The sequence below is a fragment of the Drosophila sechellia genome, chromosome 2R (genome assembly GCF_004382195.2).
Source record: "Drosophila sechellia strain sech25 chromosome 2R, ASM438219v1, whole genome shotgun sequence".
NCBI lineage: Eukaryota > Metazoa > Arthropoda > Insecta > Diptera > Drosophilidae > Drosophila > Drosophila sechellia.
Window position 1 is genome coordinate 14,343,257 of NC_045950.1, and position 127,086 is coordinate 14,470,342.

At 43.2% G+C, this 127,086-nt stretch overlaps 12 protein-coding genes across 15 annotated transcripts in view; 9 read left to right on the forward strand and 3 right to left on the reverse strand.

The window, feature by feature from the left end:
- LOC6609758 (extracellular serine/threonine protein kinase four-jointed) overlaps positions 1-733 on the forward strand; it is a 3,521-nt gene extending 2,788 nt beyond the window's left edge. Inside the window, exon 1 of the mRNA XM_032715882.1 lies at positions 1-733. This exon is cut by the window's left edge and continues 2,788 nt beyond it. Coding sequence (XP_032571773.1) covers positions 1-283 — 283 coding nt within the window. The 3' untranslated portion in view covers positions 284-733.
- Positions 734-39,538: 38,805 nt separating this feature from the next.
- On the reverse strand, positions 39,539-41,129 carry LOC6609762 (otefin). The gene has a single exon (XM_002034380.2). The coding sequence runs from the start codon at positions 41,005-41,007 to the stop codon at positions 39,733-39,735; it is 1,275 nt and encodes a 424-aa protein (XP_002034416.1). The 5' UTR covers positions 41,008-41,129; the 3' UTR covers positions 39,539-39,732.
- Positions 41,130-41,360: 231 nt separating this feature from the next.
- Positions 41,361-42,175, forward strand: LOC6609763 (gamma-secretase subunit pen-2). The gene is made up of 3 exons (XM_002034381.2): positions 41,361-41,635; positions 41,707-41,811; positions 41,886-42,175. Exons 1-3 carry the CDS (start codon positions 41,575-41,577, stop codon positions 42,023-42,025), a joined length of 306 nt encoding a protein of 101 aa, XP_002034417.1. The 5' UTR covers positions 41,361-41,574; the 3' UTR covers positions 42,026-42,175.
- A 624-nt stretch (positions 42,176-42,799) lies between these two features.
- On the reverse strand, positions 42,800-120,332 carry LOC6609764 (uncharacterized transmembrane protein DDB_G0289901). Of its 3 annotated transcripts, XM_032715852.1 has the most exons (12): positions 120,170-120,332; positions 118,542-119,104; positions 53,361-53,679; positions 51,941-52,202; positions 49,089-51,591; positions 48,477-48,594; positions 47,215-48,385; positions 46,141-47,140; positions 45,861-46,074; positions 45,525-45,793; positions 44,165-45,411; positions 42,800-44,096 (listed from the first exon to the last, which is right to left on the reverse strand). In XM_032715852.1, exons 3-12 carry the CDS (start codon positions 53,409-53,411, stop codon positions 44,023-44,025), a joined length of 6,909 nt encoding a protein of 2,302 aa, XP_032571743.1. In that variant the 5' UTR covers positions 53,412-53,679; positions 118,542-119,104; positions 120,170-120,332; the 3' UTR covers positions 42,800-44,022. The 3 variants fall into 3 exon arrangements, with proteins under 3 accessions (XP_032571743.1, XP_032571744.1, XP_032571745.1); XM_032715853.1 differs by lacking the exons at positions 53,361-53,679; positions 118,542-119,104; positions 120,170-120,332 and adding an exon at positions 52,360-52,544; XM_032715854.1 differs by lacking the exons at positions 42,800-44,096; positions 44,165-45,411; positions 45,525-45,793; ... (5 more) ...; positions 118,542-119,104; positions 120,170-120,332 and adding an exon at positions 52,360-52,546 and having other exon boundaries at positions 49,085-51,591.
- Positions 57,513-58,525, forward strand: LOC6609765. 2 transcript variants are annotated; one of them, XM_002034383.2, is made up of 3 exons: positions 57,513-57,704; positions 57,771-57,923; positions 58,028-58,523. In XM_002034383.2, the coding sequence occupies exons 1-3, from the start codon at positions 57,630-57,632 to the stop codon at positions 58,364-58,366; spliced, it is 567 nt and encodes a 188-aa protein (XP_002034419.1). In that variant the 5' UTR covers positions 57,513-57,629; the 3' UTR covers positions 58,367-58,523. The 2 variants fall into 2 exon arrangements, with proteins under 2 accessions (XP_002034419.1, XP_032571747.1); XM_032715856.1 differs by having other exon boundaries at positions 57,625-57,699; positions 58,028-58,525.
- LOC6609766 lies at positions 58,633-59,425 on the forward strand. Its single transcript, XM_032715855.1, is given in 5 exon segments — positions 58,633-58,756; positions 58,820-58,972; positions 59,033-59,189; positions 59,192-59,296; positions 59,299-59,425. Coding segments are annotated over 5 exon segments (600 nt in total). The 5' UTR covers positions 58,633-58,678; the 3' UTR covers positions 59,406-59,425.
- Positions 59,603-60,278, forward strand: LOC116800694 (the record flags this gene model as incomplete). Its single annotated transcript, XM_032717091.1, is given in 4 exon segments — positions 59,603-59,704; positions 59,762-59,934; positions 59,973-60,244; positions 60,247-60,278. Coding segments are annotated over 4 exon segments (579 nt in total), but the record flags the coding sequence as incomplete, so codon positions are not given.
- On the forward strand, positions 60,702-61,625 carry LOC6609767. Its single transcript, XM_032715857.1, has 3 exons — positions 60,702-60,768; positions 60,827-60,979; positions 61,037-61,625. Exons 1-3 carry the CDS (start codon positions 60,733-60,735, stop codon positions 61,379-61,381), a joined length of 534 nt encoding a protein of 177 aa, XP_032571748.1. The 5' UTR covers positions 60,702-60,732; the 3' UTR covers positions 61,382-61,625.
- LOC6609768 lies at positions 61,817-62,557 on the forward strand. Its single transcript, XM_002034386.2, has 3 exons — positions 61,817-61,882; positions 61,941-62,093; positions 62,152-62,557. The coding sequence occupies exons 1-3, from the start codon at positions 61,817-61,819 to the stop codon at positions 62,488-62,490; spliced, it is 558 nt and encodes a 185-aa protein (XP_002034422.2). The 3' UTR covers positions 62,491-62,557.
- Positions 62,934-63,684, forward strand: LOC6609769. The gene is made up of 3 exons (XM_002034387.2): positions 62,934-63,025; positions 63,083-63,235; positions 63,297-63,684. Exons 1-3 carry the CDS (start codon positions 62,951-62,953, stop codon positions 63,639-63,641), a joined length of 573 nt encoding a protein of 190 aa, XP_002034423.2. The 5' UTR covers positions 62,934-62,950; the 3' UTR covers positions 63,642-63,684.
- On the reverse strand, positions 63,782-69,560 carry LOC6609770 (protein GSKIP homolog). Its single transcript, XM_032715858.1, has one exon. It carries the CDS (start codon positions 67,517-67,519, stop codon positions 67,160-67,162), a length of 360 nt encoding a protein of 119 aa, XP_032571749.1. The 5' UTR covers positions 67,520-69,560; the 3' UTR covers positions 63,782-67,159.
- On the forward strand, positions 75,446-75,765 carry LOC6609771 (probable E3 ubiquitin-protein ligase IRF2BPL). Its single transcript, XM_002034389.2, has one exon. It carries the CDS (start codon positions 75,540-75,542, stop codon positions 75,708-75,710), a length of 171 nt encoding a protein of 56 aa, XP_002034425.1. The 5' UTR covers positions 75,446-75,539; the 3' UTR covers positions 75,711-75,765.
- Positions 120,333-127,086: the final 6,754 nt, after the last annotated feature.

The window sequence follows — 127,086 nt, forward strand, 5'->3', positions numbered from 1 at the left end:
CAACGAAAGCGGCCTGCTGCACGGCTACCGTCTGTTGAAGAAGTACGAGGCATACCACAGCCTCCTGCTCGACAACCTGTGCGTCTTCCGGCGACCCACAATCGACGCCCTGCGACGTTTGCGGGCGGCGGGTGCGGGACGCCGGCTGCGTGACCTCTTCGAGCGGACGACCAGCGCCGGAGTGCGGGATGTTTTACCTTCCCTGCCGGACAAGTCCGTGAAAATCCTGGTGGAGCGCATCGATCGGGTGCTGGGCCAGGTGCAGAAGTGCCAGGGCAGCTAATGAATCGATAGCATCAGCCCTTGCCCCCAAACACGACTGATAAGCTGTTAATACCGAAGCAGCAGTGGGTCCATCTTCACCTGGATTGGGATTGCAGTAGTCAAGGGGTCAGTGGCTTTGGCGGGGTTATATTTTAAAAAGGGGTTCTAGAAAATTGTTATCATATAAAATGGAAACTTATAAATTTTAATCATTGGGAGTCTTTTAAAGCATATTCGATGAGCCACTGACCCAAGGAGATCCGAGTATTAAGGGGTGATCCACTAAAATACCTATCTTGTAAATGCCAGACTCTATCCATGAGTATTAAGCTTACCTATCCGTAAATGTATCTGTATAAACTAAGCCTAGCTAGCGTTAACAATGTGTGTGATATTTGTATAAGGAACCAGACTAAGTAGATTTCATTTTACCTTTACAACCAATAAACCACAAATATACCGAACGAAATGCGCCAGTCGAATGTCACTTTGAAATATGGAAAAGCATCCAACAGATGCAGATGCAGATGCAGATACACGAGTATCTGGCTATCTGAGCACGCCTGCGCCTGTGAGAACTTTCATAGTCATGACAATAAATTGTCATTGATCTTTTTTTGCAGGTGAGATGGAGTCGGAGATGGAGATGGAACTTGCCACATAATGCAGGCTCCACTTCCAGATGCACACACACACACACACTTATACATGGCCAGCGAATGGAGTTGGGGACTGAATCTTGTGCTGCTTTTCATAATATCTTCATAAGCATTTGAGAGCCGCCTCTCTCACTTGGTTCTCCCGATCCCAAGATTCTCGAGTGCAGAAAGATGAAGCCCCGCCAGAGCCAGTTCCAGATACTTTCCACACAGTCTCTCATATTCACACACACACAAGCATACGAAAACACACACTGGCGATCGGGGCCTGAGATACACGCTCTTGTGGATACAACGTCTCCATCGAACCCGAACCCCCCTGCCTGCCCACCGTCGCCCCTGTCTGACTTTAAGATTTAAGATCGCTGCTCATTAAGTGCGTCCGCGTGTCTCAGCGACAAGATGCTGGGAATCTCTTGCCTCCCTGTCGCACGTTTTGCATCTGATTTCGCTGCGTATATTTTATTGGACACCAGAGTAGTTCACGTAAATAAAAATGAAATGAACCAAGTGGGGCTCCAGCAAGGAGGTGCTCTTGGCCATGGCAATAGCGATGGCGATGGCCACTCGGCGGATAGTTATCCCCGTGTGCTAACTACCAAAAAATGTGGCTCAGCCGAGAGTTAATCAACTCACGCTTCAGCTGAGCGCACATATTTTGATAACCCGTTTCGGACGCGCCAGATAAAGTAACTCCAGCAGAGTGAAAGAGCGCAGCGTTCGGCTAGTTTAATAAATATATCAAATAACCTAAAGACGTGTTAGGGAACTTGTGACTTTAACACGTTCTCCACTTCTGGCCCGGCCACAAAACCCATTTTCGAATATCGTCTTACCTTTTCGGTTCGCTCCGGGCCGTACAATGTAGCTTGCAGGTTCTTGCAGGGGGACTGGGCAAGTCGGGATCTCGGCATCTCTCCAGAATGAAACCATAATAAAACCATATAATTGAGATGGTCGGAGGAACGTAGGAGCCGGCATAGAGCAACCTGAGACAACGCATCGTCTCGCAGATTTGTGCGCCCACCAACCGCGTCTTTGTTTACATTTTACAGTTTACGCCATTTATGGCCCAAAAACTGCAAACGACAAACAAGTGTGCCAACATCTACGGCTTAGCTTTATGAACTTATTAATGCTGGCGAATGAAATCAAAACGCTTTACGACCAGATCATAAGACACCCTAGGGCACCGTAAATCGTAATGCCACTAATGCCAATCCCTCACTTCTAATTGCCACTCGAAGACGGATGTCAAAAGTTCTGGAATTCTCTGAATCATCATCCAAGGTTCTGATCGACATATAAGTTATATGATCATTCAAATCTGCTTGGGCCAGTTTTCACTTTAAACAAAATGGGCTTCATTAATCTATATTCCATGCTTACAGATCCTAAAAGTTTATTGTTGTGCTTAAAACCGAAAGAAGTAAAAGATTTGGTTGCATGAATCAGATTATCATGAAATACAGTGGGAACATATATTTTCAAAGGAGTTTTATGAATGATCAAACCTTTATTCTGTAATTTTATACAAAAGCTTTAAACGATTCATTGAGAAAAATTAAAAGAAATATAGTTCGTAACAAACGTTAGTACTTTACTGTCCGAAAAATAATTTGCATATAAGATATTCCGAATCTACTTTGTACCCCCACTACTTCAAACTAATTTTCAACTATAAAATTTCAAGTTCAGGCCCATATATTTCAGCCGTATGTTGACTCGGGCCTGGCCAATACATCCTGGCTAGATGAGCGGCGATCAAGTCGTTGCCTCAGTTTTTCTCCGCTGCCTGGCAGGGCAAACAAATCTGCCAGTTCCTCCTTGTTGTTGTCGTTGTCCGCCGGTTGTTGGTTGTTGGCGTGGTCGCTGTGTGCACAATAATTTGCATATTTGTATGCTCACAAGCACTGGCGGCCGTACTCCTTACTATATGGTATAGTATAGTATAGTATAGTGTGGTATGGTATGGTATGGCATGGTATATGAGGACGGAGCTCGGCCGCGTTGTTGCATGCAATATTTTCTCGTGTTGTGTGTTTACTCTTTTCGCTTTTATTTAATGTCCGCAGTGCCTCTCAGCAACTTGTAGCAGTTGCTGGTGCGTTTACAGCGAAAATTCTAAACAAATTGCTTCCGCACCTGCAGCTACGTAAGGAATCAGCGACCTGGAATCATATAAACGTACTCGACCATCCGAACAGTCAGCTCCTTTGTGGCAAGCATAATGAGAGACATTGTGCCCGCGAGTTGCAACACCTTACAACGCCATCAAAATAAAACATTTACCACTCGTAAAAAGAAAGCCCTGAGCGGGCAAAACGAATCGAACTGAATCATATCATATCATAATACTGACAATAGCAATGACCAGCAGGGCCGAGAAGAAAGGGAGAGTTCTGAGTCGAATCGCTTTTCTTCTTTTCGGTTAAGTGCAACCCTTGGGGGCATGGGGAAAATTATATGGAAAAAGGTTTCAAGCTGAAATTTATGGTCGGCACTTTTGGGATCTGATGAAAAACCTTCTTTCATTTTACACCTGAAAAATACCCAGAGCTGGGGATCGGCCTAGCCGATGCTTAACTGCCTTTTCTTGGGAGTCTCCTCTTGTTAACATTCGCTCGGAAAGAAGAAAGAGATGAAAGGTCGATAGTCAGATACTCTGATAGGCAAACTAGAGAGAGAGAGAGTCCTCGCGGTAAGTCCGATAAGAAGCCAAGCAAACACTTCCAGCTAAAACATAACTTTTGATTTTAGTCACTCGCTTGCGGCGCTGGTATTTTGAAACCATTAGACGATTTTGCTGATTAATTTAACAAAACTGGTCAATGCTACCATCGTTTTGACATTGACGAAGTGCCGAAATTTGTCTAGGTTTGTTCTGATCTATCTGACATGGCATTGGAAGCCTCTCGCTGGCCCTATCTACATATCTGCATCTCCGGTAACCTGTTTGCGTTTGTCTTCAATCTGAAAACTGAAAACTCAAATCTGGAGTCTGGAATCTTTTTGTTGTGCTGCTCTCTCACTCTTTCGGCCGAATCAGGTGAAGTGAGTTGATTGATTGCGCTAATTTATAACGACAATGGGTCAGATCGCACATGGGACCTTTGAGCTTCATCCCAGCAGAGGTGTATACACCGAAAAAACGAAAACCGAAAGACAGACGGGCAGTCGGGACCGGGCCACGGCTGTTGGAATCCATTAAACATAGCCTGAGCTTCTGCCTGCCTGCCTGCCAGCCTGCCTACCTTGATGATGATGATGCGAGCATCCCGCTGATGAATGAATCTTTTCAATTTGAAAATTTTCAAACAAATTTGTCAAAAACGCACAAGAAGGAGAGACAAAGAGGGAGGGCTGAAGAGATGGAGCGGTTATGCAAACTAATGAAATTTCAAGTTTGTTGCCTAAGTCTTTTGTTCTTCGCCTGGCTATGCGTGCATTTTCACTGCATTTTCCTAGTTAATTGCTCGTGATTGAATTATAAATGCATGCAACCTCAGCCAGCGACCCCTTCTTTAAGCCAACTCAGCTGCCCATCTAACCGAATCCGACATGCCTGGCCCCAAATCTGAGGCAATCTCTGAACACCATGCAACATTTCATAGAAACTATTCGAATATCATAAATTATAAAGCCTACGAGCCGAACTAGTCTAAAAAGGAAAGCGGTTCTCGAAACCCAAAAAAAAATAATAATAATAATGGAAACTCAAAACGCGCTGCGGCCCGTAGAGCGGAGACAAGCTTTAACACCTCGGTCCAAGTCAAGCATTTGTTGTTAAACAAAGACGAAGAGGGTCAACTACGGACGCAGACGAGTTTAAGGCAGTCCCAACGGGCGGTGGAGACCAGCAAAGGGAGGAGAAACAAATTAACAGACACCTGAAAATGGGCTCAAGACACCATCACAACACAACGGAACGTTTAAGATATGCGGGATCTCATCTCAACTCTGCTCATCCGCTGCGACCTGGTCTGTTTTGGAAAACCATTTCTCGAATAATTAAAACCCGAAGCCATCAAATGAAGACAAAGAGTCGATTAGTAATCTGTGCAAATGCATATGACGGTGCAGAGGCGTGGCCAGATCCATAAAATCGTATTCCAAACCAGGAATACTTAGATACCAGCCATGTTTAGTAATCCAACCGAAACTCAATCGCAGAAGTGGACTCTGTGGACCGCCCGCTGACTGGAACCGTTTGTTGCTCTTTCAATTACAATCAGCGATCATGGATCTGTTTAATTAGTTGTTTGGGTCGCACCTCAATCCATGTAATTGACTGCCGACCGGCTGACCTTCAGAACTACAAGCAATTGCCATCGCCCGATCTGCATAATGAAAATTTATAGATTGTATATGATAGATTTTCAACCATAGATAGATACGTTCTGAGGTAATTACACCCCCTTATCCACCATTTTCGAGACCATTTTGCGACCGGTGGCGGCGACAAAAGCTTCGTAATTGCATTGGCCAATGGATGATGTTAGCTTTAATGTTCACTTAAACGTTTTTTATTGCATGTTGCGGGTCTCTAAAATAATTCACACAGCAGGTACAGTGGAATTAGCCTTTTAACGACAATCATTTACAAAAGTAATTAATAAATAGGGACAATAACTTTTTATGTCATTGGGAAAGAAAAGAAGCAGCTACAATGTTTAGTTACATATAGGATAGAACTGATTTAAGTTAACATTGAAAGAGATTTATCATTTGCATTACGATTGTTGCTTTTTTCTTTATGTCTTTGAATTCGAAAATCCACTGTAAGATAAATATATTCGAAAATTTTTGCACTTAGCTCGGATTTTCTCACACAAACACATGTGTGTGTGTTGCTGGCGCCGTTTGGCCGACGACTCGGAGTTGCAGTTGCAGTTCTAGTTTCGCATGGCTGAAAGATTCGCGTGGGCGAATACTGTGTGCAGTCAGTGCCACCGACCCACTGCCCGTGCCCCCGCCCCCGCCCCCCTTCCACCAACACTGAACAAACTATATATTCTAATTGAGTCGCACAACAAATGCAAATGCAAATATTGCATGCAAAATGGCTGAGTGTAACCTTCAAGTGGTGCCCCAATCGATTTATCACATCGCCCAGACCCAGAATCTAATAATAACAAACCATTCGAAGATAATCCACGTATCCGCAGATATAAGCTCACCATCGGTATCCGTGGATCTCACTACATAAATATTTCTTTGTATGGATATGGCTTTGTTATTTTGTATCTGTGGTTAACTTTCATTAGCTTTCTAATGTTTGTCACTGGATGACCGCGGTCTTCCTCTCTCTCTCCCCTCCTTTTGTCATTTCATTTTACTGTCACTCAAATCTTTATAAGATTTTCCTCTTTCTTTCAGTTCTCCTTAGCGGTTCTTTGGGCTCTGCCTATTGTAAATATATTTTTCCATTATTTTCCATTAGTTTTCACTCGTTTGTTGCATTCCCTTGCCACATATCTTTGTCTCTGTTTGTTTCGAGCCTGTTTGTCTTGGATTTGGTTGTGCACTGGAAAAAAAGGGAAAGACACATAGATACAAGAATTTAAATCAATTGAGAAGTAACATTTAAGAAGACTATTGGTAACCCATGTATTTCTTTCGGTGTATTGGTTCGGCGTTTGGTGTTGGCGTGGTCGTTACACAGGTTGTTGCTGTTGCCGCCGTGTGGTTGTTGATGTTGCATATTGGTTATTATCTTCGAAGCGCATCGCTGCGGTGCGTTTACCGCCGATGTCGATGCCGTCCAGACAGTCAGCCAGCCGCTTGTGCGTATTTGGCCGAGAGTGGACCAAGACGCGGCTTGAGTGACGGAATGATGTTAACACAAAACCAGTTTCATTGACAATACATGGATGATGCTGCCGATGCTGCAGCCCCTCCGATTCTGCCCCTCTCCCTGTATTCTGTATTTTTTTTTTTTTGGTCTTCGGTGTTCGGTGTTTTTTGCTGCCTTTTTTGATGGATGGTTGACAAAAGGCAGAGCGCAGATTGTCGGTTTATTTGTCTTGTTTGATTCGAGCACACAGACGCACAACACACATCATTGTCGCTGTCAAATCGCGTTAATATCACTGAGCTGTCAAATTACCGGGACCGCCGGGTCCAAATGTTTGACCAGCTTGGTAACTCAATTAAAGCGATCGATCGCCAAATCGCCACCTGATTGGTCTATTTTGCCGGCGAAAGGGTTGGCTTAGAACCAAAGCCAACTAAAAAACGGCGTAGAGTCATCCGGTTTTGCTAATGACCCCCAACGAAACTTTGGGGCCATCTTGGTCAGGTTCGATTGGCGAAGAGTGGAACTGTTCTAGAGTTAATTACTTCATTACGGCCAAGGGCTGTGGCAAATGCATTAGGGCCGGGTCGAAAGACGTTAATATCGGTAATCCTACACTATGCTCGAGAGTTCAGCAGGTTCGTGGTTGGCAATTAAAATCGAGTGGAAATAAATAAAGGCAAAACCAATTCAGAACACACACAGAGCTCACATTTCTTTGCAGCCGCGAAAAGGTGTCGAAAGTTCAAGCTGTTTTTGTTGCCGCTTTTTATAGGCCAGGCCAGAAAGCCAGTCGGAAAGCGAAGAACCCATGGCAGGAATGCCGAAGTGCAATAAATCTTTTAACGACAGTTGATCATCTCCTTTCTAGCACTTGACTTATTGGATTTCGCGGGTCGGGGGCTTAGGGCTCTGGGCATGGCTAATCTGAGGCAGTAAAATCTTCTTCGAAATCCCCGAAAATGCGTGCCCCAGTTTCCCCCCACTCCAGTGCTTCGCAACCCTCATTTGTTTGTTTGTTCATAAAATTATGTAAATTAGCCCGGGATCATTTGGTTGCCTGTGATTAATTGCAGGTCTCCCTATACCCATCTCCTCCTCTAGTTCTCAGCCCGGCTAAGGCGTCATTCTCTGACCAGATAACGATTCGTTTTATTTACGATATTTATTTATTTATTTTCCCTCCGCCTTGTTAGCATTTTGTTGGGAAGGGAACCCAGAGGAGCATTAGCGCAAGGTGTGAGCGGAGGGCGATAAGCTAATTCTAATTCTAATTCCTGGCCGGGCCTAATGTGTTTATAATTAACGCACAGCACCTCCATCCTTCTCTTGGCCCACCCACCTGACCATGCGCAACTGTGGGGCGTGCCAAGGCATCAAGCACACACGCCCGGCAACTTGCAGCATGCAGCAGCAAGCGCAGCAGCAGCAGCAGCAACATGCAGCAGCAACAATCTCCTAGCCAAAAACAGTAGCGCTCTGTACTCGCTGCTCTGGTGTTTGATTACAAAAAGTTGGCGAAAAAGCGTTTAAGCCGTGAAGGAGTCACGCAGACTAAGAAAATACCCTTAAGTTTGTTGTTTATAAACTTTTATAAGCCAACTCATTCCCTATAAATTCCTTACAAGGTCACAGTAACTAAAAACAAATTAAATAATATCTAAAATATACCACATATACAAATGTGAATATAGCCAAAGTGCCTGCATCCCCAATAAAGGGGATTTTAAATTGGCCAACTATTTTGCTTCGCAAACTCTCAGCCAAACTTTGAGCTTCAGTTTGAGCCCGAGTTCGGGTTCGAGTTTGAGTTGGAGTTTGAAAGATATGCTGTGCTGGTGTTCGTGGTTCTTATGGTCACGTCGTCTTGTCTTACTTGCGTGAACATGCCCCCGACACCGACACCAACCGCTGCCCCCAGACCCCTGTCGCTGGCCCCCCAGACGACGCCCCTGCCTTTTGGCCCCCAAAAGGAGCGCGTGTAAACGCAGTAGCCGATCGGCTTGTTGGGTGTTCGATTAACAATATTTGCGACGTGCACAGGTCGGCGGAGTATTTCCGAGATACGTGCGCGTATCTCTGCATCTCTGTGATTAACCGAAAACAGAAATACTTCAGTGATGATGCCGCATTTGGATAGACTCAAATTTGGGGCCAGATCGTATCGTAGTATGCTTGATTTACATATCAAGGTATGAAATTAATAACAATTTAGCAAAGAGACCAAAGCGAACTCTTGCCTTAAGCCTTAAGCTTAATGATCAATTAAATTAAATATATATATAGATAATTTTGTGGATCTTTCTCTGATCGAAAGCAGAAAAAAACTTGTTGCTGTCCCCATAAATATGAAAAGTCACGAGTTGCGCCGAGTCGAAGGAAAACAAAAGTAAAAAAAAGGAAAGATACAATATATGTATATAAAAATTTGACCCGCCGACCAAACCAGTTGCCACCGCTTATGCCAATAAATGGGGGGCGGCTGGCGGGGGGATCACCGAGATTGCCGGGCTTATTAAGCAATGAAATATAATGCATGGCACACAGATTTATCATACACATCCAACTGATCCCAGCTGCCGCAAAATGCAACTGCGACTGCCTTTTGTTTCTGCACGGCCCACGCAGTCGGAGATTGCAAATATTCGATTTGGCGCACCGAAATGGTAATGGGGAAACTGCCGACCGATGGAGTTGTAAGTCTCTCCAGGCTTTTCTCCTCTCGTATATTTTATTTTGGTTACTTTTCAGCATATGCAGCACGGTTGCAGACACAGAAAGCTTCCCCGCAGCGGTTGACATTTGTGGCAGCAGTCAGACGGTCGCCGTAATTGAGAGAAGGTGAAACTGCGAATGGGATCCCGATCCCGATCCCAATCCCCAAAGGCTCCAATCACAGTTTTTCCTCCATTAACACCCAATCGGGTCGCCGTGGCGCAAACTTATTCGGCTGTGTCGCATCGGGGTCTAAGGTTTTCCAGGGCAGCTATGCAAACACTTCATGGAGATTAAAATACTTGAAATCGAAAGTTATGCTTATCTGATCTTTCCTATTTTATTTTCCTTAGTTAATAGTTTTGTATAATGAACAGTCTTGGTACGGATAACAATAACTTATATTACAACAAACTAACATAAGTCAAGCTAGTATATTGAAATTAAATAATTATAATCGTAAGCTTTATTAGCTTAAGTTTACCTACCTATTATTATTATGTTCCGCCGACTTTTCTCCGAGTGCCTGCTTTTCTATTTTCCCTGCCACAGAGCTATGTTTGTACGATCTAAGCTGAAATTATGGGCTTCGCCCAGACGGAGGCTGCAATTGCCACAGCGATTGTTAACAAATGCGTAATGCATGTCCTCAGCAGCATGATTTGCATATGCAAAAAGAGGCCCCTTGCCCTCCAGCTCCAATCCCCAAGCACCAGGCCACTGAAGTGACTCACTCCGGTCTTTTGTTCGTTGCCTGTCTGTGTCACTGTGACAGATCTCCGGGACTTCCCCCTTTTTCCACGTCGCCCGCGAGCGGACTTACGCACTTCATAATTCAATCAAGCTCAAATGTTTCGCAATCCCACACAGAAGGAATTTATTGTACAACTCACAATTTTTCAATTGCATTTCGGGAGACAAGCGGAGAACCAGGCCCAGTGCTACACTGACAGAAATAGTAGGGAACTTAAGAACATACATATAGCATTTACAAAGGAATATTATAATATATGGAGAATAGGAACTTAATAAAACCGAAGGAACTCTCAGCAGTTGCCTAGCGATGGTCCTTCGGACGACTTGACTACGAGTAGTCACTGATTTCTCCCAGTGCAGGCCCAGTTCAAAGCGATCCGGACTGACTGTCAGTGTGTCTGGGCCAGCTTGTCTGTCTCGGCCTTTTGTGCATTTCCTCACTGACGCAGCTGCATCGGATTGTGGATATGGATGTGGATTTGGACTGTGCCAGGGCTCGCAGCTTGCCAATGTTTCTATTTCATGCGCATTGACAGTTGTTCGAGTTGTTGTTGTTGCTGGTTGCTGTTGCTGTCGTTGTAGTTGTCGTTGCTGTTGCTTTTGCTGTTGCTATTGCCAGCATGAAATTGTTAACAACATTTGTTAGCTGCCCCGACCACACTGCGTGCAGTCGTCGAGTTTTAGCCCAGAGTTTTCGATTGAGTTTGGGTCCACAACTCGCCTGCCGCCTGACTTCACTTCATATTGACAATGAACGCTTCGGCTACCTCAAATGCGGCATTTTGCCATGCTACTCGGTCTGATAGTTGATAGTTGACCACACTGACTGGTTAGCAACAAAACGCTAGTATTCGTACGAGTTTTCGATTTGAAAATTCCAGCGCCAAGGCAATAAACATTTTTCGCTCGCTTTTCCTCTGTTCGCCATTTGCGACATTTTCTGTAATTGATTTTTGCCTCAAATATTTTGTTCGATTTCGATTTGCACCGTCTGCTGTTTGCTGGCTTTTAGCTCTTTTATGACTTTTTATGGTTTCGGTTATGGCATTGATTTATTTATGTGCATTTTAGAGCGATCGCACAGATCCGCAAACTGGAGCAAAATCAAAAATTTTCATTTCTGTTTGACATTCCCTTGAGCCCAGCTCTCGAGCACTTGTCCGCCATTTGACTTGTCATCGCGGTACCTGCTTCTGTGGGAATCGCTCCACGCCGAGGACAACAGCTCCATCCATCTAACCAACCAACCATTCATGCTCATAACCATCCATCCATCCATCCTGGCCTTTCGATTGCCTGGAAAATGCCTCGACTTGGCAAACATTTACCAAGCAATTTGTTACTCCGAATTGAGACTGCGTAGCGTTGGCCAAAACCAAAGTGCCTGTTAAGCGCCGGCAACGAGATACATACGTAACAATCCACGGATTTGCATTCGGATTTTTTGTTGGCCTTTTTTTGGGGGTTCGTTTTTGCGGCAATCAATCAACACGGCGGCAGGAAAGTGGCTGCCGCAATCCGCAACCTGTTCGCGGCCAGGCCAACATCATATATCAATAGGTAGTTTAAATATCCATAACATAACATTTAGACAGAGCAATTATATTCTATATAAATATTAATACACACAAGTATTGATACTATAAACCTAGCATAAAAACAATTTCTAACAAAAGCCTCTAACATACAAAGGAAACCCAACGAAGAAATGTACAAGTAAGAAAGTAATTTCAAACCAATGGCTTTGAAGCATGTAAACTGAGATGCGTCTTTTTAGCCTTATACTATATTTCAAATAAATTTAATAGACCTCAAACAAAAGTTAATTATTATTTACGAACCAAACTTTTGTCTGCGCCCTCCTACCACCAAACATACGCGATTCATAGTCAAATTAAAAGGCCAACTTTAAGAGCGTCTTAACCGTTTACAGTTTTGTAGTTAACTCCTTCAAGTCTTGTCTTAATTTCCACTAGCACATGGCTAGTTGATGCATTCCGTTATCTGACACTACTCCAGAGGGTGTAGAGCACAAATTGGAAAGGTGTTTTTGGGCGATTTTTAATAGTTTTCGGCTTTCAATTAACTTGGCAGTTATCCGTTCATTTTGGCCGCGAAATTGTGACTCTGAGAACTGGAAATGTGTCAGCACCTTTGCCAGATCCTTTTATCGATGCTTTTAGCCAAAGATCTGGCCAACTATCCGCAGGAATAGATCGAAATCCCGTTTATTGATGGCTCCGAGTGCAGTCAGTGCCTTCATTTGGGCTGCCATTGCTCATCGAGCCTCTGGTCCCCCGGGCACTGACAATTTCCCCGGCTGGCCAAGTGGGTCGCCATGGACCATGTGAGTATTCATTACCATGGAAATTACGAAAATGAAGAGGGAAATTCGCTAGACAGACAGATAGACGCGGGCCAAGTGAAATATTTTGGCATGGTCTTGGTGCCAGTGCTTTTGGCTCCACTTTGCGCATGCGTGCGCTGGCGGCTTGGGAAAGTGGGTTAACCCGTCATTCGGTTGACGGTCCCCTCACCCCTCACTCCCCACCATCCCCCCACCACTTTTCCACGCATAAAAATTTGGCCAAAAGGCCTTGACTTGGTTGCAATTCCAAAACGCCTTGGGGCGGCGGCTGGCCAAATTAAACCGAAAATGTCAGGAGATTAGATAAACCAAACGCTTGGAGCTGTGGAGCTGTATAGCTGTGGAGTGGGGTTGGGTGGCATGGGAAATGGGAAATGGAAAATTGGAGTTGCGGGCAGCAGAGAGGCGCTACTACTCCTCTGCAAGGAAGATATCGCTGACAGCCGCTTGACAGGGCCGGTTCTCTTGGTGCGGTTTTATTGCATTTTCCAGCTAACTCACCCATTCACTCAGAGAAACCCCCCCGCTCCCCGTTTCGGCACCTTCATGGCCGTAACTTTGGGCAGCTAGTGATTAGTGGCCAACACAAAAACGTCAATGCCGCGCCACACAAATTAGGTTAAGACAATATTTTGCCAGACACATAAGTGGCCGCTGCCCTCTGCCCCCGGCCCCGCCCCCTTCCAACGCCCTTCCACGGACACGCCCACGCAAAACGCCTGGGAACGGGAGTAAGTCTTCGTAGAGTCCAAGCCAAGTTCCTGTCCATCAAGGCGAGTATCATGTGTAAGGCTCAGCCAGTTTCCCAAGCTCAAAGTAAAGAAGCCAAAGTCAGCCTAAGATAGGCACTAAATCAAAAGGATAGCTAAATACCCTTTAATGCTACTATTTTATTATTATTAATATCTGCTCATCTCAGCCAGAACTTTTACTAATAGTTAGACCAATTTGTAAAAGGATAAAATCAATTCAAACTATGAAACCATACACTCAGACTTTCAACAAGTGCATTCTTAGTACCCATATACCCTGATTGTATGATTTTTAGAACGAGGTATCGTTCAACTGGCAGAGAGTTCAAAATCATAAATTTCAAACGATATTAGGCCGCAGCCGCAGTGGCGCGTTGATGATGCAGCTCCACTTCACTCTGCCCCATTGCATTGCATTCTGCCACTCTGCCACCTGGTGGTGCCCCAAAGAGCAGACTGGTGCAGTTGCAGTTGCTGAGAATTTTTGGCCCATGCTGGTGCGTAGATTCCCCCCTTCACTGTGTCTCTACCCTTCCCATTTTCCATTTTCTTTTGTTGTGCGAATGCCGGAGTGGATTTATTGATTTTGGTCAAAAGCCCTGCTTAAGCGTAAATTATGTGCTGGCTTAAGCGCTGCGCTCGAACTTTTCGGCTCTCTCGCTTGGCGGCAAGTGCGATGAAAGCCACTGATTTGTGTGCCAGTCTAGGGTACGGCCATAAATCCGTTCAATTTCATAACCAAACAGCAATTTATCAACCGCACCCCCCCGACGCAAAAAAAAACACCGCCCATATGCCAACGGACTAATTAAAAGCAGCGACAAATATGCGGCGCAAAGTGCGAAAATCGAAATGAAAATGAAACGACGACGAAAAACAAAGGGGCACAAAAAAGGCTGGGAAACTGTGTCAGAAAAGCCGGCCAAACGACAAGTAGCTGATATCGCATAAAGCAACGATTTAATTAGGCGCTGATAATTATTGTACAACTAGTTCTGGCCAACTTCGCCGTCGTTCCGAGTTCAAAATCAAGTTTGGTCTCGGACTTTCAGGTTGAGGTAGGCGCAACCGACGATAGTCGCGGCCGCCTATCGCACATGTTAGATTTGGCTAATTTACGAAATTGGTAGTGCCCGATATCGCCGCGGCCCGGCTAATTCAATCATTCGCTGCCGGCGTCTGGCATTAGCGGATGATTTATGGTAACATTTCGGACTCAAGCCAGCTCGATTCTGAGCTTTGTGGCTGGATTCTGGAATCAACATGCCAGGCAAACATAGTATGCAACCCATGCTATAAATAACACTGCATTTTAAACATATTCAAAGTAGAAGATAATGTTATTTTTTTAAACCAAACTAAGTACAGATAAGTACTTTGGATAATTGTCATGTAACAAAAGTCACGGACAATTACCTTTTAGACAGAAATACACACCACTTATCGATTGAGTTACTATGTTATAAAACTAACTTTGTTTTAATACCGTGCCTATAACTCAAGCATAATTTATATATTCCAGCTCGCATCGCCTGTATCTTCGACTTTTTTTTCTTTAAGAGCCGCCAGCGGCTTTCGTTGAAAAAACTTGGAACAAATTCGAATTGCTACCGCCAATCCATCGATTCTCGATCGAAGCTTAACCCAATTGATCTTACAACGCGAATGGCATGTTAAACACCCTACACTCGTGTAATTTGTGTCCGAAATGAAATAAATTTATGAACATCGATGGCAAAGTTGATTAGACGAAAGTCGCCGCCAACTCGGACATGGTCGTGGTCCATGGAGTCGCGGACATGGACCGGGATTTGGATTTGGGCATGGCACGGTATGCTTATGGGTGGGGGCCACCGAATAACCAGTTTGCCCCTGCTTAGCGGACACTTGTAATATTTCTGTTGAACTTCTCCTAATTGCAATTTGATGTTTCAGTTTTCGCTCTTTTGGTAATGAAGTTGTATATGGATATGGATTTTCCTTTTCCCTTTTTCTTTTTTTATATTGAATCCATTTTTCGGGGCGCACTTAGCGGCAGCGTGTGAAAAGTTGTGACTATATCTCCGGATTTTTCACCGCTGAGCGGCAATAGAAGGTGCAAAGAGGCGGTATGCCATCTTTTGAAAAGATGCCGTCCATGTGCGTGTTCGTTAGAGGCGGCGTTTACCGCCCCCCGCCCACCTGCCCACCGCAGTGCTAATTGATTGGTGTTAAAGTCGTACAAAAATTGGAACAGGCTCGAGAGCTCAGCTTCAGCTTTGAGCCTCAGTTTTGGGCTGCGGCATCGCCTTGATTGCGATCGAGAATCGTTTAAATTAGTTTGTGGTATTTGCGCATTCATTAGCATGCGGAACCGCTTTGTTGTTTGATCTCTCGGCCGATCTCGCCCCCTCAACCCCTGGCGCCCACAGGGATGGCCAACCGCATACCGCAAAAAGTATCTCGGCAAAGTGAAAATATTTAAGTTGGCAATCTTGCAGGCAGCAATCCATCCATCCCCGTCCGTCGGAATGGGCTGCTTTTCTTTCGTGCCCCCAAAAGTCACGATATCCCGGCGAGCGTAGCAACAACACAAACAAAAAGCCAAAAACCAAAAACCAAAAACAAAAACAGCCCACAAAATAAAAGCAGCCAAAAAAAGTGATTGATGGAAATTGCTCAAACTGTCATGTTTATGAACGTCCGCAGGATATGAACGCCGCTCCAGCGGACCCAGATCGCAGCGGACCAGAACGCTGTGGGTAGAGTGCCAGGCACGCAATGCGACAGGCCATCTTGGCCAAAAGGAAGATCGCCTCCTGGTTGGTGCGGGGCTGCGGTGGCGGAGGGGCAGAGAAAGCTGCTGCGGCGCGCAAATGAAATACGGAAACACCCTAACAGGTGGGAGATTGGAGCGGATTTAAGGTTAAATATCTGCAAGATTATGGCCAAGTGAATTATGAAGTTCGACAAAAAAAAAATATACACCATTTAATGAAAATAGTGTTTTGGAGTGGAAATCTTCAAAGGCTACTTAAAGCAGTTAAAAAACAAGTTAAGCAAGCGATAAAAGGTTAAACTTACGAACTAACTGCACGTTGCATTGGAAACTATAATGTTTATATTTAATAATAATAAGCAAAGATACTATATTGTTGTCATTTTCATTTTTTCATATATATAATATATTTAAATTGTTGAAAAGCATTTTTAAAACAATAGAAAAACAGCAAGTTAAATATTTTAAAAAGGGAACATGGTTATATTTCATATACAGTTTTTATATCTGTATAAAATATATTTATTTAACTTAATATTTTTATGGCTGTTATTTCTACATTCATCTCTAGCATGCTCTAAAAAGCAGGGTATTTCTGTCCGGAGAATGTTGCGAAATCTCATTCACCGCTTTATATGGCTGGCAGCTTTTAGAGGTTTTCACTAATTTTCACTCACTTTGCTTACAAGTTGTCAAGCGGAGTTGGCCTTGTTGTTGTTATTGTTGCTCCTGTTGGTTGGTTGATTGTTGCCGGTTGATGTTTGCTGTTGCTCTGAGCCACACACATCGATGCCAGAGAGGGGCATATTTTGGTGCGAAAGAGATGAACAGGGATCAGAAGCTTGCAGCTCAGAGATTGCGTGTCCATGTCAAGGTGTTGCAACAGTTATAGAAATTGGCAATTTTGATATGCTGCTGGCGGCCTGCCTGCCATTTCTTTTATTTCGGCTAATACCCAAAAAGTCATTGAACAATGCAGATGCCGACACATGCCAATGGAAGCGAGCTGGTCGAGCCGCTCTGGATTGGGGAAAACGCTGGAATGCCGCCGAGCAAGTGCAATGATCTATGAGCTTGACCGCCACCGCCAGTGGCAAGTTGGCTACTCTGCAACCTGGCTACCAACTAGTGGCTCCGACTTTGGCCAATCACGGCAGCCAATCGCCGTTTCGAGTGTGCAAAATCGCGGCCATGCAAAACACGCTGGCGGAAGGCTTAATTATGCACTTGCAACGCTCGTCTTCCCTCTCCCCTTTCTGCTCCACCCTGAGAACTTTTTGCCAGGCAACAGCCAACCAAGCGAGCCGACTTTAATCCATCGCGCGGCCATTTTGTGAATTTTTTCTACTTTTTCCCAAGTTGCCATGTTGCCTCCCATAATTTTATGCTTCATCAATGACAGTGCGGCAAAAACATTGCACACATCTGCCGGCTAGACGCAGCAGCAACGCCTCTGCAAGTGCAACTGCAACCGCAGCGACCAACAGAAGCCGGCATTTCCCCCTCTCGTTCTGGCCAAGTGTCGTCTGTCGTCTGTCTCTGTCGCATCATGAAACGCTCGATTTCAATCCTTTCTGACGCATGCTTTCAACAGACATACTTTATCCTGGCAATCTGCCGCCAATGTTGCTGCTGCTTCTGCTCTGCCTCTGCTGCAGCAGCAACTGAAATTGTTTTCGTGGTAATTTGCACCCGGGGCCCTGGAAATTCCCAGCCGATCGTCTCTAGTCGATCATTGGTCTTGGCCATCCCCACCATCCCCACCCTGTTCTCAGCAGGCCCTTTTCTGATGCGGCCGTTGTGGCTCATCATCGTCAGCCATCGAGGGCCGTCATCTTTGGAACTTTGACAGCTGTTGTTATGGCCGTCATCCGGATGTGAGGCTATCGGCTATCGGTTCCCTTGTTCCCCAAAAGCGGCAGCATCATCAGGAGCAGCAGCGGCAACAGCGACATGTACTTGGCTTGTACTCGCCATGCCTGATTATTGTTATTAACCAGTATAGATACTCCAGATATCCGAGCATGGGACTAAGCTCCGGATGGCTTGTTTCGCTTGCAGCGCTTTGCTAATCTCCCATCAGAATCGATTCCCTTCGCCCGGGTAGGTGGATCCATCGGAGCACCTCTGCACCACTTTGCCGACCAATCGATCTTCACTTGAGATGGCTTCAATAACTTTCGGCACCCCGAAAGCATATCGAAATTAAGGCAAATTGGCCCATCCACTATGCAAATGGTTATAGCCCAGTAATCTGCGCAGCGAGTGCAGTAATATGATAATTTTTATATTACTCCATACAACTTTTGCTACTTAAAGCAGGCAAGTTTATATTATATAATTGATTCTTAACAACGAACCTCATTTCTAGCATAAACCAATTACATTACATATTATAGTTCTGATGAACTGGTGAACTCCCAAAAAGGAGTTATGAAAATTAAAAGTCGATTTAAATTACATTGAGTCCATTACCCTCGGTGCGATTAAGTTTTCTCTTCTGTCTGTTAATATTTTAAGCCCTCAATTGGGCAGGAAACGAAAAATCACGAGATAAGGTCAAATTTATTTGCAAATTAATAACTGAATTGGCAAGCTCTGTAACGTTCTTATTGCAGCTTGGGGCTGGCAAAAAATTGAGGAATTTGAGTGGAGCATTTTGTTTTCATTTTTTTTCGGGGCCTTTCTCATCGAATTAATCGAGGAGTACAACGGCGCAAATGACCGAAGATTGATCTGGTCCTGCGACAGCTGCCCCTTGCACTTGATTGGTTGCTCGCATCTGCGTTCGTGCCTCTTGGGGATGGCCAAAGCTCCCTGCTCCCATCTTATACATATATATTGCATATACAACATTTTGTGTGCTCGGGGAGTCTCGGAAGTCGCCGCCCCTTTCATGCACCGCTCAGAGTGCAATTTCGCTCATCATCTTAATTTTATTATCGACATAAATATCAAACGAAAATTGTGGCATATAAAATGCGATACAAATCTGTTACAAGCTGCCACTCTGCCGGCTCCGCGACTGCAGCACATGCAGCATACATAGTTCAGCCGTTGCACCTGAGAGGTTTAGCTGCTGCATGAGAGCTGCCCTGTGAAGGACATTATGGAAATGATGTCCTCGGGCACTTGACGGCCATTACTCAGCGCGGCGATGCTGCTGAAGTAACCCTCTCTCCCTGCCCCGCCATCTGCCGCTGCCCCTGCCGCAGTCGACGTTGTGGCAACGCCCAATTGATCAACGCTGGTAGATACCACCGCCGTCCACTGAAAGGAAGATGAGACCCAGAGAGCTGGGCATTCCAACTGTCTTGTCCATCGGTCTATCTGGCATTGCTACGAGTATATTTCATGTATGACACGGGCGAAATTCAATTGCCCGCTTCTTGCCCGAGAATCGGACACCGGCAGCTCAAAATATGCGGCAACGCATTGGGCTCACATGTGCCACGCCTATTTCTTACACTATCAGTCATAAAAATGCGAAATTTATGCAATTGTTGCAAATGCCAAGCCATTCCGCCAACCCCACCCCGCATGGCGTGCCGCGATCGGAGACTAGAGGCTTCAGACCAGACCCCAGAGAATCTATCCGCACACCCACCGAGTGAGGTGGGCACTGCACCGATCGGCACTGCGCACACCTTTCCAGTCTGCACTGCGAGAAATTACTTTTTAATATGAAAATGACGAACTTAAATGTTGGGTCTAGATATGGTTTGAAGGAACCTTGAATTAACTGAAACCAAATAAGCAGGATATTACTACCATTTTCTAACTTAAAACTTATAATTTAATTTTAAAACTTTGTTGGAATATTCTTTGTTTTAAACATAGATAGTTAGCAAAATGGTGTGTAACTTGTGTGTCTCTGTGCAGAGCAGCCTCCCCCGCTCGTTTCCAATGAGATGGGCGTTTGATATCGACGTCGGTGCGCATGCGTTTGCCGCGTAAATTGGTTCACGCCCCCCTCCCCCTCCACAGGCCGCCTCCAATGGCACCGCCCCCCGTGCAGGCCAATCCCCTCCCCCTGAGGCGCAATAAACATCCATTTAACAGCAAGTTTCGGGTTAAAATCGTCCGAAAAACGTCCGCATACAAATTGATTCGGTTGTGTCGCCACCGCGGCCCGTGCCCCAACTTATGTGCCACATGTTGGTGGTGTGTCGTGTGTGGCAATCATAGATTTGGTTCCCGATGCAGTGGGGGCCCGGCTGGTAAACGGTTATTTATGCGATAGTAATTGTTAGACCCGGCTGGCTTATCGGATGACACGGGTGTGCATTGGAAATGCGTCCGGCGACGAATAAATAAAATTGTTAAGTCCCCCGACACGCAAATGGAGCCTGGATGCCTGGATACCGGGATATCCAGACCACAGAGCCATAGCGACAGTTTTGGGGGGCTTGCGGCGGTGCTGCGGTGGCAGAAAACAAACAGCAAATTGACATAACCAGATTGACAAGTTAAAGCCCGGCACTGACATACCTCTCCCGGCCCAAGTGACCAAGTCCAGCTCCTCAGATCCTGAGCTCCACCTCTTCGGCAGCATCGCGTCGTCGTCATCATCAGTCAACCAATTTGTTTCGATGAATGACTGAATGAATTTGTTCACCCCTTGGTCATCTTGATAGTTGGGACCAGCCCAGGCCAGCAGCAGCAGCAACAGGTTCTTCCTCTGCTGCCAGCGGAGGATCAGGCGGATGGGCACGTTGATGCGTTGGGGGAGGAGCGGGAGGAGCAGGAGGAGCTGGACGTGGAAGAGGCGGAATCGCAGGCACTTTGCATAGAAGCGTTTGGCAGCCTTCGCGATTGCGATCAGCATTCAATCGAACCTCACATGCACTGAGCGAAAAGAACTATAGCAATTAGAACATAAAAACTTTTCTTCTTTATGCAAAAGAGAAGAGTAAGCAAGTTAAGATTTTGATGAATTCTATTCAAGTTTATGTTATATATAAAAGAAAAATATGTGTGGAACTTTTTATTACTTTCTCCTATATGTGAACCCATGTTTTCTTTCAGTGTATGCATGGCATCGCTGGGAGCAACGCAGAGCACAAACACAAAGTAGGCTGGCCAAAGATGCAGCTGAAGATGGAGATGGAGGTGCATCAGTGGGTTCGGTCTCCAAGCGGCTGAGATAAGAACTGTGGCGACATTGTCCACGGCATCGATTTGCTCGTTAGCTGATGAGTAGCACATGGCACCCAGCACCGCTCCTCGCAGCGATCCGTCAGATGAAAGTTGTGCGTCATTGGCAAATACCGACGGCAAAACGGACCCGCAGAAGTAGGAGAAGCAGAATGAGCTGGCCAAAACGCCATTTTGCCGGAGCCCCGCCTTTGCACACACAGATACACACGCACACACTGCCACTCGCATTCGCATGTAATTGAAGTCGTTTATGAGAGGCTTCTGGGGGGGTGGGGGGTAGGTGCAACAGCTGCAGTGGCAGGCAAGTTGGTGGGAAGAAGGAAGCGGGAAGGGGGCAACTAAGTGGCAGGAGGGGCCGCCACTGCCGGTCGGCCATCATCATCATCATCAAGGGGGAATACCACCAATAAAAAGCATGTGGCAACATCATTAACTTCTACTGCTTCTGTCCATCTTTTTTTCCCCTCATTTCCAGCGCCTTTTTGCAGCACGTATATATGTACATATGTGTTTGTGGAGACCCTTCGAAATTGCCACAGTGAAAGTAATTGCCACTTGCCGCCGAATGCCGCAAAGTAAATAATGAAAAGAGCACAGAAAATGGCGCCAGGCAACCATTTTGCCTGAGGATCGTTCCACCAGAGTGAGAGCCATTCAGCTCCGGTGCCATTATGACATATGACACTTTGTTTTAAATATGAATGCACGGCGAAGGGGATGAAGGGAGGGGGCTGGGTGATATAGCCTCCGATCCACAGACTATAGCTCCCAAAACAGATCTCTCGAGGCGACAGCGCGTTCGATTCTTTTCGCATAAATTCACAGCAGGAGGGCGAAACCGAATTGAATTCCGTTGGCCTCTTCGGAAATTCAGTCATTTGTTGTGATGGGTGAAAAATTTCATACCTGAAACAGAATTCTCAACGAGCAGCAGGTCGCCCTGATGTCTTAATCTGCGGCCATTAATAAGCTGATAAGTAAACTGTATTAATTTATGCGCATTTTTTGGGAAAGTTTTTCACCCCGCTCATGTTTATGGCTACATGGTTTAGATAAATGCAAATGAGTACGAGTCCCCCCGACTCGAGCTCCTCGCTGTGGCAGAGGCCTTTGAAACCCGATGATGGAGCGTGTAACCGAACACCGGACAAGCGGGCAGCCGAGAAGAAAGAATACCAAGAATATCCAGGTCCTTACCAGCACGGCATGTGGTTGCTGCGGCTTCTGGCGGCGGATAGATTGGTGGAGGGGGCTCGGCAGTGGGGCAGACGGGGGGCCCAAGGTGTTGCCCCGAAAAAGCGGTCCACCCCAAGGTGGATGCATTTGTCGCAACGCATCAGGCCATGAATTGAGCGAAATTTAAACGCTTCTGACGCTTCACATTTGGACGCACTGCCACTGCCGCAATATCAACATGAATCGCATTTAATTAAAAAACAGGAGGCCCCACCAACTCACGTTTAGCAGCGGAAATCGAGAGGAATAATACGATACCTGAAATCGGACAAGTAGCGCTGTTTATACCAAGGCTAAAATCGAAATTACTACAATGTTAATTTCACGTTAATACATAAATATAGAGTAGATATGCTTCTTCGAATATATTAAGTATCTACTAATGAGCACAAACAATTTTTATGTTTTAGTAAGATCTATGACTTGTAAATATGAATACTGTACTACCATCACCACTCTTTATCACTCTGTCACTCGGCACAATGGGGTTTAATTAAAGCAAACCAAACCATTAAAGCCTCATCATATTTCAGGGTAAATTGAAAATCGGGCAATTTTTCGGGCCACTTGAGCTGCCACACACCTTGATTTCTTGTGGGCCTTGTCTATTTGTTCCACTTGTGGCAACAACGATCCCTACCACTTGAGAAATGCCGCAACTTGAAAAGCGTTAAATTCGAAATTTCAAATTTCTGATTTCGAATTCCACATTTTAAGATTTCCAGTGCCCAATTTGATTTAACAACTCAAGTGCAGCGCTATTGTGAAAAGTGTTTTCACCTGGCTCTCCGGTGGATTGGATTGTCAACGGTAGCCGAACCGCCGGCGGCTGGCTGATAAGTCGTGAAATGTATATGGCTCCAGAGATGGCACCTCCATGGAACCCCAATCAGGCCATAAAACGGGGCCAAGCTATGAGATCTGATCAACAGTTTATGACATTTATGGAGGCAACTTTTAATGGGCGCAAGAACCTTTTATGTGCACCGACCCCATACAGCACATGGCATATAGTCGCCGGGTTACACGATTTTTCGACAACATTTTTATGGGATTTTTATGACTTAATCCATGCCCAAAGGTCCGCAATCCGAAGGCAAAAACCAACATTGTCCAAAAGGCCGGGATTTTGGTCAGAAAAGCCCCATAAACAATCATATTCGTAGAGTCATTCATATTTTTTCGGACCGTAGCATTTTTTTACATAACAAAGCTCCAGCAGCAGAGCATATGCTCGAATGTGGATAAAAATCGTTTAAAATAAATAAACAATTTACATTTTTAATCAATTGTGAATTGTTGCCTGCTTACCCATACCACCAAACAAAAACAAAAATGAAGGAGGCGAAAAAATCAAGATTTACCAAGCAGATAAAACGAAGAAAGACAGCTGCTTGAGGTTTCGGTGGGGAGGGGAAGCCGCCACAAAAGCCGCTGGGGAGTCCGGCAAATCAATAAAATCACACAAATCAAATAAAAATTAAATTATAAAGTAATTTTGCATAAGAATTTCACATTCAAATACGGTCGACTCATTGTTGGTCTTGCGCATTAGCGATCGAGTCAAACCACGATCAAATGATTCAGCAGCGCCACCTGCCGTGGGCCTTTCAAAGGGTATATACGATTTTGTGATTGCAAACTAAGAAAATTTTAAACATTTAAATCAAATAAAACTAGAATACGATAAAAAATGCATTCTATAAGATGTGTATTGTTATATACTCGATTAAATCGTAAAATCAAATCTACTCTTTTCACTTAGGAACATCTACTGATTAGAGTATCAAATCAACCCCTACAGTTCAGTTTAAGCTCTTGTGGGTGGAGCTTCTCCAGTTTCCCTAGGTTCTATAGCTCAAATCACGACGAGTTTCCGCTTGGGGTCTTTGAATGCGGCTCTTCTCGCCTTAATTGACAGACTTGTTGTGCGTCTGCACGGCTTTTGACACTTTTGTCCGATCGCAACAAATTGCCAAGTGTTTGAGAGCTGGCATTCCAGGGGGCCGTCCATGTCCGACCTTTGAATGAATGGCATTCCCTGGACATTGTTTTACACATTGGATGGTATCTGGAGCCGAAAACCGGAGTGGAATTGTTATTGTTGATCAACTTCCGCCGCGAACTCCCTGCTCGCTTTCTGTATGGGCTTTAATCCAATAAATAATTCAATTGTGTCACAAAAATCAAATCAATTGCGTGGGCCAGGGCGAAACAACAATGAACAGGGCTGGAATTGGAAGTGGACCAGTAACTGGGACGGAGGGGGCAGCTTAGACGAGGGGCGTTCCAGGGGTTTTACATAATCCCACAGATGCCAACGAAAGATACGGCGATCGAATACAATTGTGGAGTTTGTGCGGAGGTCGGGCTATTGACCCAACTGGAAGCAGGAACAGGAACAGTTATGTATATATGATCTGGCACTCAAAAAATTCTATTCTAGAATCTGTAGAATCAGCATGGCTTTTTTTAATTTTATATTTGCTGGGAAAGTATCTATTTCATTCTTTGTTGCATTCATGTTATCTATTAAATATTATAACTTTCTACATAATCACAATTTCTTGGTCCTGTTTCTCGGTGTTATTCATTCTGTCCAGTGCCCGATAGGATCTGACCATGGCGTGAACAATCGCCAATTGCGATGGCGATGGCAATCCAGTTCGAGGGCCTGGACAAACAAATATAAATGTTTGCCGTGGGTTAGCAAATGGTCGGCCATAAAACAGAGCCCGACTAAACGACTCCGGCCGGGATTGACAGTCAATTTATTGGGCCACAATGCTAATCAAAGGCAAATCACGTTGAACCTGCGGCTTCGCCGACAAATGACTTCATTAGCCCGGCCAAAATAAATGGCTGGGAGACTGGCCAGATTGCTGCGAGGTTCTCGAGCTGGGGGAATTAAATATGATTTCATGTTTTCAATTGCGACTGCAACTCCGCTCCCGCAGTCTCCTTTTTGGACAAACAGTTGTGCCCGACTCCGTCTAGAACATAATTAGCCCACGACGAGTTGTGAGAACCGAGAATCTTTCATCGTCTGTGGACATTAGCAATCAATCTGGGTCTCAACTTGTTCAACGTTTACAGTTCGCAAGTGTCCGGACCAAGTTTGGTCAGCGATTGTAGTGCAAGTCGTAGTGCCAGTTGGCCTCTCTGGAGTTGCGGCACCATTTTGGTCCATCCTTTAGTTTCCGAACTCTATAGACTGCTTGTGGCGGCTATGAAATACCCTAACGAGCAGCTTTACGAAGGCAAAATATGTAGAATATTTAAGTACCTTTTGAAGTAACTAAGTCTAGTTAGTAGATCTAGTTACCAGCAAACCTACTACTCAGTATGACGAACAGGTATAAACTCTTTCATGACCGCGAAGAGAAGTCTTGAAAGAACTCTTACTGGCACTTAATCTGCAGAATCTACTCCATTCCATGTTGTAGAGCCTTCTCGTTTCGTCTAGAAGAACACGGCGGCTCCTATTGACAGCCCGTGATCATGATCAGTGCGTAATGAGTGTGCTTCGGTTTATCAGCTGTGTCAGTGGTCCGGACACTTGGACAAACGGCCAGCGTTTGGGCCATTTCAAGTGCCAAAAAGCTGGCAGACGGCTGTCACAACAGGCGCTAAAACAAACAGGTCAGGCAAAAACGCTAACCAGACATTCGAAGACGGAGACGGAGGCCCTTTCTCATTTCTCCGGTGACTGGCAGGCGGCTGACAAGCGTGCATCATCGGCGGAGCTGGGTGCTGATTCCAGGGCCTGGGTTTTCAGTTTGGGCTGGGTACTATGTTAACTCTGGACCTGGAACTCGGATGCTGGCCATGTCATGATGCCAAATTGCTGACTTTCGGCCAGGACGCGCGGCAAACGTACATAAATAATGCATTTCTTGCCCAACCGACCACATAGGGAGTGGATGTGGTTGTGGTTGTGGATATGGATGGTTGAACTGGTAGATGGATGGATGGATGGATGGGTTGAGCTGGACGTGGGGAGTCCGCATGGATTTGGGTCAGTGGTGTGGCCCGTCTGGTTCCGACTAACAAGTGGATGAACTGCCACTCTCCTTTCCGATCCGTTCTGTTCTGTTCTGCTCCTGCCCGGTATTTTATCTTTTCTCTTGGCCAGTTTCCATTCCCATTCGGACTGCTTAATTGCCTTCGGGGGGCAGTTCATTAAAGAGCTTGTCCAAAGTGCCACAATCGCCCCCACCCACGCCCATTTCCTTTCACCCGATGGCCAGCACTGGCTCATCTAATGGATGCGATAAGATTGTGACATTATTAAATATTAATATTCAATAAATTGCATTAGTTTTCATTAACAGTCGCCAGCGGAATCGACAATGTCTTCATCTGCATGTGCATCTCCATCTGCGGTATCGGTTTCGTTACCTTTCCCGCACCTTTTTTACCCCTCCTGGCGAAGAACATTTAAAGCGCTTTGCTGGAAAATTTATGTTAATCGCTTGTTTTACTTTTAATTTCGCACTTAAAATTGTCGCCATGCCGGGCCCCGTCTACGAACCGAGGTCCGAGGATCTGGGTATCTGGGAACCTGTTCCCGCCACTAGTTCTCACCCGCCTCGGCCGTCCTGGAAAACGTGGAGCTAGCTGCAGCAGCTTTGATAAATTTTATCGATCCTCCGCCGCGCTGGTTCGGCGATTTTAAGGCACATCAAAAGACAATAAAATATATCCACGAAATACGCCGAGTACACAGCGCGCAGAAAGATTGTTTAGAGCGACGATGGAACCTGTTTCAGTGGTCTCCTCCCGGAGAACTTCGATGGCTGAAATCGGGACGTTGGATTTCTGTGTCGCCTGCATTAGCATTACCGTTGAAGCGGCAACTCTTGCAGTCGCTTGTTGTAATTCTAGCATTTTATGTGGCAACGCTTGTTGCACTGCGGCGATTTGAAATGTTTCAGCTAATTGGATAAGGTAATCCCCTACTCGCACCCATCTCCACCTTCTCCTCCACCTTCTCCTCTAATCTGGCCCATAATCCATGGCTCCCAGTCTCGGGGATGCGGGATGCGGACTTTCATGGCCAAGCCCTCAAAAATTAAAACACAATTGAGAGTGTACGACATACAGCGAGGGCGGTTTGATAATATCCAAGTTCTAAAAATGTATTGTACTCACCACAATCCTCAAACTCCAAGTGCCATGGAACCCGTGGTACCGCCCTCGCTGGCTTTGATCTGCATCAATGGGTCCGGAAAGCCCAGCCAAATAAATTTCAAGAGCGAAACAAACTTTACACATAAGCCGCATGACAATTTGGGGCTTAAATAACTATTCACATCGCAGTGACGGGCAGAGGGGCGGAGTCTCGAGGGGCGGGCAAGCGGACAGTGTCAGTCATGAGCTTAGGCGTTGCCGTGTGTGCCCGAGTGTGTGTTAATCCGCCCACACAGTCGGCCAAACGGACATAACCCCAACTCATTTTAATTGAAAATTGTCAACGACTTCGAGCTGCGAGCTGCGAGCTGCGAGTTCCCAACTCCAAAGCCGCAACAACATCGAGCCACAAACACTTCTAATCAAGATCGGTTCCGAGCGTTAGCTCTTGTTGTAATATATATCTGCACTTTTGGTGGGCGGAACGCCCGAAAAAATACAGAAAAAAGAAACTAACGATAGACCATTGCTACGTTGCAGCTGCAGAAATGCGGAAACGTATGTTGCAAGCGGCACAACCTTGGAACCATTCTGGTGCCACCTCCTCCTCCTCCTCCTTCTCGACAGTGGGTTATGCACACGTAAATTAGCATAAATAGATTTCAATCACCTGGCAATAATTTCATTATGAGAAAGGCCGGATCGTCTGGTTGGAAATAACACGCATGTGCCATCGCAGCTTGCGATCTTTTTATTGATTTTTCCCAACTCAAATATGGCTTTGAACTTGGACTTTTGCGCCAATGCTCGTAATACACTCCACGCAGGGGGTAGGATTCTGGACACTGGAGGGCAGGGCGAAGGAGACAGAGATGGAGAAGGAGCTCGGTCACACGACGGAGGCACTTGGATAACAAACAAACGAAATATGCAAAACTGCATCCAAGCAAGCAGGCATCCAAATCCAAGGCGAGAACGACGGGAACGGCGAGCCTGCTAACAAGATGCCAAACGGCCAGCGGATTCGCCTTCGACGTGGCTCCAAGCTCATGAACTGGCAAAATATTAATCAGCCATGGGAGCTGGAAACCCCGAGCTCCGATCGGGAGCTTCGAGCTGCAGATCTGGTGAACTGGAGAGCCGGACAGCAAGTGAGTGGCCGCAGTCAGCATCGAAAACGATTAATTCGCAGCAGGAGATACCTCGCCAATGACCTGCGCACGGACCAGATGGAGATGGAATCGAGATGGAGACGGAGATGGAGATTGGGGAGCGACGATCGAGATGGGCTGTAGTTTTAGTCAGATCAGAGATGGTCAAAATCAGGCCAGTGATCACATCGCAGATTGTGGATTTGCGAAAGATTTTTTTTGCAGGAATATGTTTATATAAAAAATATACTGTTAATATTTTTCAGTTTGAATGGTTTTTATTTTTTATAATATTTATAATATTCAAAGACCATTCTTATTAACTGAAATATATTTGCCACAAGTATAATTGTCATAAGTATAATTATGAAAATATTCAAAGTTGTATTAAGTTTATTATAAATTTCATAGATACAATTATGGATGCTTACTCATCACTATCTTCTGGCTTTGAGCCCGGATTTTCATTCACTGTGCGTTACATCTTTTGCGGGGGGCCTTTCGATTGTCCGCCTGGAGAATTGAATTCTTTGCCTAACTAATTGCCATCGAAAATGCTGATTGACTCAAATCCCTGCGGACGTTTTCACAATTTACGCAAATCCCTCAAAATTAGAGTTGCCATATGCAAACATTTGCGATCCGCGATTCCGCGTGTATGTGTTAAGCTTTCCTACATTTCTTCCTGCGAATGGGGATGGCGATGGGGATGGCGACTCCAACTGCTGCTCATCATGGCAAATGCTAAAGTCATTTCTCATGTTGCCAAGATTTATGGCTTCCACCTTCTGGAGTCGCATGTGGAAGCCGCCGCCGCCTCACAAACGCCTCAGAATGTTGCTGCTGTACGGAGGAAAAGGAGCAGCAGCCGCAACAGAAACGTATGAAGAAGTCCCCGAACTCCGAAGAACAAACTGCCATTCGCACTAAAATTGAATTCTGCTCCGTTGCTCGCATCCCGCTATGATTGATCACTAAATTGCACAAGCTTAAGCCCGACGCGAGCCCACAAAACATGATGGAGATGGAGATGGAGCCAGCAGCAGCAGCAGCAGGAGGAGGACCAGAAACAGGGAGTTGGGAGTTGGGTAGATGGGAACTGTGGAGAACTGAGAACTGAGAGCTGAGAACTGGGATATGGGGTATGGGATCCAGAGGGGCGTCTCGCATTTTTGTTGCATGCTTACAATCAGATCTGTCAGATCAGTTTCCTCTTCTCGCGGCAGAGGATTGCCTGTTTCGGTTGCCTTTTTGGCAGTTTTGTTTTGTTTCGCCGATTCGGCGGCTCTGCGCTGGCATTTATTTAATCCGACCCATCCCGAGCGATCCGGCAGATCCGGGGGCATCATGGAACTGGCGGATCCAGCGATCCACTGGCAGTCGGAGGGTGTGCCAAGGGGCGTTTTATTGTTATATCGACACCAGTAGTTTCGTTGCCCAGTTCCCGTCATTTGCATTAGGCCGTCCGCCATTTCCCGGCCAGGTGATCGGCCGGTGATCGGTTGATCTGCTGTGGGACCACCACCAAAAGGTCCATTAAAATCGCTCATTGAAAATATTTTAAGTGTTTTTTTATATGTCATTTTATGGCTGAATATGGGTAGGGGGTATTCTTTTATTGAATGCGCCCGAAGCTCAGTTTCAGCGGCAGAATTTGTTTATCGTTAATGGTCCAATGGGCAGCCATTTACGACGTGATTCTGTGATGAATATGGCCGAACGAGCGCATTCACTCAGTTTGGACGCAGTTTCCTGCCTTATCTCACGTGGCTTCCGTTGGGCGCCGCACATCATCGAGATCGAAATCGAGAGCATCGATCGATCCATAAAAATGCAAATGCATTAATAATAGTTATAATATCGAATGTGTTAAGCTGCACCAAATAGGGGCTAGTATTTTCACACCTCGGCAAGAGGCAGTTGTTGGCCTGGTCGATCCTAAGATGCGGCTACTGCTTATGGAATCGATTTCATTTATGGCCAATACAACAAACTTCCACCATAAAACGGTTAGAAAGCTCCACTCCACTTTGCAGCACAGAGTGTTGTGTGTGTGAAATTAACTTATTGCCTTTTATTGGCAGTATAAACAACTTGGCAAACATTTTTCAGCCTGCCCATTTGTTATGGAGCTACTTGTCCAACCGGAAATGCGACTCGCCGTTCTCGCCATCTCTCCGCGAAGCCCTCGCCCTCAAATCCCTCAAATCGCATTGCATCGAAGGAAGGCACACAAATCGCGGCTGCGAAGCTGGAAGCGCCAGAGAACTCCTGGCCAAAATTTGCATACGTAATGGGGATCTAAGAGTTCTCTGGGGAAAATCGCCATCTTAAATCAGGCATTAAAGTCGCGCTTAAAGAGGAGTTTCCTTCGTGCACACTACTTCCTAAAGCAATGAAATTACCGACATAAATTATTAACTGTCAAAATAAGCAATAGTAATCCCATATAATTCATAAGTGTTCCATTTCCTCAAGTTTTATTCGAATAATAGTGTTTTAAATTGAAAATGTAGAGTTGTTTTAGAATTCAATTTTTCTTGTTGTTTCGAAGCGTAATGGAAAGTATGAAACACTACAGAACATTTTAAGTATTCTATCTTAAGTTGGGAAATATACATATCTCCATTATTAAGGCGAATTCGTATCATAATGCTATAACTTGTCAAATTATTTATCAGTGTACGCTTGGCTACAGTTCCTCCAAATAAACAGAAGTATTCAAGGATAGACTGGTTCCGGCTCCCTGCTCCGCGACGATTGAACCACGCTGTTCAGCTCCCATTTGCATGCCACACTGCCAATGGCCTAGAGATGTTCGTGTTGCTGCTGCTGCAGTTGCGCTGTTGCTGTTGCTGCCGCAGCTGACCTAACAACATGTTGCTGATGTTCCCGAGGGGGCGGCGGTTGGAGAGTGGGAGGAGCAGCTCTGCCCAGGCAGTATGTTGCGATGATATCTCTTTTAGTGGGGAGATGCAGCAGCATCGGCCGCAACTGCTTGTGGGTCACTAGCTGCGCGAGATGTTGCTGCTGCAGCTGTTGCTGTTGCGCGCATTTTAATTGAATTAACATTTTTACTAGTGTAATGATTTCAATTAGTTTGCACCTCGCCATGTATTGTCAGGCTGCCTGGGTGCAGACAATGTTGCTGCTGCATTGGATGTTGCAGCCTCTGATGCTGCTGCCGCTGTTGCTGCTGCAGCAGACCGACATTCTCCAGGCATTCGGATACGTCTGCCGACTTGATCTCGATGTGCTTGGCCTGCCTCCTCGATTTGGCTGCCGGCTGCTCTCCGCATTTGCATTAATTGCTTGTTGCTGTTGCAACTCCTGCGCTTGCTGTTGGTGTTTCTGCTGCGGCGGTGACTGTTGCTGCTGCTGCTGCTGCACGTGTTTGTTTTCTGGCATTGTACTCGTGTTTGGCTTACTAATGGCTTAATAGTTTTATTGCCGCATCGATTTGCATTCGAGTTTGGTCAGCAGTCGAATGCCGGGAGGCTTTTGAATTCCCTCCACTTGGTTCCTTGTTTCATTCGCTTTTGACCCCAATGAGGACACATTTTTCTCACCCATCCCTGCAACGTAACCCCCCCTCCCTCGATTGTCAACTTGTCGCTCTGTGTCATTCGCCGGCTTATCTGCCCAGTCGCATTCATTTTCGATTTTATTTCTGCCTGCCTTTTGACATCGGCTGCCTGATCCAGCCCAGCGGCCTGCGTCGGCGTTTGCTAAAAGCCCAGGCCCAGCGCTGATAACAACGAAAAGTACACCGGGAGAAATTAGCTATGAAGTGGTTAAGCCAAAGGACACAACTCATAAGTTTACAGTACTTACCTAACTAACTTCACTATGCAAGCAAATATTTAACAGCATTTCAATTGGTTCACTTAATGGAGTTAATAGATTTAACAAAAAGAAAATAAAGGTTACTTATCCTTTGTAAATGAAAAATAATGTAATTGGTAAAATTTTATTTATGGTAATTATTTCAAGAAATATTGAAATTTCTTTCAGTGAATCCGCGGCAACCACTGCATCGGCATCTCTGCTGGTTGGTCCTGGCGGGCATGCATTAACTTTAAGTGTAGGTTACTGATAAGCGTGCCTCGGCATTGGTGATGCATGGTCATCGGCCGACTCCCAATCCCGATCCCCTTGATCAGCCCCCCAGTCCCTCCTGTTTTGTGCCACTTTTCGGGGCCCTACATCCTGCGATTCGCGATGGCCAGCAAAACGAGTTTGTGCTCTGAGTCTTTTGTTTTATGCGCTGATTTTTTTTTTCGGACTGTGATTTTGGGGCCAAATCACTGCATATGCATAAATAAATGCGATAAGGCTTCGAACCACCACCTCCCCCCACCCTTTTTGTGGCGCGCCCCTCTTTTGCATATTTGTCGATTTGTCGTTGTCCCTCATTTCGTCGCCTCACCTCCTGGCGGCCATCTCCTCGTCCTCGTCCCCATTCTCGCTCTTAGCCCCGTCTCCTCCCTGCCATGACATACGATGTGTTGGCGCTGCAATTCGCCCAGATGGGGAATACATTAAGAAGTCGGACTGCAACTGGTCCCATCGCTCCGCTAAATTGATATTCTGGTTTTGGGCTTGTCCGTTCTTTTCTGCTTTTCCGCTCTTTTCACTGCCGAAGCATAAAACTCGCACAAATCAGCGTTAAGAATTAATTGTCGGTTATTATCGTGGATTATTCATAATTTATTCTAAGCTCCGGCTGCAACACCGATTCACAACCGAAGTTATGCATTCGTTATAAATTAAGTTCCACTCGTAATTATGGTCATTTGGCAAGTGTTTACTTTGCGCTTAGACCGGGGCGTGACTTCCATTTGTCTTCATAACAAAAGGCGAGCAAAAGGGAGCACGCATTTGCATAAGAGAGTGGAGCCACTGAACTGCGGATCCGCCATCCACCCGGCCACCAAAAATGTCAGAAACACATGTAATGCGCCTAATTACGAGTCTGCCTGCACTCGAGCTGCCGAAAGTGGCTCAGATCGGGGCCGAAACCGCCAGCCAGTTGGCAGCAGGCGGTTTCGAGTGGTCAGGATGGGCACAAAATCTGTTCTGAAAATGGGAAATGGGTAAATACAAATACATTTTTGCCTACTTCCTTAACATGACTTACTAGCATATATTCATGCTGGTATATATTTTTAATTTTAATGCTTTCTTAAAATATTCCCCAACCAACTGAAACCGCTCCTGTTTCCAACTTCTGCAGTGCCTGGCCAACGATCAATAAAAATCTGGCAGGCTGAGTCATCTCCGCCGCTCGCCAACCCGCTGTTGTGCCCACTTGCCATCGAGATGGGGCTGGAGAAATAAAAGCAGAGCAAAGCCAAAAATGCAGAAATTTATATGGTAACAACTTCGAGGAATTTGTCAAGCCAGAAGATGGAGATGCTGAGCCAGTCGCATGCGAGGCCTTGCATTGTCTTCATCCCGATGCGTTTCGTTTCGGTTTGGGTTTTGCTTTTGCCTTTGGTTGGGTTTCGTTTTGCCGGGCTTTAAGGCGGGGGGATCTGTTCTTGGGGTCCATTAAATGGCCAACAATTTGTTTTGGGCAACTGTCACACGAGTTGGCACAATTACAGCTCAGTCCTGTCAGCTTTTGGGCCCTTCACTCTCTCGTTTTCACTGCGAAAACTTAATTAACTCGTCGCTGTCTCATTTGGGTCGTCAGATTTCGAGCTGCCTTTCTCTCCGTAGCCGCAATGCGCTGATCATTGGCCATGCGTTTTGTCATCTGCAATTTCAACTGCTCGAATTACTGGAACTTTGATACGTGCTGAGTCATTCAGTGGGTGGCATTAACAAATGGGTGGCTGACTCTGTGGGAAATGGATGAAAGTTGTGCGGCACCGCCAAAGGAAAACCGCTGAAGCGCAAAACCAACTCACTGAGCTTTCTTGTCCACCCTTCGCTTTCGCTTGTGGTCGCCTCGAATTTCCTTCAGCCATTTCCATTGTTCGCATGGCGGCGCACTTGGCACATACTCTGGCCAAATTGTAAATTATTTGCAATTTCTCAATTTGCAAATTGCCCGAATTAGCCGGACACACGGAGCAGCCAGAACTGCAGTTGACACTGGCACTGGCACCCACCCAGGAGGTGATGGTCATGCCATTGGTCGCAACATTTTGATGGCGCATGCGGCATTTATGCTGATTATGTTGCATATAAATTCCTGCCCCTTCCGCGCCAGCCATCGCACAATGTTTACATGCGAACGCATCGTTGTCCACATCCAGGTAGTGGTGCCGGTCACCCCATCTCCATTTGGCCGCGGTTCATAAATTTAGCCGCTGCTCCGACTTTAACTCGTTCAACGCACTGCTGCCAGGGGACAGGCCAACAACAAGAGCCAAACAAAGGCAGGAGGAAAACGCTGGGCGAGCGCACAGACCACGGCCAGAATAGCCTTCGCGAAACTATGCACTCCGCGAAATAAGATGTGCTAAGCAGGAAAGGTAGCTTAAAACCCCTTGCTTCAAATGCTCTAAAGTATGAAAGCATTGAAATACACAAAGTTTGATTTAATTACTTGACAACTGATGGACTTTTCTCAGTGTAAATACCCTTGGGGCAGCAGGAGCAGCTCCTCCGTGGGTTAGGTTAGGTACGAGCCTGGGTGCGAGTGGGCAAACATAAAGTTGCATACAAATTGCTGACTCGTCGCCGGCCACTTGCTGGCGATGGAGCTGAATCTCGGAGCATGGTGCCCGTTGATGGTGCCCCCAGTCCGCTGGCATCTCGCGTCTGCGGCAAACACATTTTAGCCTTTTGAGCGCGCCTTGACGACAGATTTAGACGTTAAGCAGCCGCGTTAAGTGTCCCCTGGGAAAACGCGGCTAAGCATGCCATGCTCCGTGTTGACAAAACGACTCGCCAGTTGTTGTTGCCTCAGCCTCAGCCTGAGCCGCAGTGCTGCTGTTGCTCATGTTGCTGCGACTCTTGTTGGTGCTGCGGCTACTGCCATGTTGCTCGAGTGCTGTCGCTGTGGCAATTTGTATAGCCATAGATGCAATCGCTGTACCAAATTTTAACACCATTAACTGACCAGCGGCAAGTCTCTTTTTTTTACCCCATTTAGTTTTGCGGCTTTGCGAGGCTTTTAGCAGCTCTCCGCTTGTTTGTCTCACTTTGCTGCATATTTTCGCGCCTAATTTGCGCCGAATAGGGATCGTGCGGCATGGGGCGCAGCCCCACCCGAAACCGAAAAAGCGCCCCGGCTAAAACGCAGCTGGCCCCAAATTTTTTTTTGTGGGTGCCTGTCGCAACATCGCGATATGACGGTAGTGTGTAGTGTGGGGCTTGTTGGGGCAAAACTAAATGGTGCTCACTGGGCAATTGCACATGGAGCGCACAACCGCAGAACTTTTGAGCGGAAAGATGATGATTGATTGCAGTCGAAAAGGGTGGTAAAGAGATGCTGTGCCCCCGCCCATTCAATCATCAGCTTGTGGTCAGCGAAATGTGAGCCAGCCTCATCGACGATGGCACATGTGACAAAACAGCAACAAAATGTCATAATTAATACGGACAGAGAGCCGCGGAGCTGCAGGAAAATGGGTCTGGGTCCACGGTCCCGGTCTTGGGTGGATTAAGCACAAATTGTGTTTATGTTCAACACATAGAAACTGTGACAAGTTAATATACGAGGAGCAACAAATCCGATTATAGGCATGACTTGATTTCATTTGCATCTTGCCAGCAACCTCCTCCCCCTTTGCATGCTGCTCCTACCGCTCCATTCCTGCTCCCCGTCCTAATTGCATCCCATGGACATAAAAATTAATTATAAATTCCATATTTGGCTGAGGGGAATGTCGCGAGTGTTGCTGATTTTATTGTTATGGGCAACCAGTTCTGACTTTGCAGCTGGGGGCCAGTAGCTCCTGCGGCTCCGACCGAAAAGAGGCAAAATTAAGAGAAAAAAAAATAAAATCCAAACAAAAGACTCAGACAACGAAAGCGGCCAGCCAGCTATTCAGTTTAATTTAAATGGGTTTATAATTTATTTGATGCCTGCTCGACTCACGGAGACCACACACACACACACCTCCGCCAACCCACCAGATATCGCATATACCACAAATTATCTCTTCGCCAGTTTAAAATGTTTAATTTTCCATAAAAACCGAGCAGCAGGGCAGCAGGGAGACAGCACAGTCTTTGGCACTGAAAATGGTAACCAAATCCAAATGAGCCTCCAAATGCGATAAATTTGTACAATAAAAAACAAAACTGATTTCCGTCTAATGCGATTGACACCTTAAAAAACAAACAGAATGGAGGAAAACCCAGCTCGTTGCCCGCTTTGTTTCGCTTCATTTCTATTTCTAATTCCAATTCCAATTCCTGTTAAATCAAACAAAACAATACACAAAACACACGAAAATAAACCGAAATACAAGATACATAAATAATGTTATTAAAATAGGCACACCACACCGATCTGGCCGCAACTGTGGGACTGGACTGGTCAGGTCAGGTTGATTAGCTCATCACTTTGGGCCACTAAAAAGCCACTTCCAGCTGACACTGATTGGTCGCTGTGGTCCACAACTTGACAACGAGTAGTCAGCCCAAAAGACACTGCCGCCGCCACAGAGATGATCGGACATGGAGCCAGTCAGAACTTTGGTTTCAAACAACTCGAGCTACTTGATACCTAACAATTGGATGTGAAGGTATATCAGTATATATTCCCAAATTTCAAGGGAATGAATACCTAATTAAATTTATTTTCTGTGTGAGTAAATCCTACAGAACCTAAGTTTTAAAATGTATACATCATACTTATGTTTCCCATCTAGAAATCAATAATATCGCAAAACCAATATGCCCAGTAATATCCCACATACCGTGTTTGAAAAATAATTAATAAATGATTTCTTTCGGCCTTATAGAGTGGGCAGACACTGTCTGTTTAGAGACATACTGTCATTATTTATGGAATTAAAATGTCCAATCTCCCCACATATGCGATGTTCCGATGTTCAACTTTGATCTCTGATCTCTGGGTCTTTGCATAAAAATGTCATCCCTTACGATTAATTATGTGTAGTGGCAAACATGATTCGATTAGGAATTCAAATTCCAGAAAATTGGAACCCATCTGGGAAATGTACCCACATCCTTCCGAGCAGAGTTCACGCTCCCAGGCGCTGAGTTTGGAGACCGGTCAGGTTGGAACAATTAGCCGACTGATTTATCTATCTGGAGCACTGGCAACTGACAGCGTTGAATGCCCGGCACCGCTTACATTTGATTTGATGTGATGTGAGCGCCTACGAGCGAATATGTTGCTGCAACAGCAACTAGCAACAGCAGCAGCAACTAGCAGCAGCAACAGCAACACCAACTAGCAACCAGGAGCAGTTTGTGTTGTGGTGCAAACGCATAATCGTAAAATTTGCAGTGGAATGTTGCAATATTTTTCGCGAGTCGCAAGCAATTTGCGCGTGAATTATTCCAAACGTTGCATTACAAATGATTTCAGCAGCGACCACAACGACCAGCGTCTTTAATTGGCTCACAACGAGGAAGTCATTGGCCCAGCAGCCAGGCAGTCGAGTCACCTCCGCCACCTCCATAGTCCACCATCCGGCTGTTTTACTAGCCCACTCCTTGTTTTCCCTACAGCCGCGAACGTGATGCAGACAAAAGTTTCGGTTTTGGCCATAAAATCATATTCCATGAATGTCACACTTGAGCGGCAACCGAAGATGGGAAGCTGCTGGACGCGGGTGTTGCTCTTGGTCGCTGATGTTGCGGCGGGGTTCTGGTGTTAGTGCTGGTGCTGTTGCTGCTGCTGCTGCAGCTGGTGGACCTGATGTTGCTCTGGGTGCTACGACTCTATTAACGTGTCGAGTGCGTGAAACTTTTTGCAGGCTTCCATTTAATTTCCATGGCCGATGGCTTGTTGCATTTGCCTAAGCAGCCATTGTTGCCTTTTCGAATTGCTGCGGCTGTTGCTGCGCCTGTTGCAGTTGCTTTGTTGCACTTCGGGGCAGTCGTCAAAGTGATCGTGGTTGTCGTCTGCATCGTTGCTGCCATGTAGGTAATTCCTGGAAGTTAATTTCATTAAGAGCAACTAGCAATGCGCGGCGTATTTATTAGCCACACGATATATTGTATGGGCCATGGCTTTGTTTTTCAAGGAATCTGCCGCCTGGCTGTTCCATGCATTTGTGGAATTCATCATCGGCGGCGACTGGCGGTCGTGGCGACCGTGGCGGCCGTGGCAGCAACATCCCCAGCACAACTGGCATTTCCCCCGAGCCACTGATGTTGCAATTTTCATAACTTATTGCTGGCATGCAAGGCAGACCCGGATCCGGTCGCGCTTGTTACCGCTAAATATGGCGCGAAATTTCCTTAAGAAAATAAAGAAATACGCGCAAGTGCGATTTCCAGTTAATAAAATTAAACAGCCCAACTCGGGCAAGGATTTTAAAATAACGCACACCGACCGCTGAACCGACTTGTAAAATTCTTATTAATTCTGATTGCCAGGCATTGTAAGGATCGCAGATCAGAGCGCAGCAGGAACAATCTAGTTGAGATAAGAGCTGGGGCACCTGGTTGCCATTGCGCCTACATTTGGTCAGAGTCATGCCGACAAGTGTTGTACACGCATTCCAGATACTTTTCCATCATTAGCCGATCGTCGTTGCTGCTGTTCCTTGATCCAATCTGGGCAAACACCTGCCACAAGTGGAGTGCAGTGCATCGAAAGCCGTTTGAAGAAAAAACATTTGAGCAAGTGTTCAACTGTGGCGATTCCCTGCAAGTGGGCTTTATTTGAACACGGATAACACGCAGCTTTAATGCTAGTCAAGCTCAAGTTACATCTAAACAAGATTCATACAAAGACCGCAGCGGCGGGCTTGTTTACAAAACATATCCAACATGGTATACAAACTAGGTTACAAATTCGAAATAAGAACAATGATGCGCCGGTCAGTAGATTATGCAATAGACGCCGATTAACAAAAGGACGACGAGTACAATGAACAACTTCGACTTGATGTGATACTTTTGCTCCAGGCTGTTACACCAACGATTAAAGGCCTCGGATACGCTGTTATCATTCGGGCGCAAGGAGTGCCTGGCACGCGGCTCGTAGCCGAGAGAACCGCTACCCGCGTTTCCACTGGCCAGAGTGCGTCTGGAATACGGACTAATGCGATCTCCAATCCGTTCGGCTCGCAAACGAGCTAGATTCCTGGCAAAGGTGCTTTCGTACTGATCTTCCTTGGGATCGTTGTCGTCGCTTAGCTCGTTAGCATAGGTACGATTGTAGTTGGATGAGTAGGAGGACACCGGCGGAGCCTCGGCAGTCACATAGCCTTGGGCTGCAGTACGCACAAAACTGCTATAGCGACCGGGTGCTGGGTTGCTCGCATAGTCATAGGGCCTGGTGGAACTGGTGGCTTGCGCTCTGCCAGATGGCACAGATGGCGGCAGCACAGGAGCTGCTGTCGCTTCATAGACCTGTCGGCGTGGAGGCTCCACAACCTTGCTTTTGTACTCGTACGTAGTGGTCCCGCTGCTTGCGAGCTTCATGGTCTTCTGCCTGGCCGCGTGCTCCTGCTCTACGAGATCTGCAGCTTGGACTAGCTGCTCGTCCTCTTCTTCATCCGACTCTAGGACAATCAGGGAGTTGACCTTAAGGTATTTCTCCTCTCGATCAGCGCGCTTCGAGGAAGCCGGTTCCTCTACAATGGTTTCTGGCTTCCTCAAGGACTCCACTATTTTCCTTTCAGACCCAGAGGAGGTGGAAGTGCGCCGGGTCTGTATGGGTTGAGCAGCATCAGCAGTTGTTGGCTTCCTGCCGGCAATGGGCTCCTCGGGCCATATGCGTTGGCCTTCCTCGGGGCGTCGGCGTACAGCTTCCTCGGGGAGTCGACGCACTGGTTCCTTTGCCTCTGCAGCGGTAATTGTGCGACGAGCCTTTGTGGCGGGTGCCACCTTGTTGCCATCCAGCTTGTCCACCGGCGTTGAGGATGCCGCCGGAGCAGATGGAGCCGTAGTTGCGGGTGCCAGGGTCTCCCGCCTGGTGGTCTTCTTGGGACTGGCGGCCGGCGACGCCTGGCCACCAATGGAGGCGCGCAGGCGCTTTACTAGAACCTTCCGGCTGCTGTCCGTCACGGGGATGTTGGGCAGCCCCTGGGCCAGCATCTTGGCGCGCAACTCTGCATTGGAAAGCGAATCAAAATCGTCCACGTCGGCCATTGTATGATTTTTCGCACACTTTTCGTAATTCGTTGAAAATTGAAATCGGCGTCGCTTTTACGCGGTGTGTGCTAAAATAGTGATGACAACAGTATTACCTATCGATGGTTCTGTTTTAGGCGGTATACAACACTGAAGTGGGTTTGACTTGTAACAGTTTGATTGGCGTTTTAAGCAAAGAGAACACAAGCAATGATATACTAAACATCGCACAAATCGCAAAGTCGTGCAGGCGTAATAAAACATCTATGCAATATTAATATACCGTTATATGCGTTAGATATTAGCAAATGAAACAGTGATCCAATAGTCACTGTTTAGCTCACCCCTGTTTCGATAACTTGTCGATATCGATTGCGCACCAATGGACTAAAAACTAAAACACAAATCAACAAAAGCAAAAATTGAAGTGAAAATATAAACTATTAAGTGCCGACAGTGTTATAACAATACATATTGAGTATTATTTGCTTACAATTTACATATAAGTAGGAATAAGCTTTCCTGGGCCGGAAACAGATTTGAAAACAAAAAAGCAACCACCCACATATCTGGAGAGGATTAATCATGGACATCTCAAAGGCAACAAATCCGCGAAAACTGGAGCTGTGTCGCAAATACTTCTTTGGTAAGAGTTACTACCAATGAGTAATGATTGGATTTTAGCCAAGTTACTTTCTATTTGACTCAAACACCTAGCTGGCTTTGCATTTCTGCCCTTTGTGTGGGCCATTAACGTTTGCTGGTTTTTCACGGAGGCCTTCCATAAGCCACCATATTCGGAGCAGAGCCAAATAAAGAGATGTAAGTCAAAATATGAATACATGCCCATGCCATACAGTCTAACATTCCACAATTTCTTCCCTACCTTCCTCCAGATGTTATATACTCCGCGGTGGGAACTCTATTCTGGCTGACAGTACTGACTGCCTGGATAATAATATTCCAGACAAATCGCACAGCTTGGGGCGCCACAGCGGACTATATGAGCTTTATCATACCCCTGGGAAGTGCATAAACATAACTAGATTAATTCGTTAGCAACTAATGATATTAAAAAAGACTTCATTCCTAAACAAAATTAACGTTTATTATTAATCCATCAGAAATTCCCCTATATGACCCAAACAAAAGCGCAGTTTTGATTTAATTACATATTTTTTATTCACATCTAAAGCTGTTTTTGTTTTTTATAATTTTCTGTATACTTTAAATATGTGTACTATATTTTGTTGAAATTTCTTAGCCGCTAGTTATGTGTTTTATTCATATTCGTCCATATTTGAATGCTTGATTTAGCTTTAGTTAGCCATTTTGTGGATTACATTCTTTGCTTAGATACAATTTCATTGTTTCGAATTCAATTCAATGCGCTTCATCGTCCCATTATCCATCTCTAAAATACATAATTTGTATAAAACTCTGCTTGTACCGTTGCATAAGCCATTATGGTAATTTGTTAAATCCCATTTAATTGTTTTGTTATGTTGTGTGTTTGTATCCGTGAGTCGAATGCCTCCTATGATTTGATTACAAATTGCATTAAGAATGTCAAAAAACCTAGCGACTCTAAATGAGTGTAAGGAAAACACTCGCCGATCTACAAATGAAGACATAATTCAAATTGCTATTATTCGGTAAATCGCTTGCATTTCGTTTGCGGTTCACAGCAAATGCTGCCAATTAATTACAATATTATGCATTAATGTTTATAACACGAACTTGGTGGCAAAGCACTAAGCAGGGCCACCAAATCAATCAGTGGAACTAATTTACAATACAAAAGACTCGCTTTAAGGTATATTTACATTCAATACTTGTTTTATTTATAAATTCTAAAGAATCCATGTGTATTTGGGATAGGAAGCGGGAGTTTTGAGGGGCAAATGGGAGATTTTTTTGGGGGGGCTTAGGCTACAGAACATTAAGTGCCATAAATCACGCGTGTAGAGTCTATGAAGCGGCTAGTGAACTACTACACACCCACATTCACATAGATAATCCTTTAATTACATATATATCTCGCCATCGTTATCATATCATATATGCAGCATATGCGTATAAATATTTAAAGTACAAATTGATGCTTAGAAACAATTAAAATTAATGTGCGGCTGCTGGCCGAAAAATTCATCGTAGTCATTCACGGAGAACTTATAACGTAGAAACTACGGATACGAGTAGTACACACACAGATAAAGATTTAGATACACATAATATATATTTATATTTATAAGAATTGAATGGGCGCGCGCCCAATTTGTCTTTTAGATGCAAATCCCGCGCAGCTCCATCCGCAACACAGATAAGGATAATTAATACACACGCTAAATGCTAATCTTGTACGTTCTACTTGCATAATTTAATCATTTAGTTAAACAATATCCATACATTTCGCTCTCTTCTTAATTTCATTTCTCATTCGTTTAGTTTTATTTTTTACAAAGAAATCAACACACTACAGTATCGAGTTTGATTCGTTTTTTCCCTTATATTTTTTGTATGTTTCATGTAAATGTTTGCTGGTTGTTCATGTTCGGATTACGCCTCTCTCGTATGATATAAATATAAATATATATATCTATATGCAGATGCAAATACACTTAGGAAAAAGTCGCTATATGTAGTTATGCTATATATATTTATATATGTATAGGTTGTATGTGGTAATAGTAGTGATACCTTAGGCTAGTTATAGTTAACCACATCGAACGAAACATCAAAAAATACTTATGCATATAAATAGTCGATTCTGTGTTCCTCTCGGTTCCTCGGCCGCCGATGCATCAGGATCGAAAGGATTCGTAGAGGCAGCCAAGACTGCGACAGGTTTCGACGGGAAGAAGTTGGAATCCAACGGGGAACAAAGCCTTATCCTTCTCCCATTCCATCTGTCTGTCTGGGGATCTCAGAAAATAGCAAATGCACTATGGGGCGGGCACCATGACTTTCCGCTCCAAACTAGTTATTCTTTACGTTATACGCCTTCTTCTCGTTGTTACCGTTCAGTTGATCTCATTTCGACGGACCCGGCGGAAACGGGTTTATCACAGCTACAGCAGCCGCCTGCTGGCTAGCCAAAACAGCCGCTATGGGAGTAAACAATTAAATAATTAGCATTCTACTTTCCGAACTGAATGGCACAGTTGGGACTCACCTCCATACGGCGCCGGGTACATGGGATAGCCAAGGCCGACGTGCGTGTGGTGGTGGGTGTGCACATGGCGCTGCGGTGGTGGGCTGCGTGAGTCGGCGGCACCTGCACCGCCGCCTCCCGCTGCGCCATTGCCGGCAGCGCCTCCCACACCGCCAACGGCTCCATTGCCCGATGGCCCGTTCGGTGGCGGACCTCCGGGCATCGACTGCTTGTGGCCGTCTAATGACGAGCCGGGCGTCACTCCGCCATGTCCTTTCGGGCCGGACAGATCCGGCTTGCTGCCGGGTGCCGGGCCCATTCCTCCGGGTGGTGGCTGTAGGTTCAGCGGCACACCGCCCGCAGACCCAGGTGCCGAGCCGGGCTGCTGGTTGGAACCGCTGCCGGGGCCGAGGACACCGGAAACTGGTCCGGATCCGGGGCCGCTGCTCGTGGGTCCGCCTGGTTGAGGCGGCCCGATGCTGGGACTGCTGACGCTCACCTTGACGGGGCCGCTGCCGCTGGTGGGCGACTTGAGGGCCCGTTCGCTGAGCTCATGGATCTTGTGGGTGGTGTAGTACTGACTGGCCGCGTGATGCAGTGCATCCAATGCCTTGGTGCCGGTGTTTCGCGAGAGATCTTCTGGGGCATGGTACGGGCGAGGGATGGGCAGATGGTACGGTGCCGTATTATACGGACCGGCGGCTGACATCAACACGTTGCGATACATCGGATGATTGGGATCAAACCCAAAGGGCGTCGGCGAAATGTAAGAGGGGTGAAGGAAGTACTGCGACGTTGGTGGTGGTGGCGGACCTTGAGTCTCCATGGTCGGCTTCTGGCCCTCCTGCTTCACCTTCAGCGGTTGATCGTCATCGCCGCCCTTTTGTTTGGGAGAATCCTTCGTCAGGTTGGTGGCCTTATTATTTGCCGCCGCACTAGCCGCCTGTGACTGCTTTAACTTTTGCTGTTGTTGCTGCTGCTGCTGTTGCTGTTGCTGTTGCTGCTGGTGTTGTTGCTGCTGCTGTTGCTGGGCCTGGTGCTGCTGCTGCAGGTGCTGATGATGCTGATGCTGAATGGCCTGCTGCTGCTGCTGTGCAATTTGCATCTGCTGCTGTTGTTGCTGCTGCTGTTGTTGCACTGATCCCATGCCGGGCTCATCCTTGTGCATCATGCCGGGATGAGGTGGAAGACCTCCACTGGCAGCGTTTTGAGCTGCCGCGGCAGCAGCTACGGCAGCCTGATTCTGTCGTCCAGTGAACATGTAATACCTGATGTGAAAAGATACATAAGTTAGTTACAACTTCCGAAAATTAGAAACAATTTTAAAATAAATAATTTGTATTTCTCAAAGACGCGTTTATGATGCTCAAACTTCACTTACCGTCTCAGCTCCTCGTCGCGAGCCTGCTGCACGGCCAGGCTCATGGAATGGCGCTGGTAGATGGCGGGATAGGCGCCCAGTGCCTGTAGATCTTTGGGATGCAGGGCATGCGGCTGTTGTGGCTGCGGGGGTGGCGGCTGTTGTTGCTGCGGCTGAGGCGCTGGCTGCTGTTGCTGAGGCGGATGCTGCTGACCCGGATTTGAGTTGGGCTCCTGCTTGATCTCCTGCTTTGTCATCGGCTCTTGCTTGATCAGCTTGCTGGCTATCATCTGCGGACGATATGAAATCATATTGCATTAGTTTTGCCAAAATGTGATAACGTTAGTAAGGACTCACCTGCTGCTGAGGTGGCATGTGCTTCGGCTGGTCGTGCGGACTGGGGCTCTCCTTGAGACGCTCCTCCTTGATACTTATGCCGGACAACTGCTGCGCTTGTGAGCTGGGTGGCAGACCCGGATGTCCACTGAGCTTGGCGGCCTCCTCTGAAGCAACAATAGAAACTGACCCAAAGTTGGGGTCCACATTGTATGGATACGCAGGCGGAATAAAGCTAAGAGGTAAACAATATGTTAGTTATGCAATGGCGACTGACCTTAGCGATTGATCAACAACTTACTTGAAGGGATAGAAGTGGGGCATGCCTTTGCCCGGTCCAGGACCACCTAGACCGGCTGCTCCCAAAGCCGAGAGACCACCTAAACCGGGTGGCAGGCTTCCTGGCGGCGGCCCAGCCACTGCACTTAGGTTGACCGGCGGCGGCTGAGATCCTGGCTGAGAGGTGGGCGGTCCAACATCCTTGCCATTGTTTTCCTGCCCCGACAGTTGGCCTGGCTGCTGTTGCTGCGAAGGCGGCTGACCCGGCTGTGGCTGCGGTTTGGTCATCAGATCCAATGGTGGATCCTTGTTCTTGCCACTGTAGTCTGCCAGGTGGGCAGCCACCGACTGCTGACCAGGTGGACCCAGCAAATGACTCGGGGGCTGTGAGGTAGGCGGAGGAGCACCCGGCTGCAATTGTTGCTGCTGCTGAGCTTGTGTCAAAGCAGGTGGCAGTCCTGGTGGTTTGCCTGGTTCTGTCTGCACCATGTATTGCGGCTGTTGTTGCTGCTGCTGTGGTGGAGGTGCTGACTGCTGCTGCGCCGGATAGAACTGATACATTCCCGGCACATACATGTTGGGAGCGGGGGCTGGCGGGACACCAACGCCCACTTCCGTCGGCTTCTTGCCCATCAATTCGATGTGCTTCGCCGTCACCGCCTGGCCGACAGACTTGTCCAGCATTTCCTGTTCGGCAACTGGCGTGGAGTCATCGGAGATATCACTGTAGGCCGGACTCTGTACATCCTCGCGCGATACACGGCCCTCAAAGTCACTGGGTCCAGGTGACTTGCGGTTCTTCTTTTGTTTGCTGCTAGCGGCACCCACGCCAACGGAGCCAAATCCAGGCGATGTCTTTAAACCTGCCTGCTGGGCGTAGGCCGATGGCGTCTGTTGATCCTGGACATGACTTGGAGGCCTTGGAGGAGACTGTTGTGTCTGTGGATTAACCGATGCCTGACCAGGCTGCTGCTGCAGGGGATTTCCATCTGGCGGGCCAAAACGCAGTACCCCCGCTTTAACTAAAACGGAAATAGATACGAATTTAGTACGAGGTAGAAAAAAATTTTTAGAGGTAAAAAAATCGAATACTTACGTGCTCCCTGCTGCAACAAGGCCTGCTGCTGCTGGTCTGACAACATGGCAGGCAATCCACCCATTAGTTGTTGTTGATGCTGTGACAGAGCCTGTCCGGAGATTCCAGCAGTGATGCTGCCTCCGGCCACTGGTTGCTGCTGCTGTTGAAGGCTTGCCGCACTGCCTCCTGGGACGAGCAGCTGTGGTTGTTGCTGCTGTGTAGGAGGCTGTTGCTGTTGTGTCGCGCTATTTGGACCTGCCGTTAGTGGAAGATTTCCCAGAGGCAATACTGATGATGCAGACTGCTCTGCTCCAGGTGTTGCAACTGCGCAGATGGGAGTTGGAGCTGGTGGCGTGGCTGGTGGAGGACCAGTAAGCGGCGCTTGCGTCTCTACTACAGAGGGAGTGGTGCTGGGAGCGGCGATAGATACCGATCCAGTAGCTGGTGCCGATGGGGCAACATTGCCATTGGTGACGGGGTTGCTTGAATTGGCGAGGGGCGTGTTTGGGGACACGGCGACAGTTCCCTGACCCGCTGATGGTGCTGTCGCTGGTACTGCCGATGATGCCACAGATGCTCCCGATCCCGTTCCACTTGCGACTCCTGGCGAGGGCGGCGTGGCCGGATCCTCGGGCGCCTGCATGGAGTCCTCATCCATGGAGCTTGCGCCACCGCCCGCTCCGTGGGCATGCGACTGGTGATAACGCAGCCCATTTGCGTGCTTGTACTTCTTGCTGCAGTCCTGCTCGGGACACTCAAGCAGCACTGGGGAGATCGCGCAGGGCGAAGCAGTCTTACATTTCTTGGTGCTGATCTGCACATTGAGACCAGTGACCGGGTTGAGCAGGCTCTGCGGCTGCGTGGCCAGGCCACCGCCGCTGGCCGATATGGGTATGCCACTGGCGTTCACCATGTTCACTCCACCGGCCCCACTAATACCGCCACCAGATGCTCCATCCGAGGCGTCGCCGTTAAGCGGTGAAGGGGCCTCATCCTTCGACTTGCGCTTCTCAGGCCGAGGTGGTAAAAATGCTGTCGGCGATGTGCTGGGCGTGGCCCCGCCTCCGTTGCCCGATGAACTGCTGTTGCTGTTCGCTGCAGCATTACCGGATGCACTGCGTGTCGCACCGCGTCCCTTTGTGGCACCATTACGCAGCTTAGAGTGCACCTGGGCGTGTGAGAAGTAAATCTGTAACGATTTGAAGAGAGATATATAATTAACCATCGAATTCATTTCGGCTTTTAAAAGAAAACAACTCAGTCCTGTATGTTTTACTTACCGAACTTCTGGTCTCGGTGAAGTTGCTCAGGTCAGGAGTGAGACCTGCACTGCGTCCGCGCTTGCCGCGTCCCTTTGGAGTTCGAGAATCTAATTCTTCAGTTGGTGAATCACAGAATCTGAAAGACACGAAAATTAATGAGTAATCAGTAACGATGTTTGCAATCCCCACAGATATCACATATCTTCAATCAAAACAAACCACATATGTACATATGTGGAAATCTTGAGTGGCACATTAAGTACTTAATAAATAATCGCATCAGTAAACGAACGGCAAATGATTGCTGTTGCATCAGATTTAGACTTAATTTACAAATGAATGCTTGGTGAAAATATAAGGCAAGTAGATAAGGTGCTGACAAATTTACTTAAACGCCACTGAGATTTGATAATTATTTTTCTCGTATATAAGCCATAAACTATATTTCAAACTGATCCCCAAAACAATGGGTAGAAAGAAGAGATAAATCAAAATAAAAATAAATCAACTTGCAACATAATATTGAAAGGCATCTTTATTCATTTATCTAGTCTCTACAATAATTTTGGAAACAGTTTGAAAAGCAAGTCACCATAAGCCTCAACCCAATTCCCAGCCACACCAACTCACCTTGGAGGAGCCCAATCGTGTCGGGTGCAGTCTAGCAGAGTGCCCACGTAGGTCTTGCCCCGCCACGTGACGTTGACCACGAGAACGCCGCCTTCGGTCTCGTGCCACACAATCCCTTCGAGGGTTACGGATGTGCCAGGTTCGCAGGGACCCAGGCAGTCTGGTTCGGTGATGGTGCCCACCGAGGTGCCAATGCAGATGTCCACCATCTCCTTGCCGCCTCCTGGTCCGCTAGCGCCAGCCTCATGCTTGACCCTTTTGGCAGGCGGAGATTTTGTATCGTCGTCGCCTGTTCCTGTGCCCGCCGGCACCGAGATCGTGTGGTGCATGGTGGCTGAGATCATGCCGGGTGCCATTAACTTGGCCTGTGCCGCCGCTGCTGCTTTGCTCTCCGAACCGCCGTTGCCGCCAGCATTGCTGTTCTGGCCTTGATTCGTGTTGGCTCCACTCCCGCTGTAACTATTGGAAGCGGCTGCTGCTGCCAGTTGGGCGGCAATGTGCGAGGAGATTTTGATGCTGCCGGCAGACTCCTTTCCCGGCGGTCCTGGTGCATTAGCACCTCCTCCCGAACCACCCACGCCGCCAGCACTACTGCTGGCCATTTGAGAGGCGGAGGAGGAGGCTGCTCCGGTCGCCGCCAGAAGTGAGGCAGCGGCAGGCACCACGGTCGATGGTGAACCGGCGGAAGGAGAGCCCGCTGAAGGTGTGAACACACCCGGTGGCACTGCTGACATGGAGGATGAACCACCGGATTGCCCAGTGCCGGCACTCGAATTCGCATTGCCTGCTGAGTTGGACATGTGTGCTGCACGGCGAATGCAGGCATGATGGGAGCAAGGAGCTCCCACATCTCCGTTGCAGGAGCAGGGAGATCCACCAGCTCCCGTACCAGAACACTTCTCAGGAGTATCCTTCTCGCCGGCCGCCGAGGCAGCAGCTGCTGACTTGTCCACGGACATGCGATTGGAATGTGCGTTCTTGTCCTTGGTCTTCTCACGCCGATGACCCGAACTTCCGCGTTTGGTGCCCTGCGGCGTAGACTGACTGCTACCGGAGGATCCCCCTCCGCTGGCATGGACGCTGGCATTGTTTTGGCTCCCTCCTCCGGAAGAGGAGGAGCCACTACCGCTACTGGCATTGTTTAGATGTTTCTTGCTGCTGCTCGAAGAACTGCCGCTGCTGGAGGAGCTGCCGCTGCTTGCGCTGCTCGATGAATTGGTGCTCCCCAGGGAAGACGCGTTGGTGGAACTGGAACCGGAACTCCCATCCTCGTTGGCTGAGTTATTGGATCCGGCGCCCAGGGCTCCGTTCTGTTGCTGATCGGTGGCCTTCACAATCTCGTGTTTGGCCTCCGAGCTTTTGGTGCCCGGCTTGGTGCGCTTGATCTTCATTTTGAGTCCTTTGTCGAGCGTCGCTTGGTGGTCTATGGACATCTTTGCGCTCGATTTTCCACTGGAGGAGCTGGAGCTGCTACCGCTACCGTTTCCGCTGTTGCCGCCTTGCGAACTCGGCGGCCCACCGGCACTTGTGCTGTTGTTGTTCCCGCTACCGCTGGCGGTGTTCCCTGTGCTGCTACCCGAGCCGCTGCCTCCGCTTCCGCTGCTGCTGTTGTTGCTGTTGCTAGTGTTGTTGCCGCCGCTGCCGCTGCCCGTTTGCGAGGACATGCCGCCAGCGGAGAATTTGGAGCCCTGTTGTCCACTGCCAGCCGCTAAAGCCGCTGCTGCTCCTGCCGACGAAGACACTAAGCTGCCGCCCTTGGAGAAACCGGCAAATGTCGAAGATGACAATGTGCTGCCGGCTCCAGCTCCCGCTGCTCCGTTTGTGTTCCCGCTTCCACTCCCCGATCCACTCAGGGACTTAGAGTTACTGTTCAGTGGACTCGGACTGTTCAGTTGAGCCACCAAAGCGGACTTGTAGCCCTTGGAACTGCTCCCACTGCTGCTCGAGTTTGAGTGATGGTGGTGATGGTGATGATGCTTCCCCGAAGATGAGGAAGATGTGGAGGACGAGGAAGAAGATGATCCCTTGGCCACCACGTTCGCACTGCCACCACTGGGCGCTGCAGCTGCTGACGAAGATGAGGAGGAGTTAGCTCCGCCAATGGGCACCGGCTGGCGTGTGAACTTAATTGTGGTTGGCGATGTGGCCGACAAATTGCTGTGCAATGTGGTTTTGTGCGATTTATGCGACGATGAGGATCCCGCTGCTGCTGCTGAGGATGACGAGGATGAAGCGCCGCCCTTGGAGGATGATGAGGAGGATGTGGAGGAGCTGTTTGCCTGCTTGGCATTTAGCGCGGTAGCCTGGTTGCCACCACCCGAAGAATGCGCGGACTTCTCAATATCCGCGTCCAAGTCGTCCAGCAGCTCTGGTATGCCGCCAATGTTCCACTCGTCCTCGTACTCAAAGTTCGTGTCCTTCGACTCGCTCGAGTTGGAGCTGCTCGACGAGGAGAGCGACGAGGAGGAGGAGTTGCACGCGGGGCTCTTGCCAGCTAGTTGTTCTGCGAAAAAGGAGAGATGGTTTAGAATGGAGTTGTCACATTAGTGAACAGAGGTCAGTGGCTTACAAAAGGGTGATTTATTTTCGGGGTATGAGTTGCTAAATTTTATTTTCTATTTTAAATATACGGACTAACTTGTAAAATCATAATTAGTTTTAATTGTTTTCATGAATAAACAATAAAAAGAGGACAAGGGGAATTCATATTAATCGAAAGGAGGGTATCATTTTCTATAAACTTCTGTGTGCGTGATTTCCTGTAATTTAATTTGTAACCCCTACAATGCGCTCCACGCCGCTGTTGATAAAAAAAAAAAGCGAGAGGCAACGAGAGATTTGCAGTTACTTACTCGCATTTGTGTGCTTCTTGATCGCACTGGAATTGTTGTTGTTATTGTGCCGATTATTCGCCGATGTTGCGGCCGCGTTTGCTGTTGCCTTCGTTTTGTTATTGAAATTCAGCGCTTGATTCGCTGTTGTCGCCGTCGTTGTTGTTGCTGTTCCTGTTGTTGCCGTTGTAGCTGTAGCTGCTCCTGCCGCACTTAAATTAGCTAACAATTTATTATTCTTAATATTGCTTTCCGTTGCTACGTTGCTGCTATTCAGGGCCACCTGCGAATGCACAAAAAAAGAAATCCAACAAAATAAGTTGTAGCTTACATACAAATACACATGCATGGGTGTGTGTGCGTAAGTGTGAGGAGTAGGGCATGATGTGAAGAAAACTCAAACAAAAATTGTAATTTCTTTCGCCGCTTTCGCTCTTTACCTTTGCCAACTTCTTTTCCATTCCATAACCATAATTAGTTGATAGCTTTGTGTGTGCGCGTATTTTTAACGCTTTAATTTACAAGAAAAACAAAAAACAAAAACAATAAATAAATAAGCAACGTCGTATTCCTCTCGATTATTTTGCGCGAGCCTTCTCCGCGGCGTCCTTTTTCGTTTGGCGGATGAGACTGAACGTAAAACCAAAAAAAAAAGTGAAGAAGAAGAGAAAAGAGCCGGAGAGCAACCACCGAAAACGGACGAAGAGAGGGAGAGCGAGAAAGATATTATGAGAGCGGAAGAGAAGCGGCGGAGAGACGAAGGCAAACAAAACAAATCGCTTTCAGTGTTGGAAAACACGAGTGGCAACTGACAACTAAAAGTGCCCGTTGATCTCGCTTGTTGTTGTGTTTTTGATTTCAACCCTTTGAACTAATAAATCAGTTTCCTGGACTGACCCAATAAACCAACAAACAAAAGAGTAAAGCGTGTAGTTCGCCGGTCAGTTCGTTATCGCCCCTTTCGCTTATCGCACACTGCAAAAGTGTAGTGGCTACTTGAGAAACTAGCCCGAAAAAAAAACGCCACTCGAGTGGGCCAAAATGATGACAATAAAATAATTACGCTCTTATCGCCCACTAAATACAGTGGAGGAAGGTAAATAGTGTCACCAACTATTAAAGATCCTATATAAGCTATAAGTACTTCCCACTAGTATGTTATTACTCTCAATAAAAAAGTATATGGTATACAAAGTAAAATAAAATCGTTTACTTTGTCTGACGTCTTTGCTTATATATAGACAAACATATGCACATACATATATAAACACATACATGTATATACATAAAATATGTATAAATTTAGGTATTTGAAAAGTTTAGCTTACAAATTTACAGTTTAAATAAAGTTGCTGATAAGAAATCAATACCGAATATGATTTAAATGCTTCTGAAATGCTGTGTGGATACTTTTCCGATTAAGGTGCCACAATTTGCTTACCTTATTCGGGTGGTGGCTAGTGTTCGCCTCGTTACGTCTCATTGACTCCATGCAGACGCAAACGATCGGGCGGCCGCACTGCGCGGGCGGCCCAAAGTACTACCAGTAGTGCCTAGGAACGTGCAGCCGGCGGATGAGCTGATCGGATGGCTTGGGCTGGTGCTGCGATAGCTGGCGCGGATGCGGATGACACTGCTGGTGGTGGGTGGCGATGAGCTCAGGCGCTGCCTTGTGTGACGAACTGTTGACTTCTTATCCAGGCAACGACGCAGGGAGACACAGGGCCTCGGCCCTCGGGCCAAATGGTTCATTTTCAAAACTGCAAGATAGAGCAGAGCGAACGATTAGTTATTGCAATGCAATCTGGCTGATATGGGGTTAAACGCTATAATGAAAAGTAGTGCCCCACTCGATCCAAGTGCTCGACGAGATTAGGTGCCTTGTCGCTCTTTCAAGTGCTCAATTCAATTTCTGCTTATCGGCGGCGATCGCCAATCAAATGTGTTTGAGGTTAACTATAAACCATGGGTGACTGTGATTTACATGGGAGGACTGACTGAGTGGTCTGGGATCATGATACATATACATCTATAGAAGGTAATGGCTGCGAAGGGGGTACACAGGGGGACACAACGGAACCCTTAACGACCTGGTAATTAAGGCACTTTTGCACAATTTACTGATACTGATACTGATAACGAAACCGGCGGCCTTTCTAGTATACGAGTATCACTCCCGACTACTCCCACCGATCTCAAGTGCCACCCAATATGGGGTATATGATTTAAACATGTGCTGCGCGAGCACAGTAGCTGTTGCCGTTCCGATTCGCGATTAGATAACGTCAGTGGGGCTACGACTCTGGGAATTCTACGAGGGTTTCTACACGTCTATGCCGCAACACCAAACGAAAACGTTGACGTCATAGTTTTCAGCTCACTACTTAGCACTTTTTATTTATTTCCATGCAAATGAACATTAATGCCAGAACAAATGTCAAGCACAGTTGTCGACTATTAGGCTTAGCTTTATGTTTTACTAAGCTTTATAAGCTAATGGTGTCTATAACTGAGAAAAATACACAAAAGAGGCTATACACAGTTTTCTAACACTATAAAGGGGTTATATTAAACAGTGTGTTTCAGTTTATTAACCATATGTAAGAATTACGAATTGAATGAATAGGGAAATCACCTTTACTATGATACTGTTTTTTCTTTTTTTTTTTTTTTGGCTCTTAGTCGACAGTTTTTGTGCCCACTTTGTCAATTAATTTGATTGATTGGTTTGCATGAATCTCTGTTGATTCATTCAATTTTTTCTCCGCTTCGTACGACTTTAAAGCAGCAACAACAATTAAATTTGCATGTGCTTAACATTTTATGATAATTAAGTTGCACAGACAGCAAAACACGCTTTTTCTGTGTGGGCCGACGATGGATTTTGTTTTTATTTTTGGTGTCAACCGAGCTATGTTCGCATTATCATTCTGAATACTGAATAGTGAATAGTGAATACTGAAACTTAATTAATTGAGTTGTTGACTGCGCTCGCTGCCCGACAATAAAAGCTGCCCACACATTGCGTATTTTTACTACCGCATTTAATCTCATCCGAATGCGAGTTTTTAAGCCCAGGCAAGAGCCCATTTCAGTTCCCATGGCAATCATCTTTTATTCGCCACTGAGCCCCCTTCACTCGGACACCGTATAATCCGCTATTACGCACTCCACACACTCCGCGCCATGTGGGTGGCAACTGCGCGTTGTGGCATGTGGCATTAACGTGCCAACAAGGGGTTAAGCCCACCGAACGTAAAAAAGTGAAAGAGAAAAAATAATACACACACAACAAAAAGAAAAAATGGAAGAAACATCCATTGCCGATGCTTTTCACAGACGCCGCCAACAAACACGAAGATTGAAACACACCATAATTTAGACAAATCAATAAATTACTAATAGCCCCCGCCACTTCGCTCCATCCATGCGATCGACATTCCACCGATTGCGAGCGCTGTTCCAGGTTTTTGCGGAGCGCACCATCAGGGGCAGGGAAAAAAGGTAACCAGGTAACTTGGCGAGACCAGGTAGAAACTAGCTGACTGGCTGACTGCCTGGCTGGCTGGCCAAAGGCACAAAGACAGCGCCGGTCAGCGTTCAAGTCGTGTTTTAAATTGGGTTTGCGACCAAGCTCCGATACCATAATGCCACAATACTGCTCCCCACTTCTCCCATGAGCAACCGGGTTATAGATACTAGAATGGCAGAGAGGCAACTGACAGCGTCTTCTTGTCATGGCCAAAATCCCTGTCCGCACGTACTAAACATCGAGCAGTAACCAAGCAAATCCAACCAAAACAGAAACTAGATATGAAAGCAACTGCAAGAAATAGCTACTTTCATAAAAAAAAAACATATACTACAGCTAATTACTAAACATATTTATAATATGTTCTATTTTAATCTATGTGTAGAAAGATTCTTAGTAACAGATTAAGAGAAATAACTGATGAGCAGAGTAGAATTTTTCGTACTTTAATGTTAAAGTTGTTGGACTTGGTTGGACCAAGAGCTAGTTTTCATGAAATGTAGCCAGAGCACGTCATCGCTGGCAGACGGAAAATCAGCAGGAGAACTCGAAATCCCCAAGATGATGAAGAAGCCGAGGAAACCAATGAAGAACATGGAGCTGTGCGGCTGAAGATTTACGGTAACATCGTCGAAAACATTGTCCGCCGTTCAGATCGTTCGGAATCGCTTGGCTTCATTGCCATCATCGTCATCTACTTGGATTTTTCTTCTTTTTTTTATGTTTTTTGTATCGTTTTTTGTTTCACAAGATTGATCCTCTGCGGTTGCTAAATGAACGCCTCCGGGGAGTTGCCAGTGCGCTTTTATTAGCGTTTTCGATCCAGAATGGATCGTAACCACAGCAGCCAACAAGCGGAGTCGAAGACTCCGACAACAGACACAGACGCAGATACAGTTGTGGTCACAAGAATAGTGATGCACATCACAAAGGGAAATATATCAACTCTTGCATAAACAGACAAAAGAATCTCTGTGAAATCTTCAAGCACTTAGAAACTATTAATAGGCATAAGCCGATAATCCCATTGATGATGCTAGTGCCTTTCCATTATTCTGACCATATCTTTTGTGTCCTTTTTAAGACCTTGATAAGTTAGGATACTATTAATTTGATCCCCATTGTTCAAGCACAATAAACAAGAAACAAAAAAAAAAAAAACACAGACAGTCTTGCGTTTCGCTAATAATTCTTGACTCTTGTTTCTGTTTTGATTCAGCTCGAATCGCGATAATTTGATTTCCCCCAAGCTCAGCCCATGCGATTGCGATTGCGTTGGCGGCGGCTGTTTAGGCTCAACACGCTCGAGGCGGCGGCTGCTCGGCGTTCAATTAAATTAAGTGCAGCGGGTTCCCTTTTTGGTTTTTTTTATTATTATTTTCCCTGTGGCATGCCACACCAGCTCAACTCAAACCCAACTCAACTCAAGTGGCGATCATGCCACTTAGGCAACGATCTGAAAACGAACCCGAGATGGCAAGAACTCAAGATGCAGAGGGAGGTTGGAGGATCCCGGGTTAGCAGACACACACAACATTCAATTGCTTTTCCAATATATTGATCACTTGAAAGAAATGTGTGTGCGCGCCCCTTTTCCGTCCATTGATGGGCTCCGGAATTTATGACTTCATTCCCTCAACAGATCCTTTGTTCGTGTCACCAGCAATTTGCTGTCCTCAATTACGAGTTACGAGTTTCCCTTTCCTGATCTCGCATCTAATGAGTTGCACACACAAGATGTTGGGATGCAGGGAGCCATTCTCGTCAGGGGAATCAAGAATTATCGATCCGTTGAGGGTTCTGTTTTAATTGAAGTCTCTGGAGCTTTGAATGTTGCAAGAGTACGGACGATTCGTTAAAAAAAAGTCTATATGCTTGCAAAGAGAAAACTATGATATATTTTTAAAATATTCGTGCAAATTATTATTATTTTATTAAAAGTTACGTTAATAAGGTGCAACTGATGTCATCAATTGAAATGTAGATTTCATCTTATTCATATTTAACAAATAACAAACTAGAACACTTATATGGCGTGCTAGTTGCTATACCAAATTGGCATTTGTACAATCTGATAAAGGGAAAACAAGTCGAAAACATTTAAAGTTCGTTGGATTTATAAGACCCCAGCTATATAAACCATAAAAACCGGCTCAATGTAGTTGAATTTGGGCCAAAATGCTACCACGTTTGCTGCTGCCTATTATTGGAGGAGTATTAATACTTTTGATAGTGGATCAATGCTATGGTAAGGTAGGTAAACAAACCGAATTTGCGTTAAAGTTTGATAAAAAAAAAATCTTTCGCTTGATTTAACAGCGCAAGTGGGACTACGAACCGCTGTCCATTGAAACCTACTCCACGGATGAAAGTATGCTGAAGATAGCGGCCAAAGTGGAGCGAGTCGGTCGAGGAGCATATGCCATTTCGGCCAACATCGAATTTAAGTACACACCAGACGATAATACCATGGTAGATATATGTGGAAGCATGAATTAATCGATCCCAAATACAACTATTCATATCCGAAGATATAGTTAAGAATAAAGAGAACTAATGCTGTAAATTTCCTTCAGGTTGAAGCAATGGCCTATCGAAGCACCTCCGGAGACGAAAACGACTACAAGATCATACCGCTTACCATCCCGAAACAGCCATATGTGCAGTTCATGAACAACCATTATAAGGACGTAGTGCTTCCCAATCTGGGCGGTTGCTCCAATCTCGTCAAGTTCGATGACAAATTCGAGCCACCGTGGCCCCAGGATACGTATGTGTTGGACAAGTGTGTGGCAAACAGTGATGGCTTTCCGGATATGGTTCCCGAGGGCTACTACAAAGTCAATTTCACCATTATGAATCCCGTGGATTGGGGATTCATTCTCATTGTAAAGATAACCACCAAACTTGTCTGATCTCCACATGTGCAATCACTTATCTATGTATTATCAAAAGTAACTATATTCCTATATAAAAAGCATGTAGAGAGCTACAAAAAAAAGCTATAAAATCAGCATCAAAGACACTTCACAACTTAATTATTGAACAATTACAGACACGAGATTGTTCGTTGTACGAAATAGAATGTTTAAATATTAAATATGAATCGCAAACATTATAAATATCTTGCGAACATGATAGGTTCGTGAGTTTGTCCAATTCAGATTATCAATGCGGTATATAAGGGCCTTGTTTTGCCAGAATGTATCAAATTTAATTCAAGCGAAATGTTAGCTTTTGATTTTGTTACAACCACAACTAGAATAGGAATTCTGTGTATTTTTTTTCATTTGACAGGAGCAGCAGTAAGTTTGGCCATAAAAAATTTATTTAAATTTAAAAACACTTACTGATTCCTATGTTTTTAGCGCAAATGGGACTACGAGCCTCTATTATTACCCACAACCTCTTCGGATGAAAGCAAGCTAAAATTTGAAGCTAAAATCGAACGTCTGGGACGTTCAGATTACGGACTTTCAGGCATCATAGAGTGGAAATATGACACGAACGAGGAAACAATGGTGTGTCATTCCAAATCATTTATTAATTATAATTTAGTTTACAATTCTACAATTGTGTAGGTTGAGGCACAAGCATATCGCAGCAATTCGGGCGACGAGAGTGATTACAAGCTGCTACCCTGGGCAATCCCCAAACAGCCCTTCTATGATTACCTCAACACATACTATAAGGATGTGATCTTAAAAAACCTGGGCTACTGCCCCAATCTTCCCAAATACGATGGCCAAAGAACACCTATAAGCTCGACAAGTGCAAAATCGATGGTGATGGACTGCCGGAAATCGCTCCGCCCGGATTCTACAAGATCGTATTCACTAAATTTGGCAGCCAACTTGGGGTTTCACAGCCGTTTTTAAGCTAACTAACAAAATTCTAGATATGTTAATATTTAAGATCCTTATTTTTTGTAATCTTATAAATAAATCCAAATAAATATACTTTTCAAAATGGAATCACTTTACTCCGAAGAGCATTGTCCACTGATTAGCTTTGTAATGAATTTTTCTGGCGTTATGAAATCGTTCTACAAAGTGCATTTTGCAATTTAAAAATATGTTCGGATTCTACACAATCCACGTGTTTATAAAAATCTGATAGTAATGTCGTGTAACATTGAAATAGTCACTTAAACAGGCTATATAAACACAAGTCACAGAGCATTATTACCCAGTTTCATATTGTCAGTCTTAATATTGTTGGCAATTGTGCTAGTCAGTAGATGTGGAGAAGCGGTTAGTTCTGTATTTAAACTGATGAACTATCTTTACCAATTTTGGTTTTTCTTTTAGCGGAAATGGGACTACGAACCAGTATCGATCATCGCCTCATCTTCGGACGACAGTCTAATAAAGATAGAGCCCAGTATTGTTCGCTTAGGGCGTGGAAAGTTTGGAGTATCAGTCCTGGTGGAGTGGAACTATGACACCACTGATGAGACGATGGTGGGAAAATGTATTGAGGGGTATTCCATGCATAACAACATCCTTCGGGGATGATCAGTTCGGGAGATGAGTCCGACTACAAGCTGCTCCCTTGGGCCATTCCTATGCAATCCTTTTACGACTATCTCAACACCTACTACAAGGATGTGATAATGAAGAACTTTGCTCCCTGCTGCAATGTGCCGCAGTTCGAGGACAAATTCCAACCGCCTTGGCCGAAACAAACGTATATCGGTGACAAATGCGTCATTGAAGGCGAAGGATTGCCGGATATCGTGCCACCTGGATTCTACAAGATTATATTTAATTGTACTGGACCTGATCAGCCATTTAAATTTTTAAAATAATAAATAAAATGTTTTAGCTATGAAGCAATAAAAATATTTAGTACAATAAATAGCATCTTATAAAAAAAAATCCTAAATCCTCAAAAATCTTTGGCAGTATTTTTAAAATCCTAAAAGCGAGCTTAACAAAGTTTTTTCTGATTTTACATAATGAAGTACAAACCAGAAATAAAAACATTTCCAAAATCAGCAACTGAATTTATATCAGTTAGTTTTGTTTACATATTATATATTGTAATATTTACAATAAGCACATACTTATATAAATAAGTTGTTATGTAAGTTGTTGTTATGTAATCATTTACATTTTTAGTTACTGGGGAAAAGATCTGCAATAGTGTGATAAAATGGCGTGACAATGTGCACATTTTTTATCAATAAACGTGGCTATATAAGCATAAAGCCCGTTGTCCCATTACTTATTTTCATATTGTAATTATGTCTGTCCGGTGTTTCATTGCTGAACTTTGTATGGCACTCCTGCTTGTGAGTGAGTGCCAAACGGCGGTAGGTTCATAATTTCATATCTTTCAAATATCTTGTATTAATTTGAAGAATTTTGCAGCGGAAATGGGACTATGAACCCATATCCATCGAAACCTACTCATCCGATGAGAGTCTAATAAAACTAGATATCAAGATTGAGCGCATTAATCGCGGAGTGTTTGGAGTGACAGTCAAGGTCGACTGGAACTACGATACGACTGATGAAACCATGGTAGGTGTCCTACTTGCTAAGTTAGTCCTTTGAATAAGGATAATGCTTTTCCTGCAGGTCGAGGCCAATGTCCTTCGAAGCTCGACGGGTGATGTCAGTGACTACAAGCTGCTTCCTTGGGCCATTCCCCAGCAATCGCTATACGAACATATGAACACCTATTACAAGGATGTGTCGATGAAGAACTTTAAGCACTGCTCCAATATTCCGCAATTCGAGGGCAAATTCCAACCGCCATTGCCAAAGCAGACCTATTTTGGCAACAAATGCGTGATCGATGGCGATGGGTTGCCAGAAATTGTTCCTGCCGGATTCTATATGATTATAATCAAATGCTATGGACCAGGTCAACCCACATGGAACACTACTTCAGTTTTTAAAATCACGCCCAAATTAATGTAAAAATTATAATCTTAGATAGACACAATTTTTCTTTTAAACTGCGCCTATTTTTAGTAACGTTAATTGTAATGAGTTTGTTTGTTTTGTTAAGAAATTAATGTTAAATAAATAAGAAAGCTAAGAAATAAATAATAAATTTGGCAAATACCAGTGAAAGAGTATGTAAAAACCAATTCCAATTTCTCAAATACTTAGTATTCATTTGTAAGTTTGCCCAATTGTTGCTAAAGACCCGCCAATCAGCCAACTTACATTTTATATTCAAAGTCCACACATTTTTTCATGTTTTTGGAATGCAGTCTTGTTCGACATGTTAGCCCAAAATGTAACAGGCAGTTATATAATTGATACAAGTACCCTGCCATGCAATCCACAGCAGTTTGCTATATAAATGCAACTCGATTGCAACTTCATGAAGTTCAAAAGTTTGGCTAAATGATTTCGTGTTGCTCGTTGCTGTTTTTGCTCGCTACGCTGCTGATCGATGGCTGCAAAGCAGGAGTATGCCAGGATATTCTATTAAATTGAAATACTTATAATTTCTCTGCTCATTCGACAGCGAAACTGGGACTACGAGCCCTTATCCTTGACATCCTATAGCTCAGATGAGAGTCTCTTGAAGATCACCACAAAAGTTGATCGACTTGGGCGCAGCGATTACGCATTTTCCATGACAATGGACTGGAACTACGATGTGGATAAGGACACCATGGTTGAGAAATTGATTTAATTATCAAGTTTCTATTAATTAAGAAATGGTTGATGGACAGGTGGAGGCAGACGTTTATCACTGCTCATCGGGTGACGAAGACGACTACAAAATGATGCCCTGGTCCATTCCCAAACAGCCTTTTTTCGAGTATCTAAACGGTTTCTACAAGGACGCGTTCATCAAGAATGTGGGCCATTGCTCCAATATGGTGCAGTTCGAGGGCGATTTTGTGCCACCATGGCCACGAAATGTTTACAAGTTGGACAAATGTGTGGCCAGTGGCGAGGGACTGCCGGATATCGCACCAGAGGGTTTCTTCAAGTTAGAGTATAAAATGACCGGTCAGGTGGATTGGGGTTTCACCATGATTGTTAAGGTCTCGCCAAAGGTTATTTAATATTACATTATATGCGGCTCTTCAAAAGTGCAAACAATTTTTTTTCTACATTACAAATTGTATTATTATGTAAAATGAATTGATTTAAATTAAATTGTATTAAATTAATATTTATGAAATTTATATTTTTGCTATTTTATTTTCAACGAATTTATCGTCTTCGTTATTGAATTCAGCATATCCAAATAACAAGAACAATTAGAATTGTTCAACACTAATGCAAACATGACTCGTGTTGTGTATTTGTGTAATTTGCTAAAATTGCATGGTGATTCCGTGACGATCAGTAAATTTAGATAAGTTTGACATGATTTACACCTATTCCAACTTCAATAATCTAACAATGTGGACAATCGTACACAAAGTTTTCGTGCCACAAATGCTTTTGAAAGATTAATCTGAATTGACAGAGTATATAAGAGCAAGTAGGTTGCAACTAATATTGTCAATTTAACCAGAAATGTTTACGTTTTGTGTTTCATCGCTTTTATTAGTGTGGATTTTTGCTAACCTTTACAATGGTTGTGCGGCAAAGGTTCCTAAGTTCCTAAATGTTACTTTTTGATATAAATAATATAACTATTGTTTCCAGCCCAACTGGGAGGCAACGCCATTGTCGATTTCAGGTACCACCACAAATCCTAGTGCTATGGACATGAATCTGCGAATTGAGCGCATTTCCAGGTCGGAATTCGGTTTTTCAGGCACATTTTTCTGGAATATTGATATGGACGACAGCGTGATGGTACCTTCTGTACCAATATCATTGATATCAAAAGCACTTAAAAATCAAATACCAATTTCAGGTCGAGATGCGTATTCTGAGCAGTTACTCCGGTGACGAGTCCGATTACAAACTGACACCCATGTCCATTCCACCGCAGAAATTCACCGAATACATCAATACCTTTTACAAGGACATGGTGATGCCGAATCTGGGCAATTGCACCGATTTGCCCGTCTATGAAAATGAATTTGTACCGCCCTGGCCCAAGGCGACCTACAATTTCACCCGCTGCGCTCTGAACGGCGAAGGATTGCCGGATATTTTGGCAGATGGCTACTATAAAGGCGAAGCCATCATCACCGCCCAGCCAACTCTTGAAGTCACCGTGGCCGTCGTTCTGCGGATCAGAACGAAAATTTTCTAAATACACTCGAGTATTAAAATCGCAGAACATCTTCCAATCTATTGCCAACTGTTTTTGCTGTTGGGCATTTCCGATGTGTGGGCTGAATTCCAGCTGCGACAAGGAGATCGTCATAAAATCCGACCGACTCAGGGGCCAATAAATGAACCGGGCCAGGTAAAAATCGCTTTTAGCCAGCTGAATTCGGGCGGAGAGGCAGGCAGGCAGGCAGTTGAGTGTGAAATTGGCAAGACATGTTTGGAAACTGTTGTGGTAAGAAAAAGAGTGTTTGGTAGTTGGCGGGAACGAGGGGAACTTCGAGCAAAAATTGCACCAAGTGTCGCTGGCACTGAGAAAAAAGGGTTTTGGCCAAAGAAATACGAACTGGCTTAAATGCCGTTCATAAAAATTAAACTAATTACAAGGATTAACTAACAAGTGTGCAATCCATAAGGTTGTAGAACTGCTTATGCAACCCATTCTTAAAGCAAAGAAAGTCTCTCCATTTTTTTCCTGTTTACTTTCCCCTCTTTTCCGCCACCCCGTGGAAAATGCAATTCTAGTTGCATTTCAAGTGAAAACTCTGCACAGTTGCCTCGGCTAATTTATTGCAAATTGTTAAAAGCTACAACGACGAAGGCGACGCTGCTGCTGCTGGCTGTCAACTGATGACAGCAGCATGCGGCACTTCCCCCTCCCCGCCGCAAACGCCCCTCGAAAAACTTGTGGCCGCCACTGTGTTTTCCCCATTTTCAGGCTGCTCCGCTTGTTGGCTGGGGGGGGAAATTCAGTTTAGAGTGAGCCAACTTCGCATGGAAATCATTGGCAATTTCACAGATACGAAATAAAGTCGCAGAGGTTTAGTTTTTTTTCTTTATAACTGAGCATTGATTTAAAAGAAAAAGATTTAAGATTAGTCTTAGATCTTCATTTAAGAAAAAACACACTAAATCATGTTTCTATCAGCAGCTTCGACAGATATGCTTTTCAATAGTTATATTGTGCAATATGATGTTTTCATTGCATTACAAGCGATATGGCGATCTAACACGGTTTTAAAAGCCAATTAATTTGCTGCAACAAAACGCGACTGGGGCTCACCCTGATTAGCATATGGCTACAGAAAACTGAAAACAGCAATGGCAACCAATTTGCATTTAGCCACCATCAATCTAACTCACACAGTTTGCACGCGGCGAAAAAACCCCGCGAGTCCCGCAGCTGTCGCATCTGTTGGCGGCTTGAACATTTTGCAGCATTGACAATATCAAATTGTTATCTGGCATAAAATAATTACAACGTTTTAATGCAGACAAAATAGTTGTCGTTGTCGATGGTTCGGCGGTTGCAAGTTGCTGTGGCTGTTGCTGCTTGTTGAATGTTGCCCGTTGCCGTTGATGTTGTGGCTGTTGCCAAAGTTTAGCTGCCAATTTGAGTGCCCATAAAAGCGCGTGTGCGACAGCAAAGAGATTTCATTTTCATTTTCGACGGACAACGTTGTCATGGTTAGTTGGAGCTGCTAATGCGCTAATTAACCAAAAACGCAGCCAATTAGTTGGACTAACACGGAAAATTTGCGGTTCCATGAAAACTCCAGGGAGTGGTGCACGCAAAAAAAAATATCGGGTCATTTTCATTTTCACTTTCTCTTTTCTTATGTCTATTAATTGTCCTTGATGAAGCGAGGAAAAGTGGAAAAACTTCCTTTTTAAGTACTATCATACAAAATTAATCGTTTCCAAAGACATAATTATATGAAAAATATTAAAAACAATTTTTGAATATTTTTTGCAAGTGTCCTAAGCTCTATTTGTGAACTTGTTTGCAATTGTGATTTTAGGATTTTATTGTGAAATTGCACCAGATAATTTTAGGGACACTAGATCAGTAAATTAACATATTATATCCATTTGCAACAGATTGTTGTTGATTTGAATCGCTGTTGGTTATTTGTAAGGCAAATACTAAAAAAGAAGTAGGCAAATAATTATTCCAAACGTTTTTATCAAAACTTGTTTGCATTATAGCCTTTTAACGAGTTCACTTAAATAATACTAAAATCTAAATGGAACTTGTTTCAAATTGTCTACTGATTAAGTGATATTCATTTTGAATGCTTTGATCCAATTTCGTTTAACGATGCAAAATGGTTTTTTTTTAAACGAGCTTAGTTTATTACCAAGATTTTCGTGCTTTAACCAATTTAAGTAGAAGATCTTCTGAAAGTTGCCCATCTAAAATGCGCCTTCAATTTGCAATGCTCATTGACTGAAAATTTGCAAAATGAAATGCATTAGACTGAGACAGGCAAAGGTTAAATTATGTCTGCATTCGCAGAGATGCGGCTACAATAAACAAACACGAAAGGGGCAAGGGGGGGGGAGAGGGGGGTAGTCAGTCAGAATGCAAAGCTTGTTAAAATTCATGTAATGCATTAACAAAGAACAACAACCACAAATTACACACACACACACTGATGAGGCAAAAGGGGGGCTGGATCCACTGAGTCAAAAGGCCGACGGGCTGCAATGAAAAGGCAATTAAAGCGCAGAGGCGGAGAAGGGGCAGGTTGCAGTGGGGGGGGGTGGGCAAAACACAGAGGTTGGGGATAATGCTGCTGCTGCTGCCGTTGCCGTTGCAGCAATCAATTGCATGCTTCAATGGACAGATATACGAGCATAGACAAGTGGAGAGCCAGCTCAGATAGACTTGGCCGATACGGACGCCAAAGCAAATGCGTTCGCCCAACTACAGTGAAGCTCACATAAAGCAAACTATCACTTTACAAATATTTCAGGATGAGGCATACATTATAGAAGCCTAATGTATTATTAAAAACGAAAATAGTTCGACTAACTTTCTGCACTTTAATTTTTGTTTTATTGCCTGCATTGATTTGAAGTTCTAGCGTTCTTATTGATGTTTGCCTGTACCTGTGTTTGTTCATCTGTGTGTTTTCAGCGTATGTATCTGTGAATTGTCCACAGCAGACACCCGTGGGACGGACGGAAAAGCGACTAGATGGACTCAACTAGATAAAAACCTTAGTTGGCTTGGTGCCCGGCCAAAATGAGGAATACAAGTGGAGCTGGAGAGGCAGGCACTGAGTTGGGCTGGGTTGGGCTGGGTTGGGGTTTGGATTGGTTTGGTTGGGTGTTCGAGAGTTAGAGCTTGTAGCTTGTAGCTTCAACCGTCTGCATCTTCATTCGCCTCCTTCGACGGCGGCAGTCAAGTGGAACGGCACAAAAACTTGTTAACTTTTTTCGCTACAAAAGGTCCGGAGAGTGCCAAGTTGAGTCAATCAACTGGCAACCTGCCCCTATCCCTGCCCCTGCTCCTTGCTCCTTGCTCCAGCTTCTCCCCTCTGTCTGTCTGTGCTCACTTGGCAGCAATTAATCAAATGGCAGACCCCGAATCCAACTCGCAGCTTCGGGCTTTATTATTGCAATCAAGTCATTTACCTGCAAGACGCTTAATTATCACTTTTTGGGGCGGCAATTAGCAATTAGCAGACAAATTCTTCACATGCCACGCCCACCTCAGGACCGCTTCTCCTTTCGCTTCCCCAGTGGCTCTCGTCCAAAGCCATATTTCTCCCCATACAGCGGACTAATCCCTGCCAGCAATTGATGGGCGGACTCATAGACGGTGTCGCAATTGGCCACCTCATCGGCCACATCATCGAACTCATAGGACACGATCCGATAGCCAGCGCTACTTAGTTGCACACAATAGATGACCTGCTCCAAGGTGCGAATATTGATGTAGGCCACGCCGCGACAATGGGGTAGGAACTCGGCCACGATCAAGTGGTCCGCAAAGTCCTGGCACGAGTCCACCATCCGTTGCGCCTCTCGAAGCGCATGGAAGTCGTTTTCGTTACTCTGGACGAGAGCCATTCATAGAAATTTCTAAGCACGAATTTTGGACAGAACAGGCGAGGGATTTTGACAGATATTTACATTACACTTGTTTCATGAATTTATTATTACCTCAATTAAATCAATAAAGAGTTGCAATACAGCCCTCATCCCGCTGCAATATTAATTACGTGAAATTAATCCAAAATAATCCGCATCACATGCTTATGTTTGGCACAGCCTTTTAAGCTGAAGGGTATCTTAGTAGCATCGGAATCCCAGCGATATGCTCAGCATTCCCTTTTCGTTTTCAAGACATTATTCCGTATTATGCATCCGCTTAACTCCTCGTTCGGCTCCGCTTAAGGCCTTCAACCCCCTCAACCGATTCCCTACCATATCTGCCGCCTTGACTTCCTCAACTCGGAGAAACCCAGCTCAAGTGCTCTGGGACCTCGGGGTCTTAGTCTCCTGATGCTGCCTGCTGCCGTTGGAAAACAAAAAGGACAAAAGCAAGTAGTCTCGGGCCCAGACTCATGACAATCGAATGGAGAGTGGGGAGAGACCAAAGAATATATATATGTAAAGGGGTTGAGGGAAGCTTGACTTGGTGTGATTTGATGCACAGCAAATAAATATATAGATTTTTATAGTTTTAATCAACTATATATGAGATTAATATATCAGTAATCAAGATAAACTGAAGTTTAAAGAGGCAACTTTTTATTAGAACTGAGTGCAATCAAATGTACTCGCTTCGGTTAATGAGAATGATAAATATGGATTTATATAAAACAAAAAAAACTTTAAAATATCCAAATTTTTCACAGTACATATCCACAATCCACAGCAGCAGCATCTTTTCCCTTGCTTTTTTGCTGATGAAGTTGAACAATTTGAGATACGAGCTGAGAAGGAAGGTGAGCGCACAGAAAGAGACGGTCGTCGGGGCGGGGGAAAGAGATGGCTTACCCGACAGACGGAACGGACCGAAAGGGACGGACAGCTTACGGACAGCGTACGGACAGAGAGGACTGGGGACCCAAGACCAAAGACTGTGGAACGTTCATTTAGTTGCCCATGGCCATGGCAGGCAAGCCAAGCCGTTTTCTGGCCCGGCTACCAGGCAAAGTTCCTGCTCTCTGCTCCATCTTCCAGGGCCCCCGGACCCGGCCAACCCCCCTACTCACTTGCCCGCCCTCAAACAATCAAGATGCTAAAAATGAAAAACTTTTTGCGACACACACGCAAATTTTTCTTTAATTTTTTCTTCTGTTGCCGCCTAAATAGTTGATGAATTATGCGACAGCTGGGCGGAAAAAGTTGTGTTAAATTTCATTTTCACACAGTGAAAAATAGGTTTGTATATACTTATATAATGTTATGATAGCCTGGTTTTTATAATAAGGCATTCCATTATTTAAGTTATGAAGAACAATGTGAACAGGATGACAGTGTCAAGGGATATACATATATTTGTTGTACTAGCTGGTAGTTTTGAAACTAATTTGGCATAATTTTGGAAAAAAATATGAACCACGTTGCATCTTGATTACAACGAAAGAGAAATATTTGCTTTATTAAAGTCTTGAGTATTCGAATCGTTTTTCACTGTGTGTGCGAAAGTTCAGTTTCAATTTATTTTAATTGCGCTGACAGTTTACGATCTCCCCCCGCTTGCATCTCACTCGCACACGACTGCAATCAAAAGGAATAAATGAGTGAGCGGATGAGAAGGCGACTGCGGAGAATAATGGTTTTGGGATGGGATGGAATGAAATGGAATGGGCTGGTAAGGGAGTTCGGTGCATGACCATAATCCGACTTTAACTCTTTCACCGATTCCCCGATTCCCGCCGCGCGGTGCCTTTCTACCGCTCCTTGGGCCCACAATTGTCGGAGACTTATGAACGCCTCTTGCGCTTTAAATTGAATTCAATATTTTGCAAGCTCACCACGGCTGCTGCTGCAACAACGGCAAATTGTAAACAACAAAGTTTTTTGTGTTCCGTTGACAGTTGCACTTTTTTCATGGCGATTGCACACTTTATGGCTTTCTTTTCAGCTGAAATGGAGTTTTATTTTCCTTTTACCTACACAATTTTCGCCAGCTACATTTTCTAAAGGTGTGAAAGACTCAGCGAGTGTGTGAGCTGCTTTGCGAATATCCTAGGTTATCCGATTCAAGACAAAAGTGCATACCTGCAATGATAAGGAGAAGGAAAATTCCAAATTAGTGAAAAGTGGCTAAGGGTGCGTTTTTCAAAAATGTGTATTTAAAATTCTGCTCAAGTGGTGTTCTTTAAATAACCATCTTCGTTGTATGGGAAATCATTAAAGTGCTGGTAAAAAGGGTATGCCGTGACTTTATCTTTGCAGTTCCTTTTTTCAGATCGCTCCAATTCGCGGATAACTGGGTAATTTTCGCTCCTCTGTACCCTGTTATTACGAAAGAAGGTTGCGGGAATGCCAGTTAAGTTCAATTCAAGGGGTGTCGGTAATGTTGTCTGTCCAGATCGCACCTTCAAAGGGAATTTGCTTCTCATTCAAGCTACTTTTAAGACTTTTCTCTTTGTTGTCGTTTCTCTGGATGACTTGTGGCAAGTAGTGAAAAGATAGAACTTCATTAAAAGCGAATAACAAGGACAACTAGCACATCCAAGTAACATCCACTCTTCAATAACTGCAAGTGATTTATGTTATATTTATAAATGGAGGTAAGAGCAACAGGAAGGTGCAACATTAAATGCAATAGCTAAGCCAGCAGAAAGAGCCGCAGAAACCAAAGCAACATAGATGCAACATTAAGAACTCAGGCAACAGCAACATTAACAACTGCAACACCGTTGGCAGCCAGAGCAACAACAGCAACAGAAAGCAACTTTAACAGCAACCCGAGCAACATCAGTTGCAAAGGCAACACGTGCAACACCAACAGCAACACAAGATGCCCCCACGTTGAAAATTCAAAATGTTTTCGTTCGAGTGAGCACAGCAACAACAACAACAACAACAACAACTTTCGACACGGTAAGTTGGCTTCGCTGATTTTTTTCAAGTCGGAACGGCATTGTTGTTGCCATGTTTGCCGCCAGGGCGCTACATTTTGTTGCTGTTGTTGTTGCCTCCTTTTTGTTGTTACTTTTTCCGTTCACATACATTTGTTGCTGTTGCTGTTGTTGTTGCCTCTTCTGCGCCAGTCAATTCAATTTGAAGCCATTTAGCATCAATTTGCAGTAATTTGACGTATAAATTATGTCAAATTGCCGAGCAGCTTGTCATTGGGTGTATTTCGTTGTTGTTGCTCGTTGTTGTTGTTGTTGCTGTTCTCACTCCGTCAGCCGCTCGTTTTCGGTGCCTTTGTTGTTGCTTTTGCACCTTTTTACCCTCCCCGATTTTTGCTGTTGTTGTTATTGTGAGCGATTGTGCCCGCCAGGTAAAAATCCAAAACCAAAAAAAAAAAAAACTAAGGTAAAGAGACAAGAGGTGAGGAAAGGTGCGGAGCAAAGCGGCATCATCATCAAGTCCCAGTTGCCAGTTAAACAACCGCCAACCCTTCGTCCTTCCCTCTAAAATCCATTGTATGACTTCGATTCTCTTCCTTTTTCGCAAGCACAGCAAAAAAAATCAGAGTATTTGACAAATATAAGTATAAGATCAACATTTTAAGGTTAAATGCTGTGAATTGTTTTTCATATATAAGAAAACTCTAGTTATTAAGTCATAAGCATTATTTAAATATCCAAACACGTAGCATGTAAGCTGTTTAAAAGAATAACTATGGTACAATAAACTTGACATTTTAACTAGTTGTTTTACTTTAAATTAAATCAACTTTTTTCGCACAGTGTATACCTTATTCTCCCCTCTTTCTCTGCGGCACGTTCGGCACTGTGTGAATTTTATTTTCGCTTGTCGACACAAAAGAATTTCACTTAATACTGAAACGAACGCACACACATGGACGGAGGAATAAGGGTCCAGAGCAGAGGTTGAGCAGTAAAAAGTGCCTCATAAAGCCGATATATAAACTAATGCCAGAACAGGGGTGTGCGAGGGGATCGGGAGATGGCTGAATGGGAAGAGGGGCAGGAATTTTTACGCTTTTGTGAATGTTAACATTCAAAGATATCATCAAAAAATTCACTGGAAACGCTTGTACAATAAAAACAAAACGGATAAAATACAAAACACAAAAAAAAAAAACAGGGAGGCAGCAAGAAGCTGACGATGCAGAAGCATCGAAGATCGTATTCCCCTCTTGTTAAGGGGAAAGAAATAAAAAAAAAGCAGAGGATTTTGTCGCCTCTTTTGTGGATGAGTTGCTGTTGCCGTTCACGCGTCGTAAACTCGGTAGCAGTAGCAACAGCAACAGATACAAGAGTCACAAAGACAATGCACAGGGGGAAAACTTCCGCAAGTATCTGGAGTACACTGATAAAAACAAGCTGATTCGCACAGCAACGAGACTAGTGCAGTTTAGATAAATAATAAATCTCTTAAATTATTACCGCATGTAGTATTAAAGTATACACTTTGAACACATTGTATCTTTTGCAAATAAAAATGTATAGAGACAACAAATATCGAGGAAATGGGAACCTGTCATCAACAGGGTCACGAGCTATGCGCGTTTCTCTTTCTCTGGCATTTTACTGTCCCATGACTTTTCCGCCGCACTGCAGGCCATTCGAAGAATTTCCATTTGCATTTTAATTAAGTGAATGGACAAATGACCCAAGGGGCCGAAAGCTAAGCGGGGGTGGTCAATGGTCGGGCGGAAAACTTTATTATCTGTACAAGCAATTATGCATATCATAAAACACTTTAAACATTAATGAGTGTCGGCAGCAAATGACAGAAAGAGACGGGCCTGGTGGAAAAGAGAAAGGAGAAACGACGAGTCATCTTTTGGCTGCTGAAGTACTTTTTCAGCTTCCCCCCCACTTGTAGCTCAAAGTGGAGAGAGACTCGTTTAAATATCATCCATTTCGAGCGATTCCCAAAGGGATTGGCAGGGAAAAATTTAAACTTTATGAACAACGAGGAAAATCATAAAATTACCATCTTAATGGGTTATGATGTTTACAAAAATGATAGTATTATGTATCCTAAACATTTTTAACACTTTACGGAACCAGCAAATAGATTATTAGATGTTTATATTTAAATTTTAGCTGCGTTCTACTGATAAATAGCGAACAATAGTAAATTTAAGCAGTCTCACTTTTTCTTATTGATTGAACAAACAAGCAGAAATCACTGGCCTGGTCCCACTGATTTGCATGTCTATCGTTAATCGTCTGCACTTCCATCTCTAAGTGGACAGGCAACAAGAAAACGCGAGCAGAAAGAGACGCCCCCAAACAGATTCGGTTAGTTAGTTTATGGGCAAAGTCAGCGTGTTGCCACTTTATTGCCTGCTTTACATTTCTGTTAGTTTTCGGTCCGCACCCAGGGGCAAAAAACACAAACACAAACATACACACACACACACACAGGCTCCCATGCAAACAAGAAGTGTGTGTGTAAAGTCGTGTTATGCTTTGCGGCCAAATTAAAATTCGACTTAATCGTTTAAACATTTAAAAGGCAAACTAAAAGCCAGCAGGCGTCGCAAAGTTTCCCATTTCCCCCCAGCTCTCCTATCTACTCCACCGCCACCCTCTTCTGTACAACCACCTTGCCCACCACCTCCTTCTCCATCTCCTCCTTTTCCCCATTCCCAATCCTATTCCCATTCCCATACCCATACCCGTCCCCTTCCTTTTCCACTTCCCTTTGCTTTTTTTGCATGCGCAGCTCAACATGCGCCAAAAGTTGTAGCAGCGTGTCGCTGTCTCGCTCGCACAGCCAGGCTTTAATGAGTGAGCGCCATACAACAAACATGGCTGCCGCTGTTCGTTCTCTTTCGCTCGCTCACTCTCTCTCTTTCTCGCGCTCGCTCACTCTTTACCCCCTTGCACTCCAAAAACTCCATTACAAGAGCAAAAGAGATGGCCTGAATGGAGATTTTTACGGGATAAATACGTAAAGTGAAAGAGAGGGGAAGTGCTCGTTTTGCACAATTCAAAAATGTTAATTAAAATTTAAATGCTTACTGCGTGGAACCCATGGCAAATTAAGCTTTGATTGATTCATCAAAGGACTTCTGTTAAACCGGCAAAATATATGCAAGAAATAAAAAGTTGCCTTGACAATCGTCCCGCGTTTCAATTACCACGAAAATAACTTAACTACCGCAGGGGTAATAAACCCAAATGGTCCGGAAAATAAATGTGTATATTAAAGCATAAAATATATATGTGCGAACATTAGCTGCAGCAGCTAAATTATAAATCCAATTTATGGGCCATTATAATCGTGGTGCCAAAAAAATACGTACATAAGCAAAAAATTTAAGGCCCAAAAGGAATTTTGTTAGAATGTAAGCAGCTTGTCCACTAATTTCAAATTAATGTCTTTTTTTATGGGACATTATTTGGTATATTAATGTTATGTATTTGTGCTTTGTAGAGTTTTTAATTTGAACTCGGCTAAAGGTTAATTCCACTTTTTATTGACTCTATAATAAATCCTATTTATGAGCCATAACATTTAGCCTCTCTTAAATTGATGGGAAATATTAAAACAAAAGCGGTATTATTGAATTGTAAGAAGCTTATATAATTAATAACTCTGACTTAATGCATTCTCTTTTAATGAGCTTAGTTCTACGGTGTTAACATGTGCCTATGCACATGGCCTATGCCATATTTAATAATAATAACTTGAATGCGATTTGGTTTTTTCTTTGCCACAAGTCAGTTTTAAATATCAGTGGGTATCAGCTTTAAAACTTATTTATTTATGTAATTATAATAAATTCGATGGCGTGGGCATGGCTCTTATTTGGTTCCGTTTCGATTTAGTCATTATACGAGCACAATTTAGTAATGCTAATTTAGTTGTTTGGGCCAAGATTGCTCCTAATGTCACGCTGACATGCAATAAAAGATTTTTTCCCATTGTTTTCTGTTCATGTTTTTACAGTTCATTATTTTGGAAAGGTTTCCACCTCTGACAAAAGCGGGCAATGAAAAGAATTACAATTGAGCGTGTTAGTGGTAGTGTTGGGTACTCCGACAAAATGCGAAGAACTCGGAGGCAGTGTTGTTGATAGCAATCAACATCAATTAAAGCAGCTGTCTGTCTTGTTGCTGGCCGTGTAATTATATTTGCTGCAGCGCGTTTTTGGCTTCACCATCACCATCATCATCATCATCATGGTCATTAGCCATGTATTGTGCACCGCCAGCAACATGTTGCTGCTGCGCCTCCAAGTAGCAGCAACTGACCGTCAGTCCGCCTGTCCGTCCGTCCGTCTGTCCGCTCTGATTGCAACTGTTGATAATTATAATCCGCTTGTGGTTAAAATGGTGTTACCTACCTTTCTGGCGATAAGCGCGCATGAATAATTATGTTGCCGCTGTCTCCGAGTTGCTGCTGCTGCTGCTGCTAATGTTGCTGCTGTAGCTGTAGCTGCAATGTCGCCTGCGCGACAACTCATGAATAATTAATGCACTACCGCGACTGCCGTCGACTGGTTGAAATGTTGCTGCCGTAGCAGCAACAGCAGCAACTTGTCTTGGTATCTTTTCAATTACAGCAGGAAATCGTGAATTACTGGGGACTAGAGCTAGGAGCTGGCCATAAGAGAGCAAATGCCGTTCTCATTGTTGATTAAACCTGACAGTCGTTGTTGTGCTGTGCAAATATTTATTAAATACCCAACAAATCTTCTCAGATCCTCAAAAGGGTGCCGACAACAATTAACACTTGAATGGCAGTGCCGGCAGCAGCAGCAGCAGTAGCTGTAGCGCAACTATTATCAACTCAATTTGAATAAATTCGCTCGTGACACAAAAGTAAAGAAGGGGAAAACGCTGAAATTCCCACCTTAAATTAAATAAGCAATGAGTTTGTCTCGCAAAAAAATGAAGGCTAGGGGTATGGGAAGACAGAAATAAAAAGGTTCGGGGCGGTCGCACAATTGGCACTTGAAAGGCATCAAGATACAATGGCAATAACTGCAGCAGCAGCAGCAGCAGCAACAGCAGCAGCGGCGGCAAACAAGCTAAACAAGTATTGCTGTACCGAGAAGCAGCAGCAGCAACAGCAGCCGCAGCAGCAACAGCAACATCAGCAGATAAAAGGCAGACAAAAGGCACGAGATGTGAGAGACGTCTAGGGTTGCTGCTGTGCCGCCACTGCTGCCCCTGCTGCATGGGAATTGAATTCCATTCAAAAGACGGCAGCAGGCTGTTTGTCATACTTGCAACAGCAACAACAGCGGGCCAAGCATGGTCAAGAAGCAGAACCCAGTGAAATGGCTTACATGCATTTCACTGCCTCTCCGCCAGCAGGCGTGTTGAGGTGTGTTGAGATAGCATCTTGCATAAAATTACTGCCAGTGGTAGGAGCAACATCAGCATCTCCACCAGCAGCAGCAGCAGCAACAGCAGAAGCAGCAGGAGCAGGAGCAGCAGCCACCAGCGACGTGGTTGCCTGATGCTATGCCACTGATAGCCTCGAAATTGTTGGCAGTTGCAATTTGCTGTTTGGAATTTTAAGCGAGCCAACAATGAAGTTCAAACCAAAGTGAGGGAAAGACAAAAAAAAAAGATAAAAAGCAGGGGAACCCAAAGGAGGAAAGCCAGAGGAGCCCGACAGCAACATCATTCTCATGCTCATCAGCAAAAAGTTTAACCCGTCACTGGTTTCGATTTTCGATTGCCTTTAAAAAAGATTCGATTTTCGAGACAAAGGAAGTCTCTACATTGTTGCAACTCAAATTGGTTTTACTCACAGTTTTTGGGATAGCAATTTGTCATGTTCGCATAGTGCGGATAAACTTTTTGGAAATTGGTCTTTTCTTTTGGTTTTTTTATATGGCTAAGAACCATATTCTACTCCTAACTTCTAAGGTTCGGATTGATTTAATTGTAAAAAACAGATTAAACGTTTTAATGCCACTTTTTAACCAACTGGTGTGAAAATGGGTTAAGTAAGTTTCAGCCCCCGTTTTCGAAGTTGCAGACTGAATTCGAGACCTGCGATTGCAATAAAAGTCAGCAGGCAGGCACTGATGTGTTGTTGCCGCTGCCCACCTCTCCATATCCACTATCCACTATGCAGCATCCACTATCCACATGGAGGACGAACCAGCTCCTGCTGGAGCTGCTCCTCCATGCTTCATTCCCCCATCTGAATTTTATTTCACTGCTGCCTTTCGTTTTTATTTATTTTTTGTTATTTTTCAGCTCGCTTGCATTCAATTTCTGCTGCTGCCTGTGCCGCCATCTGAGCTTTTGCATAAGCCCGTAGTTCATTTGAGAGAAAGAAAAACCAAACCGAAACAAAACAAAACAAAAAATAAAAACCAAACAAACCAAAGGCGAGGAAAAAAATCGAAATAAGATATAGTCGGCGGCAGCAGCGGCAGCCAGCACGATTTATGTTAATCAGACAAGAATGACAGGGGATTTTTGGCGGGGAATTCGGGGACTCAGCGCCAGCCAGTTGCATTCAATCATCTTTTATCTGGCGGGCATCGGCGGGGGTTGGTGGGGATTTCTGTTTTCCTTACGGTATTATGTATCGCTTAGTTGCATTTGGCGCACTTTCGGATTTTTCCCTTTTCCCTCCAACTATTTTACCTATTGCCACCAAGTAAAAGTTTGATTCGTGTTTCGAGACTTCAATTTGATTCGCCGCCATTGATTTGATTTCAATTTGCCAAATGCTCTGGCTATTTATCTCAATGACTCACTCTTTGTCCCTTCTTTTTCCGATTTGCTCAGCCAGGGAGAAAGTCGCTTGCAATGGGAAAGCGAAAAGCCAGTAAAAGGCTGTGTAATTCAATTGAATAACATTTTTTTTTTGGGCAAACTAACATTATTTTCCACTAATTAACATTCTAATAGCAATTTGTATAAACCAGATCACAATTGTAAAATAAATTATCGTAACTCACGCGGCATTCATCGAAAATATTGATTAAAATCAGTGTAATTGAATACCGACCTGCAAAGAGACAACAATAATAGTATGCAATTAATTACAAATCGAATTAAATGACTACATTATGTGTGTTCATGTTTTTGAGCAGAAAACAAATAAATGGCTTTCATTTAATGTTCAATTAAAAGCTTTCCAAGTGACGCACACGTAATAAATCAAAAATGCGTAGCAAGCGATACTAATGAAAGCGAATAAATGGAAAGATGAAAAATATCTGACGGCTAGCAGAATTCTGCCTTAAATTCATTTAGCATGTTAAATTTTAAGTGCCCCACAACAGCAGCCTCCTATTCGTGCACATTCACTTTTTGTTTAGTTTGGGATGCTTTGGTTTTCCCTTAAATAATTCACAAACATTTTCGTCCAAAATGCTGGCAAAAAACATATTTTCCCTCGTTTTTTTTTTTTTTTTTTTTGCAAAAGAGGAAAATGCAGAGGCAAGAGCGAATCCGAATAAACTGAGGCGCATCTGTCAGGGTGCGTCAGCAATAAAACACACACAGTTATTGTGTACTTTAAAATTCCATTTTAGTTTAGGCTTAGTAATATGATTGTTTATTCTTGGCAAAACAATCAAATTAAAGCTTCATATAAAGAGCTGGTCACTCTGTGCAAATAGTGTTACCTCAAAAACCAAAACGGTTCATTTCTAGGCAATTTTCGACTTTGGAACTAAGTTTTCCTCGCTGGTAATCCCCTGAATCACCCTAACCGAGTGGAAAACATGAGAATGACTCGCTGACTGAATGGCTGAAATGCTAAAATGACTGAATGCCAGTTCGCCTGTCCGACTTGTTCTGCTTCTCCTCGTCGACTTCTGTTTGTTCTTTTTTTTTGCTATGCAGCGCGGCAACAAAAAGTAAAAAATAAAGAAGAGGAAGAAGATATATAGTAGTTGTGCCATTTTTGCGCTTTTCATGCACTTTTTGCGCCGGATGTGCAGCGCACGGGGGAAAAAGTGCCGAAAAAGAGAGCGCACAGCAGAAGAAAATTGTAATTTAAACAAAGCAACGAAGAAAATGGCACAAAAAGAACGTTGGCCACTCCCCCACACGCCCATCTCACTATTTTACAAAATTTTTTTTTTTTTTTTTTGTACACACATATAGTTTTCCTTTTATATTTTTCGCTACCCCGTTGAACTAAAAACTTTTCGCCCAACGCCATCGTTTTCATCGTTTGTGTGGGCGGGGTAAATGCGTTTTTGATGCTGTTTTTTGGGTGGGCGGGTTGGGTTGGTTTGGTAGCATTTTGCTTTCTGCATTTTGCATTTCATTTTATTTTATTTTCTTTTGCCACTGGCACTCGGCAAGTTAAAGCATTAAGCTGATGCCAATTATGCATTGTTTGCCTGCCCCAATGCCCAGTATTTTTTCTTTTTTTTTAGCTTTTCAGTTTACAGGAGCGAGAGCGTTTGTTGTTAACCCTCTTCGGTTGGCTTGCTATCGCTGTTGGGCAAAATTGAAACAACTTTTGCAATTACTTTCCGTAAACAAAACAAATGTGCCCGAGTCACGCAATCGCCTCTGTCTGTCCCCAAAAACAATAATTACCCGGGCATTGTTCATGCATACATTCATATAATGGTAATGACAATAACGAGGTTGAGCGGTTTTACCGGGGTGGTGGAATGGAATGGCAATCGGTAGGGTAAGTGGGCATGGGCATGGGCATGGACATGGACGCGGCGGGATGACAGGTGGAGGCAAAGTTGCTCGTCTTGAACAAGTTGTTAAATTGTTATTTTAGCGCTTTGTTTTCCCTTTCCTCACTCGCTGGCCGTCAAGTGATTAACAGAGCACAGGTACGTACAGTGAACGCCCACAGATAGAGAACCCTAATTGAAGTGTTTTCCACCCTTCAATCACTGGCTACTAAAGAGCTTATGCAAATTGCAAATTCCATTGTTAGACAAAAAAAATATATTTAAGTTCATTCAGTGTGGTATTGATATATTTTAATGGTACGATAAAGTTGAGTAACTTTCAGTTGCAAAGCCTCTTATGCTACAGTGTTCTATTGTATATATGCATATATAATGCATTCAAAATGCGTGTATCGGATACATGCAACCTGCTTGCCGTCCTGCTCATTTGCGTGGCATATTCAGAGCCCGGGCTATGCAACAATTTTATTATTACGTTTATTTGACTTGCATATGTGCATACACAAGCAGTTTGCCATAGGACCAGGACCAGAACCAGGAGCAAGAGCAGGAGCAGACAGGCGACAGGCGACAGGACGAACAGGATTGCAAATTTCCATTGTCGTTGGCTGTTGTGAATGTTGTGTGGCTCGTAAATCCTCACAGAAACCGAGATACTCACGTATGCATGCAAACGCCTGGGGCAATTCTATTAAATTTCAAACACACTACGAAGTAGACTCCCTTCTCCATTTAATTACGGCCCTGCAATTGACATCGAATTGTTTCAACTGGACAAAATTCGAGCCGGCAAAACACCTTCATTGTTGTGTGTATACATACATATGTACATATATATCGGTTGGTATCGGGATTCCAACGACCCCATTTTGCCCACAATTCACCCCGCACTCGATAATTCAATTATGCATGCCATTTAATGTGTCAGGCTTGTGTGTTCCTGTGTGTGTGTGTGTGTGTGTGTGTGTGTGTGTGGGAGGGGATGGGTGTATGGAATGAAGTCAACTAATTTCAATTTTCCATAAAGCGAACATTGTTCCAGGCCAAAACCGCACCCAATCTAATCAATTTTGCATATACTGCACAAATTATATTTGTGTTTTGTCCACTCCATTTTGCAATTCAAATATTATTCTCGATTGGAGTTGGTGTGCGTGTTATGTGGTTTTCGCTCCTTCCTGCAGATTACAACTCCCAGTCACGTACTGTGAAGTATGAGAATTCCGAAACCAAATTGAGAATGCCTTTTTATGGAAAATTCTTGGCGCTCTTTCCACGTCCGCAGGAGTCAGTTGTGTGCGAGATGCCCTGATTTGGTTGGAATAGTTTTATTTAACTGGTTTTTACCCACACCAAAAAAAAAAAAGAAAACGAAAGATTGATTCAAAGTTTTGTGGCACAAGGAAACCCAAATAGATATTAAAAAATAAATGTATCTTATAGTTGTACTTTATTTGTCTGTTAATTACAATTTATTTTATGGCACTTTGCCCACTTGGATACTTAAAACCTTTAGGAAACGCCAACTAAGTGTGCGCATAAATATACTTGTTTATTTAAGTACTAAATTTATATATTTATAAGCAGCCTGACCTCATTTTGTTCGTTTGTTAGATCTTATACAAAATCCGCTGCCGAATTTCAACGCTAACAATTGCAACATTTACTAGAAATTTAAGCCCCAGAAATTTGTTCTCGGAATTAACGAAAAAATCACTTAGCTGTCAATGTTCCAATTAACATATTTCCCTGCTCATTTATTTAGCCAACATTTGCATTTCATTGCCGACCGCCCACGCCTTAAACAGAAACACCGAAACCGAAACAGAAACAAATAAATAAAATGCCTTCACACACTTTCGAGTTCAATGTCTCTTGCCCAAATAAAAATTGCGATAAATTAAAGCAAAGTCAGCGAGCGGCATAAAAAAAAGCAGCAAAAATTAAAACGACTCTGTCATTTTTGAATGAAGTCTAAATTTAAGTTAATGCTAGCACAATTTACTTTGTTCAACTTGCACATGTAGATCACGTGGCACAAATCGGCAGGGAGTATTTTATTAATTAGTGACCCCCAATTGGAGGTGTACTATTGCGAAACCGATAAATAATGTAAATTAATTAGAGTGGAATTTTATTTCAGCATACTACAGAGAATGCTACTCGTACTATGAGGACGAGCTACCGCAATTTGCGCCCAAATGCCCGGTAATTTAATTGAAAATGGCAGCCCCCAGGCGGCCCAGACAAAGGCCGATAATACCCGGTGTACTGTATCTGAAAATCCGCCGGGCGGATCAAGTTGTTTTCGCTGCCGCCGTTTGCTGTATATGCGAATGGCACTTGGCACGTTCCGTGCCAGCAAAAAAAAAAATACACAAAAAAAAATTCTCATAATAATTAAACGAAAAACGCGTTGATTGCATGCAATTTGCATTTTACGACTGGCGACGACGTGGGCAAACATGGCAATGAATGGGCAGACACACTGGCCCAAGCTCTCTGTTTTTGCGGGATATCAGATCGGATAAGTAAAAGGCATCTACAAACCCGGGCCAGAGGTGTGTGCGTGATTACATAGTATACGTGACTGGTTTACCTGCTACTTTTCCGTTTGACACTGGCCAACTATCATCTGAGAAGTGTTGCCCAATTGAACGCTGGCCTTTTGGTTGGGTAATTAGGTTGAGAGATGATTGAAATCTTTGATATAAGATATGCAAAGTGTGTTTTAGCGATATCTAGGTAATGTAAGTAAATGGGCATGAATCTTGAGAGTAGTTCATTCGAATAACTACTACATCCATATAAAAGATACATATTTTGCTTATCAGATATGCGATCAAAACAGAAGTTGATCAAAAATGATTTATATGCCAAACTAGTTTATCCAGTACCTTCAATTCATTTATATCTGCGATATTTCCTTGCTCGTGAGTCACGCGACCATCGCTAGATGTTTTGCCCCAACGTACAGCACAGGGGCGCTTGTTAGGGCAGGTCCGTGAGGTAGCGTGGAACCGGCACCAACGACTCCACACCTTAGTCCGTTGATAGACAGCCCCTTTCTCTTAATTAACCCACCAAAGCCCCCAGGCATTGTATTGACAAATGAGTCGGTTTGATTAGTCTAATGCGAAATGGCGTTAATATTCTAGAAACAAGTTCTCACTGGGAATATTTCACATTTCATTTCGAATCTCGATGCTATTATTCATTTATTATTGAAATTCGGGAAAAAGAAACTTTTGGCTGCTTCCGCTTCTGATTTGGGTTTTCCTTTCAATTTATTTCGTTCACATCGTTGTTTTGTTTAAAATGAATAAATATTCGAATACAAGGGAGGAGATTCTCGCAATTTTCATTTGCTGTGCTGCAAAAACGAAAATGAAAACAAACAGCATCTGGTGGGAAAAGCGATTTTCAATCGTCACTTCCCGCTGTGAAGATCAAACGCGATTTGTGGGAGGAAAATCAACACTTGGCCCTAATCACATAATCCTTCGATATAATAACGTAAATGCTCCAAAGATTTACTGGCATTAATGTGCCATCATCAGCCAAGCAAGAGCGTTCAAACGTTTCTAAAAATTGAAGAGCCAAATATTCTAAATGGATGAATATGTAAAATTCCGGGTAAAAATTCGAGCACATCTTTTTGGGAACCATGCCAATTTCCCACCGAGTACGAAAAGATTTATGTGGGACCATTGAGGTATATGTACGATTTTCATGTTTTCTTTTTTTTTTTTTGGCAAGCCTTCTCGAACGTCATAATGATGTGTAATTATCGTTATTCGCCTGATAGGGTACGAATAATTTGTGTGGCATTCTTGTACAATATATTGCAAAAGTTCATTCACGGCAGGAGGGTAATTTAATTTATTTGCTGTTAATTAATGTCAAGCATTTCAATACCACACAATCCACAAAAGAGAAGTGCACAATTGAAATTTATTATGAATGCCCCTGGGCGCCGTTTTCCTTTCCGTTTTAATTTTTGTATTTATTTCTTCTTTAATTTTTTTACGCTGTTAATTTTCATGTTGCTGTTCGCGAGCTGTTTCATGCTTCACGATGCATGAAATGCAACAGCAACCGAAACAACAACACATACATATACATGCAATAAATTTGCTAAATGAAATGCCTGTTGTTGTAAATCATCAATGCAAATGCTGCTCAAACAATAGGTGGCAATGCAGGAAATTCCCCTCCCCCACGGTTTACTCTTTTCCCATTTCGATTTTCTCTTTCAATTTGCTTTAAAGTGCATGCGGCATGATTGTTTGTTTGCCTCGTGTGTGCCACCTCAATTTGTGGGCGGCGTGTGCCACGCCCACGCCGTTTTGACTGCGGTTTCTGGTCATTGGGTGCCAAAGTTGCCACCTTTCGCGTTGGTCAATGTCCGCACCGCACGAGAAGAGCAGCAAGAACATTTAATTCTTGAAAATCATTCATTCAATTTTATCCAACACTATGCAAAATAAGTATAAATATAAAATAATTATTACCATATTTATAGCTCGAATAAAATCGTTTTAAAATGTTTTGAAGACTTTTCAAGCTTACAAGTGGATCAATTGAAAACATATTTTATTCAATGTTTTTATTTGGGATCCAAGCGTGAAAAGTGCAGGGTAAAAGAAAAACTTATCACTTATGGTCAGCTTGTTGGCATTGTGTGCAATTAACGTGGCAGAAACTGCAGCTACCACTACAGCCGCAGAAAAAAAGCAAAACGAAAAATCATCCAACAAATCAAATATGCACGAAAACAATAATCAATGCCGCATGGGTGGAAATGGGTAAGGGTTTACACGTATGTGTTTATATCAAAGCAATGCAGTTTGCTCGATTAAATTTTAAGTGCCGTGTCATTAAAATCGCGTGCGAGGCTTGCTCGAGCTGTTCACTTTTGAAAAACGGGGCGAAACGGTCGGTTTGGGGGCTCTGGGTGTTTCTGGGGAGGCGTGTTTGGCAGGCAATTTGCAAAAAAAAAAAAATAAAAATAAAGAAAAAAACGATTGCAATCAAGAGAAAAAAGGTTGGCAGAAACAAGCTGCCAATGGCAAATGGTAGAAAAAAAAGCTAAAAAGAATGCGGCGCAAGACCAGAAGTAAAGTACCTTTAATTAGGAACTAAAAAAAATAATGAACGCCATTTATGCGACTTTCTCTTACAATTAAAATGCTGTGTTTCCTTTTTGATAGAATAACAAAATATGTTTATGATAGTTCTCAAAAAGTGTATTTATCAACATGAGTGCCTGATTTTTATGGCAAAGTCTGAACAATACCATTTGATTGTAATTACCATACCATTTCTAACTGTAATTATAGTAATAGCATTTAACTTCTGACTCCCCACCTAACAATTGCACAACTCTTGTATGTGTGTGTAATCAATTTTCAAGTTCGTTCGTTCCCTTAACCCTTAAACGTATTCCAATTTACTGGGTTCAAGTTCAAGTTAATTTCACATAAACATAGCTCGCTGCGGGTCTATCATTAGCTGGTAAATACAGGTTGCAACATTCACACCTTGTCGCCATTGTCATTATCATTATCATCTCCGCCATGGTGATCATTATCAACGTCAGCGTCATTACCATATGTCAATTAGCCGAGAAAGAAAGTGGGGTAAAAGCAGCGGCAAAGGAAATCATTTCGGTCGGTGTCATTAGGCTGGGTGGATAAAGAAATGAGCAAAAAGGCCCACTAATTAAAGCAAGCAACCAACAGCGGGCTTGTATATTAACGCAAATGTACTAAAGGCAAAAAGGGGAGCAAATTAATTGAGTTGGAAGGGAGGCCAAAACCACCCACTCCACTCACACAAAGTGAAAACGTTGGGCGTGGCGCATAAATTAATGATGACCCCAACTTGAATGTTTCCCTTTTTTGTTTGACCATCTCTCGCCCCCACATTGAAATTGAATTAAAAATTGTTTATTGTTAATTTGCAATATATGCACACACACATTCATTCGTGCGCCTAATTAAAGCTGGCTTAGAGTGAACACCCATTAAAGCTGATTTGCCGCCTGGCTTGGCTCACAGAGAAACTCGTTTTATTCGCGCATTTCGCATTTTAGCAGGCATTACGTATGCGCTCCGTGTGCAGGCGACAAAAGGCGCGGCGCCGGGGGAAGTTGAGAGGAGAGGAAACAAACCACAGGCAGGGCATATCCTGTGCGCTCTGCTCCAGGACATATACACATGGAATCCTTGTTTTTTTCCTTCCCCTCCCCCTTGCTCGCCACCGTACGTGGCATATCCGTTTGGAAAGGAGGAAAAGGCAGCTGGAATTTACAATGGCTGTCCCTGGCGCACACACACATGGTGCACAAATATAAAATATCCTGCCAGCTTGTGTGTCGCTTCCTGTGTGAGGACACGAACCCCAAACCTAAAACCAAACCCGGTCGGAGGGTTTCCCCCCCTTTGGCCGGGGAAAATCCCACCCTGACGTTTATTTTGTCGCAGTGACAACAACATAGGGGCATTTGCTGCTGGCTTTATTATTGTTTTTGTTGCTCCTGTTTTGTCCACAGGCCAAAAAGAGGACGAAAATGGAGGGGAACCACGAGATGGGGGAGGGGGGTGGTGTCGGTGCGGGGGCGGCTTTTGTTTAGGTGGGCGTGTGCGGCACTGTTTTCCCCGGTTTTCCTTCACTTTTCGATTTGTGGACATTGCCGCTGCCCTGACATATGACAAATATTTTTTGTCGGTTCGTTAGCTGCCTTAAAGCAGTAAAAGATGTTCATTAAAAGTGGTGTTGAACTTTTCCTAAATAAAAATGCAAATTTAATAAATATATTTCGAGCGCCATAAAAATGTTTCGATTGTATAATGCTAATTTCTTGGTAAAACAAACAGAATAAACCAAATATCGCGTTCTTCTATTTGCCATATGACCAATATTCTAGAATTCCCCTATTAAATTGAAACATGAACTTATGATTTAACTTTAAAGTACAATTTTGCGTATTTTCGTAGCACATGGTTTTGTTGCACGCGGGAACGCACAAAATGAAACGTGACGAGTGCCGCCGACAATTGTGTTTAACCCCTCGGCCCACTTGAGCCACCCTCTAGTTGGATGGTCGACTCCTCCTCCTCTGCCACTCCACGATGGAAACCTAAGCACGTGCCCGCCCAACCTCCTCAAGCCCGAAACAAATGTTATTTTTATTGTTATTTCAGTTATAACTTACTTTCCATCACCCGCCCTTTTAACCCTTTGCCTTTCTGTGGTTTTCCATCACCCATCGCCCATTTAGATCCGAAAACCAAACAACCCCGATGGCGTGGAAACCCATACACACATAGATGGCACACATACCATATATATCCATTGCATGCTGAACTCAAATTAGCTGAAAGCAATTTCCAGGGGCTGGAGCACAGTGGTAAATGAAAGCCAGCATAAGGAGCATTGGCCATTGGATGGAATGGATGGGGGACACTTTTCCAAGCCCAATATTTGATACTTCAGTTTAGTTTATTTATTTTTCTCACCCTCCGCTGCGCAAATCAACTCAACTCCATCCCGTTGACTTCTAATAGATTAAATTGCCAACTGTGCAAAAGTTGTTTCTCTTTTTTTTTTGGTTTCCATCAGGGGTACGTAATTCGGTATTAGCATTTTGTTAATTAAAAGCAAACTGAACTAAGCTGAATAATTCAGCAGAGTGGCGGCCAGAGATGAAGAAGGATATGCACATACGTACATACCAGCCTGTCTGGCTGTCTCAACAGGGATTTTCAGCGGGAGTGGAGCGCAGATAAATGGAGGTTTTATGCAAAAGTCCTCAGGATAATGCGTACAAATCCTTTGTCTCTACACGACACAGTGTGTGTATGTTATGTGTGTTTGTGTGATAATGCAGGCACACAAACACTCGGCAAAAAGCCCTTACAAATTCACTTTGCTGAGCTCCAAATGCTGCTTTTGCAGAACTTCATCTAATCATGTTCTGTTTTATGAGTGCTTACAAAAAGAGCCTTGAAAACACTTTTTAAAATTATTAAGTACACCATGCGGCGCATAACTCAATGTAGTTGTTCGCAGTCGGTGCTTTAATCAAGAAGCAACATTTAGTTTTTCGACAGTTTCCCCACTTAACATGTAGATGAAATGGTTATGCGCGGATAAACAACTTCAGCTTGTTGCTGGTTTGTCTGGCTGCCGCAGCTTCTTTGCATACAAAACTGTCGTGCATATGAATACATTTACAACTCCTTTCCCTTTTCCATGTCAAACTAAAGTGCACACACACTCGCCTGCTGTGACAAAGTATTCTAGTCAAAGTTTTGCAAGTTTTCCTCCTTTCCTTTGGCCATAATGAAGGTCTGGTCCGGAGTGGAGTGGTGCGGTAGAGTTGTTACCCCGGCAACGCTCATCAGCATCAGCAGCTTGGGAACAGGGACCGCCCGCCCCGCCCGGCCTCTTACTTTGGCCACTGCGAAGACTCGGCTGCCACTTTCGAATCAGTTGACGCCCACGAGCGAAACTTTTGCCGCTGCAGCCACGAATAAATATATGTAAATCAAGCGATGGAAACAGCAAAAGCGGGGCGGAGGGGATCTCTAACTGCAATGGCAATGGCAACGGCAGCAGCAACTTGTGAAAATCAAATTAAGCAGCAACATCTCGGGGTGGAAAACGAAGTTCTTCTGCTTCTGCAAAGGAGCAAAATGGGAAAAGTGTGGGCGACAACAGGCACACTGCGACAAATGCCGACAGAGTCAACAATGTCACTCCGGTCGTTTTGGGCTGTGTGCCAACGTTTGGATAACTCGATGGGAAATTGCAAAGCGTAGAAGGAATTCCCCACTTCCCCTGCGGCAACTGAAGAAAAGGGCAACTGTAAAACACTAGAGGGAAAATGGCAGAAATTTTCCTGCATCCATGGAAAACCATTCCAGCAGACTGCATTCACCACCCACCCATTCCTTGCACTGATTTTGCTCGAAAGGCTTGGGGGCGGCAAAGGGTTGCGAGGGAAAATGTCAGGGAAAATGGGAGGAAAAACGAAGAGCTGAAGCTGAGGATAGTCCAAGTTGGCATACAAAATTGAATTGAAGTGCGCTTCAGTTTGTGTTGCCAGGCAGAAGGAAGTAGTTAAGTGAACTCAAGGGAAAAGTTTTTCGTGCCGAGAGAAAGAGGAAAATAATAACGAGAAAGTGAGGGGGGGTGGTGGGTGAAAGGGTGAAAATAAACTTGTAGAATCGACCAGTTGGATGCCCCGGGTAAAATAAACACTTAAAAGTATACTCCATTCATCTCTGGGCACCAATTAAAAATCTTCAACTGCAATCCGGGCATTAAAACATGATAAAAACATCTTTGAAAACTTCCAAGTTTCAAAGTCTTGGTATGCCCAGCACAACTACAGGGTATTGCCGTGCTGGGAAAAAAGGGACATTTCCTAGATTTTCTTGGCATGTGTCTTATGTAAAAGTTTACTGCTTGCATTTTAACTGCCCGCCCACCACATCCGCCCTTCTATTTCAGATTCAGCTGTTTCCTGAAGATTCCTTTTATTGGCAATAGTTTCTGAAATTACAAAATAAACTGAAATGGAAAAAGAAACTTGATTTATGACCAACATATTCCTAAAACCGAAAGTACCAAAAAAATACTATTTAATATTGTATTAAGAGATTGTTGTCTTAATGTGTGAAAACTTAAGTGACTCTGGAACTTAACTAAAACTTAGAAAACTGGTTAATCCCATTTCCTAAGCCCAAACGTCTGCCAAACTTTAATTAGCCCCATAAATACGATACCTAACCCAAAATAATAAATGATGAAAAGTTTCCTTTTGAAAATGTCAACAGAAGGTCAGTGTGGCTATGTGGCTTTTCGAGCATGTTATAAATCCCTCCTTTACCAACCCAAACATCCTCGGGCGATCAAAAACAAAAAAAAAGTCAAACAAATTTCTGCTGGCATTGATAAATGTTTGGCTTGTCAAAGTTTGTTGTTTCCTCCTAAAACTTGCCTCATTTCAATGATGCTTCCGAGAAAGAACATCACGTCACATTTGCCACCGCCAGTAATACGGATGAGATAGATAGAATAAACTACAGCTGTTCCGGGCGGCGCCACGCCCACCAAAAAACGACCACCGCCAACGCAGACAAGTGTCAAGTTTGGTATGCAAATGTGCCACAGGCGAAAATGTTCGGAATTTTAGCGAACGACCGACGGAATACAGATTTTCATGTGATTTTAATTTATTGTTCAACTCGGTCTCGTCGCACTTTGTGTCTTCGCAAAACACAAAGCCAAGCAGAGCAAACAAAACAAAAATTTAAAAATACATTTTTTTTTTATATCGAGCACCAGAAGGCGAAATAGATTTAAATTTAAATAAATTAAACGAACAAGACAACAAAGTGCGGGTTTTTGGCAATACAAAATAATTTCTCGCCGCACAACGTAGTAATAAAATTATAATTTTATTTAAAATAAAATTGGCCTCCAAATGCAATAACTCACAATAAATATATATACACACACATATATATATGTATTTATTATATATGTGCGCACACAATAGATCCATATGCCTATAGTATATATGGCTATGATAAATTCAACAAAAACAGAAAACATTTATTGCCTCGAAGCGCCTTGCTGAATATTTATTTGCCTTAGCAATTTTTTTTCAGCAGCCGAAAAGAAAACAAAATATTACGCATACGCCGCATTGAACATGTCAGCAAATGAAATATACCCTGCAGTTCGCAAATCAAGTCTGTACTTCATTTGAGTGTATTAGCCAGGTGCTTTTAATTTTTCTTAGCCAAAACCATTAGGTACGTACTAATTAACTCAATTGCAGTATATCTTAGACTTAAGACCCTCGTTTATTTTTATTATTTTAAACAGCAAAGTGAGCGTATTTTATGCATCGACCTTTTTGCCCACATCCTGTGCCCCCGAAATGTATTTAAAATTTCGAATGTATTTTTAGAAATTGTTCATCTCGCTGCTGTCGACATAGCTCAGCATTGCTGGCCATTTATTATGAGTGGGGAAAGAGGCGCAAAGGGGGTGTGTTTTCCTCGGTCAGCCCACAAAGTTTTAAATCGATTTTCAAGTGCTTGAGAATCTCTTGAAAACGCGAGGGGGAAACGCGCATTGGGAAATAATAAAACAAATTAACTTGTTTGTTTATTAATTAAAAGTGTGCGTTTGCCTTTAGCCGGCGGCTAAATAGGTGGGGCCTTTGCTTTGACTTTACCCGAAACACAAACTCACAATCCGGGCACACTTGGACATTTTTTCCATTGAAATTACGCGGTGTCTGATTTTTTCGACTTTGCTTTTATTTTTGTTGGACACATTTTTCACACGTAATTCCGACAGTTTTATCCGACGTGCATGTGTGTCGGTTTGTTTCTTATTTTGGAGTGTATTTCATTTTCGTATGCCAAATGTGCGAACTGTCATAAATTTTATGGCCCAAACAGAGAAAAAAAGAAGAAATGGAAAGCAAAAAGCATGTGCTTGGGGGAGAATTTCAGTATGGGCCATGAAATTTCGTATTCAGTTTATTTTTTTTTTATTTGAATTTTTATTACTCCTGCTTTGTGAGATCAACGAAAAATTTGTGTACGCCGATGTCAAAACTTTTCGTTGCTGAATTAAATTGAATTGACTTTGGTTAAAAAAAAAAATAATAATAATAAAACACAGAAGTTCGAGGTTGCCTTTAGTGGCTAGAGAACGGAACTAAAGAACCACAAATAAACTCATTAGGCCTATAATAGCACACAAATTTGGAAGTGTTTACTTAAACTATTATGAAAACTAGATATTTTTTGGTTGCAATACTTAATTATTATTACCATCTCTAGACTCTCATATAAAAAAACCCACAACTCAAACTCTTTAACAGTTTTGTGGGCGAAATGAAAAACTTCTGTCCCAAATGGAAAACAACAGAACGGTATGCACAAAATTTCATTACATATTCTTTGGAATGGAAAATGACCGCAAATAGTGAAAACAAATCCACCGAAATGGGGAATATTTTCCGTTTATTTTATTTTTATTTTTATTTACGGTTTTGGTTTGTTCAAAAGTTTTTGCGGTTTGTGTTTGTGTGCGAGAGTTGCGGTTTGGAAAGTTTTATGTTTTTGACTGATGGAGGGAAAATTCTCTATATTCAACTAGATACACACACATACATATATATATATATATATATAGTGGGTGATGTTGTGGCTTCGTCGGTTTGCTTTCTCTAATGCCAAACAAAACCAGAGGCGAAATAACCGAAGGAGTGCACTTAATGATACCCCGGCTAATGAAACAGCTAATTTGATTTTGAACTGGCGATATGTGCTGAAGTTTTTGTCTGGCATGCTCTTCATTAAATTAATTCAAGGGGTATGTAGATAGTATGTTACGTTGCGGTGTCAAAAGGTTCGAAAGCAACCGACATAAAATAGTTTTACTAAATTATCATACACGCACACACACACACCACTCGCCCACACTAACAGAATAATTATGCATATTAGTTGGTGTGCAATTTTTGCCATTTTAGTTTCCCTGCCAAGTTTTGCGAGCGAAAATAATTTTAATTGCAAAAGTTTTTTAATTAAAAACGGCACGCCCCCTCGACAGCAGTGTGAAAAAGTGAACTTACTCGAACCACATTCGTTGTTTTGGTAACTTTTTCCGTAGCTAATTGGCACTCACCTGCAAGTAGAGGAAAATGCAAAGAGCATTAGGATAAGTTAAGCAAATGCAAAATGGTTTCTACATGCAAACACACATATAATAAAGGCGCAATTTAAAACAATAAAATTCAATTTCATGTCATATAGTAAGTGGAAGGGGTTTGTCCACAAAAACCACATAAACACACACACGCAGAGGCAATTAATGTGACGCATAAATAATTTATTGACATTCGCAATGACAATTGAATGGGCAAAGTTGTTTCAGGGGGGCAGGGGTATGAGGGGCGGCGGATATCATGCGACAAGTGCGCAAACACACATAACAACAACCATCTGTGATTGGCAACACAATTGCAAATGCGTCTCAAAGAGCCAGCGAAACAGATGGTAAATGGCTCTTTCAACTTAATCTGCCACGAAACACAACCAGCAGCGAAGTACTATAATTTCTTCTTTACAAAACTCCATAAAAACTGATTTAGTAGCTACTAAAATTGTTTTATGAAACTGGTTTTGCTAGAGTTTCGACAGAGCTTCTGGTTTTGAGCTACTTGAATCTCTGAACCCGACGACTTTGTGAATCAGCGAACCGAAAAGAAATGCTAATCTAAAAATTAAAGCACATATTTTTTGCATAACTCTGAAAGCCTACACCTAATCAAGATTGAAAGTTGATACCTGGTATACCATACACTTTAATACTTAAAAGCATAGAGATTTAATGAATTGAAGTGTTAAATTTATGTACCTTTAATAACTTGTTTTCATGTTTTCGAAGCCCTTAAAGCGTTTTATGTCTGGTCAGAGGTTAAACAGAGGTGCGAACTTTCTACTCACACTTCCACGCCACATAAAGCCCACACATTTCACCCCATTTCTTTTGGCCAGAACCACTAACTGTTTGTGCCAACCGGGCCATCAATCAAAGAGGAATGGCCAGTCATGTTTTGGATGCCAACGAAGGGAAACAGCAGCGATGATGATGAGCTGCCGCAGCGAAGAGATTAGTGGAGGCAAACAGCTTCGAATAACTTAATTAAATGGAACCCCGTTTGGCGCCTTTCCACTTCCAATTCCACTTCAGCCGATGGGGGAAGCGACTGCCCCTCAAGTAGCTTCAATTAGCCGACTGAAAGCGGCGACAATGTCATTTACGAGACCTCTCGAGATTGACTTTTAATGACCGGAAATAAAATAAGAACGCCGAGAAGCAGAAGCGGCAACAGAAAATATTTTCAGACTCGAGTTGCACCGACCAGCGAGCCAGCCAGGCAACCAACCAACCAACCAAACCAAACAACCAAAAGAAAGACGATAAAAAAAAAGAAATAATAAAACTTGTGGTTTTTCCATTGTCAGTTGGGTTTCGGGAGGGGTATTGCGGGGCAAAAACGGAGGCTCCATCGCAGAGGCAGCCAGCCAGCGAGCCAAATGAAAAATGTTTCAAACTGCCGCCCATTTGCCTGTCCCCAGTTGCAGCCCCCACCGCTCCAGCACTCCACTCCACTCGACTCGACTCCACTGCACCTCATCCCCTCTTACAGATCCACTACCCATTTCGTGATGAGGCTGATGACGATGGCAGCGAAAGGCAAAGGCAAAAGAGCCGCCTGTCGTCCAGGGCCCCCAGTCCAACTTAAAGCTAAAATAAAAGCTGGAGTCTGAGTTTGCAGTCGAATCGAGTCGAGTCGAGTTGGGTTGGGTTGGGCTTCAGCGAGTTGATTAAAAAAAAATAAAAAAGAAATACAACTATAAAAAAAAAGAAAAAAGCAACAGCCAGAACGTTGGCAAGGGCAGAAAAAAGGGAAGCAAAGTCTGAGACACCCTCATTTAAAAAATATTTGCAATGTAATAACTGCAATAACAATAACTGCTAACGTTTATAATACTCGAAGCAGTTAACACCATTTACTAATGATACTTAATTTGCATAATTAGGGGCAACAATTTCCTACAAAATCTACTAATGAGAATGAGTTTTGTACATTTTATAAATGCGTTAAGTATAATATACATCGTTTTTAGAATTTGTAAATTTATGAAAACATTATTTTATATCTGAAAACTTTTTTAAGGGTGTTTCTAGTTCGTTGTGAGCTCAAAATGCAAAGAGTTAACAAAAATATACCCACAGATTTCAACATTTTGGCGTTCTACAGTTTTTCGTACTGCTCTCCCCCCCCGCAATACTCATCCAACAAGCTGCCTCTCATCATCATTTTGCCCCCGGGCCGCATAGAGATTCATCTTCTTCGCTGTATTCATTGAATTGATGAGCTTCGCCTCAAATGAGTTCAAAAGGTTAATAAACGTGCCTTGGCGTCGCTGCGCTTTGGTTCATTTGAATAGCTTCAAATAAAGCAATTTATCTAATTGTTTGCATTTGACAACGGCCACGCCCTCCACTTCGGTCCGCCTCAGAAGTGGCAGCCCAAACATTTTGTATGCACAAAGAAATTCGTATTTCCTTGCTTATTTTTTTTATTTAAATATATTTCTTTCGGTTTTTGGCCCGCTAAATTATGCCAACGAATGCAAATTGTAGCTGACAATAATTGTGGGTGGGCGTTTGTGGGCGGCGCTGTTCAATTGTTGTTTTTGTTTGGCCGCCGTCGTCGTCGTTTTTGTTGTAGTTGCTAAATTGAGCAACACCAAGTGCCAAAAAATAAACCTAAAATTGCTGCCAGCACTTTGGCAATTTAATTATAGAGCGCAGACGACGGGCAGCAGCCAATTGAAACGGGGAAAAAAAAACCAAAAAAAAAAAAAAAAAAAAAAAACAATGAAAATAAAAAGGCAAATAAAAAAGAAATATACCCCATAGCAGCCATTCGTTGTGTTCACAGAAATATGTATACATAGTTGCTCCCTAAAACCGATTTGGCAATTGGCAGCAGCCACTCAAGACTTAAGTCGTCTTTTTGATTTGGCCGGGCCAAAATATTTTGGCATTATGCTAAGTTTTTGGTGTGCAAAGTGATGCAGTAAGTTTCTGCTTCCAATGAACTCTGCTGACGGATAATTGCAAAATACAAAATAAAATGAAGATTTAAAGATAATAAAAAGCAATAATGCATATTTAAAAGGAACTCAAAATGACCTTTCACCTTTACAATCTTCTATGTGGATAACCCAACAAAAAAAAAAAAAATAAATACAAAAAAAATGGCGAACTGATTTATGAGCTTATTAGCAACACCAAGTATGTGCTACCACTTTAAACTGATTACAATGCGAATGCTTTTGGCACGGTCTCAAGTGTCTTGGCCAGGTGGCACAGAATCTCTATCAATAGATAGTGGGGGAAATAAGTGGCAGATAAGGGAAGGAGGGGGTTTTCTAGTCTCGAGGGCGACGTAAAAAGGCGGAATAGTGCGGTCGGTTGGCTTTGTTAATTTATGCAAATTGCACGGTGACCAAATGTCTGGGGAGTGAACAAAGTGGCCGTCATTAAGTAGTCTAAGCAGCGAGAGAGAGAGTCGCCGCCGTCGCCACTCATATTATTGATTAAGTGCCGCCATTATTCGAAGCTATTAAAATAATTAATTAAATGCATAGGTGCATGTTTGCGTGGGAAGGCGTTCCGGCGCCACTTAATAGCGTCTTAGATCGCCGTTGAGCTTTAACTTTGCTCGGCTCAGTCGAGACTCACTCAAGTTGAGTGCGGAAAAATCAATTTACATATGCAAATTGCTTGCCATAACAATAGCAGCCAGTTGTATTTTGCCGCTGAAGTGTTAATAAATTTACACATATATATACTATATGTTATGGAAAGTTAACTGAAAGATACAAAAGGCGCTTTATGACACAATCGATTTGTTTCAATTGCCCAAAAATAAAGAAACTGCGGGCGTTTTTCCTGCCTGATTTATGCACTCGCCATCGCTCATACGCCATGTTGTGCGTTGTTTGCCACCGATGGAAATTAATTATGCAAATAATACGTTTTCCCCCGTTTTATTTATGCACAATATTGGCTAGACATTTAGTTGGTTATGCATGCATGACCAGGCAAATTGAATTTGTCTGCGTGGCTGCGATGGATATTCAATAGGTTTGATAATATTCCCTCTCACTAGTTTTTCTTTTTTTTTGCGAATTTTTAAATTGCATTTACCAGAAAAATGATTTATGCACAGTTTATGGACCGCTGCACTGATTAAAGAAACAAATTTAAAATAAATATATAAGCCCAACATATGCATTTTTTTTAAATAAATGTTTAAAAGGCTTTTGATGGCATATTTAAATGTGTTAAGCTATTATAAATATTTCACATTCAACCTAATGCGCTAAGCGTGTACTTTCATATTAATTAATATTGGCCAGGGGCCTTCCTTTTTTAATGCTTTCTCTGCTCACAAACCTGTGACTTATTGGCCGCCCAAAAATGGGGCTCTTAACGTTAGCCCGTCGTTTGGGGACTGTGGGAAGAACAACAAATGAACGACATGTATGCCATTTGAAGCGCAGTGAACTCGTTTCTTTTTTCCCCAAAACAGCGAACAAAACGAAATACGACGAGCACAAAAAGTCATTTTTTTTGTTTGCTGCTTTTAATGTGCCACACGTCTGTCGCTGCTCACCAACCCCCCAACCCCTGTGTGAAAAAACAAACCCCTCCTCTTGCCGCACCAACGCCTCTGTTCTTAGTCTGTTTCATTCCCGTTGCACTTGCAGAAAGAATGTAGTTAAATTAAGTGCATTTAAATTAATTAGCATTTTGGTTTGATTGCAAATGGAGCTGTTGAAAACATCAAATATTAATATATTTTTTAATATTGATATAAAAGTATATCCGCATTGTTTGCAGTGCATCTTTGCGGGTGGTCTTTGTCGTACGTACAAAAGTATTCCGTTTCGCCCTTCCACAGCCCCAACCCCCCACACACATACCCCCCCTTCCCCACACCACATCAGTTAGCCAAGAGTGAATATGGTGTATGTATGTATGTACGTGAATGTTTGCTCTTGTTAACTTGTTCGCTTGTCGTTTCATTCGTTTCGTTTGGTTTCGTTTCGTTTCATGACGTGCTTTCATGTCACTAAATTTGATTTTGTGTCGCAGACAACACGGCAGCCGCAGAGCAGCTACAACGGAATTATGGCCATTAAATTGGCTTTTTGTCTCGATACACTCCCATCCATTCATTCCACTGCAATGGTGTGCGTGGGCGCAGCTTGTGTGTGTGTGTATCTGTATCTTTGTATTTGTATCTGTATCTTTGTATTTGTATCTGTCTGTTTATATGTATCTGTATCTGCTTATTCATTTATTATTGATATTAGCCACGCATTCATTATAAATGACAAATTTTCCATTTACCTTTCGTGCCGCTCATTCGGACGGGTTAATTTCATTTTGCCCGCACTCTTGTTTATTAGCCACACATTTACTACAATTTTCCCTCCTTTATTTCACTGTAATTTCACACTCGAGTGCCTTAAATGCTTAATAATATGTCAAATCATCATGGCGAAAGGCTTTTCGGGGGGCTTTGTGAATTCGGCGCCACAGCGTCACACGCTCGGCTACCCGAAAACAGACAGACATTTTGTAGAGTGTGACTTAATTGAAGGATTTTGTGGAGTGGGAAAAAACTGGGGGTTTGTGGCAACATACGCAAGTGTATGTATGTGAGCTAATTGACAAATTTGGAATTAATTGCCTCAAAAAAAAAAAAAGGCTTGTAATGCTATCAGTTGTCAGTGAATAATATTTACCAAATCTATGCACACTTTTTTAGTGCCTTGATTACCTCACGATATCTTTCACACCCAAAAAGTGTCGCACAAATAACAAATGCACACCTAAGCAAATAACTAAAAACAAACATTGACATAGAAATTTCTGACAATGGGCTGAAGAAAAAATATTTGCGTAGATTTCTTCGAAATTATTTGTATTTAAAGAATCGCATAGAATTTTTATGTGATAATTTGTCAAGCAAAGAAAGTCAACCATAATTTCAATTATTCGACAGATGTTTTGTGTGAGATGTGTATAAAAAGATAATCTTCAATCTGCACGCTTTTGAGTCAGCGTCAATAAATTCAAATAATATTATGGATATCAAATAACTCGTTTGCACTTATTTTCCGCTTCATTCCACATCGATTTCAGGCCTTCGTTTTTGATTAGAGCGTCAAAAGGAAAACTATTCCGATAATATATAACGCCCTGGTGATATGAAAAATAAAACCACTTGAGATACTTGGCCAGCCGTCCGTGTGTACATTGTGCGTCATGTTGTCCACGCAATTGCCACCACCGAAGCGTACTTTAATCCGAACGAACTACACACTCCACACCGAAGACAGCAGAGCACCACCACCACCACAACCATTCCCTGCTCTTGTCCCTGCTCCTGCCCCTCATCCAGCGGTAGCCAGCAGCAGACAGAGGGCGACCTTTTATGGCATTGGGATATGGACCCCTGCGGTCGTTTGCATTGCAAAGCGTGCAGCGCGAGAGGGGGAAGAGTGGCCAGCGAGAGGGGGGAGGGGGCAGAGTGCGCGCTGCAGGGGCTGAAACGACAGCCAAGTACACTTGCAAAAATAGAGCAGTGATAATTAATGCATAATTTTTTATTATGAAAGGAACTTCTATGTATGTTTTGTTTCCAGGTTGCCCTTTCTCATGGGTTTTAATATATTTTAATTTTTTTTTAGCTAAAAGTCTGCCATATTTTTTTTCCAGTGCTAGGGAGGGTGGCGGGGCTTTTGCTTGCCGTGGCAGGGGCTAACATGATTTGCACGCTTCGTTGCTTCGTTGCTTCGGTTGCATTTAACATGCCTGCGGATGGAAGGGGCAGCCAAGCGGTGGCAAGGGCGGCACAAGGGGCTGCACGAGGAGGCAGGGGGGGCGCAACAGAAGGTGAACTGATGGCGTGTGGTTTTTGCCGCCGCTGCGGTTTCAATTCAAGTGACCGTCCATCCATTCAGCTCTCCCCCCACCACTGCTCCCTCCACTTCGCAGTTCCCATTCCAGTTCGAGCCACCGCATTTGGTTACAATTTGGTTTTTCAAGCCGCAGCGCCGCAAAACGCGTTTCATTCTGCCAGCAATTTCGTTTCGTTTTTCAGTTTTCAGTTTTTGGTTGTCGGTTTTTTTTCCGATTTTTGATTTTCCATTTTCGTGCTGTGCATGTTGCAGCGCCATAATGTTCACAAGCTGCACAAGTGGCCGAATGCAAATCGTAAACTCTATATGGAAATAAATTATGACACTAATGCCACAAACGAACGAACGAGACACGATCGAATTTCCCCTTTCAGTTTGTGTGTGTTGCTGTTGTGCCGCATAAATTATTTAGCGGCGCCTAATGGCAATTAGTTGCAAGTGACACGCGGCAAATCAATGAAATTTTTGGTGTAAGGTGAGAGAGGTGACGACCGATGGAAAAGTAATGGAAATCATCGCTTAGTCTGCGCATGAGTTATGGCTCATAAATAATGCGGGTATCCCCCGAACATTTGGATGATTGTAAAAACAGAGAGATAAAATAAATGCTTAAAAGCACTACAAGTTAGTGACGAAAGGCGCTGTTCGGGTAACAATATTTAGTAGGTGCTGGATCAGCATTTATTTAAAACCCTAAAATTACGTTTACTGGCATTGTTTATGTTAGTTACAATATTTGTTAGCCATAAGTCATAACTATATATTCAAGTGGCTAATTCAATTTGTAAGATTTTACGAGAAAACTTCAGCCTTTTTTTATATAATACATGTTATTTATTATATTTGTTAACTCTAGTACGCTAGTGAAATAAAATTAACTACTGCCAATGGAGCGTTTACAATTAGTTCGAAAACTCTTTAAAGTATTTTATATGTTTTTTTTCGGTATGTAGAAGAGTTATAAAGATCTACAGTTTATAAAAATAATATTTGTCTTTCTCAAAAATCACTCAATTAGATAAGCACTCGATAATATTCATCAAAGTAAAGTAAGCGTTTAGGTCGGCTAATGCCCCCTAATATGCTCAACTTCCTTTCCGGTTTGGGGGGCATTAAATATCCCCAACCCCCCCCCCCCCCTTGGGAGAAACATATGCAACCGAATTTCTTGAAGCAAATTGGGGCGTGGCACTCCAGTGCTGCGTGTCGTAAATGCTTCATTTGGTATGCACATAAATTATAAAGCAAACACTCACTCGCTAACACATTTCCCGCCATGCAACCACCGCCCACTCCACCCTCTCAGTTTTCCAACACCTCACCCCACCCACAACACCTCCGCCCCGCCCGCCTTCGTACCTAGTTTGCTCCTCCATAGACAGCTGTAAAAATTTATCGATAAATGTTTAATAGCTCAACACGCACATTGCCGACCGAGAGCCAGCCAACGAATGCGCATAAATAAATAAATGGAAACATAAATAAATAAAGCGTTGTGGAAAGAACGTAAACCAAACACACACACACACGATTCCAAGTCGTAGTAGATGCCTCCATCTCCATCTACAAACCCACTACCCACCCGCTACCCAAACCTCTATATCTTGTATTTAATATGAGCAAACATGCGACGAGCGTGTAAATATTTACTAATGAACAATATTTACTTTGTTATTAAAGTAGTCGAGCCAACGGATGGCCAAGAATTGTAGTTTGCTGGGGGGAGAAGGTAAGTATGTGTGTGGATACACTTGGGGAAAAATCGAGGTCTTGCGTTCAGCTCAGCGAGGCTAAGTGTTTTCTTTAACAATTTCCCATATATATTCATATTCTTTACATATGAACATTAACATTTAATTGGGAGCATTTTAAACAGTAGTTTTATTGATGAACTACGGTTTTAACTAGATTGTTGTTTACTTTTATGCATGAACATGAATATATATCTACTCTTGTTAAATGCCCAACTTTATTTTTTGGTAACTCTTCTCGTTGCTGAAGTGTAGCTCGGCTTTTGCGTGTTAATGGCTATGAGAGAGGTGCCAGGCGAAAGGGTCTGCCCCTCGAAGAGTCCAACACTCCGCTCTCGTCGTCGCCCTCACACGACTCTTGATGTCGTGATTTGCGGCATGAACTCAAGTGGACGGACAGGCTGGTTGGACGGACAAACCGACTGTGAAGATGGTAGCTGCCACACGGCCATAAACAACTTGATTGCCGAGCCACGCCTGACCGACTCTTGCCCCTGCGGCCGGAGCACCTTCCTCCTCCACCGCACTACGATCTTCTCATCCGCGTTCGCACTTCACTTCCAAAACGAGAGCCTTCAAGGGAGCAACGATAATTGCCCTGAAGGGCAAACCCAATAGTGACAAAAGTGGCATTACTTTTCAATTTTCAGCAAAAACACTCGCACACTCACTCTCGCTCGCTGCAACAACATAATCAAAGCAGGGCAATCGTTTAAAATTTATTTTAATTATGACCAAAATCCCGTACAACACCCCTCGCGGCCAAAAAAACAAAGAGCAGAAAACACGCTATGCTTTGGCGTGCAAAAAGGGGGCGAACATTCGAAACAACCCACCCCACTCCACGCCACCCCATACATTTTGCATTTAAATGTAACAAGAAGGGTAAATTTCGAGGCAGTTGGAGGGAGGGTGTGTGCTGCACGGAGCATGAATCATGCGTTGTTATATATACGAAAGTTCCCCCTTCGTAACCTCGCAAAAGTGTTGAGACAACAACTACGACGAGGGATCGAACGGAACGAAAAGCAAACGGGGGAGCAGGGGAAAAGTGTGTTTAAAGTATAAAAAGGGGGAATGAACACAGCAAAAAAAAAAAATATATATATTATTATAGTATGATTCATCAAAAGCATTGCATGTCATAAATTCAATTGAGCAATGCTTAAGGAAATATATATATTTTTTTTTTTTTTATTATTTGTAATCTGTCTCAGTAGACAGAAATAAAAATACGTAGAAAATTAAAACAAATCAGTGTATAATACTCAAAGTACTGGCATTTTCGCTCAGTGCACACTGGCCCAGCGAAGGCAAAACCCTCTCTACTGGGCCCCCTTCTCCGCTTGTCTGTATGCAAGACCTGTTTCATTATAATTATGACCCTCATCAAAAATATTTGACTCAAGCGGTTTGTTTCCCTCTCCTTTCGGTCGAAAAAAAAAAAAAAATGAACGGACGACCCTTTTTTGCTTCATAATTTCATTGAGGATAATTTGAAAATGTGCTACGCCATGGAACGGTACGTTGGTCCCCTCCTGACTTCGCAACAACCCCGTTTTCCTTGTCGGCCGAGGAAAATATCTTCTTTAGATTTTTATGGTGAAATGCGATTACGCAGCAGCGCAGCAGAAGCGACGGAAAAGTGCCAAAATAACGATTAACCGAGGGGGGGGAGCGGGCTAGAGCTTAAGGGTTGCTCACAGCTCACAACACCCCAACCCACTCCATCATATACACATATATATTTTCCAGATCCCCGGAGCTATGCCCATTTTCTTCGCCCCGAATTTATGAGGGTTGCTCCGTCAGTCAGTCCGTCTGTCTGTCTGTGCATAAGTAATGAATGCGAAATGCCGGGCAAATTTGACTTTCCCCCTTGGGATGTTTGCGCACGCTTTTGATTGACTGAATTTTTTTGGGATAAATGCATAGAAGGTCGGGAATGTGGCAGTGCTACAATCGCCACAAAGGGCAGCTGCACATTAGAGGCAAGTTTGGGTATCGGGCAGCAGGAAGTTGGCGATGCGGTTGCCGTAATCAACAGCAAATGCTACAAGAACAACAACAGCGGATTTGTAACATTTCCTGGGATCCTGGGATTATGGAACGAAATTATTGTGAACGAGGCAAAACAAAAGTGGCAAGGGAATCTTCTAAATGCCACGCGTGTTTCCCAACATTGTGTGCAGTTCTGTGCACACATTTGCAAATTAAATGATCCCATTGGACGGGGCCAGGAAGCTTATCCGTTAAAAAAACATTCTGTTCGCCAGGGGCAAGAGGATACATCCTGTATTTGGTCAGGACTTGATCCGTTTTGGTTTGCAGCTTCAACGCCCAAAGGCAAATATGTTTTGTGGTTAGCAAAATGCTTAGTCAACCGTGTGTCAGCAAAATGTTGAAAAATCCCAGACAATAGAATATTTTTCTAAAAGGTTATTGTATTAAGTCTCTTTTTACCGTGCTCCAAATGCAACTTTATCACACTGATAGACGATAAATTTGCTTGACTGCGTGTGTTTCACACACTGTTAGTGTCGTTTATCCGTCAAATACAATTAGGTTGCCTGTGAGTAAATAAATCTGAGCATGTTGCCAGTTCTGCGCATCCTATTACCTCAGGAAAACCCTATACTTTGCCTCCCAAAGACCCTCTTTTCTCTCATTACCTTCCTTTTTTTTCCCTCTTTCATTGAGTGCGACTCTGTATGTGTCCTTTGCACACGTTCCACATTCGCTTGGCATACACAAAGAAAAAAAAAGAAAAAAAGAGGAACTCGACATGTGAACAACAATATTATCCAGTCCTCCCCTCGCTCCTGTGTGCACCCCATCCAGTCCATGTCCCTATCCCTATTCCTATTCCTAGACCTATCCCTTCCATGTCTTTGTTTTTGTTTCCCTTGGTGAGTTCCCCGCGCGTCACTTCGAGCGTGTAATGTATGCTTTTCATGTGTTTTTTTTTTTGCTTGTCTTCTTCTGTATGCCATTGTTTAGCACGGAGTTTCGTTCTGCTTCCTTTTTTCCTGTCTTTTTGTCCTGCTGAGCAAATAGGGATCGTTTAGGAGAATCAACAGCGGGGCTGTGGAGACGCCTAGGCACCGACAAACTGACGACGTGATGTCCTTGCCATGCAAAACATTTTGGCAACACACACACACTTCCAATTTGAAAGTTACGATGGATGTGGAGAATGAGGTTGTTAATTTTGTATAGCTTTTTGTCCCTCAGGACTTTGTCTTTTCTCATCCAGCTTTGGTGGCTAAATTGAAAAAAGGACACAAATCCAGACGAGTTCTGTCTCATATCGAATTCTACAAAGAGATAGCTCGTATAATAGAAATTTAATTAATTTGAGAGTATTCTTTATCTAATGTGCGTTTTAAAGGAGAACAACACTTTTAATGCAAATTGACGTTAAACAAAAGTACTTGACCACAAGCTTGTGTACTATAATTTACTGAAATTTCTTCACGGACAGCTACAACAAGCTAAGTACAAAACTGTGGAGCACTTAATCATCAAGGTCACCATCCCTTGGTGAAATTTTAGCCACTTTGATAATTAAGGAGCGCGGAAAAATGTTGATTAATGTGTCGCTGGGATTAATTACAGATAATTGTTATAAATATCTCAGGCGAGCCACGTTAAGCCAAGGACATTTCACTCCTTGTCCAGCTAATTTACCTGAGCAAAACCAGTGGAGGAAAGTCGGGAAAGCGAGCAGGAAAATGTGCGCAGCTGGCGGTGAAAATGTGAACGCCAGAGGACAGGGGGAAAGCGGAAAGCAACAAATATGCTTAATAAGTAAACAAGGGGAGGGAAAAGGGGGAAGGACTCACAGGAGGGTGATCCAGAGCAGGACAATGCGGCACGTATAATTACATAGCCGACACCTTTTTGCTGCTGCGGAATGGGATGCGGAGGGTTTGCCCAAATCCTGAAACTGCAATCAATTTCTGTTTCTGAGTTCTCTCCCCCCCATCTCGACCATGTCCTTTGTGTTTGAGTTCCAGGGAAATTTAATACAAAATTATTTGCCATGAAGGGAAGGAAACCCGAGGAATGAAACGGACAAGAAGAATCCAACGCAGGAGGGTTGTTGCTCGCCCTCGATTCGATTCGATTCCCAAGGGGGAACGGACTTCCATGTCGGAAACACATGAAAACACCCCAACCCTCGGCTTTTTGGCATATTAAATGCTAATTTTCCTTTGATTGAGTGCATGTTTTGTTGCAGAAACCAGTTTCCTGGATCTGGACCTGAACCGGGATCTGGATCCTTGTACCCATCGATGCGCAGCGAGTGGAAAGAAATCATGCTAAGTACCATGAAAATTAATTGATTTGCGGATTAGTTCCTTGGGCAATGTGTGAAAAGGGAAACAGTAGCCATCCAGTCAGCCATCCAGTCAGCCAAACCAGCTGCTGCCCAGTCAAGCCACTCCATTCTAATGGAAAATATCGAAATCTACTCGACTCACTTGACTTTTTGGCCCTTGTTCGGATCGCCGGGAACGTTCTTGTTTTGGGTTCCCCTGCCTTCCCGCTCTCAAGTGGCCACAAATCGTCGTGGAGTCCCAAACGCACATGCATATCATTCGATATGGAATAAGAAAGGCCAGCAAAGAACATGAATAAATAAAATGCCAAGAGTCGCCCCAAAAGGAATGTTGAAGGGTTGGGGAAAATAAAATAAATACAGCACTCAACGATGGCAGCGTGTTGCTTTTGCAATGCTTAAAATCGCAATTACCATATAAAAATGCTATTAAAAATCAGCATTGAATATTTAATTTAGCAGAACCTTTAATCCACTTTTATTATACTCGATTTCGCTGCCAATAATATATTTAATTACTCGGGTGATTTCTATCGAAATCATTGAAGCTACAAATGATTTACTTAACTTTCATTTATGCCTGGATGCACTCAAATAAACACATAAAACAATATAACTTATCGAGTAGGCAACGAAATGATTTAATTTTTGTTCTATTTATCCTGAGGTCATAACAATCTTTGGGATATTTTTTGCTCTGGTAATCACGACTTCCAATCACGACTCACGCGCCCATCATCACAGAATGCTGATAAGTCAGACAAATATGCTCGAAGCGAATGAAAATCAGAAACGAGCAATGGTATTGGGGATTGCACGATGAAGTGGGGAGCGATGCGGGAAATTCGATGACTTCGGTGTACAGCTAAGGTCAAAGTAATGGGTATACATATTACACTCTTTTCATCTTTCATTTTTCTTAGACTGAAATGGTTTTCTATCAGTTTATTAAAATAGGAATTCGCTTAAAAAATAACTTAACAATTTGTACGAATTTTTAAAACCATATAGTTTAAAGGGTGCTATTTAACTATCCTCCGCTGTTGTTGTACTTTATCCGTTTGGGCGTTCGGCATGCAAATTGTGCGCTGCGCCGTTCTGTCTGGCCATACGATTTCTGGGCCAAGAGGGGGTTAGTTGAAAGGGGGAAGTTGGAGGTTCGAAGGGGGCTTGTAGCATTTCCAGTTCAATGCTCAAATACACGAGCTGGCGCAAAAAGGCAGCACATGGATAAGGGGAGAAATGGCAACAGCAACGATGATGGCAACGTCTTCAGTTGCTCACACAGATACTCACTAATATAGTTGCATAGAGGAACACTGGGAAAACTATAGTGACCATAGAATATATACAATAAATTATAAACAATATAGTTGCATAGAGGAACACTGGGAAAACTATAGTGACCATAGAATATATACAATAAATTATAGTCCAAAAACATATATTTGTTAAATAAATAATTGGTTTATTACTAGAAAACATTTAATTATGAAATAAGCATAAATTTATTTCAGTGTAATGCTGATGCATATCTGAAAGCATATTAAGACTCTGCAGCAACTCGTAAGTGTGTAAAATGATCAGCAAGTTGCAAAATGCAACACAAGACCCCCGAGGCGGTGGGGTCTTGTGGGGATTTGGGGGCGTGGCAGTCAGTTTGTTGTGTGGTTAGGACAAAGCGCCGGCATATTAGAGGGAGCGAGATAGAGGGGCACTGAAGAGAGCGAGAGGGAGTAGGGCAACGTGCCAGCCAGCGTGCAAGTATTAAACATTCAAACTGCAAACAATGGCAAACATGGATGGGAGCCACCATGCTAGCAGAAGGTAAAGGGGGGCACAGAACCTATACGCACATCCATATATTTATATATGTATATGTGTATATATTTATATGTGTTTGTGGAAGGACCAAGGCGCGGCTCACCGATTGCGATGAACTATGGCATGGAAAGCTGCTCCCCTTTCTCTATTCATAAACCCATTGCCATACAATATTTTTAGGAAAAACTAAGAAAACAAGGGAATTTAATCCACACAAAGGTTGCAGAACAATTCAGCAAATTCTACTTTAAATAATTATGTTTCTGATAACTCATAAGTTTAGGATTTAATCATTTGAAGATGTTGATAAACTATGCAGTTTATGTAACTTTGCTTTTCAACAATACTACTTTCAAGTTTCATATTGTTAAAAGTTCACGTTATGTGTCAAATCTGCGACCATATTCGTAGAAATGATGTTATAAATGAAAAACGATCCCTAACCTAGGGTTAGTCCACCACAAAATAGCGCACTAAGTAGTGGTCATATCACGTTCATTCACAGCTGACACATCAGACGGGGAGGCGAGCAATGGGAAGAGAGGGGGTGGCAAGTGGCACCCACTCATGCATTCAATTCGAAATGCCTGAGGGCAATAATAAAACAATTCCGAACACACTCGCCCCCTTCGGGAAACCATTGTGTATGGAGAATTGGTAACTGTTGGCTGGGATAACCATTTTGGTCTGTGCCAGAAATGAAATCTATTGTCTGCCAAAAAGTTAACGCACTTTATTGCTATTGTTCAGTGGCGATGGGCGGAGGAGGAGGCGGCGGCGGCGCAGGCTTGGAACGGGCTGATGGTCTTATTTCGTGCCCCACTCGAGTTCCACTCCAGTCATTTGTCAAGTGAGCTCTCGTTCTGTGGCTGGCAAACCCCGCTCCATACCCTTACTTAGCCAACTTTGCGGCCAAACAGAGCAGGGCACATAGGAAAATAAAAACGATGATGAAGTAAGTACCAGCTTTGGCAAGTCGAAGTGTTTATGCCCTTTGAGTAGTTACTCGTTTTGGTCAGAAATTACAGAAATTATTTGGCTAATTAAAAAGACCTTATATGAAGGTATCATAATTTGCAATCCGTGTAATCATGTCCCCCAAAAAGAGTATGTAACCAAAAAAAAAATCCAGAACGAGCCAAGAAACAGAGGAGCTAACGAAGTAGAAGAAGCCAGAAGACGGAGCAGGGAGAAAAAAATGTTGGCAATACAATATTTTGCCATTATGTCGAACAATAACAAGTCGACATAAGTAGATGTCGGGGCCAGAGGAGAAGTTGCCCAGAATGAAAATAAGAAGACGAAGAGCGGACTCTGAGAAGAGCCAAGGCGAATAGCTGCCAATTTCAGGCTTAAGTGTTCTTTTCTGGGCCCCCAGTTCCCCCCATTTACCCCCGTTTCCCGCTGATCCCCCCAGATGCCCCAGCTCTGCCCATCAGATAATGGGCTACAAGACATTGAGCCAAAGAGCAACGACGCATATGAAATTTAATACCACTTCACCTTTATTTTTTTTGTTCCCTCTTCTCGGCTTTTCTTCCTTTTTTTTTTCTGCCTTTTTGTGCGGCATCCGGCGCTCCTTTAAGCTAACCCCCAACCTCCCCTTATTTTTAGATACCCCACTTCCTTAGCCAGAGATTTGAGCGCTTTATTAAGCGTATTTAACCGCCGATTTTATGTAGCTCTATGATTTCTGGAGTGTCATCAAAGCGAAATCAGGGTGTAAGCTTATGAAAATGATTGCATTTTATTATAAAAAGTATTGTGCTTGAGATATAATATCTCTACTTAGCTGTGCTGCTTAATCATCTTTAAATCCTATAGAAAATATATGTAAATTGAAAAAGCCAACTGGGGAAATGCGGTCAATTCGCGGAAAAGGCCAAAGCGAACACAGCGGGCAAAACAATGAATTAACAAATACGATTCACATTTTATGCTCACGAAAATGAGGCAAGAATTAATAAAAGAGAAGCGGTCTGAAAACTGAAAAACCGGCGCAAACTTTTCGCATGAGCAAGCACAAACAATTTGGACCAGAAAAAAGGGGGGTTTAGATATAGAATGCCAGGGGAGTTGGATTGAAAAAGAAACTCGACAAGAAAAAAAGAAAGAAAAACTTGGGGCAAGAACAAGAGGATTCTTCTTTTTTTTTTTTTTTTGTTGCACAGAACCCAAGAACGTGGCATGAAATACAAAACAAACAAAAGCAAGAAATAAAAAAAAAAATAAACGAAGCTCCAATTCGAGAAGTGGTGGGGGTAAACATTAATATTAAACAAAAAGTGGATGCAACAGCAAGAGGACTGGCAAATGGGAAGCGAAATATAAACGACAAAGTTTTTTCCACTCCGTCCCGTTTTGAAGAAACCCATCTCCAACACACCACCATACCCCGCTCATCCTGCACAAGTTGCTCCTTGGTAGAGTTGCAAGTTTTATGGGGTTCTGTGCGGAGCCCTCCGCCTTGTCATGTCTCCTCGAATCCAGCAATGCTCCAATCCACTCCAGTCGACTCTACTCCACTCTACTCCCCCCTTCGCTCATCTGAGCCAGAAACTCAACTCCAACTTGGCTGAAAACTTTTGGCCAACAAAGCAAAGACAGGCGAATGGCAAAAAGAGTGCGAAGGGAAACATTTGTAAGTCTCAACCACAAAGTTTATAACTATTTAAATACGTATTTATTTGTATATATGCCAGGCTTAAGAGATTACTTTTTCTTGGGTATATTTCAGATCAATTTATCTTTAGATATTCGCTGCTGAATTTAAAAAACGCTCAAATTTCAAGGTATCATATGAAGTTCTTGTTTAAAAAAAAACACTCTGTTGTACGCAAATTATCGTGTTATGCTCTACACTTTGAACAATTCAGTTTAATTAGGGATCGTAAAAACAGGAAACACATACATACAATGCCATTAAAAATGCATTAAAAGCTAAACAAAAACAGTAAACGAACTGGAATCGAATAATTGGCGATTGCATGGTGATTAATTGCCGGCAGACTTTGCCGCGCCACATTCTCTCTACTTTTCCACTTGACCAACAAATTGTAATCCGATCCGCGACAGAGAAAGAAATCGCTGTGGAGTCAGGAGGCAAATCCAAGACAAGTTGCTTTCGTTGTTAACTGGTTTGCTTTTCGGCTGTGTTTTTCAGTCATAAAAACAAAGAGGAAAAAGGAAAAAAAAAACATCCACAAGGCATTTGAAAAATGTGCAATTGAAACTAATTCAAGGGGGCAGGCGGCGGCGGTGCATAAATTCGTGGCATGCTGTGAAACAAGTTGCAAGTTTAGCTAGTTGGGCTGCACGCACGCAGCATGCAACAAATTTCTCAGCGTTTTTATGGCGCTGCCGCCTTGTGGCAAGCAAACAGTTGCAACAGCCGCGCACAAAAAAAGACGCAAAAATTAACACCGCCGGAGTCAGCTACACACAAGCGGTCGTTTTCATTAAACCTAATCTCGTTTTGCACCAAGATACACTCAAAAAGCAAGTACAAATATTTACAAAATATATATGTAGTAACTACATGAATATCGAGCTTATAAAGTGGATACCACTTTAGTAGAATGTACTACACATCGATTTAAATTAATGTGTCTTAAGAAAATATTACATTTTTCTTAGATTTTACTTTTAACTTTTTATTTAGTTTTGTCATAACTATGAGTTATAGTTTCATTGGCTTCAAGTGTATTTTTTTCGATGGCAGCTGCTGCTCCCATTTGTGGCAGCAATTTGCCGTTTCTCGTGTGGCAGTCTGTAAATTTATTAGTGCGAATGGAGATAGACAGATAGAAAATGTATTTTATTTGCTTTCACAGAATAACAAATACAAATCGTACTCCATATCTGTATCTGTATCTGCATCTGCATCTGTATCTGCATTGGTAAATGTATCTGTATCTGTATCTGTTTATTCGCATGAAGTTCAAAAAATGCTGATGGCCATAAACGAGTTGAATGTGAAAATATTTGCTAAACTTATTTGCAAATTGCTTTGTAGTCATTCCTCGCATTTTCCCTGCTGCATTGAGATTTGTAAATAGCAAACAAAATACACAAAAAATAACTGAAAGCCGATTGCAATTGGCAAACATAAAAAAAAAAACGAGGCAAAAACATGCTAACAAAATAACCAAAGAGTTAGGGTGTCTGTTTTCGCAGCCTTTTTGGCATTGTTTCGGTTTAGACGGTTTTTTGTTTTTCTCGTTGCGTTTTGCTTGGCTTTGCCTCAAGTGTTTCTTCTCACTTGGCAAAATGCAAAGGAAAAGAAAAATGTTGCAGCTAATTTGCTTGTTCGGCCAGAAGGGGTGGGAGGGGGGGTCGGGGTTCCGTGCAGAGCGCAACAAGCAAAAAGCCATTTCGCAATTTCAATTGTGCACGTCAAAGTGTTAAAAACGGCACGCGATTTATTACACAAACGCACACGAAAAGAAAAACTCGGTTTTTGAAGTCAAATATAATTGATACTTTAATATATCACATAAAAAATCATGTTTTAGCAACTAAATTTTAATGTATTATTATTTTATTGGTATTACATTTTAGTAAGCTTAATTCCAGGCATTGTTTAACATATTATTTTTCTTTACTTCTTTCTCTCTTTTATTTCAGTGTATTCAGGCCATTAGCTCTTTAGATGAGCTGAATAAGACTTTTTGTCCAACGCAAGTCAAAGTTTTTAATTTTCTTTGGCATTTCGTTTATGTCGCTTTTTTTTATTTTATTGATTTACTGCCTGCAATCAAGTGTGAAATTGACATGCCCCCAAATAAATATTTGCTAAAATATGCAAATTGCCTGCCTGCCTCTGCATTTTTACGCGTTTATTAGCATTTTATTCTCCATCTTATTATTTTTTTTTTTAGTTAAGCGTTTTCCATGATTTATGCCAGCTTCATTAATCTGGGAAAAAAAACGAGACTAAGGAGCACAGCGCGGGTTTGAATGCTGTTTATCTTGCGATCGTTTCTTTTGGCGCTTTTAGCGCTAAGCACAAAACTGGAAGTTGGAAAAATGAAATCAAATTGCCGTTCATTAATAAAGCCAAGAGTGCCAAGTGTGGCAAGTGTGTGTATCCATCGGATACCGACTGTCAATAGAGCAAGTCTATGGAATTCAGCCTGTTTTCTTGCCGGACTTAATCATTTGGAAGCGAGCCACAGCTGCCGACTTCGGTTTATGCTAATTGAAATGCAACTAATTTGTTGGAACCCCCCCTCATCAACCAGTCAAGCTCGTAATTGTTGTTGCATGCCTATAAATTATGATAATTATTTAATGCAACCACAAAACGACAGTAGAAATAAATCGAAAAAAAATATACTATGAGGTTGAAAAAAGATATATGCAGTTAAAAACTAAAATTGTCTGCAGATAGCCATGTTATATTGAGCAATTTATTGATGGAAAGAGACAGAAAAGTATCTTATTTTTACTCGATACCTACAATTATCACGCAAATGTCTATAATAATCATGTGTATAATGACTATTATGTACATCAATCCATCTAAATGTGTGTGTACACGATAATCATGCCGAATACAAAAGGCAATTTACGTAAATTACACAAAAAAAAATCGCAGAAAATTAAACAATTTACAAAAGACAAGCCCCCCATTAATAAACATGAAATATCGTTGCGGCGAAACTTTTGTAATGAACCGAACCAACCAAAATCAACAATACAGGGAAAAAATTAAAATATATTGACAACAAAAATAAAATAAACGTGGGTACATAAAAAACAGATAAACGAAAAATAAACTTAAAAAAAAGACACACACACACAGAGAAATATATATGGCATAATCTTTTTATGGCCATAAAGCTTAAGCAGGCAGACGGCGTGTTTTATTTATTTATTTATTTCTTTTTTTTTTTGGCTTGAGTTGTATGTTTGTTTAATTATTTCAGCGGAAAAATGGAGTGCACAAAAAACTGAGCGCAGCAGCTGCCAATTGCAGTGGCAATAGTTAATTGTAAGCTGGCTTTTTTCCAGGATTTTAATCAAACTGAGGAAAATATATAGTTTTCACAGATCCCAACTAACTATCTCACATTTCCCTGCTTTGTGGAGGGGCGCACTACTCACTAAACAAGTCGAGGGCCTTCTCCGCAGTGAAACCATCCATATCGACCATAAAGTTGCCTTCTCCTTGGGCTTGATTATTTACATTTTCCCCAAGCGGCGAGGGGGCAAAAAAATCGAGTGGCGGTGGTGGAACTGCACACACACAAAAAAAAAAACGAAGTGAAGTCAAAAGATACCTTGCTGTGAGTTTCATTTGCGTTGCGGGGAAGCCAAAGCCGCCAAATAAAGAATCATAAAAGATATCAAAATAAATATGAGGCAGCCGAGCGGGAGGAGGGAAGGGGTGGGGGGTGGGGGTCTTTCGGCCGAGGAAGCAGTTAAAGCTTCAGTAGCATTGGGCTCAGCAGGCGCTCGCATTGTTGTTGTTGCCAGCAAATGCTTAGCTGGTATTTAGAGGGGGGCACAAAAAAAAAAACATATACATAAATAACCAAGAAAAAAGCAAGAAAAAACCGAGTCGAAGTCGACGACGCGCCAGTCAGTCAAACAAATAAACTCGCCAAAACGAGCCAACTTGATGGACTGCGAAGCTCGTAGGCCAAACTTCCCCCTCTACACCCCTGTTTCCACACCCCCACCCCCCTGCGGTAATACATACAACAAAAATCCGCCGCTAGGCAAATAAACAACAGAGTGAGTTTTATGGGACACACGAAAAGAATCTGAGAAACCTTTGCATGACCAATAGATACATTTTCGCCACGGATTATGACTGCAAAGATACAAGCAAAGATACTAAAGCGGATGATACATTTTCGTAGGCGCCGCAATTTCTCCAACTATATTTATATTTATAAACTTTTCTTTTTCTATTTTTGGCCACCGAATTGTCGGCGCGTGTGTCTGTATAAAAAGAAGAGAACATAACAATCTAACAACATATCAACGCAGATAATACATAAACAAGTAAAAATCTACACGCGTTTTTCATTTTAGCCCGCTGTTGTTATGGAAACTTTAGCTCGTTTATCAAATTGCGAGACAATTCTTGTATGTGCGCTCAATTAGCACGGGTTAAAAAAAAAAAGTTTAAAATAAATATGATAAACTATTTTGTATGTGTCAATCAAGTTTTTTAATACGAAAATTCATAGCGAAAACGCAGCTGATTTACTTTTTAAGTACGAACTATTTGAATGGCAGAGTGAAATATGGCTATAAATAATTGTTTGCTACAACTTATGTCAGCAGCAAAAGGCATCAATTTTGTAATTATGAAATGTTCCATTGAACAATGGAATTTCAGTTTATTTTCGTTGGTTTTTTATTATTTTTTTTTTTTTGTTTACGTTGTCTGCGGCGGCTGCTTATCAGAAATTGTTTTCATTCCGTTTTATTTATACTGTGTCATAAAAAAATAAATATTAATTGAGATTATCGCAATGTGATATTGCTATATTTACACGTTATAATTAATTGTTCTTATTTATTGAATTTGCACAGCAACCCTACCCCCTCCCCCGCCCCTCTAGTCACAGTTTAAATTGAGTTATTCGCACGGCGAGAAATAAATAAATACGAAAATGTGCATATAATTAAACGTGTTCAAATGACATTAAATGTGGTTTTTTATTGAGCTTTCATTTCGTCGCATTTTTTGGCCTCTACTCCATCTGCCAAAAACGGCGAAATATATGAATATGCAAATTGATATTGGCCGTGTGTGTGTGTATAATATAATTTATCTGCATGTTGGCCGCCCTGTGGCTGGCAGCATAAATTATTTATCAAAAGCATTCATTTACATGGCTGACTGCGCGATCCGACACCCGCTGGCAGGCGGCACCCTCTCTACCCGTCCCATAGATACTGTATCTCACGGATACACAATATACTCATGGATCGCCCGCTTCCCCTTCCCCCACCCTTCCTCTCCACAGGCCCAGAGTCAATTTGAAAAACATCATCACAATCAATTTGCTTCGTTTCTCGTGATGGGAATTAAGTTTTTGTATATTTGTGTATCTCTCTCTCGCTTTTTGCCTCTGCATCATCGTCAGCTGTTGTTGTATTTTGTTTGGGGTTTTTTCACCATTTTTTTTATTTGTATTTTTGTTGTTGTAGTTGGCCCACATTACCTAGTGAACGTTGAACGCTTTCGTGCCCCTGTTGTTATAGTTTTACCCCCACCCCGCATATTGTTGTTCTTGCCTTCCTACATGTGTTTAGCGTGTTCAGAAATTTGCTTTTTTAATGACGCTCTTGTTGATTGCCGGCTATTTGTTATTAGCCCCTTCGAGCCCCCGAAAAACCACCATAATTTCGTCGGCTGCCCTTGTTTTTAGCTCATTTGAAATTTTCAGAATTGGCAAATTTAATGCAATTTATTAATAGTTCGAATTGCTTATTTATGGCTCGTTTCACATGATTTAGTGGTGCAAACATTTTCAGCCATTGTCATGATGACAGCTAATGGATTTAGATGAAAACATCTAGCATATACACAACTAGCTCCTCAATTTGGCTTTATTTCTGTAGCCACTTTATATCATTGGTTGAAAATTATAATATTCAAGTTATCTTATCGTTGGCAGTTTTGTTGATTTTAGTAAAGGTTTCCCTTTTATTAGTGCTTAAAAACTCGAAAACTAGAACAAGCGAATGATTAATAGTACTACATTTTTTTCTACTAATGAGTTTTTACTATACGCGTATAGTCTCAATGAGTTTTTGTACTTTTGGATTTTCTTTACTTATCTTATCTCAAATAAGTTAAGTGCCAATAAATCACAGACTTAAACGGCGGTTTCTTTTTTCTTTCGAAGCGAATAAAACTGGTTTAAAATTAAGTAAATGACAATATGCAGCTCTAGCACTTAGTTCTATTATCAATAAGATAATGCATTTGGGAATTGTGTAATCAAATATAACAAGCTTTTAGCTTGTTTTTTTTTTTAATTAAATATAATAAATCGAATCAATTCCAATCGAATTCCGTGAAATTAAAAGGTTTCAATTCAATTTGCACAGAGTATTCCCTGTTGGCCATCGCTTGTCAGTGCAAAGAAAACGGAATATAATCCATTTTCACACTGCTGGCACTGAAATTGAACCGAACCAAACCAAACCAAACTGAGCTGAAATTGAAATTGCAAACTTCGAGCTCGATGCTAATTCGCATGGGCGGACAGATAGGCAGTTAGACAGGCGGAAAGTCAGACAGACAGACGGACGGAAAGACGGGCGGGGGCGGAAACGAGGCAACGTTTGTCACTGTCGAGGCGTTTTATGAAAATTGAACAAATCAATTAAGTCTAATCGTGCCTTGCCGTTGGGTGGGGCCCCAGTAGTCTTTCGCTGGCTCTGGCATTTGTTTGGCCCCCCCTGACAAATGGACAAATAAATGTCTGCACACGGGGGCCAATGCCAGATTGCCATGGTTGTGCTGTATCTACCGTTCGCTCGCTAAAAGCCAAAAGAACACAAATCAAATAATATATGTATATACAATAAGTACGAGCTGCAGCTAAAGCAACAACAACACAAACAGCACGGGCGGCACATGCTACAAATTATGAACACTGTAATTATATTCGTATAATATTTTGTCAGCCAATTGACACATTTGCTGTGGGTGCAAAAGAGCAAGCCTGTGTGTGCGCTCGAAAGAGACGGAGCGAGAGGGGCAATTACGCTGGGGCTCTCGGCAAATGCGCAAACCAAAGTCGGTTAACGTGGCTCTTGGCTGCAATTGTTGGCCGCCATCTGCGGCAGTTGCGGTTACCGTGGGGCAAGCGAACACGGCAAAGTGATGTGTGTTCAAAAAACTAACAAAAAGAGGCTTAATTGATTCAATTGACATACAAATATCTAAAAATACAAGTTATTTAATGGCATTACTGAAATAATATAGGTACATTTAAATTAAAAATTAAACACTTAGAAAGTTCTACCACAAACTTTATCTCTTGACTTCACAGCTTAGTTGGCTTGTGACACTTGAAAAGTTCTTTTGGCCAAATATCAACTGGCAACTTTTGCCATCGCACAGTGTGACAAATTGTTATGTATGTAGCAATATGAGTGTGCTGCCATATTCCCGAGTTCGTTTCCATATCTATGTGCATGCAGTTCTACACACAAGCTCGGCTCGCTCGCTCGCTCGTTGCTGCTGCTGCTGCTGGTGCTAATGACCGTAACTAAGTTGGCGTCACGATTGTGTGCGCCACTGGAAGCCAGATTCCCCCGCCCCCGTTCCCCTTCTCGTGCCACACCCCACTATAAAGCCCCCTTGTGCGGTTTACTTTGTACCGGCCATTTGTGTAAAATATTTTAGTGTTATGGCCGGGCCAAGAGAGCGCTGCCTAATAGTCGCTTAATTGTATCTGCGTGCGCGTATCTGTAGCTATGTGTGTGCATATCGGCAAATGTATCTATGCATTTATGCCTAAACAGTTGTTTAAATAAACACTTTTGGCATGTTTACCCGAAATGCGTCTGCAATGTTTACTTAATTAAATCGAAAAATGAGCAAACAATACGAAACGAGAAGCGCAAACAACAACCCTATCCTACTACTAAACTTAAATTTAAATAAACTTAAGATAAGGCAACGGAGATTTTGCTTCCGGAATTAGAAGCGAATTTAAATTTGCACAGATAAGCAGTATAATCAAGTAGAAATGCTCGTTAAGGAAATGTATTTTTTATAGCTTTTAATTTATGACCAAATGGATAGCTGGGCAGTAAAAGATTAGCATAGTGAACAATGTCCTAAACTAAATATTTTCACTTAAGAAACATGATATTTTTAAGAAATTTAAATAATTGAAATGTAACTTTTCCACACATTTATTTTATCAGACACTTGGGACAGAAGCCCACACCCGATATTCATTTTCATAATTCGAGTAAATGCAAAACACGCCCAGTGCCGCCTCTCCCCCTCTCCCCATCAATGCCCCAACCCCACCTGCCAACCTCCCCCCCCCCCTCGCTCGACTGTTTTGTTTATCGCTCATCGTTCGGCTGCGCGCTGTTTGCCATTCGGTTCGCTTGACGCGTCGCCGCAGGCTTCATTAGGTGAGCGTGATTCCGATTCGCATTTCCATTTCGACAACCATTCCCATGCCCCCCGCTGCACCCCTTACCCACACTCTTCTTGATGACCCGCGAATTCCGCTTGTCTTCCCACATTACGCTTGCAAAACGAAATTCCATTCCATTGGTGCCGAACAAAAACCCAAATTAAATCCACTTCAATAAATCTCAAAAAGGTAACAAACAAAATACAAAAAATATAAAAAGAAAACCACCAGGCCTGTCAATTTTCTAATCGCTCGAAATAACAAGAAAAAACTCCATTTAATTACAAATCGGCTTAGATTGAAACGCCTTAATTGGCATTAACTCGATGAAAAAAAAAATGTGTACACGAAATACTTGTGTTAAATGCGGCAGCGGTAAGTGGCAAGCGGTAATTAATCAAACTGGAAATCAATTTAGGCTCATGCCCTCTCGTTCCCTCTCTTCTTTTCTCTCCTTCTGGCTCTATAGCTGTCTGTGTTGTGCGAGCAAGAGAGAAAGTGTGGTGTATCTTTGAGATGTATAAGCTTAAACAATAGAGATTTTATTGCAGCTAAATGTTGGCTCTTTGTTTATAAACTCCATTATTATTGTAAATTCAATAAATTAGATAGTAATAAAAACGTAAAATTCGAACCTAACGATAATAATTACTTTAATTTACCTTTTTATAAATCCAAAATAGTCGCAATTTCTGCTCTGGATATGCGCGTTCCCGATTTATAGACAGCATCCAAAAGATGAAGAGAGGGCTCGGGGTCGGTTGGCAATGAGCAGTGGGTGGCGATGGGCAGGTGATGATTCCTTTGCTTCCTGGCCTGCTCGCACCCACAGTGAGCGACTATCGTGAGGGGGGTTGGGGGAGAGAGTGAGAGAGCACGCGAGAGGGCGTAATAATCCACAAAAGAAACTCCCAAACTCCCAGCTCCCGGAGCTAACGGAAGGTGAAATGCAAATCCGCAAAATTTTCCTAGCAGCGCAATCTCAGGAATTATTTTCCATTTATGTAAGAGCGAGAAAGAGAGAGAGAGTCAAACTTGGCTTTTCCTTCTGCTTTTCACTGCTTCTGCTGGATTCTATTGCTGCTGCTGCTTCTTCTCTTTTTCTGCTTGTTTTTCACTTCTTTGACACTTTTTGCATTTGCTTCTCTTTTTTATTTTTCTTTTTTTGCGACAAATGTATGAACTTTTTTATGAGGTTAGTTGTTGTTTTTTTTTCTTTATTTCTCTACAAATACACGAAAAAACGGCACTTTGAGTAAGGCGAGGGAGGGAGACAGCGAGAGAGGGAGCGCGTGTCCAAGCTCTGTTGCCTTTGCCTTCTCTCCGCATGTACATATGTATTTGGCAGAACAGAAGCTGCTCCACCGCACACATACACGAGTACATGCATAGCAAGAGAGGCGGCGAACAGAGCTTGGGGCATACAAAAAAAATACACGGGGGAGTTGTTGCACGACAGAGATACGTCGCGCGAGGGGAGAAGTGGACACGAAGAGAGACTAAACGACCGACGGACTGACGCGACGCGACTTCACTTTGCACACGCGCGGAAATTGGCGAGAGCGACAAAGCGACGACGAGTTCGTCGTTTGTCGGCGTTCTTTTACCGCAATGTTTGTGCGAAACATAAAAAAGCTTTGCACATACACAGCGGCAGGCAGTGCGAGCGAGAAAGAAAGAGACAGAGAGGGAGAGCGCAATACACACACACACACAAGCACATGCAGTGGCTGTATAGTAATTTTATTCCGGTACTATTCAACTGATGAAGCTTCTGTTGCTGTTGTTGTTATTGGCAGCAACATATTGCCAGTGCCACACTCTCATTTTGGTTCGTCTCCTTTTCCTTTCTTTTTTACTACTACTTTTTAGTAGTTTTCTTTTCCTTTTTTTGGCGATGATGATTACGCTGCTCTTTTAACACACAGAGATACACATACAAACGCACGCACAAGTCAGGCCCAAGTGGGTAATTTGTTTTATGAGTAGCGGCAAATAGCACTTGTGTATGATTGTCGCTCTCCTCCTTCTTCTCGTTGCTGTTTTTACTCTTCTCTTTTTTCTGTTGTGAATGACAGACAGCTACGAGTAATAATTTTTAATGCGTTTTTGGCATTTCTACGTTGCTTTGGGTTAATTGCTTGAAACGCGACGAAACACTAAATCACGCACACACAGATACGCGGTACGACCAGAGAGCGAGAGGCCAACAACACTTATTATTTTGTTGTCGAGTTGAATTAAATCAAATGCACATGAGGAAATCACACTGGGGAACAGCTTTGCTTACTTCTTTTCCACAGACTTTAGTCCTTTTTTCTTGTTGTTTTTGAGATGTTGTTTTTCTTAATTAAAGATAGAACCTGATCCGCTCAGTGTTTTTTATGTTTTTGTTTGGCGACAGCGTTTTATCCGTGCTGTCCGAACGAACCGAAGGAGCAACGCGTACAAAAGCGCATAAATTGAGAGGCGAGAGTTGGCTAGCAACGCGCAGGGTTGTCGGGTATATGGTGGTAAATAACAACTACATTGCGGTAATTATTTGGTTCCGAAAGAATTGTTGTATTTATTCGAATGGTTCTCTTATATCATTATCACTATTTGAAACTCTTAGAACCCAATGAAGTTACAAGTTACTTATTTAAAATGTATTTACTTCTTAACATTCTCAGCCACTTGACAACCCTGCGGCATTTTCTACACACACATCCACTGCTTACATCGCACACACTGGCATTCCCATGCACATACACAAACGGTCTCTGAGAGGCATTTCTTTAATGGCGGCTTTTTCGCTCTTGCTCGTGCGCTCTTAGTGCCCTCTCCCGCTCTCTTGCTCTGCCGACGCCATATTGCGCAGTTATGTATGTTCATCCCTTTCCAATTTGTTTACAGTGCCGTCGTGTGGTCTCTCACTTGTCTGCTGTTGTTGTTTGTGTTATTGCGTTTGTTGCTCTTGTTATTGCTATGCCTCTGCAAATTGTTTTTGGTGGGGTCCTGAGGATTGATTACTGATTGGCATGTCGTTCGCCTATAGTCAGTTGCCTTTTGTTGTAGTTGTTCTTCCTTTCCGTTTGCTCCTTCTTATTGTCTTTCACCTTCTCACCACACGCACGCTGGCATGCACACGCACGCACCTCACCACCACCTCCACCGTCTCCTCGTCCTACCTCCATTTCCTCCTTGCTTCTTTTTTTTTTTGTTGGTGGGTGGTGCGTGGGGGGAGTAGCATATAATGACATAATGAGATTTATTAGGCGCAAAATAAAGCCATAATGTTCCATTTGACCTTTGTGTAACTTTGACAGTGGTAATTCTCGCCTTCCTGTGCCACCGGCTTATTATTATGATGATGAGCAGGAAATATCCTCGCTGTGTATACATACATACATATTTATACATTTACATACATATATAGGGAGCATTGCAGAACATGAGCATTTTCAATTCGTCATCAACATTTTGAAAGTTGCCTTTGGCAGTCGTCGAAGCAAAAGGCAAATAAGTTCCACTCAGCCCAAGTTTCAGATCAGGAGCGCTTAGTTTAAGCTGAAACAAGACAATTTGTTTAAATATTTCTCTATTTGAGCTGTCTATTACATTTGTAATCCCTATAAATGTTTGAAAATGCATTTGCTCACTACTCGTAATTTACAGTAATCGTAAAGAGTGTTGCCTACTTACAGGCATGTTAAGTAATAAAACCGCAGCCGTCTTTTAGGAGACCTGTGCATTAAATGAACTAATTAAATTTGCAATGAGTCCAATAAATTTGTCACATTATCGAAACCCTTTAAATCCAGCCCTGTTTCATAATATTTTCATCCTTTTCCTGGGGAGCCACTCTGCGGCGCTTTTCGCTGGCATTTCCTTTGCCGGAAAATTTGTTTGTGCTCCTGCAACCAAATATACTTGGGCAAAGTGTTTGCTCCTTGTTTTTCCATTGGCATTCGTGCACGCTCTCTCAATTTTATTGCTGTGATTGTGATTTCTAGTTGGATTTGACTATGCACGCACACACTCACATCGAAGGCATTTGGGGAATTGATATCCTTGTGCGCTTTTTGCAAGAGTTCAAATATTTTTCATTTTATTGCTGCTGACACACAAACACGGGAAGCTCAGGAAGTGGGCGCCGAGTTGGGGGTGTGGCACTCAGTGATGGAAAGGAGCAGGGAGCAGGAGGGAGGGGGGGGGGGGGTGCGTGAGGGAGTGTGTGTACGGAAAGGACACGCACGTCCTGGGCCCAAGGGTGCTCAGGCAAACAACATTTGTCAATGCTGGCAATATTTCACTCCGGAATGGTCCGTTGCCAGTGGATGCCCTCAGTTTACGGCTCAGTGCCTGGCCAAAGGACCAGAGGACCTCAAAAAGCCTCACAAATCCTGCTACACTTGCGGCCAGAAAAAGTTGCCTACTTGCTACTATAACTATATTAAGTTGATAAGTATGGAAATTATAATTATTTTTGGGAATATTTCTTGTCCAATTGTATCAAATAAATATAAATAAATAACTTAAAATTAAATTGGTATTTTTCTGCCAGTCACTGTAGATCTAAAGGCATGTTGCCTGCCGAAATGAAAATAATCCCCAGCGGGCGTTTGTTTGTATTCGTTGCTGGCCAAAAATGTTGCACATCGATTGAGCCATACATTCTCGTAAATGCATATGTATGTACATCCATATATCCTGCCGCCCGCACGGAGCAAATTATGTAATTATGTGCGTTGAAAAGTTGCGCAAATAAATAGAATTCGAATGGGAATGCTAATGAAGCCATTATTATTTTATGCGCTATTTAAACAAGACCGGCTTGCAACACCACCCTCCCCTCCCCCCGCCAAGGACACTGTATGAATAATAAAGGGGCGCCACTTCAGCTGACGGATAAATAAATATTAATGCCAACATATTCGGGACAAAAACTCATCCTTGAGCCACTGGCCACTGGTCGGGCGGGTGGAAAATGTGGAAAGCGAAATGAAAAGCGTTGCGCTCTGTGATTTTGACAGTGCCCATTCCCCGTTTTTGCCACATTTTGTTGCAAAATATGATTTCATTGTGTGCTCAAATTGAATTAAATTCTTGGAGTGTGACGTGCACACCCTCGAATTTTCCCCCGCGCTGGAAAACCCCGCTCCGAAAATTCCCAGCTGCCACGACTCTATCTGCATCGCTCTATCTTTGTTTTCCTTTTTTTTCCTTTTTTTCGGGCGCTGTCTCTTTCTGCTCGGGTATTTTCCTTTTGGTAGCTTTCTGAACGGAAGCGGATATTTTCAACGCGCCATTGTTATTTTTTGAGTGCGGGAAATTGTTCGCCCCAGCTTTTCTTCTCCTCCTTTCGCCTTTCTCCACTTCCTTCTCTCCTCCCTTTCTCCGGGTGAAAGCAAACGAAGCGAGGGACCGAGCAAAGCGTCGTCCTTTTTGCTGGCGCTTCTTTCTCCCTCTCTTTCACGCCCCACATTGCTGTCTCTTTCTTTTTATCTGTCCTTGCATAGGGAGAAATTTTGAATGCCCATAAAAGGATTGTTTTTAGTATGCGATATGATTTTTAAACATTTATTATGAACATGTTTTCGATTGTTTAATGAAAAAAAATGTTTAACGGGTGAATATTTTTTTTATAAGTATATAGTTTTGAGTTGAATTTTTCATATAAAATTGCTTTTATGTTATTAAAAGGTAAAATATTTTTCATTCGAGTTACTTAAACGTAGAAATTGTCATGTATAAAGAAAGCCTCTGATTTCGGTCTGCGTGCGTCTCTCATCCGCTTCATGCTTATCATTGTGTTGAGCTTCATCGTCCTTTTGCCCCGCCCCTCTGCACTGTGCCCAGCGAACGCCGCCCCCTGCTGCCACGCCTTGTCGACAGCTTTGTTTGTGTTGTAAATATAATTTTACGACTCTGCCTCTGTCAGACTCGACTTTCCCCCAGCGATTCCACCCGCGCACTGTCAGTCATTTCGTCAGTTGGTCTGTCCTTTGGATGGGTTTCCCAACCATCGGACCAGCCACCCATCTCACCCACACCGCCCACTCAGCCACCCAACCACCCATATCCACCCCTGGCCTTCCTTTGCCCTTCATCAACTGTCGCTGCTTTTTGTCTGTCGCTTTTTCTCCCCCACTTAACATTTTATTAAGCGAAAATGCTTGTGCCGTAAAATGTGCGCTTACATGTTTGCCCGCCCACCAGCTCCACCCCAATTTTCCCGTTTTCCCGCCTTCCACCCCCGCTCCTCCGTCTCCTGCTGCTTCGTCCTTCGTGGGCACGCACCCTTGGGCTGCTCTGCCGCAGTCATCGTCGTCATTTTCATTTCCTGTGGTCATATTTATGCTTTTTATTTGAATTGATTTTATTTCGTTGCCTTTTCCATTTTCCATGTGGCGTGAGCCCAGCTTATCCTTGTGTTTTCCCCCCTCATCCCATAATGGTGTGGATGACTGAGGGGTTGTAAGTGCGATTGTGTGTGTGCTTGTCTGTGTCGTGTAGTTAATACGTTGATTTCATTTTTATTTTTATGATCCCTTTGCCACTTTAATGTTAATTTTATGGCACTGATGTTGATGATGCTCAAAACTGGCGCAAACTAAGGGCTCAACACTGGCTATAAATACTTGTATTTATGGAAGATACATTCGTACATTGTTCTGTCTAAGAGTGTATCTGTAAGATACTTGTCAAAATAAAGATTTTCTTTAGGGTTTGGGGATCTTTTGTGTTTACATTAAAGCATAAAATATAAAAAGAGATTAGTTATAGATATACAAAACTAAACATGATTTTGAGTTTAGAATGCATCTGCTTGAAAATTGATATATTAAGTATACCGTAGATAATTTGATACATTAAACTTTTAGGTGCAACTGTTCTTTACATTTCAGCTTGTCCGTGTAAGTGCCAACACTTATGTTTGACATTTGTAGAAAATTGTAGCTTTGCATTCCAACCGTCGTGTGCAAGAATTACTGGAAATGGTCGGCTCAAATTTACACATCCGAAACAATAATTTTGCCACCTCATCCCCGAACCTGATGGCAGTGGACACGCTAGTTGTGACTGGCCTAATTGCCGCTTCGCTTTTCACGGCCAACAGCTCGGCGGTCGTGGGGCATGGAGCTTGGGGTTTGGGGCAACACGTTAATGGCCAGGCGTACGCATAAAATCAACAATTACATGGCACAAAGCAGACCACAAGTTCTGTGGCAGGCAGCCGCACCGACTTGCCAACTTGCCACATCATGACAGGCTTATGGCCAACGGAGCGACGCTAATTTTCTACGGTGGGATATGGGGGCAGGAGGAGTTGTTTTGGTGGGGCAGGAACAGAGGTTGAAGAGAAAGGGAGGAGGGGGTGGCACCACTTAGTGTAGAAAACGCAATGCTGGCTACTGATTGGCCACACAGAGATGGCAACGTGATAGGTTGGGCTAGCAACTCCAGGTTGAAGTAAAGTATCTCTTACTTAAACACTGCGAAAATTAAGCTTCCTTTTGTATTGTTTACAAATCTCCATGAAAACTCAGAACACAGACTTGGAAAATAATGATAAAGTAGAACTTAAGTAGCTAGTCATAATTGAATGTAAACCTACACTTCTAAATTAAGTTATAGGATTATGACAGCCCTAAGAAAATGAAATTTAGGCATTATAAGTATACTTCTATAGAAATCATAAATGGCTTTTCTAAATTCAAATAAAGAGAACGAAGAATCGTCTTGAAAGGAAATCACTATATTTCCCCTTTTCAATTCATAAAAGATATTTCAACACAATGGATATTCTATGGAATATAAACCACCCTGTTTGGAGGCAGCTTCTTGAGCCACCCCCATGTCATTTGTGCCACCCACTCAACCACTGGGAAAAGGTGGCTCTCAGTGGGTCCAGGGTAAACAAACTATCAAAGTTAACGTCAACTTGAGCTGAAAACTTTTGGCCAAGCTTTGGCATTGTTTTATAATCAACTTGCACATAATTTATATGCACGAAAGTTGGCCAAAGCCACAGTCGTTTGTCGGTTTGTCTGATAAAAGGCAACCACAATGAGCAAAGGTTAACCAAGACACACAGAAGCGGCAGGAGACACACACATATCCCAATGCTACATGCCACATGCCACACACCACACACATACCCACGCATTGTGTTGTAAAACTAATCTCAACAAATTATCTTTCTAGCATTCAGACTTTTGTGCACTGCCTACTTTGGGGGGCGGGGGGGTTTTGTCCGAGAAAGTCGCAGAGAAAATTTTTTAACTTTTCACAGACAGTGGGGAAAGTTTTCGGTGCAGAAAGTTGATGCGATTATGATTTTCAATTTTCAGCAGTCAACGCCGAAAAGCGACATCATAAAGTCCTGCCGACGTCTGTGATGGCGAAGTTGAAATGTGGAAAAGAGGGGAAACGAGGAAAATGTGGAAATGCCCAGCCGAACACAAACACAACCACAGGACAGATGAAGGAGAGAGAGAGAGAGGGGCGGGGAGCTACACAAAATGTGATAGATGGATAATGTCCTGGCGGGCAGCCTTATGCGAGGGAAGAGCTCCGCTTGCGGCCACCGACAATAAATTGAGTTTCGCCCATCCAAGACCAAGACCAAGTCCAGGTCCAAAAGCGGCAGCTGTTCCACTCCCAAACTTCCGAACAGTAGCTGCAAATCCCCAGCTCAGTTATAACATTTATCGTTGTGCAAACTGCCAGCAGCAGCAGCAGCCGTAGAAGTTGTCCGTTCCAAGGGATAAGGATGCACACAATGTCAGAGGAAAGTCCACCCATGTGGATACACGGCGAGAAATTCAAAAGCTCTAGTTCCAGAAGGTATACAAATTCGATGTAGAAATGATTTAATTAACAAATAACACGTTCTAGTAATGTTACATATAACAAGCATTTATATTTCAAAACTAAAAAGCAACAAATTTGTTTTCAGTGTCTGTGTTTTAGTGTTCAAATAAAAGGCGTCACTGCACAGTGGTTGAAAGAGAGGGGGAAGGAAATGAAAAGGACAAATATAAACGTAATGAAAATGGAATTCTAAGCACAGTGGGATGCTTTCTTTGTACAAATATAAATAAATAAAACTTCTATTTGAATAACAATAATTGTTGGTATCATTTGTAAAATGTATTACATTACTACACACAAAACAATTAATTTTGAAAGATTTTTTAAGAAAACCAACCAATGATTTGT

Bases quoted from the DNA above. Each gene is read 5' to 3' on its own strand.
- LOC6609762 (XM_002034380.2), bottom strand. From the start codon at position 41,007: ATGGCCGACGTGGACGATTTTGATTCGCTTTCCAATGCAGAGTTGCGC.
- LOC6609767 (XM_032715857.1), top strand. From the start codon at position 60,733: ATGGCACTCCTGCTTGTGAGTGAGTGCCAAACGGCG. The intron at 60,769-60,826 runs GTAGGTTCATAA...AGAATTTTGCAG, and splicing joins TGAGTGAGTGCCAAACGGCG to CGGAAATGGGACTATGAACC. The intron at 60,980-61,036 runs GTAGGTGTCCTA...CTTTTCCTGCAG, and splicing joins ATACGACTGATGAAACCATG to GTCGAGGCCAATGTCCTTCG.
- LOC6609768 (XM_002034386.2), top strand. From the start codon at position 61,817: ATGATTTCGTGTTGCTCGTTGCTGTTTTTGCTCGCTACGCTGCTGATC. The intron at 61,883-61,940 runs GTATGCCAGGAT...CTCATTCGACAG, and splicing joins TCGATGGCTGCAAAGCAGGA to CGAAACTGGGACTACGAGCC. The intron at 62,094-62,151 runs GTTGAGAAATTG...GTTGATGGACAG, and splicing joins ATGTGGATAAGGACACCATG to GTGGAGGCAGACGTTTATCA.
- LOC6609769 (XM_002034387.2), top strand. From the start codon at position 62,951: ATGTTTACGTTTTGTGTTTCATCGCTTTTATTAGTGTGGATTTTTGCT. The intron at 63,026-63,082 runs GTTCCTAAGTTC...TATTGTTTCCAG, and splicing joins ACAATGGTTGTGCGGCAAAG to CCCAACTGGGAGGCAACGCC. The intron at 63,236-63,296 runs GTACCTTCTGTA...TACCAATTTCAG, and splicing joins ATATGGACGACAGCGTGATG to GTCGAGATGCGTATTCTGAG.
- LOC6609770 (XM_032715858.1), bottom strand. From the start codon at position 67,519: ATGGCTCTCGTCCAGAGTAACGAAAACGACTTCCATGCGCTTCGAGAG.
- LOC6609763 (XM_002034381.2), top strand. From the start codon at position 41,575: ATGGACATCTCAAAGGCAACAAATCCGCGAAAACTGGAGCTGTGTCGC. The intron at 41,636-41,706 runs GTAAGAGTTACT...TCAAACACCTAG, and splicing joins GTGTCGCAAATACTTCTTTG to CTGGCTTTGCATTTCTGCCC. The intron at 41,812-41,885 runs GTAAGTCAAAAT...ACCTTCCTCCAG, and splicing joins GCAGAGCCAAATAAAGAGAT to ATGTTATATACTCCGCGGTG.
- LOC6609764 (XM_032715852.1), bottom strand. From the start codon at position 53,411: ATGGAGTCAATGAGACGTAACGAGGCGAACACTAGCCACCACCCGAAT. The intron at 51,592-51,940 runs GTAAGTAACTGC...CCTTTTTCGCAG, and splicing joins CAAGAAGCACACAAATGCGA to AACAACTAGCTGGCAAGAGC. The intron at 47,141-47,214 runs GTAAGTATTCGA...TTTCCGTTTTAG, and splicing joins CTTGTTGCAGCAGGGAGCAC to TTAAAGCGGGGGTACTGCGT.
- LOC6609771 (XM_002034389.2), top strand. From the start codon at position 75,540: ATGGCAATAACTGCAGCAGCAGCAGCAGCAGCAACAGCAGCAGCGGCG.
- LOC6609765 (XM_002034383.2), top strand. From the start codon at position 57,630: ATGCTACCACGTTTGCTGCTGCCTATTATTGGAGGAGTATTAATACTT. The intron at 57,705-57,770 runs GTAGGTAAACAA...TTGATTTAACAG, and splicing joins TGGATCAATGCTATGGTAAG to CGCAAGTGGGACTACGAACC. The intron at 57,924-58,027 runs GTAGATATATGT...AATTTCCTTCAG, and splicing joins CACCAGACGATAATACCATG to GTTGAAGCAATGGCCTATCG.